General features: G+C 42.9%; 2 protein-coding genes and 1 long non-coding RNA gene across 9 annotated transcripts; 2 read left to right on the top strand and 1 right to left on the bottom strand.

The window, feature by feature from the left end:
* Positions 1-24,075: 24,075 nt before the first annotated feature.
* Positions 24,076-81,703, bottom strand: LRRC63 (leucine rich repeat containing 63). Of its 4 annotated transcripts, XM_045013482.1 has the most exons (11): positions 81,497-81,703; positions 81,043-81,180; positions 74,597-74,715; positions 68,455-69,258; positions 64,960-65,097; positions 63,967-64,127; positions 56,019-56,117; positions 48,116-48,252; positions 32,427-32,510; positions 27,713-27,952; positions 24,076-26,605 (listed from the first exon to the last, which is right to left on the bottom strand). In XM_045013482.1, the coding sequence occupies exons 1-11, from the start codon at positions 81,517-81,519 to the stop codon at positions 26,422-26,424; spliced, it is 2,127 nt and encodes a 708-aa protein (XP_044869417.1). In that variant the 5' UTR covers positions 81,520-81,703; the 3' UTR covers positions 24,076-26,421. The 4 variants fall into 4 exon arrangements, with proteins under 4 accessions (XP_044869417.1, XP_044869431.1, XP_044869425.1 ...); XM_045013496.1 differs by lacking the exon at positions 81,043-81,180 and having other exon boundaries at positions 24,077-26,605; positions 74,597-74,743; XM_045013490.1 differs by lacking the exon at positions 81,043-81,180 and having other exon boundaries at positions 24,077-26,605.
* LOC123368603 lies at positions 30,873-37,256 on the top strand. Of its 2 annotated transcripts, none has more exons than XR_006578834.1 (3): positions 30,873-30,928; positions 34,451-34,506; positions 35,495-37,256. It is a non-coding gene; the product is annotated as an uncharacterized LOC123368603 (long non-coding RNA). The 2 variants fall into 2 exon arrangements; XR_006578833.1 differs by lacking the exon at positions 30,873-30,928 and adding an exon at positions 33,834-34,167.
* Positions 81,704-82,506: 803 nt separating the features above from the next.
* On the top strand, positions 82,507-143,201 carry LCP1 (lymphocyte cytosolic protein 1). Of its 3 annotated transcripts, none has more exons than XM_045013464.1 (16): positions 82,507-82,592; positions 119,933-120,022; positions 122,079-122,239; positions 122,785-122,914; positions 123,261-123,393; positions 125,788-125,869; positions 127,691-127,856; positions 129,963-130,105; positions 131,926-132,021; positions 132,713-132,908; positions 135,089-135,167; positions 135,476-135,590; positions 136,966-137,099; positions 137,898-138,021; positions 139,647-139,771; positions 141,681-143,201. In XM_045013464.1, exons 2-16 carry the CDS (start codon positions 119,956-119,958, stop codon positions 141,811-141,813), a joined length of 1,884 nt encoding a protein of 627 aa, XP_044869399.1. In that variant the 5' UTR covers positions 82,507-82,592; positions 119,933-119,955; the 3' UTR covers positions 141,814-143,201. The 3 variants fall into 3 exon arrangements, with proteins under 3 accessions (XP_044869399.1, XP_044869389.1, XP_044869408.1); XM_045013454.1 differs by lacking the exon at positions 82,507-82,592 and adding an exon at positions 104,896-105,012; XM_045013473.1 differs by lacking the exon at positions 82,507-82,592 and adding an exon at positions 105,239-105,257.
* The last annotated feature ends 978 nt before the right edge of the window (positions 143,202-144,179 follow it).

Below are 144,179 nucleotides of genomic sequence, written 5' to 3'. Positions count from 1 at the left end.
CAGAGATTTCAGTGAAGCAAGATAAAAAGCCATTAAAAGATAGTTCCTAAGAGCTCAACAGATGGGTAAAAAAAGGACCCGGGTGATTAATGTGACCTGGAAGCTGAAATACTTGGTTTGTAAGTAGATATGCTATTATAAATATACACACTTCAAAGGAAGGGCTGGGCATTTCTCTGGATCACAAGAACATCTAGTTATTATAGTCAATGCTAACATTTTTTTGAAGGGATATTGACCCTCCTTCAGAATTTAAGTCCATCTAGAATGAGACTTTCATGGACAGCAAGTTCTCCTATATCTGCCCACTGTGGCATTCCTTGCAGCTTCCCTTTGAAGCATCTAGTGTTTGCCTGTCAAAGACAGGATACTTGACTAGAGGGACCATGAGTCTGATCCAGTATGGCAATACCTGTGCGCCTTTGTAAACCCACAAAAGAATATGGGCATTGGGAATGAGGTGGGTATGTTGGAAGATTCATTAAGCACTTTCTGTAAAACTATTAAAAGTTGCAGGAGATGAGTGTCTTTTAGGTAGAGACATTTTAAAGTTAGGTGGCAAGAGATTGAAGATAAATATGGCTGAAGGAAGCAGTTAAGAAAGACAAGTCTGAGACCAGAGAGAGACTATTTGGCAAAGATAGCGACAGGGTGAGAGGGTCAGAAGTGACCACTCATTCACAAGGGAAAGGCCTGGCTGTGAAGTGTTGCATAACGTTTTATTTAATACATTTCTATAATTCAAGGTTTCCCAATAGCCTAGTCTTTCCAGAAATGATGAAGTGGTTACTGTTTAAAACTGACCTCTAAAGAGAGAGGAAAATAGCATCTCTCTTTTTGCTCCTTTATGAGGTATATGCATGACCTGAAAAGATTTTTGTGCATGTTCTTTGTTTAGAAAAACCAGGAATGTCAAATCATACCATTTTTTTTAAGTGGATGACTCAAATTTCATTTGGAAGTTTTCTCAGCACTGTTGTAAAACCTTTAATCAGGTTTTACTCCTACACATGCAGTGGGGATTGAATTAAGTCAACAATTTTCATCATGATTTAAATTAACAAGCAGGAACCCTAGATTAAATACCTGTTTTTAATCTTATGTATATTTTTATTTTCCCAAAGAGAGGCTAATTTTCATTGGTTGGTATAACCCAACTCTGTATTTTAATTTAATTTTAAATGAAGCTTCTTAAACATTTTAAAAGCCTTTTTTACTTTACATACAACAATAGTTTAGTTATATATTATAGACTTATAGAAAGAGGCCTTCTAAAAACATTAAAATGTATTACTGTCATGCAAAACCTTAAATTAGAGTGAATAAATGAAGATTCGGCACCCCACTTCTGAAAGGTTGCCGATCCTTGGTATAACCATTAAAACATGTTGATTTGCAACCAGATATAAACTTTACACTAAATGTGGTACTTCTTTTTGCTAACCAGGAGGATACACTATATCAATTAATCTCTCTTTAACCAATTATATAGTTTAAACAATAATTTGGATTCTTATTTATATTGTTTTTATGTTAGAAAATAGTGAGTGATGCATTTCTTATTTGCTAGCTGTATTTGATTACAAATTGGAATTCAGTGGAAAATGCACAAAACCAGCATTTTAAAATTGTTCTTTTATTAGTTAGAATTACCTTAAATGTATTGGATACATAACAAAAGTCTACTTATCAAAACATGTTTTGCATTTAATATTAACTTTTATTAACCAAAGGAAGTAGTAACTGTGGTTAGCCAAGTGACAGATTGTTTCTGGTCAATATGGGCCAGATTTTTAAAAGCATTTAGACTCCTAAAAATGCAGAGAGGGGACTAGTGAGTATTTTTTCAACATCACCTAAGCAGGTTGGGTACCTAACCCCAATGAAACCAATGGGTATTAGACAGCTACTTTGGAAAATCCCACTAGCTCCTATCTGCATCTTTAGGTGCCTAAATACCTTTAAAATCTGGCTCTATAGCTTTCAAATTTTTAGAATTAGTAGCGCTCATACTCTCCCATCTGGTTTTGATTGATGAATTGGAAGAGGAAATCAAACAGTATGAATAAAAATTGCTTCCTATCTCAGTTGGGGTTTGCTTACATGTTTTCTCTGATATTATAACCCTAAGCTAGCCTTAACTTACTGGGATCCACAAGGCAGCTTCTCTGCCCAGCTCTAGTTTTCAGTCTGAAAACAATAGCTTTGCAGACCCCTCAGTTGCAACAAATGTGATTGATGCTGATGGTTAACCTCCTGTTACACGTTTCAGTTCTCTTTTCATAGTGCCAGTACAGATTAACTGGAACTGCAGTAGTGCAGTGACTGACACCTTTGCATTGGATATTATTACTAAATCACAGCATGAGGGTTGCTCTGAAGCATGCAATATGGCAGCTGAATGCACTGGAGCAGAACACCACCCCTTCACCTCTGCTCATAGAAGGAGCTGTAATGGGGTGTACTGATCCTTTATTCCTAAAGGGGGCCAGAAGATGCCATCCCAGGGGTGTGTTAGTGTTAGCCCAGGCTCAGGAAGCAGCCAAAACTGGAAGAAAGGCAGCACTCCTGGGGAATTAACAATGGGATGCGAAGCTCCCAGGACACTCTTACTTTAAGGGCCTTGAATCAGAAGCCCTGTAGTGTGTGTGTGTGTGTGGGGAAGGGGCAGGGGTCCCCTCTCTTTCAGCCAATCGGGAGGAATGCTTAACAGGAGGGTAGTATATATCCCACCTTTTCTCTCAAAGAAGGGTATGTGATGATAGAGGAAGAAAGGCAGAGCTGGAAGGCTAGACTTAAGCTGGATAGAATAAAGGCTCTGTGGTAAGCAGGAGCATTAGACATGGGTTGGAACTATGGGGATACTGTGTTTGGGATACTGAGGACTATTTTGGGCTACTGACCCAGTTTCAGGGGAGGTCTGGTGATAGCCTTGAGAAAGTCTTTCCAGCGCTCCCAAGGGGCACTGAAGAGTGGAGGTAGATGGAGGGTGCCGTTGAAACACCTCTGGCCACAATGGGGAGCCAGGTGAATGGTGTCCCTGTTACGGAAACCACCGCTAAAGTCAATGTCATGCTGGGGATTTCCCCAGCCTGGGTGTGTGTCAACAGAGTTGGCTTTCACTGCCCTCTCTGAAGCGCCAATGCAGGTTGTGGGGTAGAGGTGGGAAGGGGAATGGCAGGGGTGGGAGAACAGTCAGAGCAATTCTTAGCTCACAGTGGTCTCTTAGGAACTATGGCAAGTTTATGCAGGCTAGAGAATCCTGTGAAAATCGGTGTCAGTTCTGAGCCTAGCATATCGAGGGCACAATAGAGAATCTGGCCCACAGTGATTGGGATTTGTAAGGGACTTTATTAAAGAGTGAGTGGACCGTGCCACTTCAGGGCCAACACAACACTTAACTTTAGTCTCTTAATAATTTGCATATTTAGTAACGTTTCCAAAGAACAAGGCGTAAGCACGTTGTTAGCAGTCATAGAGATGCAGAAAAGCAGAAGTAACTGCACAGCTGTTCTGACAAGCTTCCTCTTTCAGAACCAATGTCTGTTTGGTTAACTCAAAGTCTTCCCCTTTTACAGGGTGAATGTGCTTGAAAGTGTGGTTTTGAATTTGGCATGTGTCTTCTATTAGTAACACACTGACTCAGAAGTAGGGTGACCAGACAGCAAGTGTGAAAAATCGGGACGGGGGTGGGAGGTAATAGGAGCCTATATAAGAAAAAAAACAAAAATTGGGACTGTCCCTATAAAATCGGGACATCTGGTCACCCTACTCAGAAGGAAGTGCTCAAATCCCAGTTTGGTTTAGGCTCGGGTTTGGACTTCAAAGCTGAATCTGGGCCAGGGTTTGGGCTTTAATGGCACTGAAATCTTGGAGCTGTTCTAATGAGATTTTGGCCCAAAATGAAAGTGGCTGTTCCAGCTTGTGAGATTTTGGCTGCATTTAAGAATATAGTTCAGTATTTGCATCCATCTGCAACCAAGTCCACAGGTGTTGGTTTGGTTCTGGGGATTGTAATTGTTACTCCTGCAAAACACTCAGTTCTAAAATTCAATGGGCTATACAGTTTAATGTTCTATTTCTGACCCCCTTTAACAAATAGTAACCTTGTATTGATGTAGCTCTTTTTTATTGACAGACCCCATCGGCTTTTACAGTTTAAACAGGAATCACTTCACTATTATAACGTAGCTACCTCTAGGCTGAAATGTAACAACACTGCACAGCTACACTGCACAACCATTTAGAACAGGAGGGGAAGGAGAATCATGGTTAAGCGAAATGCCAGGAGGAATTCGCAGCAGAAGGTGGGATAATTGAAGGAAAATGGGTTTTTTGGTGGGCTAGTCTCTGGCTGAGCCCATGGTTTTTGCCACTTCATCAAGCTCCTGAATTGTAGCAACCTTCCTTTAACTAGGAATTGAACTCTTTGATGTCCATTTGTGCAACTGTTAGATTAAGTAGAGAGCTGGCATAAGAGTGACGTGAGAACCCGCCTCACTACAGAAGTGCACTGTCTCTGCAGGAGCTAGACTTGAGTGCAGAGCATTAGCCAGAGGAGCATCCAGCTAGCTCATATTTGTATTTAAAAGGCAGACAATTTGTATTTAAAAGGCAGACAAGAGAAAAGCCAATGAAAGCTTCCCAAGACAGTTAAGATTATTGTCCTTCCGCCCACGTCACTTGCAGCAGCTCCCATTGGCCTGGAGCAGCGAACCGCGGCCAGTGGGAGTCGAGATTGGCCGGACCTGCGGACGCGGCAGGTAAACAAACCAGCCCGGCCCGCCAGGGGCTTTCCCTACACAAGTGGGGTGCCAAGTTTGGGAAACACTGGTTTAGTATAATGCTGCCTTTTTGAGGCACTTTCTTTTTAAATAAGGTTGCCCTCGGCCAGAGCAAGTGGGGGGCCTCTCCCCACCCCTTCCACTGGCAGTTCCACCCCTGTTCTGCCCCTTCCACCTGCGGCCCTGCCCATGACCTCACCCCCTTCTGCCTCTTCCCCTGCGGCCCCACTCTGTTCCAGCCATGGTCTGCCCCATTCTGTCCCCGAACTGCGGCCCCACAATGTTTGCTTCTTTCTGCCCCGCCCCTCACTGCAGCTTCCCAGACTGGAGAAGTTCTGTTCCCCCTCCAGCCATGGCCCTGGGTTGTAGCAGGGAGTGAGAGCTCCCCCAGCCGTGAGGCCACGGCACGGGGTGAGAGCTCCTCCAGTCCTGGGACCGCAGCCAGGGTTGGGAATCTGGGGCTTCCCCCCACACTTCTGCCAGGGTGTTGGATCAGGGCACAGGGACTTCCCCCGCCATGCCCAGCACTTCTGCCATCGAGCGGGGTCAGGGAACGGGGGCACCCATTTTTCCAGGACTCCCAATTGGTCGGAGCCCCTGGGCACAGGCCCCGTCGGCCCAGTGGCTAATACGCCACTGGCTATGATATATGGAGATGTATGTGTCTAAAGATGCTGAATAATGGCCTTAGCTGTGGAATTAGAAGGCCTAGTCCTGTGAGTCTGCAAGTGTCCTCAGCACCTTGCAGGACCCGTTTAGAGACAGGTGGGGCATGGCTGCCCTCAGGATGATATTTGTCTGATCAGCAAATTTCAAGAACTTGTATATGTTCTGTTTATGGCCCTGAAAGCAACTTTAAAGAGGTACAACGACTGTACCAGAAAAAACCCCAATCACTGCAGTATCCTTGACGGGAGGAGTGCATTTTAACCATGGACGTGTCACTGTCCTACTTCAACAGCAGGTGGCAGCAAAACTTGCTTTCCACTTGTGCTGATTATTTTCATCTACTACAGTGGTTCCCAAATTGGGGTTTGTGAACCCCTGGGGGTTCGCAAAATGTTACAGGGGGTTCTCGGGGAAAAATTCCCTAATGGCGGACAGAGCTGTCCCTAGGCACCCCGGGCAGCACGGGGCCAGCAGCCTGGAGCCCCTGGATGTCCAAGAGCTAAGCAGATCAAAGCAAGCATATCTATCACACTGAGGAGAGTTAAACTTCAAGACTCCTTCTAAGAAATGGAAAGGGAGGTGAATATTTTTTGCTGTTTTTAAAATTAAAAAGGCAGCTAATATTGTTTTTAAAATTATTATGAAGAACAAGTTTAAGCTTTGTTGTAATGTGCGTTGTTTGCCCGGGCTGCTCAAGACCTGAGTGCTTGTGTAGGAGGAACTCTTTGAGTTGGCTGCTTAAATACCTTCATGCTGTTTCACATCTGATACTCCTTGATGAAACATAAGAGCCTTGTCTTATAACAGGCTTATTCAAAGTGATACAAGTTATGAAAGTGAGATCTTGGAAGAGTGATGCCATTTTCATAATGTAATAAAAATACTGTAATGATAAATAATTAATAATAAATAGTGTGTAATAAGCAAGTCATAAAAACAAAATTTACATTTCCAAGATCACTGCTTTTATAATTTATACCCAGGTAAAGGAGAAAAACCCTGGAAATATTCATTTTTAAGAGGGGGTTCACGAGACTTGATGTGTTAGTGAAAGGGGTTCACCCGCTGTTAAAGTTTGGGAACCACTGATCTACTGCAATTTGTTTCAAACATCTGTCCTCAGATTAGTAGTAATATTAGTCTGTTAGTGACAAACCTTCTCACTTCCTGAATCACAAGGGATGTTGTGCAAAATACTCTTTGATTTACATAGGGGGGCTTTCCCACAGCTTCTGCTTGAGCCAGGTGAAGTAGGAACAAGAGAAAAGCAGCAAGCTGAGATAAAACATTTTTCCCATAGCCAAATGTAATTGTTGTACGCACCGCTCTTTTACTTCTCAGTTAGAGTGGCAGCACATACAAACAGCTGGGGAAACAACTTCCTAGGCATTTGGTTACTCTGGTAAAGTTGTTTGTCCAGCTGGTATCACATTTTTATATCCTCTTTCAGACAAATTGCACTCAAATGTTTTGTGAACTTGAATTCTAGAAGGCAGCACACCAAATGGGGCTTCTAAGGAGCTTTTCTAAAACGTGTGAAGTTACATAACTTATTTGTGCATTCAGATACCTTATTGCACATGCAAATTGGGGGTTTGCACATGTAAATAGCCACTGAAGCATCCAACAGTCCATTTCTGCAAGCAAATGCATCTGTACAAGTTCAGCAAATGCACATACGAATTAAGTGCACAAATTCTGAAGATCTGGCACTTATATAAATCACAGAAAATAAAACATTGTATCATCATTTATATTTGTGTCCTGTTCAGAACTGGGTACATTATTGGTCCTTAACAAGTAATAATGAAGCGCCCAGTCAAAGCCAAATAATAGAAGAAGGGAGAGCAATTAAAAGGAATAGGCAAAGGAGAGAGAATGTGCTTTCAGTTGTGATGTACAAAGAAGTGTAGGCCTGGCCTACACTGGAGATTTGCTCTGGATACAGCCATCAGTTGTCAGCAACCTGTATAGCTGTGGCAGTGCAAACCCCAAGTGCAAACAGGGAAAGCTGTGATTTGAAATTGGGGGGGAACTGCAGTAGTGCAGCAGGATAAACTTCACTGGGGCAAACTCCAACTTTCCTTGTCTACAAGAGGCAGGGCCAGCCCACAACATTTTGGCACCTGAGGCAGGAAGCTCAAATGATGCCCCAATACCTGCTCGCTTCGGCCAAAACTTTAAAAGGTTTCAGTTCTGCCGCCTTCTTGTTCTACTCCTCTCATGGTTCTGCTCTGCTACCTACCCCAGGAAAGGAGAACTAACATCTTAAAATGCCTCATTCAAAAATTTTAAGTAACACTTAACTTTCAAATGCCTGAACAGCAAATGCAACTTTGCTTGTCTGCATAGTAAACACCGGCATTTTTATCTGTTTGAATAATCAAAGTGGTGCTTTGTGCCTTCTTGGTTGCAAATTTTGAACTGCTTCCAGCTAAGGTCCACTGTCTGGGCCAGCTCATGCTCTATTGAGATGGTTGCAAGGCCGACCAGCCTCTCCTGTGTCATTGTGGCGTGTACATGTGTTTTTATTAACTTCTGTTTGGAGAAGCTGCGTTCTCCACTGGCAACTGTTACAGGAAGTGTTAGAAGTATGCACAGAGCAACAAAAGCATTTGAAAAGACGTTGGTAATCTGATTTGAGCATATATATATTCCAGAACAGCCTTTGGAGTTGATCCTGCTGAAATATATCTTGAAAGGGCTTTCAGTTCATCACCTAAATCACTTGCATCAATACTGCGCATGTCGTCATGTGGCAACTCTGTCTCTAGTGCCCTGCATTGCTGGTGTAGATCTTCAGGTATAGTGAGGAGTTTTGGAATATCATATAACATCCCAAATATACTGCTGTGTTCCTTGAGCTGCATGAAACGTTCTTCAACTGACTATATTGCACAATCTAGCACCTGGTTAAAGAATTCAACTTTGAATTGTTGTTTGGAGTCTCTTATGGGATTATCCCGTGACTTGTAATCAAAACGTCGTCGTCTTTGGTGACTCTTGTATTTTTGAATGGGTGGGAAAATAGCTTGTGTGAAGTTCCTCTGCCAACTTCTGTGCACTCTTCAGAATGCTTTGAAATCCCTCATCTGACCGGTAAGACTGTAGGTATGACTTTGCTTTGTCCAGTTGTTCCATTGCTCCAGATAAATCAAGGTCAAGATCTTGGAGTCTCTTGCTTACAACATTTATTTCAAACAGTATGTCATGCCACTACACTAAGCCACACAGAAATTTGAAGTTATGTATATTTCTGATGATTCCATTTCCCTCTGCCACTGTTCTCCCATGAACAGTTCCTGTCATAGCATTATCCTTCATAATGGCAACTATGGCATCGTCTATCTTCCCAATTTGGTGTTTGATAGGCTTTATCGCCTCCATTCAACTTTCCCATCGTGTGGCACTCAGTGGTTTCAGTGTCAGAGAGGATGTTTCCAGATGTTGCTTCAAAATTTGCCATCGATGAGTTGATGCAGAAAAAAATACATAGATGCTTTGAATTAAATTAAAAAATTCAGCAGCCTCACTGGAAGCTGATACTGCATCACTGACCACTAAGTTCAATGAATGAGAACTACATGGGACAAAAAAGGCTTGAGGGTTTAACTCTCGGATCCATGTCTTCACTTCTCTGTTCTTTCCTCTCATGTTGGCACCATTATCGTAGCCCTGACCTCTCATGTCAGCTATCGCAATTCCCGTATCTTCCAGCTTTTTAAGAAGTACATTTGTCATACCAGCTCCTGTCGTATCATCAATATCAATAAATGATAGAAAATGCTCTCTGACAGTCACCGTTGCAGGGACATTTTCACTAGGTTCTGTTGTTGTTGCAAAACGCACCATTAAAGTCATTTGTTCCGTATGGCTGATGTCAGGTGTGCAGTCCAGAATAACAGAGTAATATCTTGCTGACCTCAGATCTGCCACAATCTTCTGTTTGACTTTTGTTGCCAGTAACTGTATGATCTCATTTTGAATTGTTTTTCTAAGGTAGTGGGGTGTGTGTGTGTACGTACATTTTTTGGGTGGTGACTCTTCTTAGATGCTCCTGGAGTAAAGCATCAAACTCAGCCATCAGCTCCACAATTTTAAGGAAGTTTCCATTGTTTGGCACATAGAGCTAATCTGAAGTGCCATGCAGTGCTAGGTTTTGGGTAGCAAGCATTCTCACAATGGCAATGAGCCTTTTCAGAACATTTTGCCAGTAAAGACTCTGATGCAATCTTCTCTTGATGCTGATCATCTGTGGTAGCCTTTAACCTTAGTCTCGTCTCAAGCTCTTTCCACCTATGGAATGCTCTCTAGTGATTTGCTGCCTTCTCATGGCATGCCAGATTTCTAGTCAGATTTTTCCAGGCCTTTGTTCCTGTAGAACCCAATGTGGCTGGAATATTAGATTGGAAGAGTTTGCAACAAAAACAGTATGCAGCATTCTGGGTTTTTGAGTACATAAGCCATGGCCTCTCCACTTTGTCACCATTGGGGATTTCACGCCAGTAATGTGCTGGATGGTAACTTCTATTTTCATTGTCTTTGGGGAACATGAAGTTTTTCACTTGCTGTGGCCCATGCAGTACAAGGATGGCTACTGCTCAAGTGGATTCACAGTCCTGGATCATCTAGACTTAAGGAACTAAACTCAGCAGCAGCTGTTTCTTGCTCCTCCACCACACACTTCTCTGATCTACCCTTTTCTTCAGGAATGTGCATGGTTACATCCATTTGAGATGGAGATATGGATGCTGCAGTAGCTGCCAGGTCACTTGCACTCTAACTTACTGGAAGATCAGGCATCTCACATCCTCACTGGGGCCGGAAGGCTCGCCGTGAACATTTGTGTCTGTGTATCTCAGGAGAGCTCCTTTCTGCTTAGATAGAAAAGCTTCCTTTGCTTTCTTTCTCTGAATGCTGCCCCAGAGGGGCATTTTCATCCTTCACTCATGACTGCTGTTCTGTGCCAGCTACAGGGGCTCTCAACACTCAGTTGAAGGGGGCAAATAAGCAGGCTGGTAGCAGGGCCTGAGTGAGGGAAGATATCAGCATCTTAAGGGCCTAACTGGCTCCTACTACTTCAGCTGACTGCCTGTTCTCCTCAAGTGGGTTCAGGGAAGCAGCAGGAAACAGGAAGCTCCCTGAGAAGCTGGTGTTAATCAGTCCAGGCTTCTGGGGGTGCTAGAGAGGTACATAAGAGGCAGCTCCTCCTCTCTCTCCCTGCAGCTCCTGCTGCTTTCTGTTATTCTCGCTCACCTTTTTTCCTTCCTGCCTATTATGTCTCTTGTGCCCTCCTTCCTCCAGCCCAGCACTCCACCATCTCTGTGCATCTAGAGCAGAGAGAATACATATGCACCAGCAGCAGACACTATTTTCTACACTCTGGGTACTAGTGGCGCCCCCCCACAGTCTGGCACCTGAGGCGGCTGCCTCAGTTCGCCTCAGGGTAAGGCCAGCCCTGACAAAAGGGATTTGCCCTGATTTAGCTACACTGGTCGCTAGCCAAGCATGGCTGAATTAAAGCCAAGTCCTTACCATAGGCAACGATGGCGAGTTAAGCTGGGACACGTGTAGGCTATTCCAGATAGCAATAACTGCTGAGGAACAGACTGTCGCACTAAGAGTAGCGAGGTTGTGAGTAAGGACAGAAAGAAGGCTAGCATCTGATGAGCGAGAGAAAGTTTAATAGCTGGAGCAATTTTGTTGGCACTTTTGTAAGCCGGCTGGAGCAAATGTGTAGTATTATTAGGCATTAAGCACAGAGCTGTTGTAACTTTTCTTGTTTTTAATTTTTTCCCCCAGCAGCTTGCTTGCCCAATATATATGTGCTTGTAACAGCACTGAGTTACAGTCTGCTCTGGCTGCATGTTTGTAGAGGCCTACAGCAAATGATCACTCTCCAACAAAAGAGGTCTTAGCTTCTGGGATGAGTTAGAGCAGGGGTCGGCAACCTTTGGCATGCGGTTCACCAGGGTAAGCACCCTGGCGGGCCAGGCTGGTTTGTTTACCTGCTGAATCGGCAGGTTCGGCTGATCGCGGCTCCCACTGGCCAGCACATCCCTCGGCCCGTGCCGCTTCCAGCAGCTCCCATTGGCCTGGAGCGGGAGCCGCGATCGGCTGAACCTGCGGACATGGCAGGTAAACAAACCGGCCCAGCCCACCAGGGTGCTTACCTTGGTGAGCAGCATGCCAAAGGTTGCCAACCCCTGAGTTATAGGATATACCAAGCAATCACTGTCTCAATTCTTTTTGCCTGGAAGATAAATGGTATAAAATCTGCTAACAAATGAAAGAAACACATGTTGGAGAGAAGCCTCTACTGCAGGGAAGTAGTTAGCTGTCAAAAGTTCAGATACAATCCAAACCTACAACATTTCATTTCAGAATTCATGTTGCCAAGTCCAGACTATAGCATCAGGGAAAAGAGACCCTGCACTTAAAAGCAAAAGAAGTGAACAGAAGAGACCTGCTGCCCTTTGGACATGCTTCTTTTGTATGCTGGCGCAGCTTTGCAAGCCAGTGTCAAAGTGTACCTGTATTTGGTGTAGAGCTGCAGTCTTCCGGCACAAGCAAACAGACAGCACATGGTCCCAGAACATTGGCTTGTTCTATTGAAGGGAAGTAAATCTATTAACTATTATCTATGGCCCAGATTTTCCTCCCTTCTCCCCTCCCCATCAGTTCTCCACATGGGAATGTGGGTCTTCCCTGCACAGATCTCCACCTCTGTGTGTAAAAGAGGAGGTGGGGGGGATTTCAAGGGCCTCCACAGTACAATTCCCTCTCCTTGCATCCTATGGAGGAACCTTACATTTTTTCTAAACTATACTCAACCATTAGGGATGGGGATGGGAGTTGGGGCCACATATGTTCATATGTGTGTGGAAGGGCCTTCTCATGGAGTCCCTCCTCATGCTCAGAACTGCTTCGGTTTCCCCACTGCAGACCATCCTCCCCAGACTGGTAAGGGACTTTGGCTGGAGCCTGCCCCTTCCCGTGCAAATGTGCAACCAAAGCAAAGTTCAAACAGAAAGCAACAAAACGGTCCTTCCCCATTGGTGACAGAGGTATTCACAGTCCTCCTGCCCTGCCCAGGCTAAGTTCTTTCCCCTCAGAGGGCCAGAATGATTTACAGTCTCTTTTTTCCTAGGTAACAGGGTGTCCCCACATTTTTTCATTCCTTGGTCATGGGATTTCACCACTGCTTTTAGGTGGCGGCATAAGGGTGCCTGGACCCTCCCTCTTTCCTTTGACCGTGGGCCCCTGTATGTCCAAACTGCTTCATTTCCTAGTCTCCAGGGTCACTTTCTACTTCCACTTGTTTGTCTGTATTTGGGGCCTTTTCCCTGACCTCTTCACAATTTGGTTCCACCAAACCTCTGCCAGACTCCATTCTTGGCTCCATCTCAACGTGCTAATCTCAGTTCAATTGCTGGATCCCTATTGAGCTCTTCCTCCACAGCATTCAAGCCCCTCACAAACACCTGCCTCATGCCTGGTCTCACCCAGTATAAAGCTAGGGCTTCTTATATAGTCCTGGGCCCTTCCTTATGGCTGCAGCAGGCCATGCTTACAGCTTGTGGTCACATGATCCCCTATGGATTACAATTCCCAGAATGCCAGGCCAGTTGCAACAACATACCCATTCATGTACAGTGCCTGCTCCTGCTGAAGTCAATAGCGAAAACCTTTCATTGTTTGCTGTCAAAAGGAGTAGGGTTGGGCCCAAAACTAATCACAGACAAAAATCTCTCTATTATATGTAATTATTCGCTTGATCAGAACCTGTTTTCTTCAAATAGAACCACTGTGAGGAAACTGAGTTGTAAATTTGAAGGGTCAATAGCAAGCCATTTTTGAGCTAGAGAGGGCAATGAAACATTAGAAAAGTGTCAAGATTTCAAATCAGGGTAATATTCTTAATGAGTTTTAGCTAACAAGGTTTCTTCAGCTTTTACTGAATGGTTTTCCTTTGCCTTCAGGGTAAATGGGACAATTTTAAAATCCGGAATTATAGGGAAGCTATATAGAGCCATATAATGCAAGTTGGCTGTGCCCTTAGCTCTTGTACCATCTGTCCATAATGACCTATATACAAATGAAATGTATCGTCATGTACCAAAACTGCTGTATCAGTAAGGCTCCTGCTTTTTTAGGGTTTATTCATTTCATTTTTCAGGGTATATTTTTTTTTACCAATTTTTGAGTTTTATATACTTTACTCATTACAGTAGTATATATTGTCATGAGCAATCTCTTTGTAATGTCCCCAGTGCGATTTAACATAGTACGTTTCAAACAGCACTGCATTAAAGCACACTAGGGAACCTTTAGTGTGCACCAGCAGGGTCCACATGGACTAGTTAATGCACAACACATTAGCACACTTTAGCCAATCACATGCCAGTAGTCTGCATTACTGTTCTGTGGAGAGAAGCCCTTAGATACAAGTAACCATTTCCAGTGTTTATTGGATAAACACCAATTTCAGATTTCAGACTGTGTTTATCAGTTAAAAATAAAAAAATAGAAGCTCTATGCGTAAGTTCCTGAAGTAAGGACAATACAGTTAAATTACTTTGCCAGATTAATTTATTTCAATATTAACAGATTTGTCATTGTTGCCTTATTAGCATGGCATGATCAAGTTTGAGCCTGATTTTCCTCTCTCACCAGTTTGATATCTCTGTTACCTATTGATTTGAATGGAGTTTCTCTGGAAGTACACATGTATAAATACCCTACCAAATTCACGGTCCATTTTGATCAATTTCACGGTCAGAGGATTTTTAAAATAGTAAATTTCATGATTTCAACTATTTAAATCTGAAACTTCACAAGTGTTGTAATTGTAGGGGTCCTGACCCCAAAAAGAGGGGTGTTTTTGGGGGGGCGGGGGTTGCAAGGTTATTGTAGGGGGTGGCAGTACTGCTACCCTTACTTCTGTGCTGCTGCTGGCAGCGGCACTGCCTTCGGAGCTGGCATTTGGCCAACAACCACTGCTCTCCAGCCGCCCAGCTCTGAAGGCAACACAGAAGTAAGGGTGGCAATGCCATTACCCACCTAGAATAGCCTTGCAACCCTCCTTTTGATCGGGACCCCCAATTTGAGAAACACTGGTCTCCCTGGTGAAGTCTGTATAGTATAGGGTAAAAACACACAAAAGACCAGATTTCATGGTGGGAGAACAGATTTCATGGTCCATGATGCATTTTTTATGGCCGTGAATTTGTAAGGCTCTGCATATAAATGAGAGGAGAATCAGACCTGAACGATTTAGCAGAGGTGGTTAGAAAAAGTATTGTGATGTGAACAGGTGTCCGTGTTTATGCAGCTGAGAAGCACCAGCTTTGTTTTAGTCTGTATGTTTTGATTACATTTGTCACCTCACCTTGACAGAAAAATGATGTGGAGTTGCTCCTGCTACCTTGTTTTTTCAGAAGAGAATGATAGCAAACAATACAGCTTACGATCTTGTTTTTTTTTTTAACTAAAAACTGTTCACATTGTTCTATACAAAAAAATATCAGAAGTGGTTAAAGCTTCAGAATAAAACATACCAGTAGGGGATGCTGGTACACAAGTAAAGACTGTTCTACATTAAAGGCTGAGAAACAGGTCCTTCCTTTCTCCTCTCACCCCCACTCCCCTTTTTCACAGTGAGTGGTCGGAAGTAGATATATGTAAGTGGGCGAGTAAAGCCCAAGTGGCACTGGCCTGAGCTTGGTTCAGCTTCTGCAGAAAGACCAGCTGGATTCTCCACACAAGCCCTGAGAACACTTCACACCCTCCAATTTTCTTTACCTTTGTCCATCCTTAGTCTTTTTTTTTTTTAAAGTTTATTCATGCATAACAGACATCAAGCTTTTCACAATGTTAATGTAGCCGTGTTGGGCCCAGGATACTAGCGAGACAAGATGAGTGAGGTAATAGCTTTCATTGGACTTCTGTCGGTGAAAGACGCTTTGGCACTTACATAGAGCTCACATAGACTTCTTGTTCAGCTTTAACACTACCCATTCAGGGGCGGCTCTAGTAATTTCACCGCCCCAAGCACGGCGGCATGCCGCGGGGGGCGCTCTGGTGGTCGCCGGTCCCGGGGCTCCGGTGGACCTCCTGCAGACGTACCTGCGGAGGGTCCGCTGGTCCCGCAGCTCCGGTGGAGCATCCGCAGGCACGCCTGCGGGAGGTCCACCAGAGCCGCGGACCAGCGGACCCTCCGCAGGCACGCCTGCGGGAGGTCCACCGGAGCCACCTGCCACCCTCCTGGCGACAGGCAGAGCGCCCCCCGCAGCATGCCGCCCCAAGCGTGCGCTTGGCGCGCTGGGGTCTGGAGCCGGCCCTGTGCCCATTACCACCAGGCTAAGTAATGCAAGCGCTCAGTTTTCTGCCTCTTGGAACCTGGCAGATGTGACTGAAGCTGGCTTTTATGCGTATGCTATAGAAATGCTGAGCAATGCAGCTTCTCATCTGGAATTCCATTAGCCTAAAATCTGTTGCTGAATTACCCAGGGCAAGCCTTTTCACTGGTTCTAAAAATAAAAAGAAAACAATACTGGAAAAATCTCCAGGGTATCTGATGTTATCAAATGTTTGGCCTTTGGAAGAAATGGGAACATGAGTGCCTTAATGATCTTCAATTGGCAGAAAAAGCCCTTATAATCATAGTTGTTTGCCGCGGGGTGGTAGCTGTATTGGTCCCAGGATACGAGAGAGACCTGAGGAAGAGAGCTATGTAGCACAAAAACTTGTCTCTTCCACCAACTGATGTGTGGGTACATTAAAAGACATTTCTTCATCCACCTTGTATCCCTTATCAGAGGGGTAGCCGTGTTAGTCTGGTTCTGTAGAAGCAGCAAAGAATCCTGTGGCACCTTATAGACTAACAGACGTTTTGCAGCATGAGCTTTCATTGGTGAATACCCACTTCTTCGGATGCAAGCAGTGGAAATTTCCAGGGGCAGGTGTATATATAAGCAAGCAAGAAGCAAGCTAGAGATAACGAGGTTAGATCAATCAGGGAGGATGAGGCCCTGTTCCAGCAGCTGAGGTGTGAAAACCAAGGGAGGAGAAATTGGCTCTGTAATTGGCAAGCCATTCACAGTCTTTGTTTAGTCCTGAGCTGATGGTGTTAAATTTGCAGATGAACTGGAGCTCAGCAGTTTCTCTTTGAAGTCTGGTCCTAAAGTTTTTTTGCTGTAGGATGGCCACCTTAAAATCTGCTATTGTGTGGCCAGGGAGGTTGAAGTGTTCTCCTACAGGTTTTTGTATATTGCCATTCCTAATGTCTGATTTGTGTCCATTTATCCTTTTCCTTAGAGACTGTCCAGTTTGGCCGATGTACATAGCAGAGGGGCATTGCTGGCATATGATGGCGTATATTACATTGGTGGACGTGCAGGTGAATGAACCGGTGATGGTGTGGCTGATCTGGTTAGGTCCTGTGATGGTGTTGCTTGTATCCCTTGTATCCCTTGTGACCATAGGCAGCCAGGCATAAGTAAGAGAAGGTCTTTAAACCACGATTTGAGGACTTCAATAACTCAGACATAGGTCAGGGGTTTGTTACAGGAGTGGGTGGGTGAGATTTGTGGCCTGCATTGTGCAGGGTGTCAGACTAGATGATCATAATGGTCCCTTCTGACCTTAAAGTCTACAAGGCTATGAGAAGCTTCAGGCTGCTCTAAACTTGATGGTGGTCAAGGGGGACAAAAGAGGTGGTTTAAACTGACTTTTGCTCACCAGATTTGATCCTGCAATATGTGTAGCATGATAGGACTAGAAGATCAGGCCCCCAGGAGCTTTAAACAGTTAAATCTCCCTCCTCGATCACTGAGCTTTGTTCTCTTCACTATTGTGATGTCATAATCTCACTTGAATTCAAGAGTCTCATGTGCCATCAAAATTTATTTACACACCACTTCTTGTGATCACACAGGGTCCTCTCACACTGATGTAAATCAGGAGTAAATCTCTTGCAATCTGTGTCGTTTGGCAGATAGTGTTAGAACACCATCTTAATATAGTTTTTTTGCTACACAGTCACAAAACATCATTTGCAATGGCGTTATCTCAGGCCAATCTTCATTAGACAAAGCACAGATGCTCGGGATGCTCTGCCCTTCCTCATGTAACGAGCTCATTCTGTGGTTTGCCAACAGCTAAAATGTGGGTGTATTGCAACACATTTCTACAGTAATGATGAAGTGACCCAGAAATATGTGGCGATAGTGTCAAAATACAGCAACACCTTTGCTAAGAGACTAAAAATGTGACTGTAACATGCCAGTCCTCTGCTGGGTAAATTGCTGCATGAGCCATTTCATTTCAAAGTTTGCACTTCTTAGTATATTAAAGCAGATCCTGCTACATGTACAAAACTGCACAGTGCTTTCCTGTGTTGCTGTGGTTTCCTGAGCAGAGTTCGCAGAAAAATGTAAGGCGCCTGCCTGCCTGTACCAGTACAGGCTACATTTGCTAAGGGTGATAATACTAATACTTTAAACAAAAAGAAGAGAGAGAAAAAAAGCCTTTCCTGGAGATTATCCCCTCCCACATTGTAATCAGTGCTGACATTCCTCAATTTAGGACCACAAAAATAACATCTCCTGCAGTAAACAAGGCACTCCATTTTCTACCCTGAATGTTTTATGCAAATACTGCTATGCCCTGTTTTGCATATCTGATTACTTATTCTTTAATTTGCATAGAGGCTCCACCCTCGAATCCTTCAGTTCCTTATTCTTCCTCCTTGTAAAATCCATACATTTTCCTTGTCAGACCCATCAATTCCCACTTTGTTTCCCCTCCATTTCCTGCCATGTCCACATCTGGTTCTGCCCTGGAATTTCCCCAGGTCCCTCCCAAGTCTTCCCCCTGCCCAGATTTCTGGGTCCCCAAGGCTGTCTCTTCACTAAGAAAAAGGTGTGCTCAGAACCCGAGTTAGCTAATTCGAGTTAATCTTAGGCTACACTGCACACAAGTCAGCAGGCCAAGTTAAAGACAAAGGTCCAGATCCTAAAATGTACATGCCTAACTCCCATTGAACTGATTTAAGTTAGGTGCCTAAAAACCTCTATCGATCCGCTAACCGCCTTCTCTTCACTGGTGTTTTAACTCAAGTTAGTGGATGTGAGTTCAGAACATGCTTCTTTTCTTTGTGCTGCCTAAGCCTCCGTCTTTTCTTTTGAGCTTCTCCCCACCCCACCCTCAGCTTTCCTCTCTTTCTCCCTCCAGTTTTCCCCCATCTCCCAAACCTCCTCTGATAAATGAAAGGGGGAGGGGGTCGCTCCCTTTTATGGACACCCACCCAGCCAGTTAACTACAAAATTCCTTTTAGTAGCTGTTCTCTACTTGCTTTATCTGTAAAGGGTTAAAAATTCCATAGGTGAAAGGAAGGGAGTGGGCACCTGACCAAAAAAGCCAATGGAAGAGCTAGAACTTTTTAAAAATGGGAAAAAACTTCCCCTTTTGTCTGTGTGTGTTGTTCTCCCGGAGAGGAGAGACAGGGCTAGAATTATGCTGTAAAAGCTTGCACCAGGTATGAAAAATCATCAAATTACACCTAAAAACTACTCATTTGAAATGCCAGATATGTAAGTAGACCAGGAAATGTCTAGGAAGCTGCGATTAAGTTTCTCTCTCTTATTTCTTTATGGCTTGTGGACTCCTCTGTGCTAACCCCAGGTGCTTTTGTTTTGCTTGTCACCTTTAAGCTGGACCTCAAGAAAGCTATCTTGAGGCTTAATTGTTTTTTTTTAAATCTAGCAATAGCCTGAGTTTTTAGGTTTTTTTTTGTTTTTTTGTTTTTAATAAAATTTACCTTTTTTAAGAACAGGATAGGATTTTGTGTGTCCTAAGAGGCTTGTGCCTATGTAGTTTAATTAGCTGGTGGCAACAGCTGATTTCCTTTGTTTTCTTTCTCAGCTCTTCCCCGGAGTGGAGGTGAAAGGCTTGAGGGTACCCCACAGGAAGGCATTCCTAAGTGTGCCATCCTGGGTTCTAAAGGGTTTGGTTGTTTTTTTTTGCACTTGGGTGGTGGCAGCATCTACCCATCCAAAGTCAGAGAAAAGCTGTAACCTTCGGAGTTTAATATAAGCCTGGAGTGGCCAGTATTAATTTTTAGAATCCTTGCGGGCCCCAGTTTTTAGCTGAAGGTACCTTGTTTTGGGTGTGTTATGGGGTGTTTCATAACTACACCTCATTAGTTTAGAAGGACTGGGGAGCTGCTGTACACGGAGCTATATATGAAACATAATAAAGGAGATGTCAAGGCTGATTCCCCATTCTGGCACTTCGAAGTGAAAGTGTTAGCCTGTGGTTGGGACTAATACGGCCATGTAGTGGAATAAGGCCCCCCACCCTTCCAGACCCCATCTTCTGCATGGCCACCTTAGACCTGCCTCGATGCTCTGGGCACAGGGGAGGGGAGCAGAGACTGCCTCTACCACTGCCCCCTACAAGATGGGGAGCGGTGGCAGAATTGTGTTTTTTGACCCTCCAATGCACTGTGAGCAGACCTGGCCGGACACAGGTAATGGGATTATGTTGCGCATGTAAGTACTGTAGCAGATTGCTTCCTGTCCCAGCACGAGAGATGATCACAGGAGAATCTGTGCCTCAGAGGGGCAATGCCTTGCTAGCCTACTGTTGGGGCAGTGACTCTTCTGCAGCCTCCTCACACAGGAGTTAATAACAGAACACACATTGACTCAATGAGGGGGAAGGTTCAGGTCCAAAGTTTGTCTGCAGGTGCCTGCCTGAAACCCTTGTGTATAATAATTCTAGCCTTACCATACATTAAGTTTGTTCACTAACTGCTAAAAACTATCCTGATATTACCTTACCCGCCCTTGTCTCTCTGGCCTCCTGGGACCCATGTGGCTACAACAACACTACAAAAACTATCCTGAGCATTCCCAAATAGTAGGCTCTTAAGTATTAGCTAATAGCATTTCAGTTACACAGAGCTGGTCCCTGTACAGTCACTACCCCTCCTGTCAGTGAGCCAGTGAAAGGGGAAGTACTGTATACACTAGGAGCATACCACTGCTTCTTTCTTCCACAAGCCAAGAGAACCACATAGAAATGCAAATTCAAGAATGTAGCAAGAGTTAACCCTACCAGGAAAACAAACGAAAATAAAACTAAGGCTTTGATTCTGATGTTGACTATCTGAGAGCAAATGACAGAATATTTGTTACTGAGATTGGAACAAAGCCCTTCCAGTTTAATTGTAAAAGAATTACAGATTCAATTTTGCTATTTAAAGGAAAATGCTAAAGAATGTTACTGTATTAGAGTGAAAAGTTCTGGATAAGTATTGTGAGCTAGTTCACATACAAGTCAGGTTTTTTTTAAAAACGCAAGTTTCATGTAGTTATTTGTGTATTTTAACACTTGTGTTGAAACTGTGAGGAAAAATATACAATTAAAAACTCTGCATTGTTAAACGGTGTTGTGGTTAAGATACTGTACCAGAGGTAGGAGTTTTGGATTCTGATCTCAGCTCCATCACAGATTTCCTGTGTGACGTGAAGACGAGTTACGCCAGAAGCGGATTTACGATGAAGCAAACCGTGAGGTGGCATGGGGCCCTCAACAACAGGGGGGCGTCCAAAATGCAGGACAAATATCTGACAACCTGCTTCTGAGTCCCGGCCGGCGACTCAGCAGGGCTCAGGCAGGCAGGCTGCCTGCATACTGTGGTTGGTGGCCCAATGCCACTCCTGGAAGCAGCTGGATGCTGGCACGTCTCTGCACACCCCTGGCGGGGGGGGAGGTGGCTTTGTGTGCACGGAGACTTGCTGCCCTCTCCCCCCAAGGGGCGCACAGAGACGCGCCAGCAGCAGGGCTAAGTCGGTTCCCTGCCTCCCTCCCTCAGCACCGCTTCGCTTCCAGAAGCAGCCAGCATGTCCCTGTGGCCCTTCGGTGTATGTGTGTGTCTCCGCGCACTGCCCCTGCCCCGAATGCCGATTCCACTGCTCCCATTGGCTGGGAACTGCGGCCAATAGGAGCTGCGGGGGCAGCGCCTGTGGGCAGTGGCTCATGGAGACCCCTGTCCTCCCCCGCCTAGGAGCCACTGCTGGAGGGGTGTGTGCGCTGGTTGCTTTGGGAAGCTGCGCTGCCCGAGGTAAACGCTGCCTCTCTTTCCCCCTCCAACACCCCAACACCCTGCCCCAGCCCAGAGCCTGCACCCAAACTCCTGCCGGGGCCCTCACCCATCCTCCCACACCCCTGTCCCAGCCCATAGCCCGCCCCTGCACTCAAACTTCCTCCCAGAGCCCGCTCCCCTCACCTCTCCCACACCCCGACTCCCTGCCCAAGCCCAGAGCCCGCACCCAAACTTCCTCCCAGAGCCCTTCCCCCACACTCCCTCCTGCCTACCTCACTTTATTTTCATTTACTTCCCATTACTTATAATATTGGAGGAGGCTGAAGAAGAAAAAAAGAATGAAAAACAGGGGCGGGAGATAAGGAGAATGTTCTTTTTCTTGGCTGGGTCCCCGGTGGGAAGGGGCAGAGGCTAAAAATGAAACTGCGCACAGGGCCCCACAAACTCTAAATCCACCACTGAGTTACGTGGTCCAAACTTTAAAAAAAAAGAGGTATCAATATTAGGTTCATTAGGTTTGGGGTATGACAACTGATGGAAAGTTAACTGACAACATTTTTTTCTCCATAGAAAAATGTAATTTTGTCAAAGCTGAAATGGTTTTCAGGAACTTATCTGTTTCGACAATATGGTCTCAGGTCCAAAATAGAATTTCTGGTCAAAACAAGAAAGCCACTTCTCCAGAACAGTCACTAGCTGGGTGGGTAAGGCACATACCTGGTTGGAATGGGGAAGACATGGGTTCACGCTGCTGCTCTATCTGAGTCTGAGTGCTCTAACCTCCAGGCTGTTCTCGGGTGCATTGCTCTGTCTCTCTTGAAAGATTTCAAGAATCAGAATGAAAACAAATGTCAAAGCCTCAACATCTGTTGCAAAATGGAACTGTTGTCTAGCCTGCCCTACTGGGTACCTCCCACTTAAGTCCCCCCGGTCTCTTTTTCAGCAGTATAAAACATTCCCAACTCCAAATGAAACCAGTGGCAAATGTAGTTACCCCACACCTCTGAAAGTCAGGATTTAGGTGTGTTAAATTGGGCAACCAAAAACAGGAGCACCCAAAGTCGGTTGACATTTGAAAATGTTCCTTTTGGTTCACCACATCTTTTAGGAGCCCAGTTTAAGGGTGTGGCAGATAATTTGCCACCTCTGGAAAAAAAACTGGACCATATCTTTAGCTGTTGTAAACTCTCATAGTTCCATTGACATTAATAAAGTTCACTGATCATCTACAACTAAGGATCAGGCCCGCTTTGTTGAGTTGTTTAGACTGCTCAAATAAGCAAGGCTGAAAACATATCTGGGGCTATAGTGGGAGAGGAAGCCTTTTGCTGAAGCACTGTTTCACTGCTGGTGTGCCCCCTTGTGGCTGGGTGTGGTGTAACAGGCTTTTCCCCATCTGGAGCCCTCTGCTGACAGCTGCTTCAGCCCTGTGTTGGGCTCTCTTCCCATCACTTGTCCCTCTAGCCATGTTTACTCCTGGGGGAATTCTGTGCCACTGCACACACACAGACTTCATGTCCCCCACGGATTTATTTTTTCTCCGCAGAAAATACATTCTGCTTAAAAGGAGCTGCAGTTACAACTCCCACCCACCAGGGGCTGCTGTGGCACTAGAACAGGGAGCAGCTGGCTCACTGTAGCAGCCATCAGCCAATAGGGAGGAGGAGTGGCTGTTTCTCACAGCGTCCTGCCCGCAGGGCCAGGTGAAGAGGCATATGATATGGGGAGGGGGGTAGACAGAGCGGGGCACATGGGGCTGCTGGGGTGGGTCACATAGACTGTGGGGGCTGAATGGGACTGGGGGTGCAGAGACACATGGAGATGGGGGGCATAGGGGCAGGGCCACATGGGAATAGGGCCTGAGTGGCAGTGCAGGGATACATGGGGGTTGGAGTTGGCTGAGTGTGGGTACAGAGTCATATGGGGAGAAAGGGAAGCTTAGTGGGGGGGGGGTGCAAGGACACACGGGGATGGAGGGAGGAAGAGTGGCTGAGGTGGGGGCGCAGGGACACATGGGCACAGGAGCAAATGTGCCTGACTGAACGGAAGCAGTTAGCAGTCATCCAGGGTCTGCATGGGGGAGGCTCCCAATTCCCTGACAATCCCTCCCCCACAAAAAAAACTTGTATACTTCTCTCACCCGCACCCAACAACCCTCCACTTTCTTTCCCAGGCTCCTTCCCAGCACTTACTTCCCCTTCCCTCAGCTCCTCCATTACCCCTGACTCCCCCAAGCCTTTGCACTGCTTCTGAGGGGTGCTGGAAATACGTTTCTGTATAGTCGTTTAAATGAATTATTACTCAAAGTTCTCTATTAATATGCCTAGTAAGGAATCTATTGTCAGACAACATTTCCTGAATCTTTTTTGTTGTCTGTATTGTTACAGACTTACTTGTCGACAGGAATTTTGATATAAATTACCAAAATAATTGAAAGTGGCATGATTATATTGTGTTATTTTGACAAATAAAATATGTAGAATTTTGCAGACTATTTTGTGCAGAATTTTTAGGTGCAGAATTCCCCCAGGTGTACAGATCAGTTTAGTCTCACCCTTTTGGGGTAACAAAGTCCAACAAATAAAAGTTCAAATATGCTGACAAAAAGATCTTCAGTCCTCAGAATCCTGTACTCCTCACACCTTTCTTTCAGGGCTCTCCATCATCCTTGGCCCCCTTCTCAGGGCTTCACACCACTTTACCAGTGGCTGGTAGGGAAACCCAGCCCTCCTACTCCATAGGACAGATTGGCAAAGTTCACGGCCCCAGACTTCTTGCTGTCACCTCCTTAGGGCATGTCTACACTTAAAATGCTGCCTTGGCCAACTTGCGCTGCTGTAACACTTTAAGTTGCTGTAAGCTGACAGGAGAGAACTCTCTTGTGAGTGTTAATCCCACCTCCTTGAGAGGTGGTAGCTACATTGATGGGAGGGTTAGGTCAGTATAACTATGTCGCTCAGGGTGATGTCGTTATACCAACATAGGTCTGTAGTGCAGACCAGACCTTAGACTTCTCCCTCCCATGCCTCACTCATGCCTTCTCCCCTACAACCTCTCTACGTTATTCTTACTTTCAGGGCCCTCACCTGGAATCCCCCAACAAAATCCCAAACCCACAATTAAAATTTAACCCCACTTCTGCCTTCCTTGGGCTTGACCTTTCATCCTTCTTTCAGTTCCCTGCTGAATTCCCTGACTGACTCCCAGGACTCCCTCCTTAGAAGACCATATGCTGCTTTCTTTCAGGGCATACCTCTAGAACCAGCTCCACCCCAGTGGCTGCTCCCTGTCTCTCCTGGCCATATACCAGCCTTCTCTACACCCAGGCAAGGATACCAGGTCTTACTCCTCAATTGTCCTGGTCTCTCTAATCCCAGAGAGTGACTAAAGACTTACTTTTTCTCCCCCTGCAGCATTCTTCTACGGTGGGTTCCTGCTCTTTCTAATAACCACAACCCAGTTTGGCTTCTTCTCTAATTATGTCTGGCTCACCCTCCAGCTGCAACCACATGGGTTAAAATTGGTCTCTCGGGCCCACACAAACCCCTTCATGGCCTGTGTGGGATGAACACACCATTACAACTTCAAACAAGCAAAATACTGAACTATGAGCATTTCTGCTGTGACTTTACTTCCCTGAAACAGAGGAGATTTTGGGGAAAGACATCAGCCATAAAAGGTCTCTCCACAGATGCCACCAAAACCATGTGCTCCTATTGGCTGCTGCTGCTGCTACTAGCTATTTTGAGGAGAGCAAGCCCATCAAATCAAAACTGGCGACTGAGGGTGAAGAAATTCAGACTTCCTACTTAGGAAATCTGACAATCTTTTGAAATTTGCAGAGCAAATTTTTCTCCTGCCCTCAAGTTTAATTTTTTATTAAACATTTTCCACCAACCAATGTTTTGTATTTGACAATGTCACATTATATACAACGTTATTAAAAACAGGCATAGCCCAAACATCCTTTAAATACAAATTACAGGGTTCCTTTGGCAATCTCCTAGCTTGGGTTTTCACATTAACAAAATTAAGGACTATACAAACATATACATACATGTAATCGGCCAGACATTAGACTATTGGAGTCTGTCTCGTGTTCAAATAAATGAGAACACTATCTAGCAAATTTCACTTTAGCGTGAATTTCCTTTATCAAAGCTATTTGTAATAAAACATGCACTACGGCCAAGATTTCCAAAAACAACTAGTGATTTTGGGTGCCAACTTGAGACAATTTAACAAGGTCTGATTTTCGGACTGAGTGGCTCAGCACTTTCTGAAAAATCAGGCCTCCCTGAAGTGTCTCCAGTTGACAAAAAATGATTAGTTGTTTTTGAGAATCTTAGCCCACATACAGACTCTGCACCTGGATTACCAACAGTATATTGAGTCTGGGTTGCAGACATGTTCAAGAGGCACCTTTTTGTAATTGTGCCATTTAACAATTACTAATAGCCAAATTAGTATCTTGTCTGTGGCAGATAGTGTAGCACTTTAAAGCATTTTTTATACCAGTGGAAAAAAGCAGTTTTACTAGCATACTTTAATCATGTTCAATTCAAATCAAAGCCAGGTTACGTCCACACTCCTCTGGGAACTATGGGTATGTCTACACAGCACACGAGAAGGCTAGTGAGTGATCCCAAACAAACCTAATCAGGCAAAGACTCCTTTCCAAATAAAAATAGAACATTTAGGCCAGAAAGCAGTTTAAAGAGTATATGATAATTGCACAGAGAAAGTGATCCTAAACATTCCAGTATCACAAGCTATTTTCTTGTACAACATGACCTACAAGACCTCATATTTCTTAACTGCATTATATCACCGGTTTCTCTGCTGCAACCCAGATCAATTTCCATAAAGCATTCGAGTCAAAGAGTCAGTCTGAGACATGAAGCTGCTGTAACAGGATGGTGAGCAGGCATTAAAGAGAAAAGGAAGTTTGCGGAATCTAAATATGTTCCTGCAAGATCGAATGAGACGAAGTCCTTGACCATACAAGGGTCCTTTGCAGCAGTCACAGACTCTACAGCTAAGATGGAGAGAAAAATGAGTCAGAAACATTGCACATGACTATACACACACAGTACATTCCAGTTCACTTTCTGCATCCTCAACTAGAAATTAAAGGATCTAGCTGGCCTCACATTGATTCTGAGACTGATGGTTATGGAAGGTTCCTGCACTTCCTGAACTACATTGTGGTGTAGGCTGCTCTCTATTCCAAGGGGGTAATTACTCCAGCCCTAAGGGTGTAGTTATACTTGGATGGCTCCAGTGGGGAAGGAGAAATGGAAGTCTGAGGCAGACAAGGTGAAAATAGAGAGATGCAGTGGATGGGTGGAGATAGTGCTGTCACTCCCAGAAATTGAGCTGGTATTTTTTTCAACTTAGGTTGTTCTGAAGCTCACAGCTCTCTCTTGAACAGACTGGTTCAGTGCACAACCTCCACATGAGGCTGCAGCAAACATTTCCGGCTGGAATATACTATGGTGAAAGGTGGCAGTACAGAACCCTAAGCTAGTTAAATGGATCAAAGCAATCATTTGCACATGATGTTTGATTAAATGTACAGTTCCATGTACATTTTTACCTCGATATAACACGACCCGATATAACACGAATTCAGATATAACGTGGTAAAGCAGTGCTCCGGGGGGGGGCAGGGCTGCGCACTCAGGTGGATCAAAGCAAGTTCGATATAACGCCGTTTCACCTATAACACGGTAAGATTTTTTGGCTCCCGAGGACAGCGTTATATCGAGGTAGAGGTGTATTATCAAAAATACATAGGTCTGGTATGCATTGAGATACATAGCTTAGTATACCTGCATGGGACTTGTTATATATTGACCAATAAGTAACAGCAATATTATTGATCAGCATTATTGTAATTTAATGTGAAGATGTCAATAACTTCTCTTAGCTTATTCTGTGGCTCACAGTGCATGGCATGCAGCTCCTACAGTGGAGAGCTACAGAGGTGGTTTCATGATGGAGAAAGTATACATTACCAGGTCTAAAGCTGGCGTCCTTCTGACATTGCCAGAATAAGTGATATGGGGCCATTGGTACATTTCTTGTGTAACCAAAACTCCCATGGAAGCCAGAGTGGCAGCTGGAGATTTCTGTCACTTACTTGTTTAATATTTCTTGAATATCCTTTGAGATCTCAGTATATCTTTGCCACATCTTGTTGCTGGAGAAGCAAAGGGCAGCCAGATCAGTAAGTCTCTGTGGTTGGTTCTGGCTGTTTTCTTTCCATAAGAAGGGATGCATTAAATTATTCTCTGTGTTAAGGAGTTTCAGGGGAAGTCTCAAAACCTCACAAGGCAAAGCACACAGCTGATTTCCTTCAACATTCAGATATTCCAGTGCCCTGTAATTTTAAAGACCACCAAATTATGTACACAATTCATCTCAGCTATAATTGTATACATATCCTACTTCCCACTTGCTGAGTTACTGCACCAAGAGGGCACATGTATAGAAGGCTAAGTTTTAAAAAAAAATACATTTTAAGTGTTGATGCAATTATGTGCACAAAGAGAATTATTTTCTGAAGTACAATTTAAACAACTAATGCAACTGGAAATAAGGGATTGTGTGTGTATCCAACTGAATGCTTAAGCCAGGTGTCCAAACACACACATAGGCCATCATCAGATTTCTCAGAAACTTAATGGTAAGTGTGTATGTTCTTAATTTCACACTCTTGCTTATTAACATGTAGGTATACTTCAATATCTGCCCTCCCTCTGCTCATATAAACAGCTGCCGATATACTCTCAAACTTTCTAACCAAAACCAGAGACAGATTGACCCTTTGTGGGAAAAAATTCCTTTTGCCTAGTGTCACAATTTAGGGCAACTGCACCTGTTTTTCCCCTCTACAGTCCAGCAAGGGCAACCATTCTCAAGTTACCGGCTCTCCCAGTCATTAGCTGTTCTGGGCAGAGACCCACATCTTGGTCCCTTCTGACTGGAGTATCTCCAGGCTGCACAGTTCCCTGCCTTCACTGTGTTACTCCCAGCACAGACGAGTTGCCCCATGGCACCTATGTGCTTTCTCTTTAGGGATGGTTAACAGGTGTAATTGTTGCACTTATAAGGTATCATACAGCACTTCCCATGCAAACCTACTTTATTCTTAAGGTTCAAAGCATTACAGAAAAAACATATTAAAACAATAAAAGAATCTACACACAGGGGCGGCACGAGGCACCAGCAAAGCAAGCAGGTGGTTGGGGCAGCCCATTTGCAGGGGCAGTAGCCCACAGGGATCCAGCCTGGGAGCTGAGAACCAACAGGGGGGCCCTGGGAGCTGTAGTTCCTTGGTTAGCTCCCTGCCTATAGAGCCAGCCCTGGAGCAGGGAAATAACTACATTTCCCAGCATTCCCTTGGCTGCTATCAACAGGAAAGGGAGGGGGAGGGAGTATGGTAGCTGAAACCTCATGCTGCAGATTGCTGTGAATGGAGAGCTCACTGCTAGAATTTAAAATGAAAAGTAAGGGAGGGGAGGCTCTGCTAGGGGACTTCGGCAGCTTTAGATACAGTACCAGGCACGTAGGAGGATTTCCACGTCTGAGGCATGGAAGCAGAAATTGACTTTTCCTTTCCAGATTTGGCTAATATTCAGAAAGGGAATCTAGCACCTGCCTTCCAGATTTGAACACCTCAAAATTCAGGAGTGCTCAAGCTCAGTTTGGGCAGCTGTTACTTCATTTCTGCCAAATCAAATATACTGATCCACTGTAATTTGTGTAGAAAAAGTAGGATAAAATTGAGCAAGAAATGCTTCCCAGTGGTTTTTAGGACTGGAATTGCTATTTTCAACAGCCATTGCCTTTTTTTTTTAGTTTTATTTGTTTAAAAGGAAAACAGTGATATTGCACTGGCAAATTCCCCATAGAAACAAAGAGTGGAACAAAAGAATAATAAAGGCACCTCAACTTTTCCTCATTTATGGAGGACAGTCTTATAATATGCATCCAGATATCCTCCAATCACACAAGCTGAAAATTGTTCCACTTTACTGCAGCTCTGTAACCATATGGGAACCAATCCTGTCTGTGTTCTGTGTACATCCAAAATTCCTGCTGAATGACCCGCCCTGGGAGCAAGTTACCAGTGACCCAGGGCTGGGGCGGAAGGAGGGTGCGGGTGGAGGGGGCAGAGCCCAGGGCTAGGGCAGCAGGGGGTGTGTGGGTGGGGGGGCACATTTGGGCGGGATGGGGGGAGAGCCCAGGGCTGGGACAGCAGGGGGGTGCAGGTTGGGGGGGAGAGCCCAGGGCTGGGGCGGTAGGGGGAGTGTGGGTGCAGGGAGGCCCAGAGCTGGGGCGGCAGGGGGTGCAGGTGGGGGGGAGCCCAGGGCTGGGGTAGAAGAGGAGTGTGGGGGGGAGCCCAGGGTTGGGGTGGGGGCAGCCAAAATTTTTTTGCTTGGGGCGGCAAAAAACCTAGAGCTGGCCCTGTCTACACACATGCTAATAAACTGACCAGTCCTCACCCCAGCCCTAACATGGGCTCTGGAAGGAGCAGTCCTTCGACACCCCACATTAAGGGTTGTCTTTTAGAAACAAATTCATCACAGCTTCAGCTCAGAACATGCCAACAGTCATATGGGGCCTCAGTGGGTCTTGCCCTTCCAACCCTTCCCTAGAGCAGTGGCTCTCAACCAGTAGTACATATACCCCTGGGGGTACGCAGTGGTATTCCAGGGGTACATCAACTCATCTTGATAGTTGCTTAGTTTTACAACAGGCTACATAAAAACACGACCCAAGTCAGTACAAACTAAATTTCATACAGACAGTGACTTGTTTATACTGCTCTATATACTGTGGCAAACCCAGGCAAAATGGCTACAAAGGGAGGGGTAGGAATTAGTCCCAGGGGGGCTAAAAGGCTTCTCCCTATCCATTGAGGAGAGACAGCCATGAGAAATTAGATTCAGCTGGAACAGGGGTTACTAGGGAACTAATTTGGTTCAGCTGGCCCCAATTGCTGGTGACCTTTTTAAACCCTCCCTGGCAGGGAAACAGGGGGGAAGAGAGAGAGAGAGAGAGAGAGAGAGAGAGAGAGAGAGAAAGAGAAAGAAAAAAAAAAAAAAAAAAAAAAAAAGCAAGCTGCCAGCAAATAGGTGCAGCAAGGCTCTGCTCTATTCCAGCAAGGGAGACTATACTCTGTCCCTAGAAGGGGAGAAAAACAGCAAGGGACTGACTGAGAGGAGGATCAACCAGACCCTGTGTGACTGGGAAGGCTTTTACTTTGCCCAAGCCTGTGTCTCCAAGGCAAAAAGGGACTGAGTCAGCTGAGGAGAAGCAGGTACTTTGCCACAATACTATATGCTGAAAAGTAAGTACAATATTTATAGTCCAATTGATTTATTTTATAATTATATGGTAAAAATGAGAGTCAGCAATTTTTCAGTAATAGTCTGCCGTGACACTTTTTTGTATTTTTATGTCTGATTTTATAAGCAAATAGTTTTTAAGTGAGGTGAAATCTGGGGTACACAAGACAAATCAAACTCCTGAAAGCAGTACTGTAGTCCGAAAAGGCTGAGAGCCACTGCCCTAAAGGATTGGGGCCCTCCCTGGAACACAGGTCCTGTCTGTTTGCTGGCTCAGGAAGAAGGCCATGAGCCAGTTTAAAACAGGCTGTTTATCCAAAAACCCTTTCTTTATCTGTTGGTCCCTGGAGAATCCACTCTGAACTGGTATATGTGAACCTCTCCAGAGGGTGGCTTCAAAGGGTTTATAATGGAACAAGTATATTAGCAGCCCCCTCCCTACTAGAGAAGGTACATACAATGCCACAATAACACACATACAATTGCTTTTAATACAATATACCCCAAAGGTGTTAACCTTAATTCTAAAAGGTATCTTAATTCCATATTTCAGAGTAGCAGCTGTGTTAGTCTGTATCTGCAAAAAGAACAGGAGTACTTGTGGCACCTTAGAGACAAATAAATGTATTTCAGCATAAGCTTCCGTGGGCTACAGATGCATCCGAAGAAGTGGGCTGTAGCCCATGAAAGCTTATACTCAAATAAATTTGTTAGTCTCTAAGGTGCCACAAGTACTCCTGTTCTTAATTCCATATGTTTTTTTTCCAGAAAAACTTTTTCTGTCTGTCACAAAGTTTCTACTGTATCATTTCCATGAAGCCAAAGTATTAACCTCTCCTGCTTATCACACACAAACACACTGGGGGTATGTCTACACTGCAAGTGAATGTGTAATTGTGGCATGGCAGACATAATTGTGCTAGCTTTAACCTAGCTAATGTGTAATAATAGTAGTGAAGAAGTGGGAGCATGGGCTAGCAATCAGCGTACAAGGGGATCCTGGGTATGTACTCCGGTGCCCATGCTAAAACCCCTGCGCCCACATGGTCACTACAGTTGTTACCCATGCTAGCTGGATTAAAGCTAGCGCAGGTATTCCTACCTGCACTGCAATCACACCTTCACTTGTCCATTCTGGGAATGACAATGTGGTTTACATGATATGGGGGCATACAATTACAGGGATCATGCATGCAAATTAGGCAAGTGCACATGCATATAGGCACAATTAGCAAATGATCATAATTTGTGTGAATTTACCTGATTTACAAGCATAATCATGATATTTAAGCAACTGGGCACGCATTTAATTTTAAAAATCAGACCCCTGTCACAGGGCAGTGGGCCAGACTGTGATCTCTGTTATATGGTGCAAATCCAGAGTAAATCCATGGACATCAGTAGTGTTACTCCAGATTTACTAATAACAATCGACTTCCTAATGGGCTCACAATATTTTTACACATAGGTCTGGTTCCAGTGTATATTATGTATCAATACCTGAGATTCCTGATTTCATGAGGGATAACGCTAATATCATTGAAGGAAACATCCAGATAACTAAGATATGGTAATAAAAACAGCCTGAAAAAGAGAAAACACAGTATATTACAGAAGAACTAGTTAAATACATTGATCTATGCTAATCGATATATTGTGTATATCTTATTTATATCTACCTATAAAATCTGTGATGCAGCAGCTGCTATCAGTGTTAACTGTTGAGAGTTTAAAAAGACTGATTTATTCCCCTTGGTCAGACAGGTGTCTAGAAGGGAACAAGTCCTTTCAAAACCATCCATTTCTTAGGCTCATGGTAGTCAAAAATGAGCAGAAAACAGAAAACATTCCACTAAGATGTGGTGTCACCCCAAAATTGGAAATAACTCCATGCACAGAAGCTAATATGCTGACAATATAAAGCAATATTACGAATGAAATAGCTGCATTGTGAATTTATTCCAAACAGGATTCCTCCTCGCCTCCCTCCTTGGTGTGTGTTTGTGAGCCAAAATCCCCACGCAGAGAGAGCGAGAGAGAGAAAGAGGTTGAAGTACTGGCAGGTTGAGTCCCAAAGCGTATTCAACTCCTTCAACTCCTATACTGTATTCTGCAAATCCTCAGGGGAGTCACTTGAGTGAAGCCAGCAAATTGTCTTGCTGCTGTTGTGTACCATCAGCCAACTGTACTGTCACTGCTGGCAAAAGGTTCAAAGAGCCACACAGACAGACCTGATAGGTGTATTAGGCTGAGGACTGTAGCATTGGGTTTTCCTGTGTAACCATGGCCTGTGTGCATTTCAAGCAGTGGCTCCATTAGAGACCTCTAGAAATTGTGAAAATATTATCCTCCAGTACTATTTGTTACTAGCTGTGATGCTGGCAGACCAGGTGCCAGCTCATGCGAAGGCCCAGGGCCTCACTGAACACTAACAAATACATAGCTGGAAACCAGTCTGACTTACCTGGGTGTTAGTATTGTTAAGATAAATATTAGAGTTGTAAGAATGTGTTTGGTGTTTAGACCTTATGAACAGTGTAGGATGCTGCATGTGCGAAAAAAATGGTACCAGCTGTGAAGCAACTCTGAATACCATGGATCTACTGTCACGACAAAAGTTTTGTGTTTGTCTTGTTGCTAGCGTTGTTGTGTATTGTGTGTTTTTTTTAAAGTGAATACTATATTAGGAAAAAAATGATGAACATAAAATGTAAGCACAAAATAAAATTACCAAGGCTACAGAAGTGTAGGTATGGACCTCCAAGGTTATAGATGCAGACAATGGGGGTGCATTTGTGGGGGAAATTTTTACCATGATGATGCATGCTTTGGGAATTAAACAAAAGTTTCATATCCTGTACCGACCCCAATCCTCAGGACAGGTGGAAAGAATGAATCACACCATTAAAGAGGCACTGCAAAAAGTGGTAGACCACACTAGTAAGAACTGGCCTGAAAAGCTGCCCTTGATCCTGGCTACCATCTGCAGCAGTGACAGGCTGAAGACAAAAATCCAGCTGTACCAAATTGGCACCTGATGCGGTTAATGATTAATCCTGAATGCCTCACTAGAGATTGTGAAGAACACCCTATGGCAACCCAGCATGACTACTTTCAGTGGCTTAAACAAGAAGACAAAACTACCTTACAGTATAGGATGAATCAAGCCATTGAACAAATTAATACAAAACTGTACAAGCAAAAAGCCACCGATTCTGAGCTATGGGAAGCCGGTGACCAGGTAATGCATTTAAAGCTAGGGAAAAAGGATCATGCCCTGGATTCTAAGTGGACAGGTCCCTATTCCATAGGTGACCATCTTAGACCCTAGTGTACCATATTGAAAAAGACGGCAAACTGATCTGTGACACATGAACCCACTTAAAATTGTTTTCCTAATTTGTTTGTGTTTAATTATTACACAATTATATTTAATATTTTATATATTTTATATTATATTATATATTATATTTAATATGACTAGAAGTATACCTGCCAATAATCACGTGAATTCCTCCCGATAGAGATTCCCTCGCACACTACCTGATCCTAAGGGAGTCCTGCCAGAAACCTGCTAAGGGTAAGATGTTGTTGTTTTGGGGGATATTCATAAGCTTTTGGGGTTCAGGGATAACACATGTACATTGGGGACTACAATGGTTTAATTGGACAGAGTGGAACAGGGTTCAGGAAATACCCATACATAACAATACCCTGTATGGGACCTTCACACAAATTACATTGCAAGCCCAAGTTAATATAACCAATGAGGATCATGACTGCGTGATTGAAGTGATAACCCCTACGGAGCCAATTATGGATTTTAATCCTTTTTGTGAACCTGGTTCACACACCTTTCCACCATTCACACCAGGACCATTAGAGGTCCACACGATTAGTGTGGGTGAACAAAACTCTTTTTGTGGGCAACATAACAGTGCTACTGTTAAATGGCCTTCCAATCATGGAAAGACCCTACCCACATTTACTTAAAAAAACAACCACCAATTAAGGCATACATGGCACCCATGATAACGCTACACATCACAGTTAATTGGATAAAGGATAATGTGACCATCACACAGCCCAAATGTGCACCATACAGCACCCCCTTATTCAACGCTTGTTTTTGTTTCAAGGAGCCATACCATTCTCCCCTTTGTGGGAAGAGAGATCTAGCCAGTACTATACTGGGAGGCAGAGGAGCTGGAACAGGAATATTAAATTCAGTGGATCTGGAAGCATTAAAAACAAACCTGTGTGGTAGCTTTACACCACAAAATAGCAAAAAGGCAAGAACACCAAATCACTGAGTTGGTACAGAGAGGGGTGGATACGTTAAATCTACAGTGGCACATTTGGGACCACATCTACATTTTGGGCTTATTATGCCACTATGCGAGACATAGCTGATAAAATAGCTATAGCCTTATGGTGGTCTGAGCAACCGCTGTTAGCCATTCTTTTAACAGAAAGAGAGATGGATTAGATTTGAGCCAAGGATGTGTCTGCCTTAACTCCCCTTCTCATCAGACATAGAAATAATCTTCTCCTCCCTTATGTTCCAGAATGGTATAAGCCTATGGACTCAGACGTATACAAAACACCCTAACTGGACACATCGCTATCCAGGTGATGCGGATTCACCCTGCCAGATACCTGAAAACCTTGTATTCTTTCTTAGCACTCCCAATCCTACAGGGAAGGCATATTTGCACCCCACGGTTGGCAGGAATGTATTTAAATAATAAAGAAGCGATCAGTGATCGCCCTGTGGGTATAAAAAAAGGACTACTTGACAGTGGGTATGCCCCACCTTGCCAATTTTAGAGGAGCATTGCTCCATGCAAATCAAAAATTTAGCAACATGCTACTGGGATGAATTGGTTAATAGCACCACCAAAGTATACTATGATGGGAAAAATTATGTTTGTATGATTGGACTGGAAAAAATTGTGTGGCAGGAAAAGTATACTCAAAGGCCACCTGTACAACAATGTATGTGCAATGTGACAATATTGCGAACTCCCACCATGACTTACTATTTTCTAGTTCATAAAAATAAGGATATTAACCTAGTAGATACCAATAATGCCCTGAGTTTTAATTTTTCTTTGGGGGCTAATTGGACCACCTCATACCAATGGCTTGCAAGGAATAAGCAGATTAGTCAATTAACTTCAGCAACCCGGACAAAAGTACTAACACGAAGTCTGGCTATTTTGCACCAACTAACTGAAATTCTGAAAGTATCCACCCAAGCTCAACAAATGATGGTGCACCATTGGTATGGCATTTTTAGAGGCTGGTCCCCCTCATGGACATCAGTTTTAAATATTATGATTCATCTCATAATTGTTTTCTTTGTACAAATGGAATAATGTTTGTCTTTATGTGCTGTTGGATGGAAAGAATGTACCTCAAATTAAAACCACAAGCCCAAATTGCTTCGCAATACGTTGCCTTAAAGCAATTACACGAGATGTGACCCATTTAATATATTGATATTAAAGGGTCAAAAGGGGGACAATGTAGGCCAAAAGCCTAATGGGGGGAAAAACTGTCTTATGTAAATTGTACTCCATTTTGCTTATTTTGCTTTGTACTCCATTTTGCTAGGTTTGAATTAGTAAGAAGAAATTGTTCTGAGTTTATTCTTTGCTGATTATGTCAATGATTGTTCTTAGAAGAATAGAAGTTTTATGGCTATAATTCTTGCCTTTGAAATCATTTACTGTTTTGTGTGTGAGTGAAGAATGTATGGCATACTGATTAACAGAGAAGAGACGGGAGGCACCAGTACTGATGGGCTGGATGGTTGAGAGGGGAGCGAAGGAGTTGAGAGGCACCAACTTTATTATCAGAATCACCCTGATGGCAGATTGACGACCCTAAAGCAAAGGCATATACCCCAAGGACAAGCTAAGGAGTTCAGCCAGAGGGATGAGATAAACAGCTGCGGATCCTCCCGGTAACAACTCAAAATAATGCTGATTAAGAGCAACCTTGACTACCTCATGATTAACCGCTCCAGTGTGCCACAGCAAGGTCCATAGACTTGTATGGGAACTTATTACTATAAAAGAAGGGTGTATTGCCATGGGACTTTAGGTTTGTTCTGCATCAACATCGGAGCTTCAGACGCGTTCAACAGAGATCCAGCTTCCCTCCTTCATGTGCAGTTTCAGCTGGCCTCTGGAACTGACCGAGCAAAACAAAGGACTGGTAACTATAAGATCCAGCTGCAGAACCTTTTGTGTGTATGTGTAAGCATATGCTGATTTTGATATTTAAACTGTACTCTCAGTAAACACGGTGTATTGCCTTATCCCCTTGAAAGATTCCATGTGCTTCTTATCATAGAATATCAGGGTTGGAAGGGACCTCAGGAGGTCATCAAGCCCAGTCCCCTGCTCAAAGGGGAAACCTGTCCCCAGATTTTTGCCCTAATCCCTACATGGCCCCCTCAAGGATTGAGCTCATAACCCTGGGTTGAGTAGGCCAATGCTCAAACCACTGAGCTATCCCTCACTTACAGCCACTGCAACCCATGGTATAAAGTTATATTGAGTGTTTGCATTGTAAATATCTGCTATTGTGTAACTCAGGGCAGGTCTACACTGCATTGGCGTAGGTGCACCGATGCAGCTACGCTGCTGTAGCACTTAAATGAAGACTCTTACACTGATGGAAGAGAGCTCTCCTGTTGGCGTAGTTAATACATCTCCGCACTAAGCTCTCTGGTTGACATAGCACTCTCTACACAGGGGTTAAGATCAATATACTGTGTCACTCAGGGGTGTGGATTTTTCACATTCCTGAGTGATGCAGTTATATGGACGTAGGTCTGTAGTGTAGAACTGGCCTCAAACAGGAAAAGAAGTATTAATTAATGTAAAGTGCTAGTCCTTCAGACAAAAGAGCCTTTGAAACCAAATGAGCCATTGTAAGACATCAAAAGGACAAAGACTGATTTCCCACCCCACTCTCATGAAGAGGCATCAGGAGCCGACACTTGTTCTATCAAAGTGTGGACTCTGGAGAGAAGGGGATAAAAATCCCTGACAAGGACAAACTGGATCTTTATGCATCTGGAGTCTAAGAGGCAAAGATTCCTAAACATAAGCAAGCGATTCCCATGCTGCTTGGCATAGGTCAGTCCTAGAGCACATATAGAGCTGCTTATTATAGAAGCGTATATCACCTTTTTAAATCCATTTAAAAATCCACTGTAACTCATTTGTGTCTCTGTTTCTTAACTTTTTATAAGTTAATAAAACTTTGTTTTATTACATGATTGGCTATTGCCTTGATTTGAGATAGGAGTACAACTGATCTGGGGTAAGAGACTGGTCCTCTGAGACTGGCAGTAACTTGAATATTGTTGTGATTTCTGGTGTAAAGTGATCATCTGTCAGATAGTCCAGCTTGCCGGTGTGGCAAGATAGACTGGAATGCCCAAGGCAACCGTCTTTGACTCCCTGGTAAGACTGTTGTAGTGCTTTAGGAGTTCACATTTTGTTACTGGGTTGGTGAAATGTAATTATAGAACAAGTTTGGGGCATCTGCCCTGCTTTTTAACAGTCTGCCCTGAGGTTGTCTCTTTTGGTCAGGAGCCACTCCAGCCAGCGCGACACGAATACTAAAATAGCACTGAAGCCTCAATTGAGGTCAGGCACTGTGCAACTTCACAGTAAAAGCTACAGCTTACAAACAAGAGATGAAAGATGAACGGTGGACGAAAAGGGGTACATACAATTAAAAAGTAAAGCGATCAGGGGAAGGTTGGGAAAGCCATGATCTGAAGTTAGTCAAAACAATCTTATGGGGGAACGGCCCAAGAATAGTGGAGTGGATGAGTTGAGGAAAGCATGGGTGAAGGAACAAGAATAAAAGTACTGAGGTGGGAGGCAGGAAAAGAAAGTTAGGAGTACAGAGGGTTGGAATTATACCATGAGCCTTCTTTACACAGAAGATCCATGGGTTTTTACACATCTTTACATGGCATAAATATAACAATGCATCCTGCCAATTTCAATGAATGCACACCACTACTTTGCATCCAGTAAATATATTATTAAAATTTTCCAGCTCCTTGTCAGGCAATTAGGTTGCTTGGTTTCACTTCTACAGGAGTTCTTCCCATATTGTAATGAGTCATTTGTTTGGCAAGCTATCAAATGTTCTTTCCTTTCCCAGCCACCTATAAGCTGTGTTTTAGGGAACTTAATGTTAAGTGATTCACAAGGCAATCATTTCAGAAGTAGAGAAGAGCATTATTTTTGACTATTGTTGATCAGTGGAAATTAGTTGTGTGTCTGGCTTTCACTTTCAGTGCACTGTCTTCTCAATTAAACCCAATAAATAAATTTGCCAGAAGAGTAGTAGTTGAGTTACAGAATTCCTTATGATAGATCCAGAACTAACAAGGACACTACCAAAGAAGGAAGATCCACAGATCACTTAAGGAGGTAGTGCCAAGAGAAAAGAGGTTATATGTAGATATATAATATTTCACCTGGTTGTGGCCTGGTCTACACTGCAAGGCAAGGTTGACCTAACTTTGTATCGACCTAGTTGCACATGTCTACACTTAAATTTGTCTCTGACTGATTGTAAGTGCCCCATTACAGAAATGCAGTAACACCACTTCCCCAAGCAGTGGTGAGCAGGGTAATGTACTGGGGTTGACGAACCACAAGTGTTGACACTGCATTACTTATGTTAACCCTATCAGTCCTCCTGCAGCTGTCCCATAATGCCTGACACTGACCACTCTGTTGAACTCTATTTCCCAGGGGTCTGGAGACCTGAAGGCCTCCAGCCCCTCTAAAGTCCTGTGAGTTTTTGAAATACCTTTTCATGATTGTCCAGCTTGGTAAGCACACTTACCAGCTCATCATTGTTGTATGCAACTGCCCAGCTGACCATGCCAGCTACACATCCAGAGATGCTCTGGCTTGGAGTAGACTAGAGATATTGGATCTCCTGGTCCTGTGGGGAGAACAGGCTATACAGGTGCAGTACAGACTAGACATAAAAATGTGGACACCTATGAGCAGATTGCACAGGGGATGCAGAAGTGGTATGGAAGGGATCAGCAGCAGTGCTGCATGAAAGCAGAGTATACCAGGAATACCACAAGGCCAGGGAGGCCAACAGTTGATCCAGTGCCAAGCCTCAGACCTCCCGCTTTTACAAAGACCTGCAAGCCATACTTGGTGGACACCCCATCACCCGCAGACAACCTTGGATACCTTTGAAGAGCCCGTCACAGGTCCCTCGCATGAACAGCGTGGAGGAGGAGGAGTAAAAGGAGGAGGGTGGGAGATATGCAGCTGTGGGAATGCTGCTATGCCGCAGACCAGTGAGTCCTGGCAGTTGAGCAGGGTAAGCCCAATGCAGGGGAAGAAACCTTGGATAAGTGTAAATGTATTTCCCATTATGGTGATGTACTAATGAAGCCCCCAACTTAACAGGACACAGCTATCGACATTTCATTAAATTTACTCATACTACAAAGAGATGTAGAGTTGTTTATGTGCTTTTCATTTCCCTGTACAGTTAGGCAGAATGGACCATGTGAAGCAGTTTGTGTATGTACACAGGTGTCCCTTGAATCCTCCAGAGAGATCGTAATGAAACTTTCATGGAGGTATTCTGCACTCCCTTCCTGAAGATTTCTAGCAGGGCAGCCTTATTTCTTCCTCTGAGGTAGGATGTTTTCCCATGCCAGTCGTGATTACTGCAATGGTGCTTGCCCATGTTAACAGGCCAGCAGCATATGGACCTGAGCATCTTTGGGAAGTCAGCAGCAGCTGTGCTCTCTGTGCCTTTGTTACTCTCCACTAAAATCACTATCACCTGTGGACAATGGTGCCATTGTTCAGTGCCATTGCCATATACTCATGGTTTTAAACAACTGAGCAATTTCTGTCTCATCTCCCTCACCCATGCTAGGCCATGCTCACCATGTTTGGTGCTGTGAGTGGTGCCATGCACAAGCACTCCGAAGCAGAAGTGTCAATATTCATGTCTGGTTTAACACTCTAGGGGAGCGAGGGAAGGGAGTTCTGAATCTTAACGTTCACTTTCTTTTGTGACTATACTAACACTAGTACCTCTGTGTGTTTTATCTGTAGCTGCTGCCATTGTGGCTTTGAGGGGTTCCCCCTCCACACTGATGGAATGGCTGTGTCAGATAAGAAAGAGAAAAACAAGGACTCAGGATAACATGTTCAGTGAGATTCTGCAAGCCAGGGCTGCATTAGACTGTGAACAAAGTGCCTGAAGGGTGAATATTGCAGACTGTATGGAGAAGGAAAGAGCAGACAGGAGAAAGGCCCAAGAGTCACAATAGGAAAATGAGAGGGAGATGCATCAGGATATAATGGGGCTTCTCCAGCAGCAAACACAGATGCTGCAAACTCTTGTGGACCTAGTGGTTCAACAATCCCAGCTCACTTCCTTTTGCAGTGTCTGGAGAACTCCATTATAGCACCTCCCTACATCTCTTTCCCCCAGCATTCCACGTGGTCTTGGTGGCTGGGCATCCCTACCCTATCACTCCACCCCAGGAGCCATAAACAACCACAGCTTCACATGCACTAACCTATGAAAGCCCCAGTTGCTGTATGTGTAGCTAAAATGGACATGAACATTCTTTCGCCCTGTTAAGTTCTGTTCTATTAATTAAGTTTTTAATGTATTTGCTTTTAAGTTGCACAGATTTTTCTTTGTATTGGTTTTGTTACTCAAATTCTATTATTTGGAGAATAATTCATCTTTATTAGTTCAGAACATATGCTTCAGAGTCTCTAGCAGTACTGAAAGCAACCACTTACTGGTTTCCGTACAGTATGATACAAAACTCATAGAATCAGTGGCAAACAGTGTAATAATCATAAATGTACAGCAAGCACCACACATTTCCTAACAGGCCCCCACACTGCAGAGCCAGGCAGAGCACAGTACATCACAGTGCATGACTATGGCTCAATGTTAAAGTGCTCTTTCAAAGCCACCCTCAGCCATACAGCTCCATGCTGAACTCTTGTAATCACCCTTGTGTCTGACTGTTCCAATGCAGCAGACAGCTGCTCTACCTCTGCCCTCCACCCCAATGGCAACTTTCCCACCTTTGCTTCACAGATATTATGCAGGACACAGCAGGCAGCAGTAACCACTAGGATATTTTTTTCACTGAAATCCAATCTTGTGAGTAAGCACTGCCAGAATCCATTCAATCTATTGAAAACATATTCAACTGTCATTTTGCACTTGCTGCGTCAGTAGCTGAATCTTTCCTTGGAGCTGTCGAGGTGGCCGGTGTATGGTTTCATGTCCAGAGGAGCAAGGCATAGGCTGGGTCCCCCAGGATCACTACTGGCGTTTCAATATTGCTAATGGTAGTCAGCTGGTGCTAAAAGAAAGTCCCTACTTGTAGCTTTATGAACAATCCTATGTTCTTAAAGCTATGAGAATCACGCTCTTTCCTGACCAGCCAACACTGATGTTGGTGAAACGTCCCCAGTAATCCACCAATACTTGCATAATCAGAAAAAAGTAGTCCTTTCAGTTGAGTGGCAAGGTGGTCTGGTGCCAAATAGGGATACATGTGCTGTCTATTGCCCCACCGCAGTTCAGGAACCTCGTTGCTGTAAATCCATCCACTATGTCCTGCACATTGCTGAGAGTCACAATCCTGCATAGCAGGAGGTAATTAATGGTCCTGCACACTTGCATGACAATTGCCCCGACAGTCGATTTTCTAACTCCCAAATGATTACCCACTGACTGGTAGCAATCTGGTGTTTGAGACTGCCACTTGCTTCTTCGCTCTCAGTGCAGCACTCATTCTGGTGTCCCTGCGCTGGAGGGCTGGAGCAAGCTCAGCACACAGATCCAGAAATGTGGCTTGGCACATCCAAAAGTTCTGCAGCCACTGCTCATCATCAGCCTGAATTACGATGCGATCCCACCAGTCAGTGGTTGTTTCTCGGGCCCAGAAGCAGTGCTCCACCATCTGCAACTGCTCCATGAATGTCACCAAAACAGTTGAACTGATTCTTGCTATGTCCCACAACAATCTGTCCTCCATAAAATTGTGATGTTCCCTGCTGATTCTGTTCTTCTTGCGGCTCTGCAAATACCGGAGGATTGGCGTGCGTTCTGTGCAGAGCTGTGCAGGTTCCATGCTTCTGTCAGAGATGGTGGACAGTGAGGAGGGCTGTGCAGATTCATGGGATTTTTTAAAAAGCTGTGAAAATTATGGGCTATTCGTGACATTATGGGATGGAGAAAGTTGCACACTGGAAAGTTGACCCCTTGCTACCTGTTATCCCCCATGACTCATTTTTTCCTCACCATGCATTGCCATAACTTCCCAAAAGACAGTGCACAGGATGGTGGCGGGTTGCACCCTGGGATACCGTGCATTGACACATTATGCTTACAAGGTTGCTTATTTCCTACAGAAATCTTTTCCTTATTTCCCTTCTCTGGGCCTCCCTCTAGGACACATCTCTCTATGCTCACTACAGCGGGATCCAGCCTTTGTTCAGCTGCAAAGCGCTTGCAGCTAACAGCTGGAACTGGTCTGTCAGTGACAGGCATTCCACCCCCATCCCTTCCTTATGAGGTGCTGCCTTCAACTGCAGTGCAAGAGACAGTCTCAACTCCACCCACACCTGGAAGCATGCTGCTCCACTTTGCTGCAGAGGAATCAAAGAGACTTTCTCTCTTTCCTTCAGCAATTCCTGGGACTTTACCCTTTTCCTTTGGGGTCCCAGCATAATATTCCTTCTTACGGAGCTACATGGAAAAAATCATTCCCAATAAGCATGTCAATGGAGATATTTTAAGTATCAACTGATGCTCACAGTCTCTCTCTTTTTCTGCTACCTGCAGTCTGAACAGCTCTAACTTTGCAACTGCATCACTCTCATCCATTTTTATGCCTTTCTGCTCCTATTTCTCTTTCCCAAAATAAGCAAACAGAAAATAACAAAAGTGTAACTTTTTTTTACTGTATTCAGCTAACCCACCTAAAATCTCAGCACCAGTATATGACATGCAAATCTCACGCAGAACAACAAGCTGTGCATTTCAGTCTGCTCGCTGCACCTCTATGACATGTCCCTGGGGTACAACCTAGACTGTGAGACCACTGAGCCCCATTAAATTCTGCAGCCTGGGCTGTCTCCCACAATGCTATGCTAGTGACAAGCAATAAACTTCTCCAGATGCTATGATCACTCACCCATCAATATGTAGCAACACACACCCAGCTGAGTTGTATGAATGCTCTCTAAGCCACTCAGGAACTGTGAAAAGAGACACCAGCAAATGTCCCCAGCCCCAAGCCTTGCACTCCAGTAATGTGCCATCTTACACTGCTCAAGACTCCCTAGACAGTGCAAGCTCATTAATTAGTTTGCCACTTCATCAAAGGAAGTGAACATGCACCAATCTTTGTAATCTAAGCAGCTTCCCCAAGCACTTCAACCCAAAACACACTGTTTTAGATAAAATATAAAAGAGATTTATTAACTAATGAAGGCTAGATCTTGAGTGATTATAAGGGGTAGGCATAGAGATCAAAGTTGGTTATATAAGAAATATAAATAAAATTGGAGCCTAAATTCTACAGACTAAGCAAGATTTGAATCAAGTACGGTAGTTTCTTGCCCCTCTAGATGTTCCAGCCGTTTACAGTTCTTATTACACAGGCTGAATTTCCTTCTTAGCCTGGGACCAATCTCCACAGTTCAAAGTCTTTGTCTTCCAAATTTCTTGTTGCCTTCAGAGTAGGTGGGGGAGGAGAGAGGCCAAGTAGTGATGACATCAACCCTTGTTTATACTTTCTCTCCAGGTGCTAGAAAGATTCTTCCTGTGACGTGGGGGTTAGGTGGACCCCATTGTGTATATGCCCTCTGAGGAGTCTCTGGGAGGGCCACTTGAGAGGGTAGATCCTCCTTAATGGGCCATCAATGCCTGTCTGGCCACTGTTAGTTGCTCCTTTGTTGTCACTGAAAGGCTCGCTGTGGGCGTTTCCCACTTACCACATACTTCAGTAACAAGCATATAGCAATACTTCATAACTTCACATACAATGATAGAACATGCAATTCAACAGGATATTAATGTTCAGTAGATCAAGACATTTTAACTGATCCCTCACAAGCCATGCATTGTACAAAACATACTATAATCACATCACAGTGGTGAATACAGGGGTTCCAGGGTGCTATTTTGAGGTACAGAGTGCCACACCCTTCATTTGCCACTTACACAAATCTCCAGGCACAAACCTCCTAGGCATAAATCAACACAACTATCCAAACAACACAACCAGCACACACAATTACCCCAAACACACACAGCCCCTCACCACAGTACACCCCACTCATTCACTAACCACACAACTCCCCCTGCACAACACATCCCACATGCAAATCAACACAGTCACCCACAAGGCAATACAATCAGCACACACAATAACCCCAAACATCACACTGAAGCCTAGAATGTTTGTTCAGTCAGTGTGAGTGATGGAAACAGCTACAAGCAAGGTTGAGAATTCTTTAGGTTTAGAATACCAATGGTTCAATCACCACTGGGATTCTGTCTGTTATTATCCAATTTTTAAGTTTTCCATAATTTTCAGTGCTTTTACAAATGACTTACAAATTACACCCATGCAATAGACTGGGCTTTTGGCTACTAGTATATATCAACCTTAGCTCACTTTTAGTAAACAGACTTTCAATTTAAACCATTAGATGGAAGGATGATCCTATGATTAAGGTACGTGGAGTGGGATACTTAAGATTTGGGTTCAATTCCTGGCTCTACACAATCTGCTTGGGCAAGTCCCTTCGTCTCTCTGTGCCTTTCTTCTCCATTTTTAAATTGGGCATAACAACACTTCTCCTCTCCCTCCTGTTGTACCTATTTAGATTATCAACTTTTTCAGATAGGAGCTGCCTACACTATGTGTATACATAGCTCCTAGTACAATGTGGCTCTGATGACAGATAGGGCCTCTGTGTACTACTACTGATGTTGATGAATATTTGCTTATGCATATCTGTAGCTATATATCAGGGCTGTCCATTAATCGCAGTTAACTCAAGTGATTAACTCAAAAAAATTAATTGTGATTAAAAAAATTGATCACGATTAATCACACTTATAACAATTGAATACCAATTGAAATTTATTAAATATTTTTGGATGTTTTTCTACATTTTCAATATTGATTTCAATTACAATACAGAATACAAAGTGCACAGTGCTCACTTTATATTTTTATTTTTTATTACAAATATATGCACCATAAAAATGATAAACAGAAGAAATAGAATTTTTTAATTCACCTCATTCAAGTACTGTAGTGCAATCTCTTTATTGTGAAAGTGTAATTTACAAATGCAGATTTTTTTTGGTTATATAACTGCACTCAAAAACAAAGCAGTGTAAGGGCTTGGCTACACTTACAAATTTGCAGCGCTGCAGCAGGGTGTGAAAACACACCCTCTCCAGCGCTGCAAATTGCGGCGCTGCAAAGCGCCAGTGTGGTCAAAGCCCCAGCGCTGGGAGCACAGCTCCCAGCGCTGTCCGTTATTCCCCACAGGGAGGTGGAGTACGGACAGCGCTGGGAGAGCTCTCTCCCAGCACTGGCGCTTTGACTACACTTAGCACTTCAAAGTGCTGCCATGGCAGCGCTGCCGCGGCAGCGCTTTGAAGTGCTAAGTGTAGTCACAGCCTAAAACTTTAGAGGCTACAAGTCCACTCAATCCTACTTCTTATTCTACCAATTGCTAAGACGAACAAGTTTGTTTACATTGACGGGAGATACTGCTGCCTGATTCTTATTTACAATGTCACCTGAAAGTGAGAATAGGCGTTCACATGGCACTTTTGTAGCCGGCATTGCAAGGTATTTACATGCCAGATATGCTAAACATTCGTATGCCCCTTCATGCTTCGGCCACCATTCCAGAGGACATGCTTTCATGTTGATGATGATCATTAAAAAAATAATGCATCAATTAAATTTGTGACTGTACTCCTTGGGGGAGTGCCTCCTGCTCTGTTTTACCCACATTCTGCCATATATTTCATGTTATAGCAGTCTCGAATGATGACCAGCACATGTTCGTTTTAAGAACACTTTCACAGCAGATTTGACAAAACGCAAAGAAGGTACCAATGTGAGATTTCTAAGACTAGATACAGCACTCGACCCAAGGTTTAAGAATCTGAAGTGCCGTCCAAAAACTGAGAGGGATGAGGTGTGGCAGATACTTGGCGGATGTGTGCGGAAACTATAGAACCCAAACCACCAAAAAAGGAAAATCAACCTTCTGCTGGTGGCATCTGACCAGATGAGAAAAATGAACATGCATTGGTCCGCACTGCTTTGGATCATTATCGAGCAGAACCCATCATCAGCATGGATGCATGTCCTCTGAAATGGTGGCTGAAGCACGATGGGACATATGACTCTTTAGCGCATCTGGCACGTAAATATCTTGCAATGCCACTACAACAGTGCCATGTGAACGCTTGTTCTCACTTTCAGGTGACATTGTAAAGAAGAAGTGGGTAGCATTATATCCTGTAATTTGTAACCAAGCTTGTCTGTCTGATTGGCTGACCAAGAAGTAGGACTGAGTGGACTTGTAGGCTCTAAAGTTTTACATTGTTTTATTTTTGAATGCAGGTTTTTTTGTACATAATTTTACATTTGTGAGTTCAACTTTCATGATAAAGAGGTTGCACTACAGTACGTGTATAAGGTGAATTGAAAAATACAATTTTTTTTACACTGCAAATATTTGTAATAAAAAATAAATATAAAGTGAGCACTGTACACTTTGTATTCTGTGTTGTAATTGAAATTAATATATTTGAAAATGTAGTAAACATCCAAAAATATTTAAAATAAATGGTATTCTATTGTTGTTTAACAGTGCGATTAATCCTGATTAATTTTTTTAATCGCTTGACAGCCCTACTATATATACTATACTATATGAGCCTTTTTTGTAGGTGTAATTTACAAAGCCAGTATGGAAATGAATTAATGAATGAATATAATGTAGGTCACACAAAAAACTGAATCCTTGTTTGAGCACAGAAATAATGCAATCTAATCTATTAATTAATAGTAAACACCTTACCCAGTGGGAAGAACAGATAGTAAATTGAAGGACATGTTAAGGATCCTAAGTGTCTTGAGTCTGTGGACATCATCAGGGATCTCTTTGATGGGGTTGTTTCGGAGCTTCAGTACTTCTAAGTTTTTAATATTATATACCTTAGAGGGGGAAGAGGTAATGGAAAAAAAGTTGTTACCACAAAGACAGTCTGATTCCTGTTATGGTAAGAGTTTCTACATTTCTAACATTAGTAAGTGACACTGTAAGAACTAGAAACAAAGAAACTGTCCTAATATTGTGTGAATCTTGTATTTAATGTATAGCAGTAGCTAATTAGTAATGTTATTTTAGTTAAAGTACCGTATAAATATGTCATGTGGTTTCTGGGCCTGATCCTGATCTCACTTGCACTCCTGTAGTATTATCAAGGCCGGCTCCAGACCCCAGCGCGCCAAGCGCGTGCTTGGGGCGGCGTGCCGCAGGAGGGCGGCAGGCGGCTCCGGTGGACCTCCCACAGGCATGCCTGTGGGAGGTCCACCGGAGCCGCGGGACCAGCGGACCCTCCGCAGGCACGTCTGCAGGAGGTCCACCGGAGCTGTGGGACCGGCGACCGCCAGAGCGTCCCCCGCGGCATGCCGCCCTGCTTGGGGTGGCGCAATTCCTACAGCCGCCCCTGAGTATTATAGGTTGGGCTGGTAGCACTGTCTACTATTAAGGTTGCCCTACACTTCCCATTACAAAAACATGTTTTCAGTTGCTTATAACTTAGCCAAACTAACTGTTTTGGCTGAAATTTTCCATGCTGGGTGTCTGCCACAGGCTGAATCTTTTTGGAAAATTTCAGTCAAAACAGTCAGCCATTTTGAAGAATGAAGCTAGGGAAAAATACATTATTTTGACTATGTTAAAAATATGATTAATTTTTGTTTTTAAGTTCTAGCATCCCCATACTTTGGGATTTAAAATGTGGCAGAGGGGTGGCCTTTGTGTCATGGATGTGCCTTTTGCTGTCCCTATGAAAATCAGCCCAAATTTGGCCAAGTTATAAGCCTTTGAAAAATCACAGTTCACGTATGATCAGTAGAGACTTCTTTAGATTTTAGCAGCTAATTTCCCTAAAGTTTATGTCTGCATTGAATGTGTACAGACAGGTCAGAACAGGACTTTCCCAGCGATGGCAGCTCTGGGATGCTGCAGCCCATACCATATCTGGGTCCAAGCACATTAACTGAGAGATTGAGAACACGGGTGAGCTAATGCCGCCCCTCCCACCCTTGGCCCATGCAGCATGGAGGAGTCAGAGACTGGGAGCCAGGAGGGAGTTCGGGGACTGGGTGGGAACAGAAACTAGGACTGGTTGGAAGGAGACTAGGAGACAGGAAGGGACAATGGGAATGGAGATGGGGAACCAGTATCATAGAATAGAATCACAGAATCATAGAATATTAGGTTTGGAAGAGACCTCAGGAGGTCATCTAGTCCAACCCTTTGCACAAAGCAGGACCAACACCAACTAAATCATCTCAGCCAAGGCTTTGTCAAGCCGAGCCTTAAAAACCTCTAAGGATGGAGATTCCACCACCTCCCTAGGTAACCCATTCCAGTGCTTCACCACACTCCTAGTGAAATAGTGTTTCCTAATTCCAACCTAGACCTCCCCCACTGCAACTTGAGACCATTGATCCTTGTTCTGTCATCTGCCACCACTGAGAACAGCCTAGCTCCATCCTCTTTGGAACCCCCCTTCAGGTAACTGAAAGCTGCTATCCCTCGATCTGCTGGCAATGCTCCTACTAATACAACCCAATATGCCATTGGCCTTCTTGGCAACAAGGGCATACTGCTGACTCATATCCAGCTTCTCATCCACTGTAATCCCCAGGTCCTTTTCTGCAGAACTGCTGCTTAGCCAGTCAGTCCCCAGCCTGTAGCGGTGCATGGGATTCTTTCTTCCTAAGTGCAGAACTCTGCACTTGTCCTTGTTGAACCTCATCAGATTTCTTTTGGCCCAATCCTCCAATCTGACGAGTTTACTCTGGACCCTCTCCCTACCCTCCATCGTATCTACCTCTCCCCCCAGCTTAATGTCATCCGTGAACATGCTGAGGGTGCAATTAATCCTGTCATCCAGATCATTAATAAAGATGTTTAACAAAACCTGCTTGATACCAGCTGCCAACTAGACAGCGAGCCGTTGATCACTACCTGTTGAACCCAACAATCTAGCCTGCTTTCTATCCACCCTATAGTCCATTCATCCTATCCATACTTTTTTTAACTTGCTGGCAAGAATACTGTGGGACACCATATCAAAAGCTTTGCTAAAGTCAAGATATATCACATCTACTGCTTTCCCCATATTCACAGAGCCCGTTATCTCATCATAGAAGGCAATCAGGTTGGTCAGGCATGACTTGCCCTTGGTGAATCCATGTTGACTGTTCCTGATCACCTTCCTCTCCTCCAAGTGCTTCAAAATGGATTCCTTGAGGACCTGCTCCATGATTTTGTCGGGGACTGAAGTGAGGCTGACTGGTCTGTAGTTCCCCGCATTCTCTTTTTTCCCTTTTTTAAAATATAGACACTATATTTGCCTTTTTCCAATCATCCAGGACCTCCCCTGATCTCCACGAATTTTCAAAGATAATGGCCAATGGCTCTGCAATCACATCAGCGAACTCCCTCAGCACCCTTAGATGCATTAGATCTGGACACATGGACTTGTGCATGTCCAGCTTTTCTAAATAGTCCTTAACCTCTTCTTTCACCACTAAGTGCTCACCTACTCCCCATGCTGTGTTGCCCAGTGCAGCAGTCTGGGAGCTGCCCTTGCGTGTGAAGATTGAGGGAAAAAAGCATTGAGTATTTCAGCTTTTTCTACATCATCTGTCACTATGTTCAGGGCCGGCTCCAGGGGTTTTGCCGCCCCAAGCAGCCAAAAAAAAAAAGAAGCCGCGATCGCAATCTGCGGCAATTCAGCAGGAGGCCCTTCGCTCTGAGTGGGAGTGAGGGACCCTCCGCCAAATTGCCGCCGAATACCTGAAAGTGCCGCCCCGCTCCGGAGTTGCAGCCCCAAGCACCTGCTTGATAAGCTGGTGCCTGGAGCCGGCACTGACTATGTTGCCTCCCCCATTCAGTAAGCGTCCCACACTTTCCCTGAACTTCTTGTTGCTAACACACCTGTAGAAACCCTTCTTGTTACCCTTCACATCCCTTGCTAGCTGCAATTCCAATTGTGCCTTGGCCTTCCTGATTACACCCCTGCATGCTCTAGCAATATTTTTATACTACTCCCTAGTCATCTGTCCAAATTTTCACTTCTTGCAAAGCTTCCTTTTTGAGTTTAAGCTCAGTAGGTGGGAGAGACAGAGATTGCATGAGGAGCTGTGGGGAGTGCAGGACTGACTAGGTAAAGAGACTAAGATAAGAACCCACTGTGTGTGAGGGGGTGAATAACAACACTGAGATTGGACAAGGAGCCTGGGGAAAGAAATTGCAACTGGAGTGAGAGACAGTGGGGACGGGGAATGTGGATGATGAGACGAGACAGGAGGCCAGTCTGGGGGAGAGAGACAGCTTAGATGAAGGTCTGGGGTGAACTGGAAATGTCTGGGCAAGGAGACTAGAACAGGGAGCCCTGAGGGGTGAGGTAGGGCTTGCTGGACAAGGATTCTGAGACTAGATGAAAAGCTTGAGACTGGGAGTGGCTAGATAAGGAGAAGGAGACCAAGATGAGAAGCCAGGGGTGGGGAAGAGGCAGGACTGGGACAAGGACCAGTGGGAGAGATGAGGTACTACAGATCACGCTTGGGGGAAAGGGACAGACCAGTCTGGAATAGAAACCAATACTCCAGTGTCTCACCATTCCTTTCCTGTGAATAAGTATTGGTGGCAAAGTGTGCTGGCCCCCTTGAGTATTGCTCCACAGCAGTAGTATGTTATCATCTATCAGTTACTCTGTTAGTTCAAATGGCAGAGGTCTTTGTGATGGATCCAAAGATTCCAACCCTGCTGATGACCCATGTGGGCCTCAGTACAATGTTTTTCAGTTTGCTTTTTCAAAAACCTAGGAAATTACACAAAAACTATGTTAAGCAAACACTGTTAGGCTTGCAAAGTCAAATACTCAAAATTTGGAAATGCCAAAATTAAGGTTGCCAGGGCAACCTTAATTTGGCCTTTATCTATATGTATTATGATACAGTCTAATTACACTATCACATACTATTTTCCCACAGGACCCCTACCTCTTAACTTGCTCTGGGAATGAATCAGGGTTGTGTAGTACAGGAGGCTGTTGTCTGCAGGCACCCTGCTTCATTTATGGCAGTTGGAAGGTGTGTGGTGAATGAGACAGGGGACTATAGGAAGAGGAATGATTGTCTCATAGAATCATAACATTGTAGGACGGGAAGGGACCTCGAGAGGTCATCCAATCCAATCCCCTGCACTCAGGGAAGGACTACGTAATAACAAGACCATTCCTGACAGGTGTTTGTACAACCTGTTCTTAAAACCTCCAATGATGGAGATTCCACAACCTCTCTAAGCAATTTGTTCCAGTGCTTAATTACCCTGACAGTTAGGAAGCTTTTCCTAATGTCCAAACTAAATCTCCCTTTCTGCAATTTAAGCCTATCCTGAGAGGTTAACAAGAACAATTTTTCTCCCTCCTCCTTATAACCATATTTTATGTACTTGAAAATGGTTATCATGTTCCCACTCAGTCTTCTTTTCTCCAGACTAAACAAACCCCATTTTTCAATCTTTCCTCATAGGTCATATTTTTTAGAACTTTAATCATTTTTGTTGCTCTTCTCTGGACTTTCTCCAATTTGTCCACATCTTTCCTGAAACATGGCACCCAGAACTGTACACAATACTCCAGCTGAGGCCTTATCAGCACAGAGTAGAGTGGAAGTGGTTAAGGAAACTGAATGCTGCCCTGGAGAATTTGATTCTACTCCTACCTCTGCCATAGAGTTCCTATGTATACTAGGCAAATCACTTAAACCAAACTTTTGTCACAGAATCACAGATTATTAGGGTTGGAAGGGACCTCAGGAGATCATCTAGTCCAACCCCCTGCTCAAAGCAGGACCAATCCCCACTTCCCTAAATGGCCCCCTCAAGGACTGAACTCACAACCCCAGGTCATCACTAATTGTGTGTTCCTCATTTTATGGGTGCCCAGAGTCAGACCTTGGGGCTTTATGTGCAGAAATGCTGAGCACTCACAGCTGCAACTGAAGTCAATGGAAGCTGTGCTTTGAACATACATAGGGCCCTATCAAATTCATGGCCATGAAAAACGCATCACAGACCGTGAAATCTGGATTCCCCCCGTGAAATCTGGTATTTTGTATGCTTTTACCCTATACTATACCGGGGTGGGAGGGGGAAGAAGAGAGAGACCAGCGTTTCACAAACTGGGGTCCTGACCCAAAAGGGAGTTATGGGTGGGAGGTCACAGTATTACCATTCTTACTTTGGTGCTGCTTTCAGAGCTGGGTGACCAGAGAGTGACGGCTGTTGGCCAGGCGCCCATTTCTGAAGGTAGCTCCCCGCCAGCAGCAGCACAGAAGTAAGGGTGGCAAAAACCATACCATGCCATCCTTACTTCTGCGCTGCTGCTTTCAGAGCTGGGCAGCTGGAGAGTGGTGGCTGCTGACTGAGGGCCCAGCTGTGCAGGCAGCAGCACAGAAGTAAAGGTGGCAATACCATACCATGCCATCCTTACTTCTATGCTGCTGCTGGAGGCGGCTCTGCTTCAGAGATGGGGTCCCAACCAGCATCCACCGCTCTCCAGCTGCCCAGCTCTGAAGGCAGCACCTCTGCCAGCAGCAGCGTAGAAGTAAGGGTAGCAGTACTGCAACCCCTCCTACAATAACCTTGTGACCCCCTCCCCAACTCCTTCTTGGGTCGTAATCCCTACAATAACAACACCATGACATTTCTCATTTAAATAGCTGAAATCATGAAATTTACGATTTTTAAAATCCTATGACCATGAAATTGACCAAAATGGACCGTGAATTTGGCAGGGCCCTAAACATACATATACTGTGCTCTATAATGGTAAATACTCTGTAAAATCAGGTTCCAGGATCACAAACTGGGCTCCCAAAATTAGTGGATAGTTGTGACTTTAATCTTTTTGTGCCTCAGCTCTCCATCTGCAGAATAGGGATAATAAATACCCATTCATCTCACAGAACTGTGGTGAAAATCAAGTCATCAATGTTTGTGAAACACTCAGATGCTATAGTTCTGGGCGTTATACAAAGCCCCTGAGAAATTTAATACTTCTGACTTCAGAGTAGGATTTGAATAATGTGCGGTAAGTAAATCCTACAGCCACACACTGAACAATGAGGAGAAAAAAATATTGACTAGCTGCTTATTAGTTGAGTACTGTCCATCCTGTGCACTGAATGAGGCACGGATCCTGTGGAAAAAGTAGTATGTGATCATGTAATTGAACTCCGCCGTTGCTTGGTCCCAAGCCCAAGATGTGAAAGGAGGAGGGTTGTGCGGATGGGTGATGCGGAAAGCCACCGAAGATAGGCCAAGAGGGATCGCATGGGGACCCTCTGGTCATATTGAAGATTGTGACTTTGCGGATGACATCACCCTGATTTCAAGCTCTCAGATGGACCTCCAAGAGAAGACTGATAGAGTACGTATAGCAGCAAGGTGCGTGGGACTTAATATCCACGCCGGTAAGAGCAAAACAATGAAAGTAAAAACAGCCAGCTCGACGACGACAGTAGTATGTGACGTAGAATTGGAGGAGGTGAACGATTTTAAATATCTTGGTAGTTACATATCGGCTGATGGTAATATTCAGAAGGAGATATCTACCAGAATCGGTCCTGCAGCAACTGCATTCTATAGACTTCAGAACATTTGGAGGTCGGCCATCTTGCAAATGAAAACCAAGGTAGAGATCTACAGGTCGAACATCTGCTCTGTGTTGCTTTATGCGGCAGAAACATGGAGGACCAACAAGAAGATAGAAAGTCGGCTTTGGGGTTTTGAAGGAAGGTATCTTAGGCGAATTCTTAACATACACTGGCCGCAGCGTATCACCAATGTTGAAGTGAGCCGATTAACGGGCATTAACAACATAGTGGATGAAGCCAAACAACGAAGATGGAGATGGTTGGGGCATGTGTTGAGAATGGGTGCTGATAGACACCCTCATATTGCCCTACGATGGACACCACAAGGAAGAAGGAGGAGAGGTAGACCATTGGGGACGTGGCGAAGGACCATTGAAGAGGAAATGAAAGGCATGGGAATGAAGTGGGATGAAATTTGCTGCCTCGCTCAAGAACGAAATGAATGGAGGAGAATGGTTGACGCCTTATGCTCCACTGGGAGTGAATAAGAGGAGATCATGTAATTGAGGACTGGATCTTAGCATATGCACAAGGGAGTTGAATTAAGATTGCACAGGCAATTTTATTTCTGGAATTTCCTAACTTTTGAGTGCTTGACTTTGCAACTGGATTAAGGTTCTTTCAGAGTATTTTGTGTGTGTAATATTAATATCAACCCATAGATTGGTGCTCTATAAATGAAGATAAATTTAAATTAGGAATAACTTCCCATTGAAGTCAACTGAGTGACACTAGTATAAAGCAAGATTGGAATGAGATCTTCAGACACAGATGCAGAGGTATTTCTAAATCTTGTTGGAATCTTTCCAGGCTCACATTGATTCTTACTATCCCATAAATAACCAGAAAAGTAAAGGAATGATGTTTTTCCAATATCTGAGCTATGCAATTTGCATCTCTTATTATATCGTTGTTTGAAAGTTATTTTTTTTATGTTTAGTTTAATATTAAATTATAAAAATTCAGGCTGTCTTACAGTTTTACCCTTAATAACAATAAGGAAAATAACTGGTACATACCTCCCTGGGAAAAAAGTGTAAGTCATTGAATGACAGGTTAAGATACACCAAAGTGTCGACTAAAGGTGTAAGGTCTGGAAGGAGAGTCAGAAAATAGCCCTAGAAGACATAAGCAGTAGAAAAGATATATTAACTAAATAAAAATCAACATTTTTTATCAAGAGGAAAAAAAACGAGCTAAGAACAGGCTCCACCAGGCCTTAATTTAAAAGATTTATCATTAAAAAAATAATTAGACAAATCAGCAACATGACTCCATTGATAGATACATAGAATCATAGAAGTGTAGGACTGGAAGGGACTTTAGGTTATCTAGTCCGATCTCCTGCACGCAAGGCAGGACTAGATTATTCCTGACAGGTGTTTGTCTAACCCAGGGGTTGGCAACCTCTGGCAGGCGGCTCACCAGGGTAAGTACGGTGGCGGGCTGGGCCAGTTTGTTTACCTGCCGCGTTGGCAGGTTCGTCCGATTGTGGCTCCAACTGGCTGCAGTTCAAAGTCCCAGGCCAATGGGGGTGGCAGGAAGCCACGGCCAGCACATCCCTCACCCATGCCGCTTTCTGCCACCCCCATTGGCTTGGGACGGTGAACCGTGGCCAGTGGGAGCCGTGATCGGATGAACCTGCCGATGCGGCAGGTAAACAAACTAGCCCGGCCTTCCAGGTGCTTACTGTGGCGAGCCGCATGCCAGAGGTTGCTGATCCCTGGTCTAACCTGTTCTTAAAAACCTTCAGTGACGGAGATTCCACAACCTCCTTAGGCAATTTATTCCAGTGTTTAACTATCCTGACAGTTAGGAAGTTTTTCCTAATGTCCAACCTAAACCTTCCTTACTGCAATTAAAGCCCATTGCTTCTTGTCCTATCCTGAGAGGTTAACAAAAACAATATTTCTACCGCCTCCCTCTAGTAACCTTTTATGTACTTGAAAACTGTTATCATGTCCCCTCTCAGCCTTCTGTTCTCCAGACTAAACAAACCCCATTTTTTTCAATCTTTCTTCATAGATCATTTTTCTAGACCTTTAATCATTTTTGTTGCTCTCCTCTGTACTTCCTCTAATTTGTCCACGTCTTTCCTGAAATGTGGTGCCCAGAACTGGACACAATACTCCAGCTGATGCCTTATCAGCGTGTCTTGCTTACAATACTCCTGCTAATATATCCCAGAATTATGTTCGCTTTTTTGCAAAAGTTTTATACTGTTGACTCATATTTAGCTTGTGACTATAAACCCCAGATCCCTTTCCACAGTTCTCCTTTCTATGCAGTCATTTCCCATTTTGTGTGTGTACAACTGATTGTTCCTTCGTAAGTGGAGTACTTTGCATTTGTCCTCATTGAATTTCACCCTATTTACTTCAGGCCATTTCTCCAGTTTGTCTAGATCATTTTGAATTTTAATCCTATCTTCCAATGCACTTTCAACCAACCCCTCCCAGCTTAGTATCGTCTTCAAACCTTATAAGTATACTCTTTATGACACTTTCTAAATCACTGATGAAGATGCTGAACAGAGGCAGACCCAGTACCAATCCCTGTGAGTTCCCACTTGTTATTCCCTTCCAGCTTGATTGTAATCCAATAATACGTACTCTCTGGGGCCTTGTCTACACTACAAGACTATTTCGAATCAACTTAGTTCGAATTTGTGGATTCGACCTTATGAAGTCGAATTTGTGTATCCATACTAAATACACTAATTCGAATTTCTGAGTCCACATTCACGGGGCCAGCGTCGACTTTGGAAGCGGTGCACTGTGGGAAGCTATCCCACAGTTCCCGCAGTCCCCGCTGCCCATTGGAATGCTGGGTAGAGCCCCCAATGCCTGCTGGGGGGAGAAATGTGTCGAGGGTGGTTTTGGGTAAGTGTCGTCATTGAACCGTCAATCACAACCTCCCTCCCTCCCTCCTTGAAAGCGCCTGCGGGCAATCTGTTCGTGCACTTTTCTGGTCAGTGACAGCGCGGACGCCACAGCACTGCAAGCACGGAGCCCGCTGCGATCATCGCCGTTTTCTCCTCCTCGCACTTTATCGTCCACCTCTTCCACAGTCAGCTGCTGAGAAATTGGGCTACTTTTCAATGGTGCTGCAAGCACTGGGGGACCATAGGGGACGTTTTACAAACATCAACGTCGGGTGGCCGGGCAAGGTTCATGATGCGTGTGTTTTCAGGAACTGTGGGCTGCTCAGACGCCTGCAGGAAGGTAGTTTCTTCCCGGACCACGAAATAACTGTTGTGGATGTGCAGATGCCTATAGTCATCCTCGGGGACCCAGCCTGCCCGCTAATGCACTTGCTCATGAAGCCCTATACAGGCGCCTGGGACAGCGACAAGGAACTCTTCAAATACCAGCGAGCAGTGAGCAGCGTGACCTGTGACTGTTCAGTTTCTTTACAGAGAAGCTGAACCTGCCCCTGTTTCTTTACCCAGTTACTGTTGACTCTCCTCTTCGGTTACATACCCCGTTCACCCCGTTACCCCCACTTCCAGCACACGTGTAAAAATAAAATACATGTCCCATTATTACTTAACAAAGGTTTCTTTATTCATGACTTTTCGTGAAAGGGTTGAAACTGGGACGCAGGCTGTGCTGGGTAGGGTGTGTGGTGATGTAAAGACCGCCTCTAAACTCAAGGAATGACAGGCTCCTGCTCCTAGAGCGGTCCGCAGTGCCGGAATGCTTCTTTCAACGGAGCCTGCCATCCCTCTTTATGGAATTCTGTGTGCGGGCGGATATGTGACCTTGTGGTGGAGGAGGACGGATACAGATTCCTCAGCTGCGTGACTCAGCGGTCCAGGACAAGGACCGCTGTATAAGATCTGTAACCGCCCTCCCCCGCTGCAAAGTCACATCTCCCCCGCCCACACAGATCCTGGAAACCACCTCCAGAAACCGACCAGGGTGCCTACTGACTGCACCGTGTGTGTGACCCGCTGCTGATCCTGCCCCCGTGTCTGTACCCTGGGAAAGGTGACTGTCCTATGCAATTAACCACCCCCTTCCCCACGCCCCCCATTCAAACACAGTCTTCTTTGAAAAAACATAACGGAAACAGTAATTAACAGCAAAGCATTTTTATTAATTACATAGACAGTTAGGGGATGGGACTGGGATTGGGACTACTGTGAGTCTGGAAGTGAAGGACTTCGGCAAATGTAGGGTATGAGAGCTTTTGGGTACTTGAGCACTGTGCTGTGGTGCAGTGACAGTATTCACATCCCCGGCCGCCCCTCCTCCTGATTATTTTCGGGGAGGGGGGTATGGGACTTTGTGGCGGGGGAGTGCGGTTGCAGATACACTGCAGGGTGTCTCTGTCCTCCTGCGGTCCTGCAGAACATCCACAAGGCGCCTGAGCGTGTCCGTTTGCTCCCTCACTAGTCCAAGCATTGTTTCAGTCGCCTGCTTGTCTTCCTCACGCCACCTCTCCTCCCGTTCGCTGTGTGAGCGCTGGCACAGAGAGACGGTCTCCCTCCACTGGCTCTGCTGGTCTGCCTCTGCTAGGTAGCAGCCCATACGTTCCTCGAATATCTTGTCCCTTGTCTTTTTCTTTCGCCACCTAATCTTTGCCAGCCTCTGCGAGGGAGAAGCTGTGAGATGGGAAACAGGGAGTGAATTCCTTGCAAAGATACATTTTTGCGAACAATTAACTGAGTCTAGGCTGTCTCTGTGAATTCTGGGTTGAGACCCCTGTGCCTGCTGGGGCAGAAATCATTTTCGCGGTGGATTCTGGGAAAATGTCGCCAGTCATTCCTTCCTCTGGGAAAGCAACGGCAGACAATCATTTCAAGCCCGTTTTCCCAGAATTGCCCTGGCATACGCCATAGCGTGGCAACCATGGACACTGTTTTGCCTTTTGTGTATGTCACCGTATGTGTACTAGATGCCGCTGACAGTGGCGGGCCAGCAGCGCTACACAGCAGCATGCTTTTGCTTTTGCATGACAGCAGAGATGGTTACCAGCCATATTGTACCATCTACCATACCATAAATTGGTAATAAGATGGTAATAAGATGGGCATGGTTACCTGTCCTTTTGCACTGCCCCATTTGGTGCTGTCATAAGTGCCCCTGGCCGAGCAGCCAGGGGTGCAAAAGCAAAAATTGGGAATGACTCCCTGAGTCAATCCCTCCTTTTTGGTATCTAAAAATAGAATCAGTCCTGCCTAGATTATGGGCAAGTGTACTAGAGAACCACTGTATCATAGAACCAGAGAGCACAGCTGCTCTGTGTCAGATCCTGCATAAATTATGAGCTGTATGCTATTCACAGGGGGTGCTCCTGCAACAACACCACCTGTTCATTCCGTTCTTACCCCAGCCTTCCTGGGCTACCATACCATTGTCCCCCACTTGTGTGATGAAGTAATAAAGAATGCAGGAATAAGACACAGTGACTTGTTTGTGAGAAATGAGTGGAAGGAAGCCTCCAGCTGCAATGCTAGTCCAGGCAGGACATTAAGGAGTGTGGATGAAGGAGCCCATCATCCCTCTGCTAGTCCAGGGGCAATTGAATCTTTTATTTACAATGAAGGGTGGGGGCTGATGGAGCTCAGCCCCCTGTTGCAATGATGAGGACGGTTACCAGCCATATTGCACCATCTGCCATCAAAAATTAGGGACAGGCGCCCTTGATTGACCTTACTGATGCTAGTCGGCATGGTTACCAGCCCTTTTGCACTGCCCCATGTGCCAATAGGCTGATGATGAGGACGGATTTCCATCTTTTTGTACCATCAGCCATCCATAGCGTGGGGGGAGCAAGGATGTTGGTGTTGAGTGCTGCACCATCGCGTCTATCTGCAGCATTCAGTAAAGATAGGGTGACATGTAAAAGAGTCAACAGAGGATTGTTTTCACTTCTGGTGGTGGGTGGGGTGTGTGCGCAAATTGCCGAACTATGCCCTGACCCACCGCAGACACTGTGTTTGACCCTAGAAGCATTTGGAGCTCATCCAAGAATGCAAATACTTTTCGGAGACAGCAGGAACTGTGGGATACCTTGCGTCCTCATTCCCCCCTCCCTCCATGAGCGTCCATTATATTCTTTGGCTTTCCGTTACGCTCGTCACGCAGCTGCGTGCTGAGTCTGTGCTATGCCGTCTGCCCGTAGATTTTTTAAAAATACTTTGGACCAGGCGTAAAATTACAGTAATTACCCTAATTAGATGCAGGAGTCTCTGAGCAAGATCACCCTGAAGAGGTGATAGAAGGAGATAGAGAGCGCATGCTGCGTGAAAGCTAGCACGAACCAGGGCCCGATGCAGCCGTGCTCGGGGAGGCAGTGCTCCCTGAGTACCTCATGAAAGCCTTGCGCGGAAAACTGTGCTACCACGGAGCACCCAATAAGGCAGCTCTCCCCAGGAACCTCCTGCTGATGCTTTTCGATTAACGCAAGGAGAGCTTCGTGGAGATCTCCAAGGATGATTTCTGTTCTATCCCCATATCTAGAGAGACCTCCTTTTCACACAGTTAAGATTCCTGTTATATTAAGAATAAAAGTTAACATGGTTAAAGCACTTTCCGACTGCTCCTTCCCCTGATTCAGGGTCCGGGTTAATGGCCGGGGAGGGTTGTTGGGGGATCTCCGTGACGGTGATGAATAGATCCTGGCTGTCGGGGAAACCAGCGTTGTAAGCGCTCTCGCCTGCCTCGTCCTCCACAAACCCTTCCTCATCTTCCCCGTCCGCGAACATCACCGAGGAACTGGCCGTCGACACTGTCCCATCGTCAGAGTCCACGGTCACTGGTGGGGCAGTGGTGGCAGGCGCCGTAGCGTCCGTTTGCCGCTTTGATTTTTTGGTAGCCTTGTCTGGGGTCCTTGATTTTCATGCGGCGCTGCGTTGCATCCCGCCTGTATCCTCTGTCTCTCATGGCTTTGGAGACCTTCTCGTAGGTCTTCGCATTCCCTGTTTTGGAGCGCAGCTCCGAAAGCACAGACTCCTCGCCCCACACACCGATCAGATCGAAGAGTTCCCAGTCAGTCTATGCTGGGTCCCTCTTTCTATTCACAGATAACATGAACTCCTCTGCTGGAGAGCTCTGCATCATTGCAGGTGCTGCGGAGCTCGCCCCGATGTCCAGCCAGGACGTCAGATTCAAAGTGCCCAGACAGGAAAATGAATTCAAATTTTCCCGGGTCATTTCCTGTGTGGCTGGTCAGAGAATCCAAGCTTGGACTGCTGTCCAGAGCGTCAACAGAGTGGTGCACTGTGGGATAGCTCCCAGAGCTACTAAGTTTGATTTGCATCCACACCTAGCCTAATTCGAGCTAGCCATGTCGAATTTAGCGTTACTCCACCTGTCGGGGTGGAGTACCAAATTCGAACTAAAGAGCCCTCTAGTTCGAATTAAATGGCTTCCTGGTGTGGACGGTTGAGCGGTTAGTTCGAATTAACGCTGCTAAATTCGAATTAAAGTCCTAGTGTAGACCAGGCCTGGGAATGGTTTTCCAACCAGTTATGCACCTACCTTATAACAGCTCCATCTAGGTTGTATTTCCCTAGTTTGTTTATAAAAAGGTCCTACGAGACAGTATCAAATCATTATGCAAGGAGCATCAAAATATTCGCCTAGCTGAGGGCCACATTGGCAACTCAAAACTTTGTCTGCCTCGCCTCTCAGTTCCCACTTCATTGATCTTCCCTTCCCTCTTGCATCAAATTTAAGCTATTTGTTCCCAATTTCTATGCTCTGCATGGCCTAGTTCCTACTTTTATCTCTTATTATGCCCTCTTTGTACAAAATACACTGGGCTCTTTCCTGTGATCTTCCTAAGGTGCATGGAATGAGTACTCTGGGGCTGTCTAGCTAAATAGGTTCTGGGATGTACACATGATGTTTGCAACTCAGAGGTCCAGAGTCCTAGAAAGTGAAACTTCTTCTTTTCATTTTTTTGAAAGCCCTTTCTTTCAAAGCTAGGGAACCCCATGCAAAAAGCTATGGTAAAAAAATATGAATTTATGATTTGGCTCAAATCAAGAAATTAAGTTACATTTGCATGCATAACCTTTGTCTACACCCTTGGTATAAATAGTTTGATACGGTATTTAATTACATCATACATTATAATCTCAATACATTAATATACTTTTCTCTACAACCTTACATCTATTTATGTCAGTAACTATTTCCTTGTAAACTAGAATTCATGAGTCATTTCTATGAAAGTTACATAGTAAACTATACCTACCTAGCAGATACTACAGATTGAATACAAACAGGGAGCAATAATAAATAGTTGAATAAATATTAAGCATTATTATACTGACAGATCAGTTGTCAATGCTTTGACTCAACAGATCCATACATTACATGAAAACAAATAATTAAAAACAGCAAGTACATAACAGGGCCGAACTGATGCCAGGCAAGGTTCTAGAAACTTTGGACTGTCATGTCTCTGGCGTTCTAGAAAGAGGATTGGGCACCTTTTCCCACCTTCGGGATCTTGCCACTCCTACTTGCACGATGCTGAAGCAATCGGATGGCACTACAGGAGGAGAAGAAGCAGCAGTGTGTTCAAACTCAGTCCACTACTGCAGGAGGTGCTGGGAGCCAGCAGATGTCACATAAATCATGAGGTACATCGGAAAAATGAGGAGAGACACACAACATAACGGAAGAAGAGTGTGGGTAAAAAAGGGGAGGAAATAGATAATAGAGAAGGAGACCAAGGTGAGGCAAGAGAATTAAAAATGCGCATCTAGAACAACCAAGCTTAAGACTACTCTAAAATTACTAAACAAATCTTAAATGATTTTTGCCATTTTTAATTTTTAAAAAGTGGCCAAATACTGAGAATTTTAATACCAGGTTCTAGGTGGATTAAGTTAAGAAAGCCAAGTTATTAATCCCAGGGAAATTGTGCTTCTAATGAAAGCAGCAGTTGACCATTAAGGATAGCAATACGGAGAGTGGGTGCAGTTGTAATTTTTAAAAGGTATACCTTAAGATTAAGTACATTTCTGCTATGCATTATGCAATATAAAACTGCCATTCTGGACCTGGCCATCAGTTGTTCTTGTTCATCGTGCTCACTTAACAAATTCTGGTACCCGAATCCCTGGATACCCTTTATAGTATCATCATCAAGAGTAAGATCAGGTTCTGCAAGTAAAAATATATGTAGTCAAATACGGAAATAAACATCGAGATTAGGAAATAAAGAACTAAAGCTTCATTATGTAGATCCCAAATTTATAGCCAAATCCTTCCATGCACTGTCAGGTCTTACTCAGGCAAAATTCCCTGATACAAATCAGTATCTTAGCAATGTCTGGGTAAAGACTCCAGAATTTGACCCTTTAAAAGCGTTCAAATGTATTTCAACTTTTTTTTTTGAAGGGTGAGCAGCAGAATGGGTTTCAGCTATTGATAAAAGGGCCTGACCAGTGACTTTGGATTTGGAGCAGAACTTTCCTAAAGTTTGGGAGCATTTTGTTCAGGTCCATCTGTAGCTTCAGCCCACAACAGATGATGTTAAAGAGACTGAAGATTTTGTTTCTGTTTAGATAAATCATTAAAGCCTACATTTTCAGAAGTGGCAATTGATTCTGAGGGTTTTAATTCTGGGAAGCTCAACCCAAGGCACAAGCTTGGGATGAATTTCAGGTTTGGTTACAAAAGCTTTCTACCACTCTTACTGTTAACATCCCAAATGGATTCCTCAATCACTGGTTTAAGACCTTACAATGCAAAAACCCAACAGAGTGAAAAGCTTTAGCTCTGAATTTCCTTCCTGTCTTGGTTTTATTGTAATTGTACATTTCTATTATTTATTATTATAACGTCCATTTCATTCTCCCCTTAACAATGGCATGCACTACTGGGAGTTGATAGTAGGACTGCTCTTCATCTTTTCTATTGCCATTACAAAACTGCCACTACAGTGCTGTACGTAGTTTATTTCATACATGTAATGCATATATCTTGCCCCTACCTGAAGAAGACACTTTTTTGTTCTGTCCATGAGTGTACAGCTTTAAATTGTCTGTAAAAGATCCTTTTCCTTCATCACCTTCTTCTAAAATCTGTTCCGATGAGTTAGATTTTCTCATTTTCTCCTCCAAAGCCATTTCTGAAAAAAGTTGGGAGTGGTGGTAGAAGAGGTATGTGAGAAATGTATTAACTTAGTCAGACTACCCCATTTCTCATTTACACAAAGCACCGTTTACACAGCTCTGCAGCATAAACGGACCATCAAGTCAGCATTTACTTTTAAGGCCCCTTTACATTACCGGAACAGGATAAAGGGACAGTGTAAATGACCACCAGGGAACTGAATTTCTTATCATAGAGAAGCTTGCATGTGTCATAGGACAGCTATCTGAAATTCCTGATACACTATTTCACTAGTATTCCTAGCAGTCATTTAAAAAAAAACCCCATACCTATATTCCCACTAAAATGCACTGTAGGCTTATCTTAGAGTTAAGATTGATGCACTGTATTTCCAGCCAATGCAAACCATAAGAAGAATGGAAATATGCATCTATGTCATTCAACAGCCCATCTGCACTCCACTCATCAGTTCCCTTTCTCAACCTCAGCTCCCTCCCTTCCACCAACCACAATTCACTTATCTCCACCCATTTTGAACAACCAATGTGCAGCCTCAACACCACAACCACATTAATGGTTGTGTTCATATGATTAAATATAGAGTTGGTGTGGTTTTATGTTCCATTTTACATAACCCTATACATAGTTTTGTACTGGGGTGTGTAAAAGAGATAGAGGGTAAGACTGCAAATGGTGGCTGCAGACTATGTTTTTATGTAACATTCAGGAAATGTTATATAAATGGGTGATTTATCTGGTTGGTGATGGGCCCAAATTTGGAAGCAATTTTAATGTAAAAATAACAGAATTGAAATATGCACGTCTGTCGGCTTGTGAGTTGTATTTACAGTGAGTTGAGTGCCTATTTGTTCAGGATGAGGGTGGAGATATATATTAATATTGACAGTTCTGAACGATAGATTGTGCAATCAGTTTAACAAAAAAATGCCATAACTATCTGGTTACAGTGTGTATTCATTTTAACGTTCCATGCAACCTTTGAAGTAAGTGTCTCTCTAAGATATATTTTAAGAAAATAATGGGTGAATATTGCCTACTCAACTTTTTTTCTACCCATCACCCTTCTCCAGAAAAAATATATTAAAAATGTTTACAATATTTCAGGTCATAAATGGCCAAGCCTGTAAATTAGCAAAGAGAAATAACAGAACTGGACTGTCTGACCAGTCCTAGAATCAGGTCAGATTCTGACATTTTCTTTAGCAAACAAAAATTACATTTAGTGACAGTTAAGGCTTGGTTACTTCCCCTTTGTGAATCACTACTAATTTAGCTACAGGAATAATTGCTCACCCCTTTCTAGACCAGGCATCAGAGGAGACTAGACACACTTTCACAGTGACTTACCCACCTATTTAGTAGTTAATATAAAATTGGTGAGTGGGAATCATCAGTTGATTCTATCCCTGGCTCTGGGAGAGGAGTGCAGTTGACACTGGTGAAAGATAGGCTATTCAAAACTAGGTTAGTTGCTCTAAAAGGTCATAGCACAGTGGCTAAACTTGGGATTGTGCATGCCATAAGCTTAGGTTTTAGGCCACCAGTGATTTCACAGTAAGCCCTATCTCTTAGCATGTTATTTATTGTTGAATTAAAATTCAGTGGGTTTGTTTGGCACACATTTTCTGTTACAGTTGAAGAGGTATAAAATATAGATAAACAATACCGATGTAAAACTGATATTCTAGGAATCAGCACATGAGGAGCAACAATCTGGACAAAAGATAGGTCCCAGAGAGTTGCAGAGTTTTTGCAAAAGGGATGCAAAGGAGAGTGAGGCAATCCAGGGAGGCAGTGGAAGAAGGAATCATAAGAAAGGGTAATTTTATTATTATTCTCTATCAATTCATTTTTCATCACACCATCATGAAAAATTCAAACAGTGCTCAAAATTTATATTCTATGTTTTTGTTTTTGCCTATTCAAGGACATATTTTATATATATATATAAAAGGTTAAAAGTTATGCTGTAACACAATCTTAACTATAGCACAGGCCCTGCTGCATCATAATTTTATCAAACATTATTTACTTAGAGTTCGAAAATTGGAAAAAAATATGGTTCTCTGTGCCTGTCTCTCCTGGGAGCAAAGGAAGTTGATTGTGGGGGATACACTCATCTCCTAATCAAAGATCTTGGCTGAGTGCTTTAGACTTGGAGGAAAGCCATAACAACCCAAGATCTCTGGTAATATGGGGCCTGATCCTGCAAACCTTTACTCTCCCATGTGTCGTCAATGGGGCCATTTACATGAATAAAGACTACTTGCATGGCAACAAGCCTTTGCAGGAATGACCTCATAATGTTGCCTTGATTTGTCAACCTGTTTAACCCTGTGCAGGTAAGCAAAAACCACTATGGTTAGAAAACCCAATCCATTCTTTACCCAGAAATACCATCAGAGTCCTATGGAAGCCAGTGGGCCCAATTCACTGTTGTCCTGCACCTTATGTAGTCAGTTAAGCCTAGATTCTTAAGGGTATTTAGATGCTGCTGTACTCAGGAGCCTAAATCTTATTCTCACTTAAGAGCCAAAATCCTACTTACTAGCAATGGGATTTAGGCTCTTCAGTGCCTAAATCACTTCTGAAAATAAGATTAAGGCTCCTATATCAATTAGGCAACGCAACACTGAACTCAGCAACACCTAAATACCTATAAAAATCTGGGCCTTACACTAGTACAAAGTGATTGCAAAATGATAGTAAACCAGAATATTAGCATTTTACACTCATTTAAATGAGTGCACAAGATGCAGGGCTACAATGAACTGGGCCTAGAAAGACTCTGTGCAGGTGTTAGGACCATCTTTCATGGATCCCGTTGCAGGATTAGGGGCCAGTTTTCAAAGTCTCAAGCAATGGGGCTTTAAACACTTTCCTTATACCATTAAGTATTTTAAGATATTCTTAGTATATATATATATATATGGAGATATACCTATCTCATAGAACTGGAAGGGACTCTGAAAGATCATTGAGTCCAGCCCCCTGCCTTCACTAGCAGGACCAAGTACTGATTTTGCCCCAGATCGCTAAGTGGCCCCCTCAAGGATTGAACTCACAATGCTGAGTTTAGCAGGCCAATGCTCAAACCCCTCCCCCTAAATTGAGCTCTCCCTCCCCCCAAATTGTTACCTGTTGTTAACGTTTTTAAAAATAAAGTTAGTTTAGTTATTACTAGCTACAATTTTGCACTTTCTAGTTCTTAAATGATGATGTAAAATTCTCACAAACGGACAAATGGCAAAGTTTTTTTCCTGTAAAGGAGGCCTATTTTGGAAATGCTTTCAGTAAAAATCATGCACAGACAAAAGTGAATTAGAACACTTGACAATGTAAAATACAGTACCTATGATACTCTGTCTCTCAGGCTTTCTTTGTGAAATTACTGGGAACTCATTATCGGACAACACCGTTGTGTTAACTTCAGTCTGTATGCTCTTTCTCACTTTACTGGTCAACTGGGTAGTGAGTTTTTGATAGTTACAGTGAGAAACAACTGGCTTTCTAAAGGTTGCCATCACAGGTGATGGGTGAGAAGAGGACACTGCAGCTAAGCTTCCAAAGGTAAACTCTGGTAACGTAAAATAAGCAGGCTCATCCTTCGGTAAACCAAGAAGCTGCATGCGAAAGGATTTACGACGTTTGTGTAATGGGAAGCTGGCGGGACCACTAGGAGTTGGAGTTATAATACCTTTTTTAAGAATTTGATCAGGAAAAAGATTTTGGACTTTGAGCTGGACTGATGTTCGGCTGCTTGAATAATAGCCAGAAAGAGTAATTCTGTCCTTGTCAGTTGTGCTTGCAGCAGTAGCAATGTCTGGTAAAGACCTATAAACAGAATCACTCTCCTCGGAGGGAGCTAGAACGTCCATGTCGGAGGATCTACCATCTTTCTGCAATGTGCAGCCAGCAGGTGTACAAAAATAAGGAGCAGTAACAGTCAACTCCTTTTTTAGATTTTGATCAAGAAGGACGTGAGTATCTTTGGGATGGACTTGTGTTTGACCACTGGAATTTTGGTCAAGAAGGAGATGTGCATCTTTGGGCTGGACTTGTGTTTGACCACTGAAATAACTACTGGAAAAAATATTACTGTCTTCATCATTTGTGCTTCTTATCACTCCAAGTCGGTGTTTTCCAGGAATCCTGCCTGGAGAACACAAAAGAAAGAAAAGTGAGGATACATTTATAACTAGGCATACATTTCACACCTTTTTCAAGAAAATACTGTGATTGACTGAAACTGGATGCTACAGAGAGAATTTCCCCTATACTGAGTAAACACACAAAAATAATAATTTAAGAAAATCAACCCTACTGCATCGCAAAATGTTCTACTTTGTACATTTATTTGACAAGCATAATTTAATTTTGAACAAAGTAAACAACACTGAATGATCTATAGTAATTTTGTAAACATGTGAGTGTTAGACATCTATATTTAGAATGCTTATGATGAGCCACACAGATTAGTGAAAAACTAATTACTGAGGTTCTACTGCACATAAAACTTGATTATTGTGATAGTTCTGAGAGTCCTGAATCAAAGATCAGGGTCCCACTGTGTGAGGCACTGGACACACATAACAATGAGGCAGTCCTTGCTGCAAGAAGCTTGCAGGGGCTCTCTGGGGCAATATTCCTCCACAGAACCCTACTGTGGGGCTGACTGAGAGCCACAATTTAATCCCTTATGAACTGTGTTGCTCCAAAGAACAATATATACCACCTTGAACAAGAAGAAGCAAATTAAATTAACGTCCACTGGTTAAATTACCAAATGGCTGATTTGTTAATTTACCAACAAATAATTTCAAACTATTAGCCAGTCATAAACTGACATACTTAGTTTCTAATGATGGTCACTTGGTCTAACATCCATCCCATTATGAAGGACCCACATAAGGCTCTCTACACCATCTAGGCCCCATGATAGCAATGCTTGTGGAGAGTGGAGGCTCAGGCAGAAGCAACCATTCATGGGGCTTCCACATCCCCTAAACACCATGACGTGGGCTCTGTGCCGGCTTCATCTAGGATGATGCAGATGAGACCAGCATGATAAGCCTGTGAGAAGACACTTAAATGGTGAATATAGGGTCCAGTGCCCAAAAATCTTCACAGAAGGGCTGCAGAGGAGCTGCAGCCTTTTTTCCAGGCCACCAGCTAGAAGAGCAGTCACATAGAATTCCCTGTGTATTGTCTGGAATAGTGCCCCACCTTCCTGGGAATAGGTTCATCTTATTCTTAAGGAGTGAACTGGTCTCATATTTGATGAAACACAGAACCAGTGTGTTCTCCAAGGTGATCATATTACCGTTACTGAAAAACTGGATTCTGATCAACGGTCACTCCACTTTATAAACATCCATCAAAGGTAATGGCTGCATTTTGTGGTGCATGAAGTGATCCTTAAATGTACTTTATTGTGCAGCACTTTGATTCTTGTCAGGGTACTGTATAAATCTATATGTTCTAAATAGCATTCATCACTAATCATATGTTATAATAGAAAAAAGCCATTGCAACAAAACATTGTCTCTGGATAAAAGGTTTATCATTTTTAAATAGTTTTAAATCAGTGGAGCAGAGCTCTGGTATTGAGCCAGAAATATTTAGATACATTTTGGATGGTGCCAGACTGGAAATGTGTTGTACAGACATAGATGGAAAATTTCACCAACAACTTTAACTAATCCCCTAATGGACTTAATAATATCAAGAGAACAAGAACCGCAGCTTCTTACTTCACTCACTGAGATTTCCCTGCTTACTTATTTTTTACCATACCATTATAATGTTATGAGTATTCTTAATCAATTAGTGAAATAGTAAATGATAACCGGAATTATTATGATAACAAACACACTATAAGTAACACTATATTAATAAAACAATATCATAATATTAATGTTAAGAAATTTCATATTAGTTATACATATCAAATACTATGAAAAAATTGTTTTCAGAACTTTTTCTTTAGTTTACTTATTGATTATGTTCAGATTTAATAGTTTTATCTATTTAAGTAGTTTTACATATAGGTCATAGTTTCGCAGAAGTTAGCGATAGAAAAGACCTATTAGGACATCTTTTCCATGTCCCTGCCAAGGCAGGATTATCAGTGCTAGTTTATTTTAACATATTGACCAGTCTAAAGAATCTGCACAGCAGACTCTTGTGGGAGCACAAATTTGACTGAAGCCAATGGGACTGTTCAGGAGTAAGAGCCCTTCTACAAGACTCAGTTGTAGGATCAGGACCTAGTTTTCAAAAAGTCTCAAGCAGTGGAGTTTTCAGCTCTTTCTTTGAACTATTAGTTACATTAAAATATTCCTACTATCAATTGTTATTGGCTGTTAACTCTATCTTTAAATTTAATATTTAATTATTAGTTACTAGTAGGGCTGTCGATTAATTGCAGTTAACTTATGTGATTAAAATTAGCTGTGATTAAAAAGATTAATCGCACTGTTAAACAACAAATACCAATAGAAATATATTAAATATTTTGGATATTCTTCTACATTTTCAAATATATTGATTTCTATTACAACACAGAATACAAAGTGTACAGTTCTCACTTTATATTATTATTTTTTATTACAAATATTTGCACTGTAAAAATGAATAACAAAAGAAATAGTATTTTTCAATTTGCCTCAGACTACTGAAGTGCAATCTCTTTATCGTGAAAGTATATCTTACAAATGTAAATTTTTTTTGTTACATAACTGTACTCAAAACCAAAACATTGTAAAACTTTAGCGCCTACAAGTCCTACATATCTGTTTTAAGAACACTTTCACAGCAGATTTGACAAAACGCAAAGAAGGTACCAGTGTGAGATTTCTAAGACTAGATATAGCAGTCGACCCAGGGTTTAAGAATCTGAAGTGCATTCCAAAATCTGAGAGGGATGAGGCGTGGAGAATGCTTTCAGATGTCTTAAAAGAACAATACTCTGATGTGGAAACTACAGAACCCGAACCTCGAATAAAGAAAGTCAGCCTTCTGCGGGTGGCATCTGACTCAGATAATGAAAATAAACATACGTCGGTCCGCTCTGCTTTGGACTGTTATCGAGCAAAACCCATTGTCAGCATGAAGGCATGTCCTCTGGAATGGTGGTTGAAGCATCGAGGGACATATGAATCTTTAGCACGTCTGGCACATAAATATCTTGCGATGCTGGCTACAACAGTGCCATGCGAATGCCTGTTCTCACTTTCAGGTGACACTGTAAACATGACATGGGCAGCATTATGTCCTACAAATTGTAACCAAACTTGTTTGTCTGAGCAATTGGCTGAAGTAGAACTGAGTGGACTTGTAGGTTCTAAAGTTTTACATTGTTTTATTTTTGAATGCAGTGATTTTTTGTACATAATTCTACCTTTGTAAGTTCAACTTTCATGATAAAGAGATTGCACTACAGTACTGGTATTAGACGAATTGAAATACACTATTTCTTTTGTTTTTTACAGTGCAAATATTTGTAATAAAAAATAAATATAAAGTGAACACTGTACACTTTATATTCTGTGTTGTAATTGAAAATATTTGGAAATGTAGAAAACATCCAAAATATTTAAATGGTATTCTATTATTGTTTAACGGTGTGATAAATCGCTTGACAGCCCTAGTTACTAGCTATTGTTAAATAAATGGTGAAGCACATTTTTGCATCTTCTAGGTCACATATAGCATGCAAAATGTACAGATATTTCTGAATTGTATTGTATCATCAGTTATATCCGTTTTTAAGCAGAACTCCCCGTTGTCTTCAAAGGCAACATGACCCTATATGTATGTAGGCAAGTGTTTACTTATGCAGCTGTACACCATCCCCAAATGGCCTTAATTTTTTCATAATCACTGAATCACAATTGTACCTCCCTGTAGCTTTACCTTTGTTCCTGACTCCATCCTCTCTGATCTCTCTCAGCACCTTCTTTATCTCTTGCTACACCTTTTTGTTTGTCATTTGGTAACTGACCCTCATGGTGACAGGCCTTGGTTGGATCATAACATAAGCCTTCATCCTGGTGTTAGGGAAATTAGTTATAGCCTGGTGTCTGATAATGGATACTTGTGGTCTATTCCTGATCCCACTGAAGTCAATGAGAGTTTTGCCATTAACTTCAATGCATACAAGAAAGAGCCTTATATATCCTGAATTCTAATTATAAATTTATTTTTAATAACATTGGTTTGTTCTGGGATTAGAGGGGAGACCATGTGAAACCAAACATTTATTTTGTCACAGATTAAAGTTTTTTAATATGTTATCTCAGCACTAACTGTAGTTTTGGGTCATTTCAGTTAATGTATGAATTTATGATATATTGAATGTATGAAACCATCAGCAAGTATTTGAAGTTAAATCCACAACAGCACTGGAGCAGTTTCCATTCCCCACCCTGATGCTAATGGTGACTATAGGGCCAAACAAGCTTCAGCACAAATTGAAGCAGCCTAGGAACTGCTCCAACTTGCACCCGCATTTAATGCTCCCAAGAGCCCATTACATAAAGGACAGCTGAAACACAGCATGCTCCGGTCCTGCCTGCTCCAGTTCTTTTACACCCTCCCCACTGTCTGTGTCATGGGACACCTGAAGCAAGTGGCATAGAGCCAGCTGCATTGGCTGTATGCCACCTGGCATGTGGCAACTTCCCAACAAATTGGAATACTCAGGGGCAGCTTTCTGACTGTTCCGCACTGCCTGAGCAGTAAAAAGCAGTTGAAAGAAAAAGGAGTCCGAGCTATCTCTTTAACTTTACTTTAAAATGGCTACCAATGTAAAGCCATGATTCCGGGAAGCACCGCTATTCAGGAAGGGCATTTGAGCCCACGCTTAATTTTAAGTGGGTAATTTAAGTCTCACTGAAGTCAATGGGACATAAGAACATGCTTTTAAGTTAAGTACTTTCCTTAATAGAAATGGAGGTAAGCATGTGCTTAGTACCTTCCTGAAGCGAGGCCTAAGGTAGGGCCCCAAAGGGATCTTCTCTTGTTCTCTTTATGCTGCTGCATGGGGTGCTAATTAATCAATACTCTATTCTGCAAGTTAAGTACTTAGTAAACTTTTTGTACAGCTGCATCTTGAAGTCAGTTCAGTGGGACAAGAGACTATATGGGTCTTCTTCATACTTAATCCCACACTCTCATACAAAAACCAGGATAGCAATCTCAAATTTTATCAACTGCTGGCTTTCCTTTGGGTTGTGAACACATGCAATGATCATCTTCCAGTCATTCACATGGCATTACACCTCCAGCTCCAATCCTTCTTGTCACAGTGCAGTCTCATTGAGGAATTATTCTGGGTTGATTCATTATTTGCTGAATAATGATAGCAACTATATAGTGTTTAAATGAATGCTTAAATTGATTAATACACATTCCTTCAATATTGTCTGCAAAGAATATGTAAATCTTGGGACTATGCATTGTGAAGACTATCTGTTATTAGTACTGCTTACCTTTATAGGTGTTCTCCCTTGGCATAGGCAGTTCAGGTAGCAGCTTTGGAGGCAGAGGCCTACGAAGTAGCTTTGGTTGCTCAAGCATTTTCGGCCTAAAAATTATTCTTGCTGGACAACTGAGGAGGATTCAAAAGTTTGAAAATTCTAGATATAAGGCAAACAAAAGAAAATCATCTCTGGATTTATGTATTGACTTGTAAATGTCTGCCCAGATACGCTGTTAGAAAACACCAGTATAAATGGATGAAAATGGTACTCCGTTTACTTAGTAACTCATTTGACAATTTGCTAATTATCAGCAGTGTTTTTGGAAGCTAAAAGGTGACATTATTAAAAAATAATCTAGCTGTTCTGTTAATTTAGGTTTGGAATACTCATATTAGAGAATGACCTATGGCATCGTTGTTATAAAAGTGAGGCAGTGGTGGTTCTGTCTCTAAGAAGCAAAGAGTGAAAAAAGGAAACCTAATTTTTACTACATGAAACTTTTTGAAAGTTCACAAAAAGCAGCATTTCTAAACATGGATAAACAGATGAATAGTTAATAATAAAAATTCAATTTTAAATTGGTATTTCTTAATGCTGTGGGTAACAGTTAATTCTTCTGATTTAGTGAAGCATCTGGGCATAAGCATATTATACTTGTGTTCCATGCTTCAAATTGGCTTCTCATCTGCTTCAGCATGTTTTCAAGACCATGGATTTTAATTTATAAAAGTTTAATTTTAATCTGTGTTTTAAGTGCACCATAAATTGCTATTATAAAATATGTATGTGGTGGCGTACAGTACATGAAAACAGAGATAGACACATTTCTTAGGACAGAGGCTATCTTATAGATTTTTGGAGATGCAACACATTGGTGAGGATGATTTTATTTTTTTGTTTGTAATTTATAAACTTGCTCTTTAGGGCCTAGTGGCAAAAGGGGATTACAAAAGGGATTTTAATGAAGCGAAAGTGGCAGCTTGGTACACTGGCCTGGGGATAGCATTCCATGCATAGGGGTATTCCTGGAAAAAACCCACACAGATGGGAGTGGGAGAAAAAGAAAGAAAGAAAGAAAGAAAGAAAGAAGTAATTGAGACTGGCATCATTCACAGATTATAAAGTGAGAAGGGACCACTGTGATCATCTAGGTCTAGTCTAGTCTGACCTCCTATGTAACAGAGGGCATTGGGCTTCCCTGAATTAATTCCTGCTTGAACTAGAGCACATCTTTTAGAAACACATCCAATCTTGATTTAAAAATTGTCAGTGATGGGGAATCTACAACAACCTTTGGTAAATTCTTCCAGTGATTAATTACAGTTACTGTTCAAAATTTGTGCTTTATTTCTAGACTACATTGTTTAGCTTCAGCTTCCAGCCAGTGGATCGTCTTATAACTTTGTCTACTAGATCGAAGAACCATCTATCAAATTTTTGGTCCCCATGAATTACTTATAAACTATGACTAAGTCACCCCTTAACCTTCTCTTTGTTAAGATAAATAGATTGAGCTCTTTGAGTCTATCATGATAAGGCAGGTTTTACATCCTTTAATACTCTTTTGGTCCTTCTCTGAACCCTCTCCAATTTATCAACATCCTTCTTGAATTGTTGGCACCATAACTGGACACAGTATTCCAGTAGCAGTCACACCAGTAGCAAATACAGAAGTAATATAACCTCCTTACTCCTACTTAAGATTCCCATTTTACTTCTGAGGGAATTCTGCATCAAAAAATAAAAAATATGTGCCCCCCCAAAATAATAATAATGCTGCACACAATATTTTTTAAAAATGCAAAATTCTGCAGATTTTATTTGTCAATGAATGTGGAGGTTCTAGCATGGCAGTGGGGAGCACAGGCCACTGGCTGCATGGAGGTGTGAGATCACTCTGCAGTCCCCCCAACCCAGTAGCATAGCTGGGAGGGGAGCGGGGGGAGCAGCCGCTCCTCCACTGAGCACAAGTGGCGCCTTTTTAATTTTACTCACCCGGGAGCCTGGGTTCCAACTCACACCAGTGAAGAAAAAAAAAAGGCGCCACCCCCCTATTGGTTTATCCAAACTCTCCCGTTCCCCACCCCCTGCCACCTTTAAAGAACTTTACTGATGCTTCCCTCCTTGCATCGGGTTGTAACATGAAGCAGCAGCTGATTCGTCAGAAGGCCCTCACATTATGATTTGATTGGCTGATACAGCACCGCCCTAAGACAGAACGGACTGCACCATGTACTGGAGAGGGGAAAAGGGGTTAGTGGCACAGTATGCGATCCCTGGGGAATGGGTGCAGGGGATGGGGTTGGGACATCCCCACCCGGCAGCTGCTTGGGGGCACTCTGCTGGATGCATTAGCCTTCGCGGAGGGGGCGGGGGGAAGAGCAGCTGGGTCCTCTCCCGGGAGTTGTAGCCCGTTCCTCCCCCCAAGATGGTACAGCCCAGCTTAGGGGTCCCCTGCTCAGCGTGCGCTGCGCTGGGTCTGGCCCGTCGCCTCCGAGTCCACTCTGCCCGAGGCAATGCTGCTGCCCCCGCTGTGGAAAGCGCTGCTGGGCTGCCCCCCTGCTGCTGGGATCCAGGGTCCCCCCAGCAGTGCCGCCTCTCCACGTTCAGTCCCCCTGGCATTTGGGGTCCCAGCGCCCCAGGAGCTCCGGCTGCTCCCTTCCTTCCACGTGTGGCCCAGCCGGGCCTGATATTCCGCTCCTTGCCACGGCGTGGGTCTGAACTGAGCACCACCCACTGCAGTGCTTTTACTGATGGGGCAGCGCTCTGGGTCTTCGGTGGTGGGACCTTCACTCGCTTTGTGTCTTTGCCGGCACTGAAGCTTCATCGCTGAAATGCCGCCGAAGACCTGTGGAGCGAGTGAAGGTCCTGCCGCTGAGGTGCCACCAAAGACCTGGAGCACTGCCCCGTCGGTAAAAGCGCTGCAGCGGGTGGTGCCTTTTTTTCTTCCGCTCTCCCTTTTCCCTCCACCTGGCTACGCCACTGCCCCCACCCCCACCCCGGGACACGGACTCAGTGGTGAGCCTATACCCAGCCCTGACACAGCACAAGGGCTGGGTTTGCCCCAGAAACTCCCGTGGCCCTGCCTTTCCACATCAGGTGTGGGCAGGCAGGCTCAGCCCAGCAGGATCCGAGTGTGGAGGGGCTTAGTTTGGGTGGGGGGGTCCAGGTGTGGGGCGAGAGGGTTCTGTGTGGGGCAATCTGGGTGTGGGACTTTAGTGGGGGGGGGACTGTGTGTGTGGGGGATCTGGATGTACAGCACCTTATTGGGGAGGTTCAAGGTACAAGGGCTGGGGAGGGCTGGGTACAGGAAGTAAGGCTTGGTGGTGGGAGGTTCAGATGTGGGTGGCTCAGTGGGGGGGATTACGGTTGTGAAGGGCAGGTGAGGCTCAGCAGAGGGTCCAGGGGGGTCTGGATGCACAAGGGTTGGGCAGATGGGGGGTGGGTCTGACCTCGCACCAGCTAGGGTGTCCCCAGCCCTCCTTTCCCCCCATAATTTACTTCTCTGCCAGCTGCTCCAGGTGCCCAAAATGACACGCCTATGCTGCTGGGGAGGGGCACATGACCGCTCTTGTGGCTTCCCTTTGCTTCCCTGTCAGAAAGTCATTTTTCTGTGAGAAAGCAAAAAAAATCTGTGGGGGCCATGAATTCTGCGCACACGCAGTGGTGCGGAATTCCCCTAGGAGTACCATTTATACATCCAACGATTGCATTAGCCTTTTTGGCTACACAACCACACTAGAAGCTCATGATCAGCTGATTATCCACTACTATTCTAAACCTTTCTCAGTGTCACTGCTTCCAAGGATACAGTCCCCATCCTGTAAGTATGGGCTACATTTTTGTTCCTAGACATATAACTTTAAATTGACCCTACTGAAACACATATTGTGTGCTTCCAACCAGCTTCACAAACAATCCACATCACTCTGAATCCATGACCTGTCCTCTTAATTATCTACCATCCCACAATCTTTGTGTCATCTGCAAACTTTATCAGTTATGATTTTGTTTTTCTTCCAGGTCACTGATTAAAATGTTAAATATTTTATGGCCAAGAATGGATTCCTGTAGGACCTCATTAGAAACACATCAGCTTGATGAAAATTCTCTGTTTAAAATTATATTGAGACCTATCAGTTAGCCATTTTTAATCCATTTAATGTGTGCCACATTAATTTTGTATTGTTCTCGGTTTATAATCAACATGTTGTGTGGTACTAAGTAAAATGGCTTACATAAGTGTAAGTATATTATATCAACTCTACAACCTTTATCAACCAAACTTGTAATCTCATGAAAAAAAGATATCAAGTTAATTTGACACGATCTATTTTTCATAAACCCAGGTTGATTGGCATTAATTATATTACCCTCCTTTAATTCATTATTAATCAAGACCCATACCAGCTGTTCTGTTATTTTTCTCAGGATTGAGGTCAGGCTGACAGGCCTATAATTACCCAGGTTGTCCCATTTACTCCTTTTAAACATTGGCACAATATTAGCTTTCTTCCAGACTTCTGGAACTTCTCCAATATTTCAAGAGTAATTGAAAATCAAAATTAATGGTCCAGCGAGCTTTTTGGCCATCTCTTTTAAAACTCTTGGATGCAAGTTATTTGGCCAAGCTGATTTTAAAATGTCTAACGTCAGTAGCTGCTGTTTAACATCCTCCTGGGTTATCATTGGATTAGAAAATGTTTCATTATCGTCATGATACATCAGCTATTTTTTCCACCAAATAGAGAACAAATATTTATTGAACACTTCTGCCTTTTCGTCATTATTTTATTGACAATTCTACCATTTTCTATCTAGTAATGGACCAATACCATTGTTAGGGTTAATTGATGAGGCAGAAGTGTCAAGGGGAGACAAGATAGGAGACAAGGTCTATAATGTAGACAGGAACACAGCTCTAGAAGACACTGAAAGGCAGGACTAGAAGTTTAAGCTATATACAGTATGTAAAGAGGTTCATAGAAAAATTCTTGAAGTTTTCATGTGACTCTGGGCTTACATGCAAGTGAATCTCTGTTGGTTTGATTTCAAATAATGAAATATTTGGTTTTGAATGATTTCATATGAAATTAGCATCAATTTGATGGTTTCATTTGGAAGTCATTTTGACTTTGTTCAAACCTGAATATATGTCCTGGACTACACACAAGGATGCACTGGTTTAACTAAGTGTGATGTACCAATTTAGCTAAACTGGTGCAACTTTGTGTGCGAAGAAACCTCAAAGTGAAACTACAATTAAGAGATGACTTGATCATAGTCTGGAAAGTACCTACATGGGGAAGAGATTTCTGATAGTAGACTGCTCTTTAGTAAAGCAGAAAACAAGCAATAATGAAATCCAGTGCACAGGAGCAGAAGCTAGACCAATTCAGGCCAGAAATAAAGCACAATTTTTTTTAACACAGAGTATTTAACCCCTAGAACAACTCACCTAAGGACAAGGTGGATTCTCTATCACTTAAACCTAGTGATTAGTTATTTTTCCAAAAGATAAGCTATAGCTTAAACAGAAGTTATGGGCTTGATGCACAAATTACTGGGTAAGGTTCTGTGGCCTTATGCAAGTAGTCAGACTGGATTATCATAAGATTATCATTATCATAAAATTTCTCATCTTAAAAAACTATTAAGTTGAAGAAAAATATATAAACCCTTGCAAGCAAAACTGCAAGTTTGACACATCTGTAGTAACAAGACCTCTTTATCTCATATCTAATTCTAGCACTCTTCTTCAATCATGTTATAAATTTGCACTAAAGGCCAAATGCTTTCAATGTCTTTCACTCTAAATTTCCTCTCTTCATCTTTTGTGACTAATACAGTATGGGACGCAAATCAGTTTAAAGTGTGAACCAGATTCTATTTGGCTTTAATATAATTGCTAAATATCAGAACCACTATGCTCTGTATATAGCAGAAATAGATTTATACCCACATTAGGGTGAACTGATGTCCTGATTTTATAGGCACAGTCCCAATGTTTGGGGCTTTTTCTTATATAGGCCCCCCACCCCCTGCTTTTTCACACTTGCTATCTGGTCACCCTAACCCACATAACTTCATATTAACTGTCCAGGACAAAGCATCTGCTTTCTATGTTAAATGAAAAAGTAACTTTTTTCATAAATATATACTTTGAAAAGAATATTACAGTTAGGGACAAATAAAGGCTACTGTACAAAAGCTACTGGTAATACATATTATACTCGCTTTTGTTTTGTAACCAAGAATCCTCCCTCCCCCTCCCCCATCTTGGACTCCAATTAAAAAAAAATTCTTTCGTATCATACATTATTTCTACATGTCCTTTAAAAAAGTACATTTTGGTACAGTAACATCCCTGCCATAGTCTAACTATATTTTAAGCCCCTGCCCCAATTTTATTAAAGTGAAGATTTATAGATATGTGTATACACACACACACATACATAACAATATAATATTCTGCATGTCTATTGCTCCTTCCATGCAAGGATCTCAAAACACTGTACAAATAGTTGTGATATTTTGTGCCATTTTCTGACCGCCACACGCTTTGTTTCATCCAAACACAGCACTGCTGACCACTAGTGGTAAAAAAAATAAATAATGAGATTGGCTTAGAAATCATGGGATTTGACAAAAATAATCAGTTTAGGGTTGTTTCTACTGGTCTTCGAGCCGTGGGGGTGCGCTCAGCCCTGGTTTTCTGATTCCACCACAGCCAGGAGCGCTAGAAACGTTCACTGCAGCAGAGCCGGCTGAAATTCGCCGCTAACACCGGCTTGCTGGGGCTCTCAGCACAGAAATCTGGCAGCACTGCAGCCCCCGGGGAGGTGTGCGAGAGGGGCTCCACCCGTCACACGGCTCTGCCCCCCTGACCCCAGCCACCCCCAGCCGCACCTGACAGCCCAGGGGCCTGGCATTGCCTCTTGCAGCCCGGCAGCGGCAGGGCCGGGCGCCCCAGCCTCTCCTCGGGGGGAGTCAGCCTCACGGCAGCCTCTGCCCCATCCCCGTTAGCACCAGGAGACGGGCGGGGGCTCCTCTCCGCCCTGCAGCCGCCGCCGCAGGCCCTCACATGCCTCCCAGGCTGCCCCAGGCGTCCTTGGAGACGGGCCCTAGCAACCCCCAGGGGAGCCTCGTTCTCGCCAGCCCGCGCGGCGAGAGAGAAAGAGAGCGCGAGTGCGCGTCCCCGCTTCCATTCCTCCAGGGCGGGGGGAGGGAGAGAGAGGCCGGCGCGCTCCCGCGGGGCGCGCGCGCTTGGGCTGCTGGGCAGGCGTGGTGCAGCCCCTCTGCAAGGTGCTAGTGGCCAAGGTGGGGAGGCAAACAGGAGGCGGCGCTGGACCCACGTGCAGCAGCATTGCACTACAGGGGTGGTGAAGATAATTTAATAGTATTGAGTTTATAAGTATGACACACTCTTAATTAGCATGGGCTCGTCTAGATTCGTTTGTTAGTGCAGTTATAGTCTTTCCTAGTCAGCCTTTCCGTAGTTACTGGTGTCGCTGAATAGTTATGGATGATGCTAGAATAGTCCTTATCACTACTGCCCTAGGGTTAGCTTTATCATCATTAGTGATAAATAATTAGTGATGTGATTATTATTGCTGTTACCTTTTTGTTGTTCTTCCTTTATTACCATCTGCAGTTATTTATCAGCCGTGGTGTTACAGTATTCCTTATAATTTGTGTTTTTCATTGTTCTGCTTGTCATTGCTATTTATGGTTGTGATTTGTTACTGGCACATTACTTGTATGAGATGTTTCTGTACTGATTGATGATTTTTTTAATAATCTATAATGCTGTTTAATGTATTGATCCTTGTTCATGAGGAGACTTATTGAGCATGCTGCTTGGTAGTTAATGACTCAGGAGTTCTTACCCTTTTTCTCATCCTTTCCTTTCGGTTCAGGATTCAAATGCCTGTTTGTGTGCCTAGGAAGGAAACCCACTGGCTGAAGGGCAGCAGCATCAGTTAAAAAGAAAACAAAGCAAACAGTGAGTTTTGAAACCATTATCTCCTGTCACATTCATCTTATGTTTGTTGCTCTGGGTGTTGTGTCTGGTTTTCCTCATGTTTCTTGTCATGTGTTAAGTTATCAGCTTTAAGATAGTTGACAAAATAATTTTTGTCTGTATAGTCTGGAAAGGTGCAAAGTAAAGGGAATTGTCCTTAGCAGTGATTTAAAAAAAAATTAAAGAAACTTCAAATTTAGCTTAGTTGAATTCATGTAACCTTGACCCATTGTCTTGTTATCTACTGGACATAGAGTTACTAATTGTATTTAATAACAGTGCAGGTTTCTTAGTGGTTTTTATTTCCAAACTGACTCCAGCTGCCTTCAGATAACATTAGATTTCAGCAGGGTGACCAATACTGCAGTCCTGATTCAAGCAAAACTCCTATTGATTGACTGCACTAGAAATGTCGCCTGAGGAAAGACTAAACTGGGTCCATTCCAGACTATTTATAAAAGGGAAGGGGTGAGAGAGAAAGCAGAGATGGAGTTGCTTTTCATATCTCTGTCAGGTGAAAACGTTAAGTTCAGTGGCATGTTTAAGAGAAGCAGGAAGATAGTATCTTTGTTGTGTGAATAGTGATGGCTCTTGTTTTTTGTTTCAGCTAATCTTAGTTTTTAAAGGGTCACATTAAAGAAAACTTCTTTATAGTTGTAATTGTTTTCACAAACATTGAAGGTCATTTACTCTAACTCAGGGGTGGGCAAACTTTTTGGCCTGAAGGCTACATCTGGGTGGGGAAATTGCATGCAGGGCTGTGAATGTAGGGCTGGGGTGGGGGCTGGGGTGTGGGAGGAAGTGCGGGGTGTGGGAGGGATCTCAGGGCAGGGGATTGGGATGCAGGATGTGGCAGGGGGCTCAGGGCAGGGGGTTGGGATGCAGGATGTGGGGTGCAGGAGGGGGTTCGGGGTATGAGCTCTGGCCCGTCGCTGCTCACCTTGAGTGGCTCCGTGGTGGCAGCGACATGCAGTCGTGCTAAGGCAGGATCCCTGCCTGCCCTGGCTCCACGCCGCTCCCGGAAGTGGCCAGCACCACATCCCTGCGGCCCCGGGGGAGGGAGGGCAGAGGACTCTGCATGCTGCCCTTCCACCCCCGCTCCCCCAGGGACCACAAGGTCGTGGTGCCGGCCACTTCTGGGAGCGTTGTGGGGCCTGCAGCCCCACAGGGGTGGCAATCCCGTGGGCTGGATCCAAAGCCCTGACGGACCAGATCCAGCCCGCAAGCGGTAGGTTGCCCACCCCGCTCTAACTTATTATGGAAATAAAGAAACTGTTTTGGATGTTGCTGATTTAATATGTTGTTTGTCCTTTATCTGCAAGGTTAATGTTTTTCAACTGGACTGTCATCAAATCAGTTGTCCTGCCTTGTGCTTTTTTTAATGTCCAAATTCAGCTACATGGAAGATTACAGATTGGGGATGGGAGGAGGGGAGACATTTTATATATATATATATTTGATACAAAACAAAACCAAAGATATTGACTGTAAAGTAAATAATAGAAAATTGAAGGGGGGTTATTTGCTAAATTACATCGGTATGTTCAGATTTTTCCATATAAGTATCACTCCTTAGTCAATAACAATGTGATATCTGGTCTACAACTCATATACTTCTGTTGTGTTTATTGATGTGAAATCCAAAGCAATGTTTGTTATGTCAAAGATGTGTTCTCACAGTAATGTAATGTGAAATGATGAACTCTAGATTAGATTGTAAATTCTTTTGGCCAGGCACCACATCCACTACTAAATTTTTACAGCATTTATCACAACAGGGCCCTCATCCTGATTAAGACTTTTAAAGAAATCCTCTTGTTTAAACAGATCTCAAGAAAACTGTAGTGCTGAAACTAATTTACATTTTCACATTGTCCACAGTGAAGTATTTGGTTGGGTTCCTTGTCTTTGACTCTGAATGAGCAATTTTGTGACTCGTGTATGGTGCAATCATACAAACCCTTACTGAAATAAATACTTATTCCTCATGTAAGCAATACCATTGAGCTTAATAAAACCAACAGTCTGAGTAAGAACTGCACATGAGAAGTGTTGGAAGCATTGGGCATTATATAGTTTTAGGAAAGGCAGATTATTGTATTTAAATATTAAACAGTATTAGCCTTCCAACTCTTTAGGCTAATAGTAAGCCTGATCCTTCATTACTTGCATATGGAATGCAGGGTTGGGCTCCAAATTTTAAGGCCCTGATTTTGCAAACCTTACGGGTATGGCTACACTGGAGCTGGGTGGTATAATTTCCAGCTTGAGTAGACATACCTGCACTAACTAGTTCTGATTGAGACAGCACACTAAAAATAGAATAGCTGCGAGTGGTTGGATGTGTACCTTCTGATGCCATCCAAGACCATAAGTACATACTCGGGTAGCTAGCCCCTTCTGCAACTCATGCTGCCATGGCCACGCTTCTCTGTATAGCATGCTAGCTGAATCAGATCTAGTGTGGGTATGTCTACATGAGCTGGAAATTACACCTCCAGCTCCAGTGTAGACCTACCATTTAGGATGGAAATTTTGGCTGCATTGACATCACTGGCAAAACTCCCATTAGGTTCCAAATGGCAAGGATTTCACCCTTAGTGTTTATGTGAGTAAAGTTAAGCTTATGCCTAAGTGTTTGTAGGATCAGGGCCTATGTTTTGCATTTCAGCAAGAGCGGTCTTAAAAAACACAAACTTGCTGAGTTTGAAGTTAGTAGAATGTACTGTAATTGTGACACACGGATACAATACTGTAAGCACATGTGTGAAAATGCACAAATTTATGACAACATCATGAGCCTGCTTGGGGACTTTAATTCCCTAAATTCTTCAATATTCAGCACAAGGAAGAAATCTGCTGTTGCTTCTTCAATATTGTGCTTGTAGGGGCAAATCCAGCTCCCTCCTCTATAGCCACAGAAGTCCCCTAAGTAATGAAACTGGTGCAATTCTGCTGTGTAAAAATGGAAAAGCCGGGGGCAGTACAGCCCGTGCACACTCCAAGAGGCAGTGGGAGTGGCTGGGCTGTTATCGAGCAGTCACAGAGTAGATTTGCAGTCTGTACTTGAGGATTCCCCTCCTGCTTGTCATCTTGGTCAGCTTCTCATGCTGGGCACTGGGATTTGGGTTTGATCCTTAATGTTTGAAGAACATGAATTTCTTCTGCAATAATATTAGTGGGTGGAGGACAAGTTGTTAATACATTTGATTGCTCTTTTGGAATGCAGTGACTTCTGTTTTTGATGATTACCTGTTGTGATCCTTTTTATACATTTTTTTTAAAAAATGGCTTTTTTTAAAACCATCTGTGACAAACTTTCCCTAAATATGATTAATTTTATCTCTAGCTTTACATTGCTTTGCTTTTGTTCCTTTTAGCGACCGAAGTTTTAATATTTAATCTTTCTTTCCTGCTGTGATATATTATTGCTAGAGCAAGGTGATTATGCTTTGAATGTATGTCCTTGACAAAAACAATGAGGAGTTCGGTGGCACCTTAAAGACTAACAGATTTATTTATTTGTACAAACATACAAACACAATATGCTAGCAGTGCTTAAGCAGAAGTCTCAGATGAAATTACTGTCTAAATTGATATACCTAAGAAACAGATTCTACATTTTATGGTTGTGAAATAATACATGAGAACATCCTTTAATGTATGTGAATATAAGTCTCCAAAAGATTAGCTACAATAGGATGCCAGCAAGTTCTTTTTGTAATGCTTATGGGGAGAACTGAAGCACGATATCTCAGTGCATCTTGTAGATCAGTGCTTTCTTGAATGTCGGAGAAGATAAATCATTTAAACTCCACATATTTTCTGACTATACAACCTCAGCTCTATTGTTATATTTGGAATCTTTAAATCTCCTGGGTGTGTTTCATCAAAGTTTTTAAGTTCCAAGCTTTTGTAATTCTCTGCTGTTTGTACACAGTCTTCAATCACTGGCGTTCTGTTTAAAAAAAATAAATCTGTGAGATTTTTATTATGAAATGTATATAATAAAATATTGAAAATTTAACTTGATGTTAGTAGTTTAGACTTGACAATGTATTTTCCCTTTCCCTCTCCCATTTCATACATTTGTTGGCTATATACCAGCAGGTCTCCTGGCTGACCTTTGCCCTCAGATTTTTTTGATTATATACTTGAGCCAAGATTTTGAAAAGTCATTTGTAATGTTGGGTACCTTGGTTTGGGGGTACAAATTAAAGGGGCCCTGATTTCCATGAAGTGCTGAGCACTGTCCCCTCTTAAGACAAGGCTCTATTTAAGGTGTCAGACATGCAAAAACTAAGGGTATGTCTACATTGCGATTAAAAACCTTTAGCTGGCCCACGCTAGTGGACTCAGGCTCAAGGGGCTTGGGTTAAGGGGCTGTTTAATTGTGGTATAGACATGTGGGCTTGGGCTGCAGCCTAAGCTCTGGGACCTTCCCACCTTGCAAGGTCCCAGAGCCCATGCTTCAGCCTGAGCCTGAATGTCTATACTGCAGTTAAACAGCCCCTTTATCCAAGCCCCACAGGTCCAAGTCAGGTGGCAGAAGTCAGCCGCAGATTTTTAGTAGCAGAGTAAACATACCCTTATGCATGCATCCTCACTAGTCACTGTTGAAGATCTTGGACTCTAGTTTCTGGGATTATCTGAACTCCATTCATTGTTCTATAGGGTTAAACCTGTCCAAGAAGAGCATTATTGGACTCTATTACATTTTACAGGTTACAGTGAGATCATATATTTATACAAAGTCAATCAGAACTGTAGTTCTGTGCACACAAGCAGTTAGAAGTGCTAATGGGGATGAGAGAAGATATAATAAAGGCTTCTTTTAACCTATAAATTAAAATGAACAACGAATTTAAACTTCCCTCAAAATCTATGTTTATTTTAAAATGGTCTGATTGTCTTTTCTCAGCCAAACTTCTCTTCCACTAACTTGGACTTTGATTATTGGGCAGAAGTGTGATGTCACCTGAGATATATCACTTTAGGAAAAAGGAGAATAATTCCTAGAACCAAAAATTTTTCCAGAAAGGAGCAGTTCGAGCAGATATGGGGCTCCCTGCAATACCGCTTAATTGGCCTGTGCAACTAAAAGGTCCAAACATCAGTGAGAAATCTTCTACCCTACTCCTCAACTAGGCCAAACTCCTTTGCCCTGCTAACTGGTGAGGCTAAGTCTCACTGAAGTGCAGTGACGACTTTGGATGTGTTTGAAACTGATGTGAGTGGGAGAAGGTTTCCTGTTAAGTAGGCAAGGAGAGAACCTGCTATGTGCCCAAGCCAGGCAGAGATACATTGAGGAGATGTCTGTATTCAAGGGATTCAAGTTGTTACGACCACTGCACTCTCAGTCAGCACAAAGCAGCTTATGCCCCTCATTATATGAAACTGGAGCATAGGAGTAAACATCACGCTAGCAGTGCAATCTATCCTTGGTGAGATGGGGTCTCAGAATCCCCGGGCCTCCTTTGGCTCAGGTTAGGTTGTATTCTCTGAAGCACTCCTGATGCCAGACATACAGTTTCTCAAATGATTCTTATTTTTAAATATGTCTGAAACTGGGGAATTTAGTGCTTGTGAAAGGTTCGGGATTGGCAGTGTTTTTATATTGTGCCATAGGTGAGCATGGGACTTTATCAGCAAATAAAAAAGGCCTGCAAGGGGGGTGGGGGTGTTGGATTGAGGTTCACTTACTCAGCAGAGAGGTCTAACAAATATTTATTACAGCAAAACAGCTCAGAATAGTGATCAGTTTCTCACAAGTGGGAAGCTTATAAGGACAATCTCATCATAGTCGCCTCCAGCATTGGACAATACAGCTTCAACCTCCGTTTAACACACAAACTTATTTATAACATTTTGTTCTCTTTTCTTATACATTTGTATTAGTCTCTCATTTCCATGTTAACTCTTCTCCCCCTTCTGTACAGGTTTAGCGTTAGTTCAAACGGGTCTTATCTAGCTTGTTAGTTACTTTATCTTTTCTCATTCTCACAAACACAATTACTCTGGCATTTCTTACACATACACAGTTCTTCTTATGCAGTTTATCATAACAGACTCTTGAAATCCACAGCAGGCTTCTGTCAGATCTAAATATGCTTTCGGTCCCAGTGGAGGATAGGGGTAGGTTTGTACTTTTTGCTCCTTTATGATTAATAAAGGCTTGAAAGTTTTTAATTTCTGCTTTATATTATGTCAGAAATTCAGCTCTTGTCTACCCGGTTTGTCCTCGATGACTTCGTGTCTAGACTATGACATCACAAGTATCAAAGAAGTGATACTGAAGTAACTGAATGGGAAATGAGTTTTAGTCAGTCTGCAAGGAAAGATGTTTTTGTTAAAGATTCATCACGTGCACCGTGGTCCTCCAGTAAGAACAGTACAGAAAAGACTATGTAGACCTCATGTGTAACGGCAAAAGATCCCATTTATCTTTTTTTTAAACACACTGAATTAAAAAAATGTACAACCTCTTTTTTCTCTTTGCAGGTATTTCTTAAAAAAATGTCGGAAGCTGAATTCACAGACCCTATAAAGTTCCAGTGCAGGTTTAAGCCATTGGCTACTGATGTGCCTCAATTCAGTTCTTCAGGGACCAAGTCTAGGTGTGTGAGGGCAAGTCACTTTTCAACCCATTTCAAACCTGACTTCTCTACTGAGGCTGCCTATTAAGGCCAAATTTCAGCTAGCCTCACAGGAAAAGCTGTGAACACAAACACCTGCATCTTCATGCACAATACTGACTGGCATGTGTAACCTGCAACATTTGATTTCACAATTACCTATTAAGCATAGACAAATAAAAAGTTATGTGCAGACAAACAGATTCCGTAGGAGAGGAAGGCTGGTCCAGTAGTTAGAGCACAAGCTTGGGCCATCTGAGATCTGGAGTCAATTCCTACTCTGCTATGGATATCTTGGCAAATAACTTAGTCTCTAAGTGCCTCAGTTCTCAATCTGTCCAATGGGGATAATAGCATACCCCTCCCTCCTGGGGTAGCGTGAGGATAAGTACATCAAAAATTTTGAGGCACTCAGATACTACAGTACTGAGGGCCATATAAGTACCTAAGGTGTTTGCAAATTTTAAAACTGTAGGTAAGGAGATCTGCTGAAAATGTGGTCCTTAGGAGAAGGTTTGTTTTTTTTGTATTGTGGATACCTGTCCACTGCGAAGGAAGTGAGACCACCAATTCATGGCCACAGAACATCTATTAGATGGCAATTCTTTACAGTCTCTACTAGCCTGGACTGGATTTGAACTGTTGATCAAGAGGGTTTATAGCAGGGATCAGCAACCTCTGGCATGCGACTTGCCAGGTTAAGCCCCCTGGCGGGCCAGGCCAATTTGTTTACCTGCTGCATCCACAGGTTTGGCCAATCATGGCTCCCAATGGCTGCAGTTTGCCGCTCCAGGCCAGTGGGGGCAGTGGGAAGCCGTGGCCAGCACATCCCTCGGCCCGCGCTGCTTCCCACAGCCCCTATTGGCCTGGAGCAGCAAACCGCAGCCAGTGGGAGCCATGATCAGCCAAACCTGCGGTCGTAGCAGGTAAACAAACTGGCCCAGCCCGCCAGGGTAAGCACCCTGGTGAGCCACATGCCAGAAGTTGCTGACCCCTGGTTTATAGCCTGTTATTGATACTACATTTTTAATGTACTCCTCACGGTGTTGGCAAGGCAACAATATTACTAGTGGGAAAATAATTTCTAATTCTTTGAGATCCTCTAGCCACCCAACATGATCTTAAATGAGCATTGAGCACACAGTATCCAAAGTATCTTGCATCCGAAGAAGTGGGTATTCACCCACGAAAGCTCATGCTGCAAAACGTCTGTTAGTCTATAAGGTGCCGCAGGATTCTTTGCTGATTGAGCACACAGGAGATACAGTCTCCCTCGCTCATTTCTGGTGCCCAGCACTACAGTAGCCCCAAGGGGCTGGGAGGAACAAATGCAGGGAAAGGCTTGCTCAGCCCTGCAACCTCAGAATAGTGCATGCTTGGTACAGAGAGAATTTTCAGAGAACTTAGCTGCCAAACTCTGACAAGTGTTTATTGAGCATGTGTGAACTGAGATTTTTCAGAGGCTTATAACTTGGCAAAATTTGGGTAAATTTTTACAGGGATGGCAGAAGGCACATCTCTGACACAAGGCATGCCCCATGCCAGATTTCAAGTCTCTTTTCTGAAGCACAGAGGCACTAAAGCTTATCCATGAAATGGATGGGGAAAAAATTTAACTTGGAGGAAACAGTGTATTTTTTTTTTTAATTTTGTTCTCAGAAACAGATAAACTGTTTTGGCTAAAACTTTGTAGGAAGATTCACTGTGAGCAGACACTCAGCATGGAACATTTTAGCTTGAATGGCTGGCTGTATTTTGGCAAAGTTAAAAGTTACAGAAAATAAGATCTTATAATGGGAAGTGTAGGTTAACCTTAACCACAGGCAGTCTATCTGCTCTGCCTATAATAAGTAATTAACTGAATTTCCAAAGTGTGCACATGCTTTAAGCAGAGTAACTGAATGATAGACTACACTTGGATCACTTATTGGTTACTGAAATGCAGCCACCTCTGACATGACACATGGCCGCTGTTCAGCAGGAGAGGAAGTGAAGAATACAGTATCCAGATAAAACTTCAGAGGTAGGCAGAATTGCCAAAACTACAATTTGGCCAGGACACCAAGGTTAACTATAATGACATCAGTTTTATGTATGAGGTACAAGAAAGAGTCTCCCAGTTGTGATTGAAAGATGGCACCTCCAACAGCAGAGTGCCCCTGAACGGCATGCTAGGACTTGGCTGCAACACTGAGGGGAAAAAGTGTTGGGTTCCTGGGACCACTGCAGCCCAACAATGGGATCCCAGTCAATTTCTTCCCTTTCCAATAGCTGTTCAGGGATAACTGTCATGGTCCGAGCTGAGGGGAGAAAGGGACCAGGACTAGTACAGATTTTCTTGGGCAGGGGATGTGAGAGCTTTGCCTGACTGCTGTAATTCGATTATCCAATGATTCTGCATGGGAGTAATGATTTCCTCATATACAGCAGCGTATTCCGTGTACTCCACAGAAAAAGGAGGGCGTGAGGAGTGCAAACCAGAGGCAGACTGTTTGGGTAACCAGTGGGGACCCAGTTCTTGGAGGAGGTAAGGGGCTGCCCAAATCTAGTAAAGGGATTTGTTTCTGGGGCATGGGGGCAGGCAAGAACCTAAAGTGTTAGGACAGCAGCTTTGTGTATGTGGGGGGAAGTGTCAGTGTTGAGGGGAAGGGAACCTGAGGGGTTGAGGGTGTGCAGAATTTGGCACAGCTTCCCCCATTCTACTCCTCTCCCCATTAGCCCCATCCCCTTTTTGGGACATGCCCTTTTTCATCTTCCTATTGATCTCTTCCCCATTGTCAGTCCTTGCTCACTCTGAGCCCTCCGAGGTGACCCCCCACACGTCCCTGACAGCTGCCCACTCCTCTTTCTCCTAGCTCAGGGCTGACTTGGCACCAGCAGGGGAGCAGATTGATGATGCAGAGGTGCTGCCTGGCTGTATCAAACCTTGAGTCACAGCATCCTCTGGCAGCTGGGAGGTAAATGTGTGAATGTCACTTGAGATGTGGGACATTTACAGCCCTCAGACACTTATGGACTGTTTTTCAGGTGAGTTGTTCATCCACATTTCCAGCTGATGACAATGAGAGCTGTGAATGCTCAATAACTCTGAAAGTCAGGTATGGTATTTCATGCTGGGAACTCGGAAAAGGAGACACCCAGAGTCAATGGTCACTTTTGAAAGTTTGGCTACCAAGGGCAAATCCTGGTGATCATTGAAGCCAATGAGGAGTTTGGCCAGAGACTTATATCGGAGGGTGCTGAGAGAGTTGGCTGATGTGATTGCAGAACCATTGGTCGTTATATTTGAAAACTTGTGGTGATCAGGGGAGGTCCCAGACAATTGGAAAAAGGCAAATATAGTGCCCAGCTTTAAAAAAGGGAAGAAGGAGAATCCGGGGAACTGCAGACCGGTCAGCCTTACCTCAGATCCTGGAAAAATCATGGAGCAGGTCCTGAAGGAATTCATTTTGAAGCACTTGGAGGAGAGGAAGGTGATCAGGAACAGTCAACATGGATTCACCAAGGGCAAGTCATGCCTGACCAACCTGATTGTCTTCTGTGATGAGATAACTGGATCTGTGGATATGCGGAAAGCAGTGGATGTGATATATCTTGACTTTAGCAAAGCTTTTGATATGGTCTCCCACAGTATTCTTGCCAGCAAGTTAAAAAAGTATGTATTGGATGAATGGACTATAAGGTGGATAGAAAGTTAGCTAGGTTGTAGAGCTCAACGGGTAGTGATCAACAGCTCGATGTCTAGCTGGCAGCCGGTATCAAGAGGAGTGCCCCAGGGGTCAGTCCTGGGACCAGTTTTGTTCAACATCTTCATTAATGATCTGGATGATGGGATGGATTGCACCCTCAGCAAGTTCATGGATGGCACTAAACTGGGGGGAGAGGTAGATATGCTTGAGGGTAGAGATAAGGTCCAGAGTGACCTAGACAAATTGGAGGATTGGGCCAAAAGAAATCTGATGAGGTTCAACAAGGAAGAAAGAATCCTATACACTGCTAGAAGCTGGGGACCGACTGGCTGATATGAGTCAACAGTGTGCCCTTGTTGCCAAGAAGGCTAATGGCATATTGGGCTGCATTAGTAGGGGCATTGCCAGCAAACTGAGGGAAGTGATTTTTCTGTTCGGCACTGATGAGGCCACATCTGGAGTATTGCGTCCAGTTTTGGGCCCCCGCTACAGAAAGGATGTGGACAAATTGAAGAGAATCCAGTGGAGGGCAACAAAAATTATTAGGGGGCTGGGGCACATGAATTATGAGGAGAGGCTGAGGGAAATGGGCTTATTTAGTCTGCAGAAGAGAAGAGTGAGGGAGGATTTGATAGCAGCCTTCAACTACCTGAAGAGAGGTTCCAAAGAGGATGGAGCCAGGCTGTTCTCAGTGATAGCAGATGACAGAACAAGGAGAAATGGTCTCAAGTTGCAGTGTGGGAGGTCTAGGTTGGATATTAGGAAAAACTATTTCACTAGGAGTGTGGTGAAGCACTGGAATGGGTTACCTAGGGAGGTGTTGGAATCTCCATCCTTAGAGGTTTTTAAGGCCCGGCTTGACAGATCCCTGGCTGGGATGATTTAGTTGGAGTTGGTCCTGCTTTGAGTAGGGGGTTGGACTAGATGACCTCCTGAGGTCTCTTCCAACCCTAAACGTCTATGATTCTATGACTTCAATAAAATCAGAGTGCAAGTCTGAATCCTTCGTTTTATACAATTACTATGTAGAATTATATACAAAAATTAACTAGTCAAAGATGTGTGTTCAAAAGTTCACTCATTATTCATGATGGTTTTTATACCTTTTCAGTTATGATAAACATTTAGGGATCCAGGCCCAGATCCACAAAGATACTTAGGTGCCTGAACCCCAGACTTCGGGTCTGAATTTTAGGCTCCATTGTGATCCACAAAATTCCTGCTCTGCTGTCACTTAACTCTGTAGGCACATAAGTTTTCAGGGTTGAACTTCTCTAGGTGTCTAAACCTCTTGACAAGCACACTGCTGCTGCCTCCCTCTACCCATTGTATGTTTTTACCACATAAGCTCCAATGTGTTCCACAAACTGTGGAAAGATAAGCATCTGCCTGTCTATTTTGCCTGCGGGGCCTGATCTGGTAGGCGTGCTCAGAGGCTGCCTGCTAGATCAGGTCCTGTTCAACACCTCACTGTAGGTGGTGCTGCCCACCGTATAACCTTTAGCCCAGTGGTTAGGACACTCAGGATATAGGAAATGTAGGTTCCATTTCCCACTCTGTCTTAGCGGGAGAAAGGATTTGAACAGGGGTTTCCCACACTTCTCTGAGGAGTGTCTAACCACTGAGCTATGGGATATTCTGATGTGGGTCTTCCTCAGTCTCTTCTCTTGAAGCTGTTCCACTGTGTATAAAGACTTAGAGTTGTTGGGCCACAGAGAGAGCATGAGAGTGACTCTGTATCCTGGTGGAGATGCCAGGTCAAATCCCCTGGCTCCCAGGACTCTTCAGTTATTTATAAAAAGTGGAATAGCTTCAACAGAAGAGACTGATGGAGTCTGAATATCCTATAGCTCAGTGGCTGGAGCACTCTCGTGAGAGGCATAGGAGATCCCTGATCTTATCCTTTCTCCCCTTCAGGGAGAGGAGGGAATTGAATAGGGATCTCCCATCTCCCAAGTGAGTGTTTTATCACTGGGCTAAACTTCTAAAAGGAATAGCAGCTCCTCCTCCTCCCAGCTATTGTGTGTGGAATGAGGCAGGTGCCTAACTCTTTCTCATCAGAAACCACTTATCACCTAAGCCAGTGTTTCTCAACCTTTTTGATATCAGGGACCGGCTTGCTGCCTCCCTAAACTGTGTCAGGGAGATCTCAGGGACAGGGACCAGTCCACGGCCTGTTCGTTGAGAAACACTGACCTAAGCCTCCTGATGCCAGGAGTGAATCTGGTTGTAGATCATTAGTGGAGATAAGCACCTATCTCCATGAGAGGGGATGGCCTTAGGATACCCCCTTTTCTTTGGCATCTCTCATTAGCTAGCATGCTGGCTCTTGTGGATCTCATTCTTGGATACTGTCTCTCACCATTTATTGTACAGGGAGCCTAGATGCCTAACTTTGTGGATCATCAGTGTTGTTACTGTGATTTTCTAGGTGACTAAAAGTTAGGCATTGCAGTGCCTAAGTCCCTTTGTGATTCAGGCCACAGTATGGAAGTGTGGTCTTGTACACAAGAGCACAGAACCAGGAGAGGACTCCTGTATCCTGCTATTGGCTCTGCCACCAACTCACTGTGAGAGCTTGAATACAAGGCCATAGTTAAGTTTTTAGGGTGTGTGGCAATAGGCCACTCCCTTCCCTACCAACTTCCCCCTCTGCTGTTTCTCTTTTATAGATTCTCTTCTCCCAGTGCTGTTTTTTCAAACAGCTTACTTTGTTTTTATAAACTTTCTGAATTACTGAGCCACTAGAGTCAGTGAGTAAACCATTCTTTAACCAGTGGTGTCTTTGCTAATCCTCATTTATTTCCAGGCCATGTGACCAAGGCAGGGGAGGCCAGTATCAGCATTCTGGTAAACAGTTGCTGAAAGAAAATGTTGCGCAGTAGCACTTTCTCACTCCGCCTCCATGACTCTCTCTCCTCCAACTCTCCACTTCCTGTCCCCCTACTTCTTTCCAAACTCTGTGGCTACCTCATACACTGCGGAAGCTCTATCATACCAGCTATGTTTAAACAAAATTCCCCCAGTGATGGCAGTGCTTACAGCAGGGAGTTTTACTTGAAACTGGGTGGGAAAATATGACTCCAAAAATGCAAATTATTATGACTGGTTTATCTTGAATTATGTTGCACAAAAAATATTGTTATTTGCCATTTCCCTCAAAGCATTGTGTGCAGATCTCGGAAAACATGACAGTTGCACAAGAGAGGGTTATACAAGGGTATGCTCAAACAGGGAGTGAAGCAGGAAGGAAAAAGAGGAGGAAGGAAGAAACTCAATTAAGCATATTAAATATTTTCTTGTCAATAGTGTTTTCTTAAACATTGGAAAATCTGAGTATGTAAGTTAAAGCTGCCTGGGCAGACCGTGCTTACTCATTGGATTCCATAGATCTCACTGATGTTACCAGAATATTTTGTTTTGATGATTTCTCTAATTCATTCATCACATGCTGTTGTTGGACTTGAAGACCTAATATTCTCCATCTCTAATTTGTATGGGACAGATCCTTCAGTCCTAACTCAGGTCCAAGTCCTGATTATCTTACTCCTGCAAATAGTCCAAGTATCTTCAAATGGGAATAACTGCATGGGTAAAGTAAGCAAGATTTCGCCTTCAGTCCATACACAGCTAAAACTCCGACTGCAGTCTAAGGAGGTTTTGCCTAAGTAAGGACTGCAGGATTTGACTCGATACTATGATTGTGTTCAACCCATACTTATTTTAACAATAGAAAACAAAATTCCACTATGATTTATATTACCGTATTGTATATGTCAATTGTTTGAGTTCCCCTATGTTCTTTTGGAATTATCTCAGGATAGTGATGAATACAGAATCTTGATTCAGACTTGTCTGTCTTTTAGATAGTTTTAGTGCTTATTGCTCTTTTTCAAGAATAGGGCTAGGGTTTATTGGGAAAGCATTTGAGAGCCATCATTCTCATTTTAACATTTGAAAACACATGGGGTCTCTTTGTCTCATTTCTCCCCAGTGTGCTTTGGCTCTAGCTGCAGAGAATGTGAAGCAGCCTCTTATGATATCGGAAAGATCACTAGGAAAGAGAGTGTGTTCTGATTGTTCTGTCCATCTTCATTGGATCAGAACATATGCTGCAAAGTGTCTAGCAGCACTGAATGCAACCAATTTCTGGTTACTGTACAGTTTGGCACAACTCACAGGATCAGTGACAAACTTGATGTAATAATTTATACAGTGAGCACAACAAAATTAATAGATGCATTGACAGTGTTACGGTAAGAGATATACACCAAGCACCACATTTCTAACAAGCCCAAAACAGCAAGGCCAGGTAGAGCACAGTACACCACAATGCATTGACACAAACATTGCCGGTGAGTACGCTCAGCTCTGGTGCAAGGAGCCAAGTGTGCACGTTCAAGAGTGATATACTAAGTGTGGTGGCTTTATGCCAATGTAACATGCTTCGGCCAAAGTTTGTGGTGCAAACATGGCCTCGATAAGGCATTTAACCAACAAGATTAAACAAAAATCCTACTCTAATTCCTGCAAACGTAGTTTGATCTCAGTAAATCAAGTTGGGTTCCTTCTTTCTAGTGCATCACCAGTAATAAAGGTTCTGCAGGCCAAATTAGGTCTTCATCATGCTGTCAACGGCACCAGTACAAAGTGGTGCCTTCCGAGCTAGGTTACCTGTTGGTGATGCATAAGAAGGAATAGAATCCAGTTCCCACTTTTAGCTGTGTTAGCTCTGTGGGACTAACAGAAGTAAACATTATTTTTTGTCACTGAGGTCAGCAGGTATGACTCAATACACACTGGGTGGGGGCTTGATCTGTCAGGTAAGATGATAGCATTTTTACACAGTCATTTTTCAGGGTAGAGCTGAATTGAATGGGGATTGCTAGCCCAAACCATTCGGACATTCCCTGCTATGGTCCTTATATTTCAGTCTTGCAGGATATTTCAGTAAAGTTATTAGCTTCATTTCTTTACCAACTCCATCCCTCACCCCCCGTCTCATATCAATCTATATTTGTCTGTCCTTCTGTAGCATCTCTTTCAGTCAGTGCCAGCGTTAGGCATAAACGGGCTAAACAATTGCTTAGGGCCCTGACCAGTTGTGTGTGTTGTGTGTCAAAGGGGCCAAAATATTTTTGCATAGGGCCCCCAAAGGGCAGCACTGCCTCTGCTTTCAGTCTAACACTAAGGCGCACAATCAGCTCTGTGACAACTGTCATTGCTTTTTGTGCTGGAAAAAAATGGAGCCCATGACCTTCAAAACAACTATTGATATGTTGAGAATAACACTTCTGTATTTCATCCAGTCCTTCACTTTTGGAGTTTACTATCCCAATTCCGTGCAAAGCTTTTTATGTGCTGTGGAAGGGTAGCAAGTTCCTCATGGGGAAGGCCTAGTTCCTGTCCTCACAGGGAACTGATAGGAGACTGTAAAAATTGCTATCTGCAAAATGCTACAAAACTGCAGAGCTGTATGAGCTATGGGCCAGAATGGAGAAGACAAGTGCTGGGGCATTCTTGGCAGGGTAATTCAGAGATAAGCAGGGAGCAAGGCTGGGTGCTGCAAAGAGAAGTAGGAAGGAGAAGAGGGTTGGAAGAGGCCACATGACTGGGTAAGGGCAGGTAGACAGAGAATGAGGGGAAGAGTCAGAAAAGGGTAGTTGGAGAAAGTGGAAACAGAAAGAGATTAAAAGGAAGTAAGGTGAAATAAAAAGAAGCCATGGAAAGAGGGAGAGAATGCATTATATGAAAGAGAGGGACATGTGGGAATAAGAGAGAGAGAAAAAAGTGAATAGCAGAAACTGAAAGACAGAGGAAGAGACACAGGGATATAATTTTCAAAAAAGCTGAGTGAAGGAAGTAAAAAGAATAAATTAAGAGAAAAATGAACAGAGATTGGCAAGTTAAAATGTTAACATTTTAAAGCCAAAATGTGACAAAGTACACCAATTATTTTAGTTTGCAAGTGTGTATATGTACAAACACAATTACACATTCACGTGTGTGCAATTTTCTGAGTGAAATCCAAAAGCAAAACAAATTAAATTGCTGTTTATTAGGGCTGCCAAGCGATTAAAAAATTAATCATGATTAATCGCACAATTAAAAAAATTAATCACAATTGCACTGTTAAACGATAATAGAATATTATTTATATAAATATTTTTGGATGTTTTCCACATTTTCAAATATATTGATTTCAGTTACAACACAGAATACAAAATGTGCAGTGCTCCCTTTCTATTTATTTTTATTATAAATATTTGCACTGTAAAAATAAAAGAAATAGCATTTTTCAATTTACTTAATATAAGTACTGTAGTGCAATCTCTTTATCATGAAAGTTGCACTTACAAATGTAGAATTATGAACAAAAAATTACCTTCACAAATAAAACTTTAGAGCCTACAAGTCCACTCAGCCCTACTTCTTGTTCAGCCAATCGCTCAGACAAACAAGTTTGGTTACGTTTGCAGGAGATATAATGCTGCCTGTTTCTTGTTTACAGTGTCACCTGAAAGTGAGAACATTCGCATGGCACAGTTGTAGCTTTCTCCAATTTGTCCACATTTTTCCTGAAATGTGGTGTGCAGACTGGACACAGTACTCCAGTTGAGGCCTAATCAGAGTGGAGTAGAGCGGAAGAATTACTTCTCGGGTCTTGCTTACAACATTCCTGCTAATACATCCCAGAATCTGCTTTTTTTGCAAAAGTGTTACACTGTTAATTCATATTTAGCTTGTGATTCACTATAATCCCCAGATCCATTTCCGCAGTTCTCCTTCCTAGGCAGTCATTTCCCATTTTGCATGTGTGCAACTGATTGTTCCTTCCTAAGTGGAGTACTTGGTATTTGTCCTTATTTAATTTCATCCTATTTACTTCAGATCATTTATCCAGTTTGTCCAGATCATTTTGAACTATAATCCTATCCTCCAAAGCACTTGCAACCCCTTGCAGCTTGTTATCATCCACAAACTTTGTAAGTGTACTCTCTATGCCATTATCTAAATCACTGGTGAAGATATTGAACAGAACTGGACCCAGAACTGATCCCTGCGGGACCCCACTCATTATGCCCTTCCAGCATGACTGTGAACCACTGATAACTGCTTTCTAGGAACGGTTTTCCAACTAGTTATGCACCGACCTTATAGTAGCTCCATCTAGGTTGCATTTCCCTAGTTTGTTTGAGAGATGGTCATGCAAGATAGTATCAAAAGCTTTACTAAAGTCAAGAGATACATGTCTGCTGCTTCCCTCCTATCCACAAGGCATGTTACCCTGTCAAAGAAAGCTATCAGGTTGGTTTGACATGATTTGTTCTTGACAAATCTATGCTGTTACTTATCACCTTATTAGCTTCTAGATGTTTGCAAATTGATCACTTAATTATTTGCTCCATTATCTTCCCAGGTACAGAAGTTAAGTCAACTAGTCTGTAATTCCCCAGATTGTCCTTATTTCCCTTTTTATAGGTTTTTTTTAGTCTTTAGCCACTTGAGCCACTGAGGTCACATTTTCATCTTTCCCCCGTAGTAAGGAGAGTTTGAAATTTACTATTAAAAAAATGAAATCTGAGATTCTTACATAATCACTTGTCTCCAGGAGCTCAGGCTTTAAGAGATATACCAGTTTTCATGAGCCTTGTGATAAAATCAAGAGTCTTGGCATCGCTATAAAACTGTTTGCGAACCACTAGTATAACTCATGCCCTTTTGAAAATATTCGTGCATTCAGCATAAAATTCTATTTGAGACACAGCATGATCCAGCAAGATTACATTTTTCCCCCATTACAGCCAAAATAAGCACTTCTGTATTTCACAGCCACTATTTTACCTTAGCTGTGTAAGTAGAGTGCCAAGAGGCTAGTTGTCTAACAAAAAAAGGTACACCACAGCTGTTCTATTTCACTTAATAGTAGGCAGAGACTCCTCTAAACTGGCCTACTTCCACCTAGCTGTACCTAAGAGGGGCTCATATTGTATCAGTCATATTTAACCAGAACTCTCTATTGCAACCAGTGCAGGGATCTGCTTAATAACAGATGGCAGAATATGTCATATTAAGTCTAAGTCCTATTGACTTGCAATGAGATTTAGGTGCCTAAGTGCCCACATTACTTTTGAAAATGGGACTGAGGCACCTAAATTGCTAGTTGTTTTTGAAAATTGTATCCACTGACTTCAATGGGAGCAGCAGCAGGCTCTCACTGAATAAGGTACTGATTCAATTCCCACTGAACTAATAGAGACACCCCTCTCCCCTTCACCCTGTTAAGATTGGGGAAGAGAGGGGAAGCTCCGTACCTTCAGGTAGCCAACAGAAACTCCTGCACTGGGGGCCAGATTCACTTTAATCTGAATTTGGGATAGTTGGCAAAACTGTAGTTGCCACACACACATCAGGGGTAGGCAAGGGGAGTTTGAAAATCAACAAACACACCAAAACCACAACATCATCTTTACTAAAACCAACCACTTAATGAGTTGTAGACCAATCTCATGAGTTACTGGATTCTGACTCGATATTTGAACTTTTAAGGTTGGTAATACTGTAGAAGGAAGCTGCCTTTATACCCAACCCCCTCCTCATCCGGTCTTGCTAGTACATTGGACTCTGCTCACTGGGTCCCAGGGAGATTGGCTGGGTGGAAGCTCACAGCTCCAGTTTGACCCTCAGCACTGAGGGGGGAGAGGAGTTCCAGCCCATTCTGGCACTGGAACTCTAGTCCGAGGCCCTAAACAAAGGGAGCAGCCTGGGTTTTTGTGCCAAACTACTGCCACAGCACTACTTCCTCCAGCTCATCATCTACATCCCCTGTCCCACAGGTTTGTCTAGTTCCAGAAAAAATCTGGAACAGGATCATACTGTCTCCAAAGACTTCCCCCACCAATCTTAAATGGCTAGTATGCCCTCTTACAAAAATGAACAGGGCATGAACCCTGGGAAAGATTGCTAAAGGACATAGTGAGAGACAAAGTCCCAGATCTGTCAGGTCAAGGTTGAGTTGAGGGAGAGGATGAGAAGTTCCAACTCAATGCAGCATGCAAGAGGATGCCAATGCAGGGATTCTGAGTTGGAATGGCCTTATCTGATTGACAGGCACAGAAGAGTGGTGGTGTATTGGGCAGATAGGTGGGGGACAATGTCAGTGCTGAGAGGTTAGACATGAAAAGGCACCGTCCGAGGTGCTGTGTTAATTAATTAGCTTGAAAGAGGGATGTAGGTAGCAAAATTTGCAGATGATATAAAGTTATTTATTTTAGTCAGAACTAGAGAGGACTGGGAGGAGCTTCAGAGACACCTAAACAAGAATGAATGGATGGTAGATGGATGGGCTACATGATGGCTAATGAAGCTCGGTGTTGTTAAATACAAAGTAATGAATACGGGAGGGAAAATAATTAGTTACTCCTACACTTTACAAGGTTCTCAGTTGACTATCAACTCAGGTAAGGGACCTGGGTGTCACTATACACAGTCAATGAAAATCTCTGCTTAATGCAGAGCTGTGGTAAAAACAAAATAAACAAAAACACACTGAACAAGATGTTGAGATGCATCGGGAATTGGATGAAGAATACCAAAAATATTATAATGTCATAATCTAAATTCCCTCATCTAGAATACTGTCAATAGAACTGACCAGCCCTGGGTTTGAGAATGGGGACATTGGACTCTCTGTTTGTGTACCTGTGCAACGGCCCAGTACAATAAGGTTCCAGTTTTGTCCCATAACTAGTACTAATAAGTAGCATGCTGCATTCATAGCACATGAAACGAGATGGTGTTCTGAGCATAGGGCTGGGCATTCTGCATTCTAATCCCAGCTCTAGCACTATGTGGCTTTGAATGAGTCCCTTAACTTCTCTGCTTCATGTTCCCTATTTGGAATATGGGGATAGTAATACTTATATACATCACAGGAAGACCGTGAGGATTAACTCATGTCTGTAAAACACTTTAAAAATGAAAAACACTATATAAATGTTAAGCAAAATCAGGTATTATATACAGTGAAACCTGCCTTCAGCAGCCACTTCTTCTTCGGCATCTCCACTACTGGAGGTTTGCAACTCATTTTAGCCCATGCTGGATGATTCTCTGCTCATTTCTTTTTGGCTATAGCCAAGATACCACATTATCCATCCATGATCTTCTTTTTCTGTTTCTTTTTCTTCTGTCATTAACTTTCCCTTCCAGTGCTTGTAAATATGCATTGGCTGATGAACATCACAAAATGTGCCCTGCAAATCTTTCTTTTTCATAAAATCTCTAACTGTTTGCTGAGTTCCAGTCATTTCTAATACTTTGTTTTGATGATTACACAACCACATTAGGGATCAGCAGAAATCTGTTGCTTATAAGAGGTAATCTACTCATAACAGTTGAGCAGAATTAATAGAATCATAGGACTGGAAGGGATCTCAAGAGCTCATCTAGTCCAGTCCCCTGCACTCATTGCAGGACTAAGTATTATCTAGACCATCCCTGGCAGGTGTTTGTCCAACCTGCTCTTAAAAATCCCCAATGATGGAGATTCCACAACCTCTCATGGCAATTTATTTCAGTGCTTAACCACTCTGACAGTTAGGAAGTTTTTCCTAATGTCCAGCCTAAACCTCCCTTGCTGCAATTTAAGCCCATTGCTTCTTGTCCTATCCTCAGAGGTTAAGAAGAACAATTTTTCTCCCTCCTCCTTGTAACAACCTTTTATGTACTTGAAAACTGTTATTGTGTCCCCTCTCAGTCTTCTCTTCTCCAGACTGAACAAACCCCATTTTTTTCAGTCTTCCCTCATAGGTCATGTTTTCTAGACCTTTAATCATTTTTGTTGTTCTTCTCTGGACTTTCTCCAGTTTGTCCACATCTTTCCTGAAATGTGACGCCCAGAACTGGACACAATACTCCTGTTGAGGCCTAATCAGCGCAGAGTAGAGCGGAAAAATTGCTTCTCATGTCTTGCTTACAATACGCCTGCTAATACATCCCAGAGTGATGTTTGCTTTTTTTTTTGCAACAGTGTTACACTGTTGACTCATATGTAGCTTATGGTCCACTATGACCCCTAGATCCCTTTCTACAGTACTCCTTCCTAGGCAATCATTTCCCACGAATTGGGGTGGTCTCCTAAAACAGGAGGTTGCCTACTGCGGAGAGAATGCCTGTGCAAGTTTCACTGTAATACCACACCGTTATATGATAATATCCACCCCTAGATGGCTGTATTTGCATCAGTGATGGGATCTTAAGCAGGGGGTTATAGGGTTCCAAAGCACTCTACATCTTCAGGTGTAGAGTGGTCCAGTTAGTCAGTCTGTCCGATGAATGGTGCTTTATTTGTTTTTGATTAAGGGTCTTTTTTCCTCCCCAGCAGTAACCTTACTGAACTTAAAACAGTAAGAAAAACTTCTCAAAAGAATCAAAAGAGAAAGGGTGAAATCCCACCCCCATGGACGTTAATGGGAGTTTTGCCATTGACTTCCATGGGGCCAGGATTTCACCCCAAGTTCCCATAGTATTGAAGAGTCATTTTTACATACCAAGAGCTTGATTTTCAGTTACTTTAAGGCCCCTATACAGCACTCTGACAGTGTAGAGGTGGATTAAAGGAGGTGTAAATTACATTCACAACCACTTTAAAGCATCGTTTACATTGAGCCTGAGTGTGACTGTGACCTGAAACTGTAATTGTTCAATTTAGAAAGAGAAGAGGCATAAATAGTGTGTGTGTGTATATATAGATAGATAGGAGAGAAAGAGAGAGAGAGAGAAAGAGAGAGATGCTTTTAAGAGTCATAAAGAGGAAGTGGCAAGAACTCTACATTTCAATGTGACCTGCTCTGTGTGAGTAATCAGGTGATGGGGGAGGGTTGCCCAAAGTAAGTAATATTTCCTTATAAAGACAAAATCTATCTCACTGTCACATGACATTTGATCACTCTAGTCATTTCCTTCATTGGGGTCACATACTGAAGGTTGACAAGTTGCACTTCGGATCAGAAAGGAGGGTTTTCCTAGGCACACTCCAACCTGCTTCTGCTTATTTTTTTACAGCTTTCAAACAAGGTAATTTTACAAAAAATCTTTTCTTTCAGTTTGAGTTGGATCTCACACTGCCTGGTAGTTCGGACCACAGCATTAGATTTCTGGTATGCTTACAGCACCTGTTATTTTTCTGTGCACCCATCCTCAATGTGCACTCTAGCAGTTTAACTGCACAGGAAACCTGTGGTCACCAGGAGCAAGAGCATGGGATCAGCAACAGCATGAATCATTTTCCAGTCTAGTGCAGATTATTTCTATAAACCTTTGTGAGTATATGTAGTGTGTTATTCTGGTATATTGCCATTCGTTCGATTTGTATTGGAGTTATCGGCTGTATTTGATCCATTTGAAAATGTTGGGAGAATAAGAGTGGATTGATGTGGTGGGGTAGTTTAATTTTAGTTCCAGTGGTCTGAAAAAGGCTGACATTTTCTAGATGATTTACTTTTTCTGATACTGCTTAAAATTGTTGCTTGTTAGGAAGACATACAAGCTAACCTATTATCTATCTAATTTCACTGTGCTGTCCCTTCCCCGATAATGGGAGCCATATTGGGTTATCAATTTTAAGGCAGAACTTATCACTGATTTCAATAGGGACTACTGCTTAAAAACAGGTGGAATGGCCCCAGAATAAAACTTGGTTTTGAAAAGCCTGAGGCAATGTGCATTTAAGTCAGTCAACGTATTGCCGTTGACTTGAATGGGCTTTGATTTAGACTCTAAATTTATTGTGTGTTACAAGTCTCTGGACTCTCCAGGTGGCTTTATCTCTTCTGAGCATTCAGGGAATGTTTGCACAAACAAGGATCTTCCTGCTGATCCTTCCATTCCATAATTCCATAGACTTTCCTGCCTCCCTCAGCCAGGCAAGTGTGGATTCACCATGAAGTTAATTCAAGCTTCATTAAACATTGGCTGCATAGCATTGTGGAACATTATGTCTCTGGATGAGTTTGATTTCCAAATCATAAACAAAATGAGATGTCAGGTTCTAAATACATGACACTAAAATTTCAGGAAAGAATAACATATATATATATATATATATATATATTTGTATCTTGGTTAAAAAAAAAAAAAAAACATATATATATATATATATATATATATATATATATATTTTAACCAAGATACAAAATCTTCGTTAATGTGACACACAACTTAATGGCCAAATCCTATAGTCCTTAGTCCTCATTTGGGCAAAAGTCCACTGACATCGAGGGGAGTTCGTCTCAATGCAGGATTTGTCCACTAGCTCCTGCGAACATCAAGTGAAGATAATCTTAAAAACAAATTACAAATGAGGCTGCGTCTTTAGAATGCAGATGGATTGTTGACAAATGGAGTTTTGATCATTTTGGTGAAATCTCAGGGCCAAGTGTGTAGAGGGGACCCTCCATACACACATTTCTCCCTCCTTATGCTGAAGGGGTGGATCAGATCTCCATGGTGTCTGAAAGTAGAGAATGAGTGGAAGGGGAGGGCAGGGAAAGACCCAGGCAGTCTCCCCCTGCATCGGGTAGAAACAGAAAACCCCCTTCTTATTGGAAAATCCCATTAAGAGCTGGCACTAGCAGCATGAGCCATTTGGGAAATTCCTGATAGCACAGCTAGGTATTTCTGCATAAGAGCGTGATTTGGCTGATAGAAAGTTCTGCTGTCTCTTGATATAGTGTCAAAATGTATTTACTATAATCACAGAAGTTGAAGTAAATGATAATACATTCTTCCCCACCTCAGAAAAAATCATATAGTCAGTTTTTAATCAGAAGCCTCCATTGAAATAAAAAGAGTTCTGCCTAAACGTGGATGATGTAATATGGCTCTAGAATTTGTAAGATATTTTTCAAAAGTAACTGACCGTAAGCATATGCAGAATGGCATTCACTGAGTATAGTCTCCTCTCTTCTGCCCACAAAATTAGCATGAAACAGCTAGTATTATACCATGTCATTTATTTTTAAGCCCTGGTACTGGTATTAGAGAGATGAGCTTAAAATTCAGTGTCACAATATGGCTCCATGGAAATTATGACCTTAATACAAAGATTTTGATGGAGATCTTGCAGCATTGGTTATCACAAAGATTTTATTAAAATATGTACTTACCTTGGAAAGTGTGTGTATATAGGAAATGGGTGGCGAAACAGGGAGATAAATTAAAATTAAACGGTGACTTGCCTTCAAAAAAACAGCTGATTAATTCGTCTACTTATCTGTTTTGTACACAGCTGCAGAATCTTGTCAAATTCTGATGACGTTATGCAATATGTTTAGCAAATCAAACCACATTAAGCATACTAAATCCTATCTTATAATACAGTGGGAGGCGCATCGTTGGTCATTCTGTACTAAACCAGGCCCTTTACGATTAACAAAAAGGAAAATGGGTGCTGAGGATACAGAATAAATTGATGCTGCAGGAAAGAGAAGGGTTTTGATGATGATTTTCATCAGTTAAATTATTGTTATTAATGATTCTTGTTACTAGTAATTACCCATTACTGTGATGATGACTATATTGTGGTAGCAACCTAAATATGCTAGGCATTTTCCAAACACAGGAAGACACAGCCCCTGAGGTGAAGAGTGTGCATGCAATCTTAAAGCCGAACAAAGATAATTGGTGGGAGGGGAAAAAGGATGAAACACACAAACAGAATAATCATCAGGGTGGTAATGGGCACATGACTTCTTAGACAGGTGTATGTTTGTTGTCATTTTTGTTCTCTTTTTTTCAAAGTTAGACACACTAAACTCCCCTTATCCCACCTTCCCTCCACAATTTAACCTTCCCATCTTTCTCTCATGCTGAATCCCAGATTCAGTTCCAGTGTTCTTAGGCCTCTCCCAGCATTTCACCTCCCTCCCACCATGCAGAGGAGCAGTTCATTTATGAATCAAAGAAACAGGAAAGTGGATGATTTAGTCAGATACTTTTGTGATTCCTTCAAGAAACTAAGTTTTCTTGAGGGAAGGTGCAGAGGCAGTTGTGGGAGAAGCAGACAAACAGGGCACTGGCAGAGTAGAGAGGATGGGTGAGTTGATAAGATACAAAGGGAGGTAGATAAGGAGAGACAGAATTATGTAGGGTCTGAACAGGTTTAGACCAGCAGGCATAAGGAAACGTTAGTTTACTTAGAAAATAATAACTAATTGGAAGGACCTCCTAAGCAAGGTTGTGGAAGCAAAGACACAGGGACAATTAAATATAAGTCATTCAAGAGCATATAAGAAAGCAGTACACCACAGTCAAACAACAGTAGGATACACAGAGTTTTCTTCCATTTCTAGTATTCTTGGGATAGCTGAATGAGTTTGGGCTATATCATGACCTCAAATTTAAAGCAGAATTCCCCACTGAAAGCAATAAGGAGTTCTGCATAACTGATAGCACAATATGGCCCTTAGCATGTCCCAGGAAGAAATCTACCAGCAGATTTTCATACTGGGGCAAAAAGAAAAAAGGACTGGAGAATATGAGAAAAAATCCTTCATAAATCCAGTTGGAACACCAAACTCAAATAAATATTAATAGTTTATACATAAAAATATTTTGGCAGCTCTTTGTTTTACCTTCTGAATATATTTTGAAAGTTTAGCTGGTTATGATTATTTTACATGCACCATGTTATTGGTTACATACTAATACGCTTGAAATATATACAGTAATTTTCTTCTATGAATTTATATCAAATAGATTTATTATACTGTACATATTCAGCATACTTTAATTGAGTAACCACTTGGAGGTACATCTAACAACCCACCACCATGCGTAGTGCCACCACATTTTGCAGAACCCCCGGGACTCTACTGCGTAGGGATGGGGGATTGATTGGAGAGAGGCTGTCCCCTGTTTACCTAAGATTTCTTTATCTCTGCACTCAGTAGGTGCTGAACATGTAGATGAAGTCTGCTTGCTAATATCCGAAGTGAACTTTGCTGGGAATTCTGCTCATTGCCCTTCTCGGGTTCCAAGAAGTGTTGTGTTGGCTTTTCTACAGCAGGAAAAATTTGATGGATTTATTGCACAGAAGGGCAGGGCTAGTGGTTCCACAACCCTGCATAACCACTAGCCAAAAATCCCTGCAGGATTAGTAGCCGCTACAACAGCCCAGTATTGGCTGGGCTGGGGTGTTGGAAGGAGGACTCCATTCCCCTACAACCTCTCTGGAACTCGCTTGCACAAACTCTGTTTACTTAAGCTAGGTCTAGGATGCAAGATTTGGCCTTAAGCACTAATAAGTTATATTGAGAAACAATGTCCTTTCTTGAAAGCTTATGAAATTAAGACTTGTGTAGCACCACTGTCTTTCAAGCAGAGATAAATATGTCATTTTACTACAGTCTCTTCAAATTCTCAGATGCAGCATCTTTATCATTCAGCAGCTGTATTGTAGAGGGTTATAGCCTTTTTGGGGATGGTATTATCATTTACTGTGAATTGTGAACCCCTTATTCACACTGGGGAGCAGTTACTCACAGAAGTAATCCCATTGACTTCATGAGGGTTGCACAATCTTGCCCTGTAGTTCTATACAATGCCTTGCCCGGGGGGTCCCAACCTGGTTGAAACCTCTAGGTCAGGGGTAGGCAACCTATGGCACATGTGCTGAAGATGGTGCGCAAGCTGATTTTCAGTGGCACTCACACTGCCCAGGTCCTGGCCACTGGGCCAGAGGGCTCTGCATTTTAATTTAATTTTAAATGAAGCTTCTTAAACATTTTAAAAACCTTATTTACTTTACATACAACAAGCGTTTAGTTATATATTATAAACTTATAGAAAGAGACCTTCTAAAAATGTTAAAATGTATTATTGGCACACGAAACCTTAAATCAGAGTGAATAAATGAAGACTCGGCACACCACTTCTGAAAGGTTGCCAACCTCTGCTCTAGGTATGTTACGTAATAGGGATGTTACGTATTGTTAATGGAGTTGGGCACATTTTGGGCTGTTTGGGATTCAGAATTTAATTCAACATATATGAGAAAATTAGAGTGAAACATTTAACTTTATTGTGTATTTGTAGCTATTTAAATAGGCTGATGGACACACTACAAAGAATATACACCTAGAAAAAGAACATTTTCTTAAATGCAGCATATTCAAAATATATTAGTTAGTCTATACCCTTCAGTGATCTTGGAAGTCATTTTTTTAAGAATTATGTTTTAATTTGACATTTTGTTCAGAAAATTGCTGGTGTTTCCTAATGCAGTCAACCACAGTGGCCTAAGAAGGAGTACTGCGGAAAGGGATCTCGGGGTCATAGTGGACCACAAGCTAAATATGAGCCAACAGTGTAACACTGTTGCAAGAAAAGCAAGCATCATTCTGGGATGTATTGGTAAGAGTGTTGTAAGCAAGATACGAGAAGTAATTCTTCTGCACTACTCCACTCTCATAAGGCCTTAGCTGAAGTAGTGTGTCCAGTTCTGGGTGCCACATTTCAGGAAAGATGTGGACAAATTGGAGAAAGTCCAGAGAAGAGCAACAAAATCGATTAAAGGTCTAGAAAACGTGACCTGTGAGGGAAGTTTGAAAAAACAGGGTTTGTTCAGTCTGGAAGAGAAGACAGAGAGGGGACATGATAACAGTTTTCAAGTACATGAAAGGTTGTTACAAGGAGGAGGGAGAAAATTTGTTCTTCTTAACCTCTGAGAATAGGACAAGAAGCAAAGGGCTTAAATTGCGGCAAGGGAGGTTTAGGTTGGACATTAGGAAATACTTTCTAACTGTCAGGGTGGTTAAGCACTGGTACAAATTACCCAGGGAATTTGTGGAATCTCCATCACTGGAGGTTTTCAAGACCAGGTTAGACAAACACATCAGGTGTTTATTATTTAGTCCTGCCTTGAATGCAGGGGACTGGACTAGATGATCTATTGAGGTCCCTTCCTGTCCTACATTTTTATGATTCTGTGATGATAAATAACCAGTGAAGGACAAGGTGTTTCAGTGGGTCCTTTCATCTTGGGAGATGTGGGTTCAAATTTTGCCTTAGACTGCTAGTGAAAAATCATTAAACCACTTAACTAAACTGCCCCACATATAGGAAGGCTCGCCAGTCTGGTCAAGAACCTCCAGACTGAAAAAAGAATGTTGTAGATTAGCACTGGAGCATTGATGGATCTATCCAGCTGTCTAAGGCATTGCTGTCTGCTAGATTCCTGTAGACCCCCCACCTATACAATAATCCTGTACCACTCTGGCAGAAACTCTGAGGGAAGGTTGACATGCCAACACTGCCTGTCCTCCCGGACTGTGAATCTATCCTGGGTTTCCTTCTTGGCAAAGGGAGGTGCAATTTACCTCAGACAACACTAGATAATCTAGGGTTTTATGTACATTACAGCTTAAAATAACAAAAATATAATATAAAATGTGTCCTGAGAAGTGAGAGAGAGGAAATTTTAGACTATGCTGTAACTGCATTAAATATGTTTTGCTGAGCATCAGCAACACTATTTTGCTCTCTCCATTTAGTGCCTTCATAGATGTTTATTTTAAAGAAGTTAGAGCTTTTTTTCCTTCTTTTTTTTTGCCAGTGAACGGAAGACTAAAGTTGAGCAACTTTTAAGCCACAATGTTGTGGTTTATAGCATTGATTCTTCTTTTCACATGAGATCAACTGAATAATTTCTCTTTTTCTCTCTCCTTGTGTGAGAGCAAAAACAGAAGAAAATATTATGTGCCCTCCCTGCAAGACTATCTGCAGTTGTCAAACATTTCTAAGGCCCAAAAACATAAATGCCACCTTCCCACCCATACAAAATATACTATTTGGACACATAGTCTGACCAGGACACCTTTGCATGGGGAGTGTAGCTGGGTGAGAGGACATATGGGCAAAACCATGGAGAGTATGCATGCTAGTCCCCATTGAGAGAGAGAGAAATATTCCAGGAGAAGAATGTCCTAGAAGAGACATTCTGATAACCATCAGTTGCATGCACATGCATGAGGAGGGGGATTTAAGAAACATTGATTGGAGGAAGAATTTAGTGAGGAAAATCCCCCAAAGATACCACCTACTCCCATAGGTGCTGGAAATAGGGTAGGTGGGGGTGCTGCCACACCCCCTGGCTTGAAGTGGTTTCCATCATATACAGGGTTTACAGTTTGGCTCAATGGCTCTCAGCACCCCCACTATACAAATTGTTTCAGCACCCGTGTCAACTCCCATATATCTTTGTGATATTCAAACACACATGGGGTACATCAGGAGATGCAGAACTCCTTTTCACTTCCCGGAGGCTCATTCTCAGTCACTGTTGCTTATCTCATGTGCTGTGGGTAAGGAGAATTTTCCTGATGCATTTTGGGTCAAAAACTCTCCTTGAAATTGATCAGAAAGAAATGCTAATTCAGAAAAGTGGAAAACTATTCTATAATCCTGATGAAAAATCCTGCACAAAGAAATCAGGTCTCAGATAACTGACAGCTTGGATAGGGCAAGGAAGAGTAAAAAAAAACCAGGAGTTAAAGGGGATCCAGCTCGGCCAGAGAAAACGGTACTGTGTTGTCAGGGAGAGCTGTGTCTTGTATTTTTCCTCCGTTGCTCTAAATGCTCTATTTCACAGGGATGACATGCTTCTTGTTCCAGCAGCCTAAGTGAGAATAAACGATTTAGAAGAGGTTGGCGGGGGAGTTGAAAATTTATGAGACAAGGGACACACCCAATTCTCCCCTCCCTGTTCCCCACAATACTCTAGAAAAATACATACTATTAACAAAGTAATGCCCCAGTGGGTAAAGAGTGTGTGGAAAATCTTTATTTCTTCGGCTATTCCAGCACTTTAAGTCATTGCTGAGTTGATAATGACTATTCAAATATGTGTTTATGAAATGTAATGTTGCCACATAAAATTTCTCATTTTACTCCGGGGCAAAAGTGCAACTTTACTTAAGTGCATTGATATATCTTCACGGTTTTCATTCTAGTGCCTGTGAGAAGCCACAAAATGGAAGAGTTTATGAAACAAGAGCTTCTAGTAACTACTTTAGTACAAATTGTGAAAGCATTCAGTATTTAATGACTTTACTATTTATTATTTATATTGCATCGTGAGTGCACACTTACTTTGCCAAGTAATATGTAATAATTCATGAGATTACAGTACTTTTCAGATTTTTTAACTATGGCCTAATAATCAGAAGAAATGAAAGAACGTTAACGCTGAAGTGCATCAGTTTAGTGGTGACATTTCATTCCTCAGGTTTGAGACTGTTGTTCTTGTTCTTCCATTATGTCCTAGGCTGAAAATAGTTTGTCATTAGATCTCTTAAAACATCCATGATGTAGTTGTTCCTTTTAAAGATGAGGTCAACTGAAAACCAGACAAATTACACTGTTGTATTATTTTAAATATACGACAATAAGGGTAATGGCTTTACAGAAGCTATTTCAGTGTAAATTTGTCAGCATTCTCAGCACACAGGATGAGAATATATTTTTAAATAAAGGAACACACAAAACAACATTCAGATACGGTTATGAAGATGGAGCAAGAATGCATTTGCACAGTTCGCGCCTATGTTGCAACATTGGTGTGAGCAGTGCTTTGCAGGTAAATAAAAAGACAAGGCACCAGACCTAAGTAACACACAGTCTGGATGTCCCACTACTATCTTAAATTCAATCTATCCAAAACACAGCTCTGTACCTCTCCTTTTAATCTGTTTCCATTTATTTCGGCCTCTTTCTTGCTGTTGACAACTCCACTTCTTCACACAGCGCACAGTCAACTGGTGGAACTCCTTGCCTGAGGAGGTTGTGAAGGCTAGGACTATAATAGGGTTTAAAAGAGAACTAGATACATACAGGGAGGTTAAGTCCATTAATGGCTATTAGCCAGGATGAGTAAGGAATGGTATCCCTAGCCTCTGTTCGTCAGAGGATGGAGATGGATGGCAGGAAAGAGATCACTTGATCATTGCCTGTTAGGTTCACTCCTTCTGGGGCACCTGGCATTGGCCACTGTCGGTAGACAGGATACTGGGCTGGCTGGACCTTTGGTCTGACCCAGTATGGCCATTCTTATGTTCACTATTTTCCCCATCTCTCTGGCATATTGATCGTCGTCAGCTCCTTCCTTTGCATTCAAGTTCTTGCTAAGTCCAATCTTTTCATTCTCTGTAATGGTCCCCAGCTCTGCCATTTATTCTGCTATAACCCTTGACCATACTTTGCTCATTCTTCACTTTGATTAACTTTGCCCTTCCTGGCACCCCTGCCTTTCCCCTCTCCCCTCTATTCAAAACAACTGCTGCTAATGCTATTTTCTTTCCCACTGCTCCAATCACTACAACCCCTCCTTAACTCTCCAAAAAAACAAAGAGGAGTCCGGTGGCACCTTAAAGACTAACAAATGTATTTGGCATAAGCTTTCATGGGTAAAAAAACCTCACTTGTTCAGTTGCATGATGCATCTGAAGAAGTGTTTTTTTTACCCACGAAAACTTATGCCCAAGTAAATCTGTTAGTCTTTAAGGTGCCTCCGGACTCCTCGTTGTCTTTCCATCTTGTTCACCTCACTGGTAATCTCCTCACATCCTCCTTTGCCTGAACTACTGTCCTGCCTTTGTTTGTTCTATCTTGTCTTGTCTGCCATACACAGCAAACTCTTTGGAGCAGGGAATGTGTCTTACAGTAAGTTTTATAAAGTGTAGCATACGTTTTTTTACAGTGTATTGTGAATGAGGAGTTACAAGGTTGTTCAGATTCAGATGGACTTGGTGGACTTCCAATAATCCCAATATCTGGGAAATAAATGCAGGCTTCTTTGCTAGAGTCCAAGCCAGTGTCACTCAGTGAAGGTCTGGAAGAGCTTGGGCAGAATTGGGATACAGTACATTGCCTTTTTAAGTAGATCAGCAAGTTGAGACACCAGCTGCTGCCAGCAAGCTCCCTCCGTCCTGAGCCCTGTCGTGTGTCCCCCTGCTCTGTAAACATGGGGTACAGGAGCAGGGGGGCAGGAACAGGGAGAGGTAGACACCCTGACATCAGCACCCCTCTTCTGCCCCCACCCTTCACCCCCACACAGCAAGCAGGAGGCTCCCAGGAGCAGCTCCAAGGCAGAGGGCAAGAGCAGCACATGGCAGTAGGGGGAGGGACAGTTGAACCTCACGGCAATTAATAGCCTGCTGGGCGGCTGCCGCACAGGGAACTTAGGGGAGTTGTTAGGGGAGCTGCCAGCCCACCCTGGTTCCAAGCCCCCACCAGCTAGCTCCAACAGGCTGCTCCTCCTGCAAGCAGTGGACAAAGCAGGAGGCTGCCAAACAATGTTATAAGGGAGTATTGCGCAACTTTAAACAAGCATGTTCTCTAATAGATCAGCGATGTAACAACAAAACAATGTTAACCAGGATGATGTTAAGTGAGGAGTTACCGTGTGTGTGTGTATATATATATATATATGTTTAGGTTCCAGGGAAATGTTTTTCTCCAGACAAAAGACATTATATATAAACCTAACCCCCCTATTTACATTAATTCTTATGGGGAAATTGGATTGGCTTAACATCGTTTTGCTTAAAGTAGCGTTTTTCAGGAACATAAGTACAAGATTAAGCAAGGAGTTACTGTATTGGATGATCTTATTTTTCAACAATATCTAAGTATTCAATTAGCTAAACAACACATGCAATTACTGTACAAGATGGTCATTAGCAAGTTTCTTTATTCTCTTAAACAAGGTGGGAGGGATAGCTCAGTGGTTTGAGCATTGGCCTGCTAAACACAGGGTGTGAGTTTAATCCTTGAGGGGGCCATTTAGGGATCTGGGGCAAAATCAGTATTTGGTCCTGCTAGTGAACACAGGGGACTGGACTCAATGACCTTTCAAGGTCCCTTCCAGTTTTATGAGATAGGTATATCTCCATATATTTACATTTTATATTTAAGTAGAAAACATTTATCCTTATTGGTAGGGTTCCCAACTTTGTAATTGCAGAAAACCCTTGCTCTGCCCCTTCCCCACCCCTTCCCTGAGGTCCTGCCCCTTCTCTGATGCCTCATCCACTGCTCAATCTATCCCCCCTCCCTCCATCACTCACTCACTCTCCCCACTCTTGCTCACTCACTCATTTTCACTGGGCTGGGGCAGAAGGTTGAGGTGTGAGAGGGGGTGAGAGCTCTGGCTGGGGGTGCGGGCTATGGGGTGAGGCCAGGGATGAGGGGTTTGGGATACAGGAGGAGGCTCTGGGCTGGGACTGAGGGGTTCAGAGTGTGGGGGGCAAGGTGTTGGGGTGAGGGAAGGGGTGCGGGCTCTGAGAAGGAGTTTGGTGTGGGAGGGGGCTCAGGTTTGGGGTGCAAGGGGGACTCTGGGTTGTGGGGTGGGCCAAGGGGTTTGGAGTGTGAGAGGAGGCTCAGGGCTGGGGCAGGGTTTGGGGTGTGGGAGGCAGTAAGGGCTCCAGCTGGGGGTGAAGGCTCTGTGGTGGGGTCAGGGATGAGGGGTTTGGAGTTCAGGAGGGGGCTCTGGACTGGGGGGTGGGGCCAATGGGGTTTGGTGTGTGGGAGGGGTGTCCAGGCTGGGCCAGAGGGTTGGGGTGTGGGAGGGAGTGTGGGGTGTTGGCTCCGGGAGGGGGGTCCAAGCTGGGGCAAGGGGGTGGGGTGTGGGAGTGCGTTCGGGCTGTGGGCTCTGGGCAGCAATTACCTCAGGCAGCTCCCAGAAGTGGCGACATTTCCCTCAGCTCCTAGGCAGAGGTGCGGACAGATGGCCCCGTATGCTGCCCTTGCCCACAGGTGCAGCCCCGCAGTTCCCATTGGCCGCAGTTCCTGGCCAATGGGAGCCGCAGAGCTGGTGCTCAGGGTGGGGGCAGTGCGCAGAGCCACTGTGACCAGCCTTGGGCCTAGTAGCTGAGGGACATGTCACCACTTCCAGGAGCCGCGTGGAGCCGAGTAGGGAGACTGCCAACCCCGATGTACCGCCAACCAGACTTTTACCGGCCTGGTCAGTGGTGCTGAACAGAGCCGCCAGGGTCCCTTTTTGACCAGGTGTTCTGGTCGAAAATTGGACACCGTGACAACCCTACCTATTGGTTAAGGTACACTAGGCACCTGGCCCTTGTCAGCTCTCTGTTTCTCAGTGCATTTGATTTAACCACCTCAGATAATTTCAGAAAAGTGACAATAACTCTTAAGTATAAACTAATGCACAGAAAACTCCCTTGGCATCCCCAACAAATCAGACTCTCAAGCAGCATCTTTCTAAAATAAATCACATTGAGATTAACACAAAATTTGTTTCTCTTACTCTGAAAACTTTCTGGACAAGATTCTGCTCTCAGTTCTTCCAGTGTACGTTTGGGGGACCTTCACTGACTTTACTGAGCAAATCTGGCCAAATATGAGACTATAACTATTAAAAATAAAAATAAATTAGTTCTTTCACTGCCTTTACTGCGATATCTTGCCAAATTGGGGTTAAAGGTAATCTTGAAACAGTGTAGGAGCGGTGTTCCACTAGGGACTTTGCTCTTGATATTATGTACTTGTGATGAGGTACTAAGGTGCCCAATTTTACAACTTTAACAGTTATGTGACTTGCAAAGTCCTGTGACAGAATTGTGCCGATGGCAGTTTAGGATTAATTGATGAAAATAGAATCTGGGGATCCAAGTTTGATCGCACCCCAGGGTAAATAGGGAGTAACTCCATTGAAGTTGGTGGCACAAGGGGATTAACTGGGTGAAATTAAAAAGTACAGTTAAACTGAGAATATAGAAATATTCCAACTAACGTGTATGCTGGAAGGGAGGAGACATCAGGGTACTTTAGTGATATGAATACAGCAAGCATGCTGGCAGTTCCAATTTCAGCTCTGACACTGACTCTGTAGCCTTGGGCAAAACATTTAACTTTTCTGCTGTTTCCGCATCCATAATATGATAATATTGACCTCACAGGGGTATGTGAGGATTAATAACTGAAACCTGTGCCTTTGGTGGCCATTATTATCAGGTTACATTGTCCTTCATGGACCAAATTCTCCACCAGCTTATGTGGGCACAACTCCACTGGTTTCAATGGGACCATTTATGCAGATGGTGAACGTGACCCAATATGTGCTATTATTGTTGTTTACATTATCTATTGCACTATGGAATAACCTTCCTGGAGCAGTATTAGACATCATATTGCTTGATAAAGAACCTAGACTGGACAGCATAAACCTGCATTGGAAAATGGATTAATGAGATGCCCTAATCAGTCTTTTCCATGATTTCCTCTCCAGTAGGTCCCTAATAGTAATACTTCTCAATACGATTAATAATATTATTTGTTTTATATAGAGCCTAGAGGCCCCATTGTACGAAGCACTATACAAACACAAACACACATTTCCTGCCTTTACAATCTTATATATGTATTGTGTTGTTCTTCTCTAAGTCTGAGCAAGATGAACCTTCTTTCTCTCCTGATGAAAAAGTCTTTTAGTTCTGACCCAGAACTTGCAGAGATTAGGCAGCTAAACGGTGCTACTGTAGGGACAGACAGGATGAAAGAACCAACCACATTTTATTGCCTTTGGCTTATTTTTAATCCATTTCCATAAAGAGTTCTCCTTCTACGCCACACTTACTGACATTATAAATCAATGCAGAAATTCAGGAAGGCATTAAACCCGAAATCCAGATAAATGGTGCCTAACTGTTATACTCAAATTATTCTAGCAAATGTGTCAAGTATCATCTTCCATTTTTCAAATCTACCCAGAATATCTTTTACAAAACAATACAAATGTTTGCAATCTGGGCCTTCCCAATGAAGTTATGGGTTTTTTTTAGGTCTGAAGTGGTTTTATTGCATTCGCTTTTGATTCTTTCCTAAATAAGGGCACTGCAACTGCAGCAGCCACCCTCAAATCCTCTAACTGGGGCCCATATAGTATTCTAGTCTAGTATAGCCCCTATATTATTTTGTAAATTGTATTTATTACACTAGTGCCGAAGGACCAACCAAAAGTGGGGCCCCATTGTGCTAGGTCCCGTACAAACTCAGAACTGTAGACAGTCTGTGCCCCAAAGAGCTTACACTATGAACAGACAAGACAGGGGCAAGGCAGGACAATCCCACTCCCATTATCATGGTATGAGAGGACCCTTCAGCAGTGGATGAAGCAATGTGACAAGCATCTGTCACAAGTGGAACTGAATCTTCCACCTCTGTGCAGCATTCTCAATGATATCAGAATAAAGGCACAATCGCGTTTAGAACCTAATCCTTCTTTGTGTTGCATTGGTGTACTGAGAGGAAGAGGGCACAAAATGCCTCTTTCTCCCACCATGTGCCTGTAAAACAATAGAGCTACAGTTTCAACCTCGAGCTGAGGAGAGCACTAAGATGAAGGCCCTGTTACAACACCTGCCAGTGTATCCCACTCCAAGGGACACATGTTCTGCTAGCTGGAAGACCCAAGTAGGCCGTTAGCATGTATGCTGCAATGTGAAGCATTTGCTAATTGGTGATCCAAGCTGCCCCCCATGGCAGCAGTAGCAAAGTGCTCCCAATCATGTGTTTGCCCCCAAACATCCTGAGCCATCCTGACCCACACTTGCAGGATGGCTTTGGGAATTCCTGAGTGTCCAGCAAAATTCTGTTCTGTCCCTCCACAGAGTAATTAAGGCAAGTGAGGACGGGATTTAGGTATCAAAAGTGTTCACCAGCCTTGACAAGCATTTTGGGCAGGACTTGGCAAAACAGCGCAGTTTGGTAACAAATCAATGTGGATTTACATCTATAGGATCAAAAAAGGTCACGTCTTAGTTACATTGCTGAGTAGAGATGGAAACTGTGTTGTAAATTATGAAGAATGATGCAGTGATTTCGTGTCATGCTGTTTATTCTAACTTCTAAGTGAAATTGCTTTGAACTTCTGACTCTTAAAAATAAAAGGCACAAACTAATAACATGCATTTTCCTGCAGACTTGTCATTCAAAGAAGTAAAAATGGCATCAACAGCACACATCTCTGAGGAAGAGATGACAGACTTGAGAGAAGCTTTCAATAAAATCGGTGAGTACAGTTAGCATGTTACATACGACACAAGGTGAAGTTGTATTGTATCCCTCTGTACTGACCAGCTTCAGTACTGTCATACTGTGAAATCGAAACTATATGAAGTAATGTTCATACAACTGCAGTCCTTTTCAAAGGAAACCACTTCAGCCTGCCGTAGCTTTCTGGGAGTACAGTATTAGCATTCCTGTGCTGAATGAAGATAGCAGAATAATTAGAAAATAATTAGAAAACCTTTTTGAAAATGATACATGAAGTATTTTAAAGTATTTTCACCCAAACATTTATTTAAGGCAAATTACTGAGAAGACAAAACAAGGATTTTTGATATAATATAATACATTTGTTCACATCCCTTAGGGAAACTGAAACAAAGGGAAATTTAAAAAACCTCAAATGTACAGCCCTTTTCCTTGATCCTTTAGTGCTCTATGTGTGTTTTTAAATTCATATCCCCTTTTCTACTTTTAAGCCCCATTCTGTTTTTCTCTACTTACACTGGACCATCTTTCTCCCCTAATTCTTAGAATCTGCATTTCTGTCTTTCACAGCTCACTTAGGGTACATCTTCACTACCCGCCGTATCGGCGGGTAGCAATTGATTTCTCGGGGATCGATATATCGCGTCTCATCTAGACTCGATATATCGATCCCCGAACGCGCTCCTGTCGACTCCGTAACTCCACCAACCCAAACGATGGTAGCGGAGTCGACATGGGGCGCCACGGACATCGATCCCGCGCCGTAAGGACGGTAGGTAATTCGATATAAGATACTTCGACTTCAGCTACGTTATTCACGTAGCTGAAGTTGCGTATCTTATATCGATTTACCCCCGTAGTGTAGACCTGCCCTTAGTCTCAGCCATTAAGTCCTTTCATTGCTACCAAGCATTTTCCCTCTCTCAGTCCTGATCTCTCTAGGTCCTCTTCTCTCCACTGTGAGACAGACATTGAAAGGACACTCTTCCCAATCCCAAATTAATCCATATTTCTGTTGCTAAGAAGCAGCGTCAGATGTAGATCCTATGTGGCTTTGCAGCACATGGCATGGTCAATTTCCAACTCAACTCAGGAAATCACAATATATACTTCTTTGAAATCTCTGGGCAAATGAAGACTACAAAACAAAATTTGGATTATATATATATATACTGAGAGTATAGGAGAGTTTATTACAAATAACAAGTTGCTATCATTTTCATATGTCAAAGAAAAAATCTGTCTACATGACATCTAAATAGTTCCAACATATAAATCCCCTCATTAAAAATTCCTTACAAATCACAATACGCTGTAATACAACTGAAGGTTTCATTTTTAAATTCCATAGAGTTCTGCATTTTGATGCCAACGGCTAAACATTTGCATGTACAGGACCCGCACCAAAGCAAAATGAGAAGCAATGAAAGAATGGGACAATATTGGAATTATCATACTTCTGTTATTATTTGCCTGCTACTGTTCCATGTAACATGCAAAGTTACTGTCATGGAAAGAGATTAGAGCAATAAAATTATGTTACTAATTTTTCTCATTTGCGTAATTTGTACATTCGAGAGCAATTTGTGGATAGTCATTTTGCATATTTTCAGAAATGCTCCTACAGACAAGAACAAAGAGTCCTTAAAGACTAACAGATGTATTGGAGCATAAGCTACAGACAGGGTAATCTCTGCCTAACTCACTCTCATTTCGGGCCTTAATAAAAGAATGTAGTAGGAGAAAGCTAATAACTTTTGGTTTTGAGTTTGTTTTTGTTTATTTTGTAAAAACCATTAATTCAGCATAAATTTTATAAATTCAAACTATAAATACATCCACATATTGTGCTGCTACCGTAATATATATCCAACTAACATGCAAATTATTCCTTCTTTTTTTGTTTGATGGATATAAACTTTCGCTGGGGTTGAAAAGGTCACTGCAATTGTTAAAAATAATTTACTATATTTTTGTTATAAGGTTAAAAAATCATTACATATAATTCACATTTCCTGAAAAAAAGCTTTTCTGTGCAGACAGGTTCATTAAGCTGTTTTTTTCCTTTACAGACATTGATGGAAATGGTTTCATAAGCAGTTGTGAATTAACAGAGCTTTTCAAAGCAGCCAATCTGCCTCTGCCGGGATATAAAATCAGAGAAATCACTCAGAATTTGATGGCCACGGGAGAGCAAAACAATGAAGGAATCAGCTTTGATGAATTTATTGCAGTGAGTAAAATGTTATTTTGGAGAATATCCTCTAAAAAGGGAATTCAGAAAAAAACAGTCTAACTTTCAAAACTAGAGCTGGTCAGGAATTTTCTGTCAAAATGATTTTTTGGTGGTAAATGCAGTTTCCACAAACTGGGACAAAAATAAATGTCAAAGTATTGGAATTTCCTGCAGGAGGGAAATTTCAGAATTTCACTTATCTCTGTTCAAAACTTAAACTTCTAAGGGCTTGTCTCCAGAATACAAAGACTCTGTAGATTCCTAATACTCTTTAACTTCCTATTCATTAGTTAAAATATACAAAAATTCAAAGGTCCCAATTCTGCAAAAGCAGCCACAAGTGCGAACTCTTGCTTCTGTGCAGAGTGTCCATTCAAGTAATTATTATTACAGATTATTTATTTATTCAATGCCCACATTGTTTTCAGCTCTGAAAAAAACAGAGGACAGCATGGTCCCAAGAAACTTACAACCTAAAAGCTCATAGTTTTACTCTAGTTTTATAGCTTGCAATTTTAAAATCACTTTGTGTATTTTGAAAGATTTTCCAGGGCCTGAAGAGCACAGATGTCGCTAAAACCTTTCGAAAAGCAATCAATAAAAAGGAGGGGATTTGTGCTATCGGTGGAACTTCAGAACAGTCCAGTGTTGGAACCCAACATTCTTATTCAGGTATGTAGAGTCAATTGATATAGGTAGTAACTGCAACTAAATGGTCCCTTGGAGATCATTTCATAACTGTCTGTGTGAAAAGCCTTAGGGAATTGCAGTATCGGTAAGGGTGACTTAGAATTGGCATATTTTGGACAAACTGTAATAAAGCAGAAGAGAAGTAAGAGCAGTATTTTGGCCAAAAATGCAACCTCCCTTATTTTAAATAATTATTCGATTCTCAGGTGGAATAGATAAGTATCAGAAAAGATGCCAAATCCTTTTTAATAAGAACTGAGATTTTCATGTCAAGAGAATTGGTAAAAGTTTAGGCTCCAAATTGATAGATCTGACCTTTTGCTTGCAGAAGAAGAAAAGTACGCCTTTGTGAACTGGGTTAACAAAGCCCTAGAGAATGATCCTGATTGCCAACACGTGCTCCCAATGAATCCAGACACTGATGACCTCTTCCAGGCGGTTGGTGATGGCATCGTGCTGTGGTAAATACCACCTATGTTTTCCTACACAGTTAGGCCTTGACCCTGTGAAAACTGATGCATGTGCTTACCTTGAAGTACACAAGCAGTTGCATTGCCTTTCGAGTTAGGCACATGTGTAATTCTTGCAGGATCAGGGCCCTAGTGATGCTCTTTCTCACACATCTTTTCTCTTGAGACGATAAACATTTTTTTAAACTATTGTTTATAATTGAAAAATAGGTATTTTGTATGTTAAAAGTGACTGTCTCTGTCCATTAGAATCAGGGGAGAAATAACGGAGCCAACAGGAGTGAGCCTGAGTAGAGAATGAGTAAAAACTGGGTAAGGACCTCAGAATATAGAACCCAGTGAGTTTTATCTACTTATTTGCATATCTGAAATGTGCCTGCATTACCCGACATGAGCCAAATCCTGGAGTTCTCACTCAGTCCTTACTCATATACAATTCTTATGTAGGATTAGTTGGAGATTTAGATTAATAAGGACTTCAAGACTTGGCACAATGGAAATTTTGCTTAAGATAAGAACGGAATAACTTAGTAAGGGCTTCAGGAGTTGGCTCCACCTTTTCTATTAAATGATACTGAAACACAACCAACCTGCCTAAATGTGAAGGGCTCTGACCAGCCCAAGGCTTTATAACTTACTGTGAAAGAACTATATTGTTAGATGCAAAGGGAAAATTCCATGTCAATCATGCCCAGTAAACACATGAATGTATAGTTCTTTTTCTTCTGTATTAACTATGTTTTGTAATAGTAATAAGAAACCTGAGACAGGGAATTTCTAGGGGGCTCCTGTCTAGAGGCATGCGAAATATTTGTGATGCAAAAATTATGGTTTTCACATTTTCTTGTGAATGTGAAATTCTGCTGAAGTCTGCTTATTTTTTGAGCAAAATGGAGGCCATTTTTGTACAGACTGGTCCATTTTTGAGTGAACAATGTGTCAAAAATGTGTGTAAATTTGAGGATTTGTTTGCAGTTGTAGACAATGAAAATAGCTATATTTTTCAAATTTTGCATAAAATATTTGGAGGTAGAGGGTGAAAAGCAACACGAAACGGTGAATATTTTGACATGAATTTTCACAAAATGAACATTTTGAATTTCACACAGGTTTACTTTTTTGCCCTTTTTGGCCACTATTCAATATATCTGCTTGTCACCTTCCCTGCCTCCACTGGTTAGGAAAAAGCTGTGCTAAATATTGCAGTATGTGTGTATATGAGTCTGTGTGGGGGTGGGGGATGGGTGGGGAGCGAGAGACTATCTACAGTGTTCCTGGACTTTCTAATGCACTAAGCAAGTTCTTGTATCAATTCAGCCTCCGGATATCTGATCAACATGTCACACTCTGCACTGATTAGGTCTCAACTGGCGTATTGTGTCCAGTTCTGAGTGGCACATTTCAGGAAAGATGTGGACAAATTGGAGAAAGTCCAGAGAAGAGCAACAAAAATTAAAGGTCTTGAAAATATGAACTGTGAAGGAAGATGGAAAATATTGGGTTTGTTTAGTCTGGAGAAGAGAAGACTGACAGGGGAAATGATAAGAGTTTTCAAGTACATAAAAAATTGTTACAAGGAAGAGGGAGAAAAATTGTTCTCCTTAATCTCTGAATATAGGACAAGAAGCAATGGGCTTAAACTGCAGCAAGGGAGGTTTAGGTTGGACATCAGGAAAAATGTCCTTGCTGTCAGGGTGGTTAAGCACTGGAATAAATTGCCCAGGAAGGTTGTGGAATCTCCATCATTGGAGATTTTTAAAAGCAGGTGAGACAAACACCTGTCAGGGATGGTCTAGATCAGTGGTTCCCAAACTTGTTCTGCTGCTTGTGCAGGGAAAGGCCCTAGCAGGCTGGGCCGGTTTGTGTACCTGCCACGTCCGCAGGTTCGGCTGATCGCGGCTCCCAGGGGCCGCAGTTCGCTGCTCTGGACCAATGGGAGCTGCTGGAAGTGGCGCAGGTCAAGCCACTGCTTCCAGCAGCTCCCGTTGGCCTGGAGTAGCAAACCACAGCCACTGGCAGCCGCGATCGTCCGAACCTACGGACGCGGCAGGTACTCAAACCGGCCCCTACACAAGTGGCGGAACAAGTTTGGGAACCACTGGTCTAGATATTACTTAGTCTGGCCAGGAGTGCAGGGGACTGGACTAGATGAGCTCTTCAGGTACCTTTCACTCCGATGATTCTATGATTTTATGGTGAAGGTTCAAAATGACTTTGGTGTAGGCAAAGGCAGCAAAGAGTCCTGTGGCACCTTATAGACTAACAGACGTATTGGAGCATGAGCTTTTGTGGGTGAATAACCACTTCATCGGATGCATGGGACAAAGTGACAAAGTGTAGGCAAAGTGACATATTTCTCACTTGTGTTTATTCTTTAATTTACAGTAAAATGATCAACTTTTCAGTGCCAGATACAATTGATGAAAGAACAATCAACAAAAAGAAGCTCACTCCATTCACTATACAGGTACTGAAACATCAAGTATAAATGCTGAGTCTCCGTTATGTAATTAATTAGGTGTAATGCTATAAATTTCATGGCCCTGCACAATGCAGCCAGACACAGTTTGTGGCAAAGTAGGGTACTTGAGCTGCAATTCTGCAAAGATTTATATCCATGCTTAATTTTGAACTTGAGAATGATCCCATTGAAGTCAATGGGACTACTCATGTGCTTGTAATTAAGCAAGGTATAAATCTTAGGACGCTGCCTCTTTTGCCCCTCCCCCCCATCGTCAGCCTTGGGGGCCAAAAGGGGCAATGATCCTTAAAGTGCTGCCATGGAAGTGCTTTAATGTCAGCTGCGTACAGGCCGGTACTGGTGGCCACTTTTTACCAGTACGCTGTACCGGCCTGTACCGGCCCACTTTCATCCCTGATTAAATGACACCTGAGTACTTTGATTAAGTCACTTGCCCATGGTCACACAGGAATTCTGTGGCAGAGCCAGAAACTGAACCCACATCTCCTGAGTTCCAGTTTAGTGCCTTAATCAAAAGGTCATCCTTGCTCTAGAAAATACCACATATGTGAAAGATGGCTGAGTTAACATTGTTGGGCCCTTAGTGTTTGCATTTTCTTTTGTGATGGTTATCTGTTCAACCAGCATGTTGGATTCATTTGGTAACATACATTGCGTGCATGTGTGCACACCTTCATTTTTAAAAGATGAACTGGAAAACAATTCTACCTGCCAAGATCTAAATTCAAGTGTATTCTATTTCCTTTACAATAGTATGTAGAGATACATTGTTCTATATACAGTATATATGTACCTCTGTACCAGTATATAAATAGATATCTACTATATATGTACACAAAACTGACTGTAGCCTTCAATTACTCTGATTAAATGGAACATTAGCCAGGCTCAAGTAAGCTTAGAAGCCATTAAATTGGGTTTCTGTGCTGCAGTCCACATTTTTTCCAGTTTTAATCCTCTTGGTCAGCAGCACATCTTATTGATGGAGCACGGATCAATCCCTGTCAGATTTAGACATGATTTAATCAATATAGCTTATGCTTTAACTTAACCCTTTTACAACTGTCAAATAAAGAGAGGGTGATTATTTTTAAATGCTATAAATTTTTCAGTTTATGACAATTTACGCTTTGTGTCCCAGTGTATTTTCTACCTAATCGAATGTACCTCTCACGCTCACGGTGGTGAAATCCATGTGATAAATTGCAGAGCCAGGAAACAAATGGCATTTGTCATGCACCTTTGCCTGCCTCACTGCCCTCTGCCCACTAGTCCATCTCCCCACGGACTTATTCGAACAATCCAAACCTTCGAGCAGATTCAAACTGCCCTTTTGAAAAAAGAAAAGAAAAGGAAAAAAAAGCCACCTGCCCAAAATATTTCTTCTTTCTATCCCACCACCTTGATATATTGAAATTCCTTCTTTCCACCCTACACTCCTCAAAATATGGATTTTCTCTCTCATCCCATATTCCACCAATGTAAACACCAGAATGAGAAATCTCCAGACAAGGACAAGTGCGGGGCTTAAAGTCCAATATCTTGTAACACTTCAGGACAAGAAACAGAAGCTTTTTAATTTTGCAAAGGAGAGTTTCCCTGTGCTGCAGAAGGGCACAGGACTTGCTTTTACTCCTGGGAGTTCTAAGCTATCACACCCTAGGCCCTGATCTGAAAAGGGTTATACCTAATTTTGCTCACTATATTTCCACTGAGTTCCCCACCCCCTCTTTAGTTCTTCTCCTCCCTCCCCTCCACTATTTAGTTATTGCATAATAAGAAACCTCTCTCTCTCTCTCTCTTCAGGAAAATTTGAACCTTGCCTTAAACTCTGCCTCAGCCATCGGGTGCCATGTTGTTAACATTGGGGCTGAAGACTTAAAAGAAGGGAAACCTTACCTGGTCTTGGGCCTCTTATGGCAAGTTATCAAAATTGGCTTGTTTGCCGACATTGAGCTCAGCAGAAATGAAGGTACATGCGGTGCACTCTCCCAAACCAGTGCTCTCATCTTTAGAAGTGTTATTTCAACGAGTCCTGTGGACTCGTAGGGCTTATCTCCACTTACTGGAGGAATTGACACACGGCGATCGATCCACTGGGGGTCGATTTAGTGGGTCTAGTGAAGACCTGCTAAATTGACCGCCGATCACTCTCCCGTCAGCACCAGTACTCCACCGGAATGAGAAGCATAAGGTAAGTCGACGGGAGAGTTTCTCCTGTGGATCCAGCGCAGTGTAGACATTGCAATAACTCAACCTAAGATACATTGACTCCAGCTACATTATTCACGTAGCTGGAATTGTGTAACTTAGGTCGACTTAGCCCCATTGTGTAGATCTGTCCTTAGTCAAGTCTTCATTGCCTCTCCTCTTCACTACTCTGATTCATCCAGTTCTAGTCTCCATAAGCCCAGAGGCTCCAAACTTTCAGTCCAACCAAAATGTGTATCCTTGTCTCCTTACCTACACCTGGGATCAGGAGCACATCAGGCTATAGTCAGGAAGCCCTGCTGGTTTCCTGTTCTTCATAGAATCCAGTGCTATATCTCCTTTCTCTTAAAAATTCTCTGTGAACCTGCCTCAACATGACACACGCACACTGCTCTCCAACCATATATTTTCCTGCTGCTTCTTTCCCTTCACCCCTGGTTTTGATACCTAGTCACCAACACTTCTTATAACCCATACTACCACTGCCTCTGCCATCTCCCTGAACATATTGCTTGGCTTCTTCATTCTCCCCTGCACACTGCTGTCCTGCTGAGGGCTGGCAGTCCCACTGGCATCTCCAGTTGCAGAGAATGGCTCCATTTTCCTCTCTTTCACTTATTATATAGTGATGGTATCTAGAAGAGGCAGCAAAGCTCACTCTTCTTCCTTGTTCCCAGCTGTTTTTAAAGGCCTCCAGGCTCTCCTTGCAATGATGAACCTGGCCACTTGTAGAAACAGCTGGAAACAAAGGAGGGAGCCAGCCCCAGGTGACCAGCCAGATCTGTAAATCACCAGCCATTGCTCCAGAGACTACCAGTGATCCATAAACCACAGCTGGGAATTTCTGGACTATTCATACCCTACTTTCTAAACCGCCTTGCTCTCCATACTGATCCTCTTCATTCTTCCTGAAACTTAGCCTTTGTACCCCACTTCACCACTGCCCGGCGACATCTGTAGATGTTACATGCATGAGACAATACACTGTAAGCTACAAATGTTGCTTTTCTTTGCATGTTTAGTGTGCAAAAAGCTGGAAAGCATTCTGTGTCACTTGTGAATGAACAATGCTCTAATACAGGGCTCGGCAACCTTTCAGAAGTGGTGTGCCGAGTCTTCATTTATTCACTCTAATTTAAGGTTCCGCGTGCCAGTAATACATTTTAATGTTTTTAGAAGGTCTCTTTCTAGAAGTCTATAATACATAACTAAACTATTGTTGTATGTAAAGCAAATAAGGTTTTTAAAATGTTTAAGAAGCTTCATTTAAAATTAAATTAAAATGCAGAGCCCCCCGGACCGGTGGCCAGGACCTGGGCAGCGTGAGTGCCACTGAAAATCAGTTTGCGTGCCGCCTTCGGCACACATGCCATAGGTTGCCTACCCCTGCTCTAATACATTGTGTTGTATTTTTTGTCTATGTAAAATGTAGTTTCTTAATATAAAATGAAAACCAAACACATTTGAGAATGTATGGCATGTGAAATAGAAAAACAAAATTAAAAAAGCCAAAATGTAAATCTGCCAGTAGAATAACATTTTTTTATTTGAGCACGGATGGAGGAAGCTGGGTTTACAATTCTGTGATGCTACGGTTATACAAAACACTGCCCAGAACAGAGCAAAATGGCTGTAACATCTCTAACAACAAATTAATTCCTTAACAATAAAATAACTGTAGGCTCGAGGGACAGCTTTCGTTCTACTTGAGCCTCACAAATATATAAACACACTGATCTCCCCCATTTTCTTCGGTCGGAGATGGATCAGGCCCTTGCTCAGTAAAGGAAGTTAAGAAGGATAAATTAAGAGCACAAATATTCCCATGCATGGTGTTTATTTTTCTTTCAATTTTGTGCTTGCCCAGCTCTGATTGCCCTTCTGCGTGAAGGAGAGAGTCTAGAGGATCTGATGAAATTATCCCCAGAGGAACTGCTGCTGAGGTGGGCTAACTATCACCTGGAGAACGCTGGATGCAACAAAATCAATAACTTCAGCACAGACATCAAGGTATGAGAAACAGTGATCAGCTACAGCAAAAACAACAACCCCAAGCTTCGGCTTTCTCCTCTGGACTGAGCTTGTTCAGCTGGAGGAGATGGCTTAGGCTGCAATCCTGAAAACACATATGTGTGTGCTTAACTTTAAGCTTGTAAATAGTCCCATTCAATTCAGTACGACTACTCACATGATTAAAGTTAACCACGTGGGTAGAGTGTTTCCAGGCTTAGGGCTAATGGGTATGTCTACACTGCAGCTGGGGGTGAGCCTCCCAGTCTGGGGTAGACAGAGCTGTGTTGGCAGCGCTTGCATTAGCATGTGAAAAATAGCAGTCTGGATATTGCAACACAGACGGAGGCTTGGCCTAGCCACCCAATAACAAATAAGAGTGGGAAGAAAATATGAAAGATTTTGAGCCCAATTCTGCAGTCACCTCATGCATAAAATTTCCACTGAACTCAATAGATTTTTTTGAACTCAACAGATATTTTTCCTGGAGAAGGGCTGTGGGACCCTCGCCCTTACATAGGCTAGAGAGTTATCTAATATAGCTAATTAAATCTAAACAATGATTTATGTCACATCAATGTTGGAAAATATAAAGTACACATTGACTTCAACAGGGCCAGGATTTCAGCCTATGCAACTATTTACTACTTCTAATCAGCTTTGCCTCTTTTATAAATACATATGTTATTCAATGAATGTATGCTTACAAGGAAGCATTTGGGTAGAAATCTGGAAACTTCAGTGGAATTACTTGTGCAAATGAAGACAAATATCGGCAGTAAAGGTTTGCAGGATATCACCTGGAGCCTTTTCCCATGTATTTAAATAGTAACAATTTCTTGGTCTTTTTTTTTTTTTTAATCTGAATCTTTATTTGAAGGGCTGTATTTATGTTTAAGATTATTACTGATGTGAGATTAATTTTTTGTATACATAGAACCAACACTATGCTTTATAAACATGAAATTAAACAGCATGTGAAATCTTTGTCTTGTTCTAGCCTTTTTCTGGAAAAATGTTTGTTAACTGGCAGGGGCGGCTCTATGTATTTTGCCGTCCCAAGCATGGTAGGCAGGCGGCTTTCGGCGGCGTGCCTGCAGGAGGTCTGCTGGTAACACAGATTCAGCGGCGCGCCTGTGGGAGGTCCGCCGGTCCTGCGCCTTCGACATCCCCACCGCCGAATTGCTGCCGAAACCGCGGGACCGGCGGACTTCCCGCAGGCATGCCGCCGAAGGCAGCCTGACGGCCCCCCTCACAGCAACCAGCAGCCCACCCCCCGCGGCTTGCTGCCCCAGGCACGCGCTTGGTGCACTGATGACTGGAGCCGTCCCTGTTAACTGGTGTCAGCTTTAATGTCTGTCCTTGAAAACTTTACTTTCTATTTTGTGACCATTTCAACGTTTCTTTAAACTCTGCTTTAAACTTCTGCTTCCTCCTTCTGTCTGTTCTTTCACTAAACCTTTAGCTGACTGACTTCTACAGCCTTATAAAGGTATATTTTTCATATCTCTAATTTAATATGTTCATATTAAATCAATTCTATCCTTTTTTCCAAAATGGAACATTGTGTCTAATGCTTCCAGCTTTTCCATATTTAACATTTTAATTACTTTATAAAACAAACAGATCTGTAAACCAGAAGACATACAATGGAAACTGTTAAATGCTTTCAGTTTGATTAATTTAATTATGTTGTCAAATGGTTGACGTAATAAAAACAAAGCATGCTTGCTCATTGTTTATGGGAAGTACAGTATTGGCATGCAAAACCTGGCTTTAGCTGGATCTTTCCCCCCCTTTAATTTCTTGGTCTGTTGCAGGACTCCAAAGCTTATTACCATTTGCTGGACCAAGTTGCCCCAAAGGGAAATGAAGAAGGTATTCCAGCTATTGCAATTGACATGACAGGATTAAGGGTAAGATGATACACACTTATATACTAACATTCCTAGAACCTAGGAAGCATTGTGATGCACTGTAATACCTAAACAAGCAAAGTAGATTTAATCATTGGAGTGTAATCCTGCATTCAAAAACCAAAAATGCAGAATTAAATTGATATGTTTTAGGTTAGATTGTACTAATGATAACAAACTATCTTCCTGCCCCTGGAAATTTCCACTACTTGCATCCGAAGAAGTGGGTATTCACTGCTCATGCTGCAAAACGTCTGTTAGTCTATAAGGTGCCAAAGGATTCTTTGCTGTTTAAACTATCTTCCAGCATCAGTTATCACAGAAGCTTTAAAAGCCAATGAACCAGCTAGACACATTAGCAATACTTTGCCAATATATGTTTACAGACATTTTTCTGGGTTATTTCTCAAGCTTATCCTATGTGATAAGATTTATCTTAAACATTCATTTTAATGTCGCATGGCATAGCACATTGATTTTAGTTAAAAACAATTTGCAGATATTGACATGTGGTTTGTAAAGTGGAAAAGGAAAATGTTATGGATTTAAACAAGAATGTGTTGTAGTTTTTACAGCATCAGTATGAAAAGAGACAGCACATTCATGTATATTAAGGGTGTGATATTTCAGTGCTATTGGATGTCAACATGTTTTCGTGTTTTTGCTGACTGACGTGTTTGATATCTATTAGGAGAAGGATGACATCCAGAGGGCAGAGTGCATGTTGCAGCAAGCAGAGAGATTGGGCTGCCGGCAGTTTGTTACTGCCACAGATGTAGTCCGTGGCAACCCCAAGTTAAACTTGGCTTTCATTGCCAACCTATTTAACAGATATCCTGCCCTCCAAAAACCAGAGAACCAGGACATTGACTGGAGTTCTATTGAAGGTAAGGAAAATACAAATAAGAATTGGCATCCAGCCGAGGCCTCTGACTTTTAACATGTAACTGAGACCTGGTTGGGTAATTCAGCTGTTAGCTCAACTTTCTCCTGATATGTACTTACTGCAACATTAGCCAAGGCAGGTTTGAGGATGGGATATTGCTGCATGTTACTTGCATGTGGGTTCGGATATAGTTGGTTCCCTTCACTGTAGGTGTATTTTTTTGAATGCACTGAAGCTTTATGCCTCCTTGGTTTGTCTAGACTAGAATTTGTGGTACTATTTAAATTAGAGTTAATTGTCTAGGGAGGTTATGGAATCTCCATCACTGGAGATTTCTAAGAGCAGGTTGGACAAACACCTGCCAGGAATGGTCTAGATAATGCTCAGTCCTGCCATGAGTGCAGGGGACTGGACTAGATGACCACTTGAGGTCCCTTCCAGTCCTACAATTCTATGATTGCCAGTTAACTCAAGTTAAAAAACACGATGGAAATGCTACGCTAGGCACTCCACAAATGGTTGTTCCAGTTTTGTGTCCTGGAACGAACATTTATAAGATGTCTGGACTAGCATTTACAATTGTATTTGTCAATTAACTTGATTTAACTAGCAAACAGTTGAGTTAAAATAAGAGCAAAAACTCTAGTCTAGACAAATCTCTTATGGAGTTATTATGAGAAAGCCACAGTTTGCTTTGTTCACATCAGATCTCCTTTCTGAGCAAAGTGAGTTCTTGTCTTCTGTGGCACTCGAGCCACCTAAGCTTATGGACTTGAATGACTTCAATGGCCTTACATTTATTGTGAGCTGATCTTAGTTCTTTTATCCAATATGACAACTTGGAAATGTCCATTATAAACGTATTTCCTTTGCATGTAAACCTCCTAAAAAACTTTTGCTTGGACTGAAACTTCCTGCTTGGTCTCAGCCCAAAGTTGAATTTTTCTGGGAGGAGGTTCTGCTTGGAGATTTTTAAGTTAAATGAGCAGAAAAAAAGTATAATTTCCCCTCTTTGCTAATATTTTAAAGACTTTTTCTGTGCACAAATAACTCACAAACATCTGAATGCAAAACTTTAAACTGCATGTGTCTAGACATCAGTCAACAACAGTCACTGATAGCTTTCTGAAGAATTCTAAAATATAGGTAAATTATAATCAATGAAAAGCAGGCTTTTGCACATGCTCAGTGTGACACTTCTATTAAATATTGTTGTATAGCTGACAACAACAACCACAACAACAACTAAGGAGTTCTTTAAATGCAATTTCGCCAGTCTGCAGTAGCAGCAGAGTTTTGCAAAGTGCTGATCTTTCTAGCCCAATGCAGCAAAATACCTAAATAGTGTGCTCAAAACTAAGCATAAGCATATGCATTTCTTCACACACTGCACAGTCAACCTGTGGAACTCTTTGCCAGAGGAAGCTGTGAAGGCCAAGACTATAACAGGATTCAAAAAAGAACTAGATAAGTTCATGGAGGATAGGTCCAAAAATGGCTATTAGCCAGGATGGGCAGGGACGCAAAACCATGCTCTGAAGTGTCCCTAACCTCTGTTTGCCAGAAGATGGGAATGAGCAACATGGGATGGATCCCTTGATGATTACCTGTTCTGTTTATTCCCTCTGGGGCACCTAGCATTGGCCACTGTCGGAAGACAGGACACTGAGCTACATGGACCATTGGTCTCACCCTGTATGGCCGTTCTTATATTCTTATATGTTCTTATGAGTAGTCCTATTGAAGTCAATGAGATTTTTTTTGTGTGCTTAAAGTTAAGTAAGTGCTTTGCTGGATTGAGGAAGAATTCTCAGCTCCATACAAGATCAATCTCTTATGTGGTGTGACTGCAGATGGCTACTCATCATAAATCTGTATTTTCAATTGCTTCTAACTTTCTCACAAAGCTCATGCTGAAATGTCTCATGATTCGACACAGACTAAAGTTGAATTTCTTAAGTAAGTTTGAGAACAATCTGCTCAAATATGAAAGTGCATATGGTATGTACAGAACATTACCTACTGTTCTGTACTCTCATATTTCACTGCCTGTTGATATCTCATTCTACATGTCATTTTAGTATACAGTAAAATCTGCATTTATACTTTTCTTGTTGTAAAAAGTTTATTTCACTGAAGTGTTGTCTTGAGGTTCTGTTGATTGATATTCTGTTATTTTAGGTGAAACAAGGGAAGAGAGGACATTTAGGAACTGGATGAACTCCTTGGGTGTTAGTCCCCGTGTCAATCATTTATATAGGTAAGGAAAGTTAACCTTCCTTTAGATGACTAATGTGATCTATGTCTTAAGGAAAAAATGTTTCTAGAAAACATGAACACATTGCTAGTCCTTATGAAAACAGATGTCTCTGTTTCATTCTTTAGGAAAATGTGATTCATTCTACTAATGCTTAAATTAGAATTATAGAATCATAGAATATCAGGGTTGGAAGGGACCTCAGGAGGTCATCTAGTCCAACCCCCTGCTCAAAGCAGGACCAATCCCCAACTAAATCAACTGGATTCCTTGCTCACATTATAAGTCACAATATGTTTCCATTGTTTCAGTGACTTGTCAGATGCCATGGTTATCTTCCAGCTTTATGAAAAGATTAAAGTGCCGGTAGACTGGAGCAGAGTGAACAAACCACCATACGCTAAGCTGGGTGGTAACATGAAAAAGGTAAAAAAATTCTTATGAGGATATCTATTCCACTTCATCTACACTACTGCTTAAGTCGATGTAAGTTACATTGCTCGGGGGGTGCGGTGAAAAAAGCTTACATCAACCTAACTCTTCCACCTCTCAGGGAGAGTGATCTCCCATCGACTTATCGCGTCTTCACCAGACCCACTAAATTGACGCCGCTGCATTGATTGCAGTGGGGCTGATTTAGCGGGCCAGTGTAGACAAGCCCATAAAGAGCAATAGACCCATACATAGCCCCATTCATTACAGATTGTAATTTGTTGGTTAAGGTCTCAGTTCCATTTTCAAACATGTGCATAGTCAAAGTGTAAAGTGTGGGTTACATTTTCAAAGTATTCTCAATCTGACCTCCTTTTGTGTGTATGTAATTTTGCACCTGCAGACAGTTGCATCTGTATACTTTTGAGTACAAACAATAGCATGTAGCATCTGCATGTGACAGATGATTGTGCTTAAAAATGTCTGTGTAGGGACTTGCATGTGCCAGCAAACATTGTTCTTAAGTAGATCCAACCAAATTACATTTTGTTAGTCTAATCAGTGTCTACTTTCCATGAGTTTTCTAATAAATTCAACAATGTTTCACCAGCTGGATGGATGGTCAAACATTATTTGCAATATCAAGATACTTGACATTTTTCAATCAATCTTTAAAAATGTATTAGTGAATAATTTTTCCCGCTATCCAATTCGCTCTAATCACAAGTCCTGATATATGTCCATGATGAGTCATGTGACACCCACATTAATTCCAGCCCTCCAGATCACCTCCACCACATGAAAGAAATAAGCAGATTTTAAACATTCCTGACACAGATACCTGACAAGCTGGCTAAGAGTTCCCATCTGAATCTCCACTAACTACCCAGCTTTGTCCCAGCTATCACAGTGAGGAATTTTGGTCCAAAACATTCCCATACTATTTGTGAGTGAAGCAGCACAAGGTGACTAAAGGACCTAAAGCATTAATACTTAGGGACTGAAAACCTCAGTTATTGTCCTACACAATCACTCTGTGCTGCTGGAGGTGGGCATGATTGCACAATGCTGTACACTGTGTCTCCATATTTCCTGGTCTGTGTGATGGCATTTAGGCTCTGATGATACACAATAGCATTTCTGTGTTAGATTTGTGTAAGTTGCTTATCCTCATAGTATCTAGGGGCCAGATCCTAAATACGGCCAAACCCCTGTACTCACATTGAACCCCATTGGATGGAGCTGCCTGCCTGGATCAATTGGCAGAATCTGGCCTAAGTTCCCTGTAACAATTAAAGATAGCATGAATGCCCTGAACAGCAACTTTTTCACATTTACGAAGCACACTAACTGACTCTGTCATTAACAGCTTGAAAACTGCAACTACGCAGTGGATCTGGGAAAGAATCAAGCCAAGTTTTCCCTCGTTGGAATTGCTGGGCAGGATCTCAATGAAGGAAATCGCACACTAACCCTTGCCTTGATCTGGCAGTTAATGAGAAGGTATGCTAGTTGCACATACACCTACTGCTGTTCTGGTATGAAGAGATTCCATGGAAATGGGGTGCCAGCACTCACCACTGCACAGGAGGATCAATACCATTATTATTATTCCTATTGTCTGTATTGCAGTGTTCCTGGCCCTTCACAGACAATAATTAAAAGGCAGGTCTTTGCACCAAGAAAGGAGAGAGAGAAAACAGTGGAAGGTCAAGGGCTGAAACAGTAGCTGCTTTCTGTTATGGAAACACCTTGTTAGATCCTTTAAGGATGTCATGGATTTTCCATCCCTTACAGTCTGTAAGTCAAGACTGGGTGTTTTTCTGAAAGCTAGGCTCTAGCTCAAACTAAAGTGTTTGGCTTGATGCAGGAATCTCAGGGTGAGGTTCTATGGCCCGTGTTATGTAGCAAGTCAGACTAGATGATCACAATGGTCCTTTCTGGTGCTAAAATCGACACATCTATTAGTATTTTTAGATACTGTGGGCCTGAGTCACCTTTACACTATGGTCCCTTTGCACCACTCAAGCCATATAAAAGGGCCTTAACATGGGAGTAAATGTAATTTGTACCTATTCTGAAGCCCCTTGATGCTGCCAGAGCAATGTTAAGGGGGCATAGTGTAAATGAGAATCAGCCCTGTAGTTTGTATAAGTTAACATAACATGAGGGAACAGAATCAGGTGTGAGTGAAGACTGCAGCATTTGGCCCTTGTCAGGTTTCACAGATACACTATGCTACAATGCCAAGCTTTTTATAAAGTACGAAGGATCAGACAGCATTTTGTCCTCTGTGTTAAGGTACACTCTGAGTATCCTGGAAGATATTGGTGGGGGACAGAAGGTCAATGACGACACCATTGTCAACTGGGTAAATGAAACACTGACTGAAGCTGGAAAAAGTTCAGTCATCAGTAGTTTCAAGGTACAGTATTTCATGATAAGTCTCTGTTTTGGGACCCCGGGTGGTTACATGTGTGTACTGTTGTTTATTTTTCACTGCATTTTCAAGGGATGTTCAGATCTAGGGGTTCGGTTCAGACTCATCTCTAGTTCAAGCAAAAAAAGCTTTTTTTTTTTTTAAATTACTGCATTTATGACATTCAAAAGCTGAAGCTTTATACCCTGCTTGGATCCATCCTGAAGGGACCTTCATGCCAAGTGAGGTGATAATAAGAGCTTTAATTTCTGCCAGTCGTCATCAGCCTCACACAGCTGGAAAGTCACTTCATCAGTGAATGGGGTTGTAGTGAGCCAGTGAATTGTACAGTAATGTCTGATATAGTGCAGTTGTAGCGTGTCGGTGCCAGGATATCACAGAGACAAGGTGGGTGAGGTAACATCTTTTACTGGACCAACTTCTGTTGAGGAGGGAGAAGAGCTTTCGAGCCACACAGAGCTCTTCTTCAGGTCTGGGAAAGGAGTCTGGTGAGGCTGGGAATTCCTTTCCCAGACCTGAGGAAGAGCTCTGTGTGGCTCGAAAGCTCAACTCTCTCACCCACAGAAGTTGGTCCAATTAAAAATGTTACCTCACCCACCTTGTCTCACACAATGGCTTGGCATTCTGTGGTCATAGTTGTTCATGGCATTCAATTTTTGTGACATAAAATCATTGCCTGTAGATCAGGGGCAATGGATTCTTCCAAAAAGTGTGTGTGTTGGTTGAGGGTTTGGGGGGACAAAGCCCTGCCCCCTCCATGGCCCCACTCCTCCTTTCCCTCTGAGCCCCCGGTCCCCCAGCCAAACCAAAAGCTATAACTGGGTCAGGAAGCCCGAGTCCCTCCACCTGCCCAAGGTGGGGGGGCCCAAGAGCAAACCCCAGCCCATGTTCCTGCCCCCCGGGCCCTCTGCCCAGGGCAGGTGGCGGTTCCGCGGCTCCCCACAGCTGCCTGCGTGGCTCTTAACCCGACCCAGCTCCAGCTTACAGCCTGGCCTGGAGGTGGGGCCTTGGGGGCTGAAGAACTGCAGCCAGGCCACGGTAAGAGCCACCAGGGCAGGTGCAAGGAGCTGCAGACCTTCCATCTGCCTTGGGCGGACATGGGCCAGGGGCTGCTCTCGGGCCGCCCAATCCCAGGCAGGTGGAGGGTCTCTGGCTCCCCCCACAGCTGCCCGGGCTCCTTGGGCCACTCTTACCTAGGCCAAGCCACACCTTCTTGCTGGCCGGGGGCCAGGCCGCAGGGGGAAGAAGAAGGGCAGAGGCCTTGCCTCCCCCTGTTCTGGCGCCCCTGCTATAGCTATAATAACATTGTGACACATATATTGCAACGCAGCAGCAAGATAACCATCCCAGGGTTATTGTGTGGACATTGCAGCTCCTTTTGACTCCATATCACCTTTCTCTTCTTCTGCCCACCTCCTGGCTGGTTGGAGGGACAAGGTGGAAACCTGGTGACTCATTCCATATCTCAACACCCACTGTGCTGCTTGTTGCAAAGTTCTAAACAGTCTGTCATTTGAATGACCCATCCACTGTCCCTGAGCCATGATTATGGCTTTGTAGGACATCTGTCAATCTGTGTTTGTATCTAACTGTATTTTCCATCTGTGCAGGACAGCAAAATCAGCACAAGCATGCCAGTCCTGGATCTCATTGATGCCATTCAGCCAGGTTCCATCAAATACGACCTTCTGAAAACAGAGGATTTGAATGAGGAAGAGAAACTTAATAATGCTAAGTATGTGCATGCCATGGGACACTAGGGTTACATTACACTATGTTAGTTCTTTTGGAAAAAAAGATAATCACACTGTCTGCTTTTAATGTTTATTTCATCTCCCCCTCCCAACTGTTCTGTTCCTTTCACTGCTTCCTGTACTTGTCTTTCTTCACATGGCCCCTTTCTCCTCCTCTCCTCATGCTCATGTTTCCCTGTTACCTACTTCTCTTCTCCTTCACATGCGTCCTTGCTGTTTAGTTCCTTTCTCCTCTGCTGCCCTCAGCATATTGCCCCAGCCCTTTCTCACTCTGGTGGCTGGCAGCTCCAGTCCCACTGGTGAATCCAGGCCCTGAGGGCACCTCCTGTTTGCTATCTCCTTCCTCTGTAGCAGCACCCTGGTAAAGGCAGCTAGGTTGGCTCTTCCTTCTTGCTTCCAGCTGATTTGTAGGTTTATATTCTTTGTGGTGAAGTGCCTAGACACCAGTAGAAGTGACTGGAAAGACAGGTGAGAGCCAGCACCATCTGACCAGCCTGTTCTCTGCAGGTCACCAGTGCTCCCATGGGCCTCAGGATGGGAACTGCTATACTACAGGAGTGGACTTAATCACAGATATATTTCCATTTTAAAACTTGAAATTCAGCACTTCCTTTCCTGATCTGTCAAGTCTCTTCACCAAAGGAAAACTCCAGCTGGCAATAAGGGACCAAATTCTGCCTATGCAGCCTCACTGACGTCAAAGTGATTGCAGCAGGCATAAATCAGGGAAGGGACTGGCTGAGAGTTTCTCTTTCTGTAGCATTAATAAACTTTACTTATTTAAAATAGGAACCAAAAAGTATTCTAGGAATATCACCCTCACCTCTGACTCCTTCCTCTCACAATAGATGTGTGCTTTGCTGTCTCCTGTCCTTTAACCCCACCTATAACTACTGCCTAACGGATTCACTTCTTCTCTAGTGTTTGGAGGCACTCAGATATGATAGTGATAGGGGGCCATAATAGTCCGTAGATAGAGAGAAGCTTATTGAATACTCTGTCTTCAATTGTTGCCTCACATGCCTCTAACTCCATCTTCAGTCCCTTCTGGTTTGGCTTCCAGCCTCTCTGCTCCACTGAAACTGCTCATACCTCGGTCTCTAACCTGTTCCTTGCCAAATCTCAGGGTCCCAAGGCCATTCTCATCTTCTTTGACCTTTCCTGCTGCTTTTGACACTGCAGATCATTCCCTCCTGCTTCCCAGCTTATCCTCCGTTGACTTTTCCAACACTTGTTCTCCCTGGCCATTCTTTTTGCATTTCTTCTGGTGTGTCATCTTCCTCCATTCTGCTATATCCCATGTGAGTCCCACAGGTCTCTGTTCCCTCCTCTTCTCACTCTACCTTCTATATCTGGGTGAACTCATCAACTCATAAAACTGTACTACTATCCATATGCCAACACCTCACAAATCTACCTTTCTACTTCTGGTCTGTCTCCAGCCATCTAATCTTAAATCTTGGCTTCACTCTCCAGCATCTGGATCTGGACATCTTGCCACCACCTTAAATTTAATTATCAGAGGGGTAGCTGTGTTAGTCTGGATCTGTAAAAAGCAACTAAGAGTCCTGTGGCACCTTATAGACTAATAGACGTATTGGAGGAGCACAAGCTTTCGTGGGTAAATACCCACTTCGTCAGATGCATGCTTATGCTTCAATATGTCTGTTAGTCTATAAGGTGCCACAGGACTCTTTGTCGCTTAAATTTAATATAGTTCAAACCAAACTCATGATCTTTCATCTGAAACCTTGTGCACTCCCCCATTCTCTGTCACTGTTGAACTCACCTCCAATCTACTGTTTATCTGTATGAAGCACAAGAAGTTGTTAAACAAATTGATTACTAAGGTTGCTTCTTACATTTCTTTTAATTTTTCCCCCAATGTAGATATGCCATCTCCATGGCAAGAAAAATTGGAGCAAGAGTCTATGCCCTTCCAGAAGACCTGGTTGAAGTAAAACCCAAAATGGTCATGACTGTGTTTGCTTGCCTTATGGGAAAAGGAATGAAGAAAGTTTAAGCCATAAAAGACTGATACTCATGACTGGTATATGCCCCCTGACTCCCTCAGACCTGATGTTCCTCATAGACTCAGCTATCAAGGAAATATGCAGACTTGGTACTTACCAAAGCATGAATGCTAGACAAGGTTCCAAATCATACAAAAGATGACATGCATATCCAGCAAAACAATCTACCATGTTCTGTATGGAACAGCAATGTGCTTGATTTCTTTGCCACATTATCCCCTTTGCTAGATGTAGCCTTTTCTGCTTCCTGAATATGTTTCCAAACAACACGAGCTTTATACGTGCTGATATTAATGTCTGTCCAGGTCATTGTCTGGAGGTCACCTGGCATTTTTGTTTTGGGAGCAAGATCAGGTTATACACCTTTTTCAGGATTTTGAAATGTTACATTAACTCTGTTATGGGTGTTCACGCTTGTGACATTTACGCTACGCTTTCCTTCAGCTTGTACCTGGACCTACAAAAGAGATTTCCTTAAGCCAATGCAGGTACTGCATAGTGTCCTTATCAGTGTTTATTTTTCTGTGATAGTAAAATCCACTTTGTTGGGAAACTCTTGTGGCAACAAAAGTGCCAATTAAGGGCCCTATTGTGGCGCCCTTATTCAGACTAAGTAGTACTTTACACCGTGAGAAGTCCCAGTGATATCAGTGGCATTACTTGCAGAATATGACATTAATCATTGAATAAAAGGCTGGCCATCAGAGCATCCTAATTCTGTGATACCTTCACAGCCTATGTTGTGCAAGATGATCATTCATTTTTATTTCATGACATGCAAACAAAGCAAGAACATCCTTAAAATGAAATCTGTGCTAAAGAACTTAAGGAGAGCTCTGCTCATGTAGTAGCAACAATACAGCTGGGACCAGAGTGAAGTGAACATAAGGCCACATAGTGACAGATTTATTTATCAAACAATAATTCAGCCCTGCTCACAACTTCGAACAGGCTTGCAGACAATACAAGGTATGCTACTGAGCACACAAGGGGCCAGGGCCCTGATTAAGCAAGGCAGTTCAGCATGTACTTATCTTAATTAGGCACATACTTAAATGCTTTACGGAACTGGGGCCCATTTCCTCAACTGGGATGAAAAAAGCATAGCTCACATTGACTTCAACATAGCTCTGTCAGTTTACTCTAGCTGAGGATCTAGCCCTATCTGTTTAGAATGAAATACATTGCACTGAATCTATTCTTTGGCATGTGGTATTCATTGTTATGCTCATTAAGTGCATTCTACTGTAGTTCAAATGCAAAAGAAGTGAGTTTTGCCTTAATGCACATTCTTTCTCCCTGCGAAATTGCCTTAATGAAGAATAAATATACAGTGATGAGAAAAGCCTCTCTAAATAAAACAGCCTGTAAGTCAAAATTTAAGGCTTTTCCTTTCAGTGATGTATGTGCTAATGATGTGATAAGTACTGTATGCTTGTGCAACTGACACATACAGATTTTAAAACAAACTCATGGGACTCAATATATGTAGACTTGTATGCTGGACTTGTACATCATTATATAATCCACCACTCCGTATCATCACACTTTATGGACACTTTACTGCTTTATTTGTTTTGTAATGGAAATGTGCTGTTAGGTGTACAATATTGATTAGAAAGGCTAGATTCTGCCACTCGTATTCATCTCGAGTAGTAACTTGCTCCTGACCAGATTCTGCTCACTTGCTCGTATTGAGTAATACCTCACTCTCTGAGTGGGCCCAGTGACTTCAGTGAGATGGTTGGCATGGTAAGGCATGGAGTAAGGATAGCAGAATCTGGCCCTTTGTGTTTAGTTCTTTTGATTGAAAAGGGAATGCTGACGGAATCAAGTGCAACTCAAGGCGAGTAAGGGTTGCAGAATCTGGCCCTAACTGTATAGTAAAGATTTTGAAAGGAATATAATCCCATGGTACATTTAATTATGTCATGATACATCCCATCGTGTGATGTGTTGGTAGAGCAGAAGAACTTTTTTTATGATACATTTAGGTATGATTGGCATTATAAAAAGTAGACTTCACCCCAGCCACTTCTGAGCAGGGAGGACAGTACTGGTTCACAGCCCGTGCCTCAGGCCCCTAGTTCCCACTCAGGGAGTCAAAAAAGAGTCTTATCCCCCACCTTATTCCTCTGCACAGAAGCATAGCATGGGGAAATCACTGGTTCTCGAACCCAGGTCCACAGGCAACCCTGATAGCCCAGCTGTGATCCAGCAGCATGCTAGTAGCTGCTAGGCTGAGTGGTTAATGGAGCCTAGACCCACCAGAGGCACCACCCCCAGGAGTCCTGACTGGAGGAGTGTGTGTTTCCATGGATGGGTCTGGCTCTGCTACTTAAGCCAGAAAGAGGCA

This window comes from Mauremys mutica, chromosome 1, assembly GCF_020497125.1.
Source record: "Mauremys mutica isolate MM-2020 ecotype Southern chromosome 1, ASM2049712v1, whole genome shotgun sequence".
Lineage (NCBI taxonomy): Eukaryota > Metazoa > Chordata > Testudines > Geoemydidae > Mauremys > Mauremys mutica.
Note: the sequence above shows the minus strand (reverse complement) of the source record. Positions and strands in the feature narration are given on the sequence as shown.

Bases quoted from the DNA above. Each gene is read 5' to 3' on its own strand.
- LRRC63 (XM_045013482.1), bottom strand. From the start codon at position 81,519: ATGCCAGGCCCCTGGGCTGTCAG. The intron at 74,716-81,042 runs GTATGTGTGTGT...AATCCTCCTCAG, and splicing joins GCAGAATATTATATTGTTAT to TTGTCCAGCAAGAATAATTT. The intron at 48,253-56,018 runs GTATGTACCAGT...TCCCCCTCTAAG, and splicing joins TACACTTTTTTCCCAGGGAG to GTATATAATATTAAAAACTT.
- LCP1 (XM_045013464.1), top strand. From the start codon at position 119,956: ATGGCATCAACAGCACACATCTCTGAGGAAGAGATGACAGACTTGAGA. The intron at 125,870-127,690 runs GTACTGAAACAT...CTCTCTCTTCAG, and splicing joins TCACTCCATTCACTATACAG to GAAAATTTGAACCTTGCCTT. The intron at 132,022-132,712 runs GTAAGATGATAC...GATATCTATTAG, and splicing joins TTGACATGACAGGATTAAGG to GAGAAGGATGACATCCAGAG.